This window comes from Heteronotia binoei, chromosome 10 (assembly GCF_032191835.1).
Source record: "Heteronotia binoei isolate CCM8104 ecotype False Entrance Well chromosome 10, APGP_CSIRO_Hbin_v1, whole genome shotgun sequence".
NCBI lineage: Eukaryota > Metazoa > Chordata > Lepidosauria > Squamata > Gekkonidae > Heteronotia > Heteronotia binoei.
The window spans coordinates 95,710,856-95,837,200 of record NC_083232.1 but is presented as its reverse complement, the minus strand read 5'-3'; the positions used below and the strand labels follow the sequence as shown (position 1 = coordinate 95,837,200).

Sequence of the window (126,345 nt, the reverse complement as noted above, 5' to 3'; positions counted from 1 at the left end):
TGCAGCCTTTGAAAGCCTTATGCGGAGGTGATTTTCTGCCAACCGCTCACAGTATAGAAGCAGGTATGTGTCTACAGCTCCTTGGAGGAAGGGTGAGATAAATGTCTGATAAATCCCCATGCCAGAGCTCTTTGTGATCTTGCCCAGATGGGGGAGAGTCCTGGTGCAGTTGTATAGGTGTGAGACTGCCTACTTGGTGATTTTTTTGGCGGCGGAAAGATCATATTGAGGGGTTTATGCACCACACATGTTGTAAACTCATAATCCCAAGGGGTTGTATGCTGTGGTTTTGCAGCATTTATCCTTTCCAAAGGTTGTGGTAATTCCCAATAGGGTTGCCAGGCCTGACTCAGGAAATATCTGGGGACATTGCGGGGTGGACCCAACAGCAAGGTTGTGACAAGTACAATTGAACTCCGAAGGAAGTTCTGGCCATTACATTTAAAGGGACTGAGTGTGAGGTTCTGTCAGTAATTGACCCAACTCACCAGTTCTCATATTAAAAGAGTAAGAGGTTCATTGAGTTCGGATACATAGCATGTGCCTTGTGCTGCGAACAGCCAAAGCCAGGAATAGCAAAAGCAGGACAGGAACAAATCATGCAGTTATAGTAAAAACACACATGCAAAAAGTATCCCGCCAACCGAGGGCTAGTTCCCACGGAGGGCATGGAGGATCAAGGTCTTGGCTTGGGACTTTTTATTTACGGTATTTTATTTGATGGGATTCCTATCCCGTCAAGGCAGGTTCAGGACAGGTTACAACAAATACAATAAAAGCTTAAAATTCTCCACATAACAATATATATAGCATACAAATTACAAAATCACAAGATGGCAATATCTCCAGTTTGCTCACTAACATTCAGATTTAAGTAATGTGAGCAGATGAGAACAGGTCTAGGCCGATTTACAAAATGTTTCAACAGGTTTACAGCAGGAGGGCTGACCATAGCAGTCCATGGCTTCAGTTAAAAGCCTGGTGGAAAAGCTCCATCTTAAAGGCCCTTTGGAACTGTAGTCGATCCTGTAGGCCCCTGATCACCAGAGGGAGCTCATTCCACCAGGTCGGGACCTGAGGCAAAAAGGCCCTGACTCTGGTTGGAGCTAAATGAACCTGCTGGAGGGCCACCATTGATCATTGATCTTAATGCCCTTTGTGGTACATACGGGTAGAGCCAGTCCTGCGGGTATGCTAGTCCCTGGCCATTTAGTGCCTTAAAGGTGAGTGCCAAGACCTTGAACATGACCTGGAACTCTCTCAGAAGCCAGTGCCGTCTGCAGAGGACCGGCGGAATGTGCTCCCATAAAGGCGTCATAGGCAGCAGGTGCGCTGCTGCATTCTGCACCAGCTGTAGTTTCCGCAAGGGGAGGCCCACGTAGAGCAAGTTGAAATAGCCATCTTAGCCATCTACTTCCAGTCATTAAACCATAGAATCCAACCCTAGTGTTGTATCTTAGAATAAACCAGGATAATGACCCTTTAATCCCCCTTATCCCAGATGCATCTCATTCAATCCCCCTTATCCCAGATGCATCTTAGGGACGGGATGGTCGCTAAGTGGTAGAGCATCTGCTTGGTAAGCAGAAGGTCCCAGGTTCAATCCTTGGCATCTCCAAAAAGGGTCCAGGCAAGTAGGCATGAAAATCCTCAGCTTGAGACCCTGGAGAGCCGCTGCCAGTCTGAGAAGACAATACTGACTTTGATGGACCAAGGGTCTGATTCAGTATAAGGCAGCTTCATATGTTCATATTCCTGCCCCCCCCTCCTTTTTTAGTGTGTGTGTGTGTGGTGTGATCAGGTCTCAAAGTAAACAGCAGAGCAGGGCTTGTCAGAAGAATCTCCCCTCAAGAAGTGTGCATGCACAGGGAAACTTATAGCTGGAATAAAACTTTTTTGGTCTTATGGGAATCCCTTTTCTAGCGCGTACTTGCTCTCTTTCCTTCCACCTCCTTCCCTCCCTCTCCAAACAAGGGAAGACAGGCTTGGCAATGCAGCAGCAGCCCCAGTGGAGGAAGCAGGGGAGAGCAGAGGGAGCTTTTCTCTGGCATGCAGCACACACACTCTTTTCCCTTCCCCCTTGCTTCCTCCCTAAAGGAGGAAAGAGGCTTGGAAAAGAGCAGCCCCAGTAAAGGAAGTAGGAGAGAGTGGGGGGAGCTTTTCTCTGGTGCATGCACTGTCTTTTTCCTTCCCCCTGTGTGGCTTGGTGACCCAGCAACGGTAGTGGCCAGGAGAAGGAAGCAGAAGACAGGCAGTTGCTCATGGGCCGTATACCAGCCCTGCAGGGAATGGATGCGGCTCACAGGCTGCGTGTTTGACACCCCTGTAGCATTATATGCCTGGACTTTCAAAAGACTTTTGATAAGGTACTTTTGACAAGACTCCTGAGTAAACTTAGCAGCATCATGGGATAAGAGAATGGGTTCTCACAATGGAGGGTAGGAAGCAGTGAGGTCCCACAAGGATCAGTATTGGTGCCAGTGCTATTTAATTTATTCACAAATGATATAGAACTAGGGGTGAGTAGTGTAGTGGCCAGGTTTGCACTGCTACAGCACCAACCCCAAATCAGACTTTTCCCTGCAGCCACTGTGGCCGGATCTGCCTGTCCCGCATTGGTCTTGTTAGCCACCAGCGAGCCTGCAGCAGATATGGACTACTGCACCCTTCTTAAATCTTCGTTCGCGAAGTCAAGCCGAGAGAGAGAGAGAGAGAGAGAGAGAGAGGTTTGCAGATGAGGCAGAATTACTCAGGATGGTGAAAACCAAGGCTGACTGTGAAGAGCTCCAAGAGGATCTCCACAAACTAGGTGAGTGGGTGACAATGTGACAGTGTTGGTAAGTGTAAGGTGATGCACACCGGGACAAAAAAAAAACATCTTCAAGTATAGGCTAAAGGGGTTTGAACTTAATGAGACTAAGAGGGAAAAAGCTCTTGTGGTTGTCGTGGATAGCTCAATGAAAGTGTCAGTCCAGTGTGCTGTAGCAATGAAACAGGCAAACACTGTTTGGTATTATTAGGAAAAGGACTGAGAATAAAATGGCTGATATTGTAATGCCCCTGTATAGATCAATGGTGCAGCCTCATTTGGAAAACTGTGTGCGGTTCTAGTCACTGTATCTCCAAAAAGACATTCCAGAGCTGGAAAAAGTAAAGAGGAGGATAACCGAGATGATTAGGAGACTGAGGCACCTTCCCTATGAGGAAAGGCTAAAGATTTTGGGACTTTTCTGTTTAGAAAAGAGATAACTAAGGAGAGGTATAAAATTAGTAGGAATAAGGCCTGCTGTGAGGAAAAATATAACAGGCTCTATAAAGAGGCTCTGGGTGAGTGGCCCCCCCCTTTCTGTCTTCCCATCCACCCAAGGTGGCTGTTTTCTGTAGGGGAATTGATCTGACTTCAGTTTTCCATCTCCTCCCCCCTTCCTGCAGCCTCTACCTAGGAAAAGTACAGTCTTTCTCCATACTGCGGACCAAATGTTTCTCTCTCCCTTTTGATCTGCACAAAAATTTTCAATTTCCTGAGTAATTTGTTCAGGAATGCATAGAATGGCCTCCAAGAGGGCTAGAGGTGCTAAACTTGTGGCAAACTTTTCAGCATACGCTCCTCTACCTGCTGTCCAAGTTTGGTATGAATTGGATTTTGGGGGCAGAGCTACAGCCCCCCAAAGCAGGTGCCCCAAATAAACTGCTCTTGGAGAGTATGTTGAGCTGGGGAAAGAAAAGAAAGCTGCCCTGCAGCTTCTGGTTGGTTTCACCCAGAAAGCTTGGAAACTGACTAGAAGCCACAGGGGGCCAGGGAGAGGTGTGGCATCTAGTCAGTTTCAGCGGAAGCTGACCAGAAGCCCAGGCCATCAAGGATAGCAGAGCTGCTGTTTCTAGTCAGTTTCATTGGAAATTAACCAAAAGTGCAGAGCCTAGGGAATCATGATGAAGGTAGGCTGTCTGGAAAAGCAAAGCAAACAGGAACCAAACAATATGTCAAGGAAAAAGGCTGGTTAATTTAATATTTGGGTGCAATGGGATCAGGTGAACCAGTTTGGAAGGAATCACAGATTGGCCATTCTTAGCACAAATCATAATTTATGGTTCAGATCATACCCATCCCTAGTCCAGAGGTCCCTGCTCCTTCGCTACCATTGGAATTTCCCCTCCCAAAAAGATGCCAGATTATGTGTCCGCTTGCAGAGAGGGCGGGATATAAATTTAATGAAATAAATAAATGTGTGTGACGGAACTGGCCCAATTTAACCTTCAGACCCAGTTCTGTCAGCTCCTCCTTGGGTTGCGAACTCCTGGAGGGAGCTATTCTTCCTCCCGCCTCTAGGGAGCACTGCCACCACCTGCTCAATTGTGGGGTTTCTGACTGAGAGGAATCCCCCTTTCCAGTTCTGAGGCCTGGCCTCAAGGTTCTCTGACAACCCAGCACCTGGTTATCACAGAGACCAAAGTCATTCTTTGGGAGACTCCTGGAGGATTGGCAATTGCATGCCTTCCCCCTTCCTGGGACTCCTTTCTTAAAGTAGCATGGTCTAAGAGCCAGTTTGGTGTAGTGGTTAAGTGTGCGGACTCTTATCTAGGAGAACCGGGTTTGATTCCCCACTCCTCCACTTGCACCTGCTAGCATGGCCTTGGGTCAGCCATAGCTCTGGCAGAGGTTGTCCTTGAAAGGGCAGCTGTTGTGAGAGCCCTCTCCAGCCCCACCCACCTCACAGGGTGTCTGTTGTGGGGGAGGAAGGTAAAGGAGATTGTGAGCCGCTCTGAGACTCTTCGGAGTGGAGGGCGGGATATAAATCCAATATCTTCTTCTTCTTCTAAGATGGTTGGGGAACTATGCGGTACAGAGCTTTACTGCCAGCCTTCACAATAGTAAAAGCTCATTCCTGGAGATAGTCTCTGGGGCTGATCTAGCCCAATGCCCTCCCCACTGTTTTCTGCCCAGATGAGAAGGGTGCCCATTGTCTCTAAGGCATTTATCTACAATGTGAAAAATCTATCTGTTCCAAAATATAGAAAAGCTTTTAACACCCCTCCCTTCAGTATCTAAATGTGCTGCCCTCAATGGCTACCAGTGGGTGCTTTGTAAACCAGCCATACTCAGAAAGGCTATGCCTCTGAGGCAGTGGGAAAATAGAGACTATAGATTATATCGTGTTTGACTGCTTATTATCTACTGAAGACAGACATGAGTTGATTATTCCTCTTGAAGGTTTCTCCTCTGTGGTACCCCCATAGGGTGACATGGCTGTCTGCTACTGTTGGCTTTTTTTCTACAGCAGTTTGATTCATGACGAAGACTCTATCTTGCCAGTTCTTGGTTGAAACCATTTGAAGGAAAGACTGTGCATATTATAGAACTTCACCTATTTTGTCCTTTTCAAGGACCATGCATATTGTATGACTTCATCTTATGTACAATTTATTGCTCTAAGTGTTTGTTTCTGTTTCTGTTATAAACTTTAATGAGAATTTGTTGAGCACATTGGAGGCTGGTTTAGTCCCAGAACCCTTAGGGGCTCCCTGGCTAGTCATTTATCTGTGATTCTCTATTGATATTGGGTTACTTAATCCCCAGGTGGGGGCAGGGGATCCCCCGGTTTGGAGGCCCTCCCCCTGCTTCAGGGTCATCAAAAAGCGGGGGGAGGGGAGGGAAATGTCTTCTGGGAACTCTGTTATTCCCTATGGGGATTTATTCCCATGGAAAATCATGGAGAATTGATCCGCGGGTATCTGGGGTTCTGTGGGGGCTGTTTTTTGGGGAAGCGGCACCAAATTTTCAGTATAGCATCTAGTGCCTCTCCCCAAAATACCCCCCAAGTTTCAAAAAGATTGGACCAGGGGGTCCAATTCTATGAGCCCCAAAAGAAGGTGCCCCTATCCTTCATTATTTCCTATGGAAGGAATTGAAAAGGTGTGCTGTCCCTTTAAATGTGATGGCCAGAACTCCCTTTGGAGTTCAATTATGCTTGTCACAGCCTTGCTCTTGGCTCCACCCCCAATGTCTCCTGGCTCCACCCCCAAAGTCCCCAGATATGTCTTGATTTGGACTTGGCAACCCTGTTTGGGAGCCACAAGACATGAACCCCAGCTGTTTGAGAGCTGCAAGCCTGGAACGGAGGGAAGTGATCGATGGGGAGGAGAAAGTGGAAAGAAAGCAACTTCAACTTTAAATGTATTCTCCAAGCTGCTGGCTGGCTTGACTCGAAGAAGTGATTTAGAGAGACGAATGCCCTCTCCAAGCTGATGGGGGCTTCGAGAGCCACGCAATACGTATGAAAGAGCCCTTTGCAGCTCCTGAGCCACAGTTTGGCCATCCCTGTACCAAACCCTTCTGAACGTCAGGGGGTTCCAGAAGAGCCGAGCTCTGCCCAGGACGGTTTGCTGTGAGTTTCCTTTCAGCCCATCACCTGGGCCGGGCCCCTCAGGCGCCTGGAAAGGGCGGGAAAGGCTTCGGGCGGCTCCTCCCTCCTCAGCGCCTCCGCCCGCCCCTCGCGCGCCAACGGGGCGGGGCCGGCGGGGTCCCCCCAGCCAATGGGGAGGCGCCGGGGTGGCGGGCGGGCGGCGCGCGGAGGGGGACCGCGCCATGGCGACGCTCACTGCCCCTCCGCAGCGGGGGACCGCCGAGACCCGGATGGCGCTGGTCACCGTCCCCGCGCTGCTCCTGCTGCTGCCGGGCGTGGCGGGTGAGTGGGCGCCGCGGCTGGGGGTCGCTTCGGCCCAGGGCTTGAGGAGGGGGGTGGGCGGCGAGGGTGGGAGCGGCGCGCCCCCGCGGCGTGAGGGACGAAAGCGCGCCCCCGCGGCTGCTCTGAGGGGGGAGGGGGCTTTTAAATCGCCTCAGGTGCGCGCGCGGCGGGGATGCGGCGGGACTTCGACGGCCGGGGATCTCCGGACTGCGCCTCGGGGAGGGGAGGGGACAGTAGGGTTGCCATTCCCCAGGCGGGGGCGGGGGATCCCCCGGTTTGGAGCCCCCCCCTCTTCAGGGTTATCAGGAAACGGGGGGGGGGAGGGGAGGGAAAGGCCCGCTGCACGCTCCGTTATTCCCTATTCTCATAGAGTTTAATGGAGAATTGATCTGGGGCGGCTGTCTTTTGAGGTAGAGGCACCAAATTTTCAGCATAGGATGTGGTGCCTCTCCCCAAAACGCCCTCCAAGTTTCAAAAGGATTGGGAGCAGGGGGTCCAATTCCATGAGCCCCCAAAGAAGGTGCCCCTATCCTTCATTATTTCCTATGGAAGGAAGGCATTTAAAAGGTGTGCTGGCCCTTTAAATGTGATGGCCAGAGCTCCCTTTGGAGTTCAGTTCTGCTTTGTCACACCCTTGCTTCTGGCTCCACCCCCAAAGTCTCCTGGCTCCACCCCCAATGTCTCCTGACTTCACCCCCAATGTCTCCTGGCTCCACCCCAATGTCTCCTGACTTCACCCCCAGTGTCTCCTGGCTCCACCCCCAAAGTCTCCTGACTTCACCCCCAAAGTCTCCTGACTTCACCCCCAGTGTCTACTGGCTCCACCCCCAAAGTCTCCTGACTTCACCCCCAATGTCTCCTGGCTCCACCCCAATATCTCCTGACTTCACCCCCAATGTCTCCTGGCTCCACCCCCAAAGTCTCCTGACTTCACCCCCAATGTCTCCTGACTTCACCCCCAGTGTCTACTGGCTCCACCCCCAAAGTCTCCTGACTTCACCCCCAATGTCTCCTGGCTCCACCCCCAAAGTCTCCTGACTTCACCCCCAAAGTCTCCTGACTTCACCCCCAGTGTCTACTGGCTCCACCCCCAAAGTCTCCTGACTTCACCCCCAATGTCTCCTGGCTCCACCCCAATATCTCCTGACTTCACCCCCAATGTCTCCTGGCTCCACCCCCAAAGTCTCCTGACTTCACCCCCAATGTCTACTGGCTCCACCCCCAAAGTCTCCTGACTTCACCCCCAATGTCTCCTGGCTCCACCCCAATATCTCCTGACTTCACCCCCAATGTCTCCTGACTTCACCCCCAATGTCTCCTGACTTCACCCCCAATGTCTACTGGCTCCACCCCCAAAGTCTCCTGACTTCACCCCCAATGTCTCCTGGCTCCACCCCAATATCTCCTGACTTCACCCCCAATGTCTCCTGGCTCCACCCCCAAAGTCTCCTGACTTCACCCCCAATGTCTCCTGACTTCACCCCCAATGTCTCCTGGCTCCACCCCCAAAGTCTCCTGACTTCATCCCCAATGTCTACTGGCTCCACCCCCAAAGTCTCCTGACTTCACCCCCAATGTCTACTGGCTCCACCCCCAAAGTCTCCTGACTTCACCCCCAATGTCTCCTGGCTCCACCCCCAAAGTCTCCTGACTTCACCCCCAATGTCTCCTGGCTCCACCCCAATATCTCCTGACTTCACCCCCAATGTCTCCTGGCTCCACCCCCAAAGTCTCCTGACTTCACCCCCAATGTCTCCTGACTTCACCCCCAATGTCTCCTGGCTCCACCCCCAAAGTCTCCTGACTTCACCCCCAATGTCTACTGGCTCCACCCCCAAAGTCTCCTGACTTCACCCCCAATGTCTACTGGCTCCACCCCCAAAGTTTCCTGGCTCCACCCCAATGTCTCCTGACTCCACCCCCAAAGTCTCTTGGCTCCACCCCAAAGTCCCTAGATATTTCTTGAATTGGACTTGGCAACCCTAGGGATCAAGTGGATTTTCTTTTTCAGAAACGAATTTTCTTAGTCATTTGAGAGGCTTTAAAAAAAACCCCAAACCGAGTCGGTTTCTGCTCCGTGAGGGGCGCCTTGCCTGAACAAAGAGGCGTCTTCCGACTGGCTTTGCTTCCCCTTCAGGCTGGCCATCCCGCCTGGGCTCGCCCAGCAAGGAAGAAAAGCCCCCTGCTGGGATGTCAGCCGGGGCAGCGGCCGCTGCCGCCTCCTCCCGCAGGGCGCTTCTGAGGCACTACAAAGTGGCAAAAATTTTCTTCCCTGGACATCAGCTGCCCTGGGGTGGCCTCACCCACCAGCAGTGTCCCCTCTAAGCTGAGTTAGTGTGAGCTAGCCCACAGTTTTTTAGCCTCTGGCTCATGCATTTTTGTCTTAGCTCAGAAAAATGGTCACAGAGCAAACTAATTTATATAGTAACTCACAACTTTAATGCTAGTAGCTCACAAAGTAGAATTTTTGCTCACAAGACTCCACAGCTTAGAGGAAACATTGTCCCCCTCCCCACTGGTGTTCCCTCTAAGTTGAGTTAGTGTGAGCCAGCTCACAGCTTTTTAGCTTCTGGCTCACACATTTTTGTCTTAGCTCTGGAAGGATGACCCCAGAGCAAACTAATTTTTGCAGCAGCTCACAACTTTAATGCCACTAGGTCCCAAAATAGAATTTTTGCTCACAAGACTCCACAGCTTAAAGGCAGTATTGCCCACCAGCTCCTACACGGGAACGAAATTGTGTTAGTCGGGCAAAAAGAGGTGTCACTTGTGCACCTGTCAACTGATTGGTTTTGCCATAGATGGTGATCCCCTCTGAAGCTATTACCCCAGGGACAAGCAAAAGATTGCCTGCCAGTAAAATTTGGGTAGCTTTGAGTGGCTGAGTTTAGAGGGGGTGGAGGTTTCCTTCTGCACAATAGCATTTTAGCTCCATGAATGGATCACTTGTAGCCTTTCTGTGTGTGTGCCTGTGTGAGTGTCTGCACTGGTATGTTGTGTGGAGTTTCTATTGGAGCATTTGTCTTTTTTTCCCTTTCTTTTCAATAAACAATCCCCACTAGTGATGGAGGAGAGAGAAAGAGAGAGTTTGAGTCCAGTGGCACCTTTATGACCAACGAAGTCTAATTCTGGGTATAAACATGCACACATCTTTAGAAAATATATAGACACAGTCCACTTGCGGAGTGGGCGGCATATAAATCTAAAGTAAATAAATAAATGCACAGTATAAGGATATCCAAAGATCCCTGTATATTGGTCATGATCATAACATAGGGTATAATGGTACACAGTTGTTAACTTAAAAAAAGGGAAGCGTCCAATATATGGATTATTAAATCTCATTATTTGCTCATTATATCTATTCCAAAATTTTATAAAAAGCAGAACATATCTTTATAAATTTACTTTGTCCAAGTCTTCTGTGGCCACATACATATATTTATAAATTATGGTCTTATATGAGGTGGCCAAACTGTGGCTCAGGAGCCACATGTGGCTCTTTCACACACATTGTGTGGCTCTTTTTAACGCCTCCCCCAATAAACTGGCTTGGAGAAGGCATTCATCTCTTTAAATCGCTTCTTGAAACCTAGCAAGCTGGCAACTTGGAGAATGCATTTAAAGTTAAAATTGCTTTCTTTCCATCTCTCCCTTCCTCCTCCATCTATTTCCTTCCTTCCTTGTCTTGCAGCTCTCAAACATCTTGTGTTTATTCTATGTGACTCTTACCTGAAGTGAGTTTGGCCACCCCTGGTCTTATATTTGTGATTACAAACCAGATCTTGTCTATTCACTGTATGTATTTTTTCTGTGATCATCTGCTGTTTCTACATTTACGCTAACACCATTCTTGCTGCAATAATGAGATTTCTCACCAAGGACTTAAAAAAAAATCCATTTAATTTTTATAGTTATGTGTAGTCCTACTGCACATTTGCAGGCCAGTCACAGAGATGGAAAGAACCCTGTGGCACAGGGTGTTAAAGCTGTAGTTCCGCAGTCCTACGCTCTGCTCACGACCTGAGTTCGATCCCCGGCAGAAGCTGGGTTTTCAGGTAGCCGGCTCCAGGTTGACTCAGCCTTCCATCCTTCTAAGGTTGGTAAAATGAGTACCCAGCTTGCTGGGGGGGAAGTGTAGCTGACTGGGGAAGGAAATGGCAAACCACCCTGTAAAAAGTCTGCCATGAAAACGTTGTGAAAGCAACGTCACCCCAGAGTTGGAAACGACTGGTGCTTGCACAGGGGACCTTTCCTTTTCTTTTCCACAGAGATGGAATATCTAAGGCTTTCCAGATAGTATGTTACCAAAGTTATATCTGATGCCTAGCTTGTAATACAAAGTTTCCTTACGAATCATATTCCAAAATCTTTGAAATAACATTCCTGCCACATATGCAGTAGAATAACACTTACCTCGCCACATTTCCAATAGAGATGATTCATCAGAGATTTTAGCCGGTGTAACTTGGGTAAAATACCACTGGAAATGTTTTCAGGCAGTCTTCTCTGCAGCTATTAGCAAGCAAAAGATTGCCTGCCAGTAAAAGTTTCCTTATGAATCATATTCCAAAATCTTTGAACTAACATTGAAATCTTTGATCATCATTAAGAGAAACATTAAATACTAGAGATGGGTAATCTCCCAATGTATACTTCTTCAGTGCTTGAATAAACTTTGGGTGTAAAATGTTTTAGTTGACTTGGATGTACTAAAAGTTTTTCAGATTTGTTCACAGGTTTAAAACACATTATGAGCTCTATGTATGTAAAAAAAAGGTAGTCCCTTGTGCAAGCACCAGTCGTTTTCGATTCTGGGGTGACATTGCTTTCACAACATTTTCACGGCAGACTTTTTACAGGGTGATTTGCCATTGCCTTCCCCAGTCATCTACACTTTCCCCCCAGCAAGCTGGGGACTCATTTTACCGACCTCAGAAGGATGGAAGGCTGAGTCAACCTGGAGCTGGCTACCTGAACCAGCTTCCGCTGGGATCAAACTCAGGTCATGACTGAGCAGAGGGCTCTGACTGCAGCTTTACCACTCTGTGCCACAGGGCTCTTGGTCTATGTATGTAGGCCCACCCCAAAAGTTAGGATTTCTTGTTTTATTGTGTGGACTTTTGTATATCACATTAGGCTAGTCTTTTCATCAGTGAGGCTTGCCTTTGAGAGTTTAGGAGCTGGCTGTTTTTTGCATTTTCTGTGCTAATTAGAGGGATATGTTAGCTTTTAAAGAAGATGCTGTAAAATAATTCATATGCAACACTAAAAAGGCACCATGTTTTGGCACATATTTTATTCAGGGAGGAAACTTATATTTTTGGAGGTCAGGATGAACTTCTGTACTGATGTTTCACTTTGTACTGAGAATTACTCCACCCCCTGCATAATCTGACACAGATGATTGTGGAATTCTATTTGCTTTTTGGGTTGTTTGAAGCTTTTTGTATTTTTCTTGCATTTCTTTCATGTCACAATATCCCCTCTTGGTTGTTTTTGTAATGGAAAAGAGCCATGGCACTCTCTGTTTTTAGAATTACAAATATATGTAGATGTGCCAGAGATCAGATCTAGGAGTACTATATCTACCAATTTTTAAATCTTTTCTATGTTTTTAAAAATCTGTTTGACAACTGCTCCGGCAGTATACTATTCTGAATGCTAGTTTATTGGTTCAAGTCTAAAACTCTTTCAAACTTTTTTGCATGATAGGTAGTTAATATTTTGAAATACATTTAGTATTTTCAAAATGTTTTAACTGTGCACATCTCCAAGCAGTGTTCATGCTTATGGTCAGTGTAATAAAACATCTTATAATGTTCTTATAATCATTATATAATGCGGTTTCCAGTCATTTCATCTATATAAGGTGGTTCATGTGCCAATTCCATTATAATATTTTTTCCTCATTAATTGTTCAGTACTATCAGTCTCACATCGGTGGTTTTAAGCATTCTTAACTTGTGCACTGAGCTGAAAGTTTATTTAAGCTTATTTAAAATATACCAGCCTTTTCAAATAACTTCCCCTGCTCCAAATTTATTATGTTATTTCAGTCCTAAATACACATGATCAAAGGTAAATTCCACTGACTTCATTGGGATTTAATCCTGGTAAGATTACAGTTTACACAGTCAACATATTGAAGGTGTGCTAATATTGTGAACTGACTGAGGAAGTGACCAGTGACTCATGAAAGCTCACACTCTGCCACAGATTTTTGTTAGTCTTTAAGGAGCTCCTGGACTCTTGCTCTTTTCTACTGATAACATTTTGAATGGCTGGTACCTGATTCCCTGTAGATGAACTGTGATATCCCAAGCAGAGTTGCATCTTTCTAAGTCCTTTGAAGTCAGTGGATTTAGAAGGGTGGTAAATCTGGTTACAATGATATTAGGTTTCTCTTCCGTTGATAAATCCAGTCTCTTCTAGATAAGATATGTGATAAAAAGCACGCATCTTCACATGCAATGAGAATATCTTGCAGGTTTCAGATTTTGAATAAGTATCTATATTATAAATCCAATTACTACTTCAGCAGTGTTCCATAGAATCCAGTATAACAGATTTACATACATTTATGTTTCTGTTTTGTAATCTATGTACCCAAAATCTTTTTTATGTTTCTGTTTTGTAATCTATGTACCCAAAATTTTGATGGTTGCTAAATTTGGTTTGGTCAAGACTAGGGTTGCCTGAGCCAACTCAGAAAATACCTGTGGACTTTGGGGGTGGAGCCTGGACACTTTCCCATTCCCTAAAATAAATGAATAAAAATACAGCAGTTCTATTCCCCTGAATAGTTTGTTTCCTCATTTTCTTTTTTTGCTTTCGACGGATTCCTCAGCAGCTGCAATCCCACTAAATGAAAGCATAATTTGTAATACACTCACAAAACAGCCAAACTAAACACAGTTTGCAAGCCCACACTTTTGTGATCTCACTGGATAATGGTATAAATTGCTTTGGGAATTGCTGAATGTAACAATGTTGTTATTTCAACCATTTTCTTCAGACTTACACAGAAAAATGAAAGTAAAGAAGATAGTCTATGGAGTGGAGTTTTCCTCCATCCCATAATTAGTTTCTAGTTAACTCTTTTCTATCAATTTTTCACTGTACATACAGCTTCTGAAACAAATGCAAAACAAACATGGGGACTGTGCTCTCTTCCTCTCACACACATTTCACACATTCACCGGGAAGAGTCACGTGGTTCTTGCTTGCTCCCTCAGTGCATTTTTCCTCCCGCTGAGATTTAAAGGCACATACACATTCCAAAACAAATAGTTTGCAAGCTTCTTCTAAAATGTGCTACCAAGATTTAAAGGCACATCAGGGCTGTTGGAGTGGGCCTGGCTGGCTGGAGGGAGGAGCTTGCAAAACTGGGGGGATTCCCAACCTGGACCTGGGGGCTGGCAAGCTTGGTCAAGAAATAGAACTATAAACAAGTGCTGGTCTACTTTTTGGTTTAGGAAGGTGTGAAATATTTTGATTGCTAACAAATTGTTGGTATCTATGTAGATCAGGGGTCCTCAAACTACGGCCCGCGGGCCAGATGCGGCCCGCTGAGGATGTTTATGCGGCCCGCCGGGTTATGGCAAAATCAGACCGGAAGTGACATTCGACCTAAACTCGCGTTAGCAACGCACACTTCCGGCACTGGGCTGAGGCGGTGGAGACAGAGTGTGAGGTGATACCGAGGTGAGGTGAGTTCCCAGGCCGGGGTGTGTGGTGTGGGGAAGGGAGAGAGATGCAGAAGACGGAGAACTCATGGCCCGCAGCCTTGTACAGTAACGGCAGTCTGGCCCTCCAGCAGTCTGAGGGACAGTGAACTGGCCCCCTATTTAAAAAGTTTGAGGACCCCTGATGTAGATTATCTGTAATTAGAAGACGATATTGGATTTATATCCCACCCTATACTCTGAATTTCAGAGTCTCAGAGCGGTCAGTCTCCTCTATCTCCCCCCCCCCCCACAACAGACACCCTGTGAGGTAGGTGGGGCTAAGAGAGCTCTCACAGCAGCTGCCCTTTCAAGGACAACTACGAGAGCTATGGCTGACCCAAGGCCATTCCAGCAGGTGCAAGTGGAGGAGTGGGGAATCAAACCCGGTTCTCCCTGATAAAGAGTCCGCGCACTTAACTACTACACCAGACTGGCTCTCCATGTATATCTTTTCTCTTTCCTTATCTTTGTCTGTCCTCAATTCCTTATTTAAAATTGATGAATGAATCTCTTATTTTCATATTTTTGTTGACTTTATATGAATTCTTCCTTTTGCTTTAAAGAATGTTTAAAAAAAAAAAAACAGAGACTCAAAAATGATTTTTGTAAATTGTTTTATAAGTTGCTGTGAGGAAGATGAGTCATTATAAGGACCGCATAGCAACTTTGCAGCAGCAGACATAGCCATGATAATGATCAGTTTGAACAAAATGCAAAACTATTTATACTTTCAAGTAAGGAGGAGTAGAGGCTGAGAAGCACCTCGCACGCTGTCACGGCTAATGATTTACATGTGTGATTCCTGGACTTTTAAACTGAGCACTTTAGAACTCTGATCTAGTGGTCTGTTGGAAGTGTGAGGCACTGATGTTCATATGGAGAGCTACTCTCTGTGATAACTTAGTTCTTTCGGTGGGGAGTTTTGCTCTCAAAGTTTGTTGCCTCTTGGAGTAAACCTTGTATTGGAACTGAAGAAATTACTCAGAGTAGCTAAATTTAGGATTTCCAAAATGCTTCCATGGAAATCTTGGGTTTTGTTCATTTTAACAGTATGCAGGGGAAATATGGTTCACCAAAACAACTAAGGAAAACAAGAAAATGTTTACGCTTCATTAAAACAATGAAGGGAACACAGGTATTTTACTGGTGTTGATATACATATTTTTTCCTCACAGGTGCATCGTGTTGTTACCTTGCCAAGGGTAACTTAATGTGTCGTGATGTTTGTGAACAGGTATGTTGTTTTTGAAATTACATTTCTAATTTGCATGCTCCTATTATCCACAGTTATATGGATCATCGAGGTGAAAACTATGGGTTGCATCTAGTCAGTTTTTTCAATCTCACCCAATTCTTTTTTGTACTACAGACCCCATTCCACAAGGCTCTTACGTATGCATATCCCATGATTCTCAGAATAGCTTTTCTGGGGTGATCAAAGAGAATACCTCATTCCTTTTTTCAAAAGCAGAAAACCTGGTTGGATTCCATCCTTTGTGTAGTACTTCTGTTCTGAAAACTGAACTTTAGGCAATTCTATCAGTGTCACGAATGCTTCCATTATTGTGAGGAAACAGATTTTGACTTGCAAAGCTGTAATTGGTTCACACAGTAATTGACATTTTGTCATTTGAGACAGACTTAGGTGATCTTTTTTTATTTTAGACTTTTTTTTTGTTTTGCTCTGTTACGTTCTCTAAGGCAATAGCAAAAGAGGTCCATCTCTACAAAAGAGAATCACACATATAAAAAGGACACTTTTCACTTCTTGCCCAAAATGAGGAGAAATGTTACTCTCAAAACATAACTACACTCAACTTCTTTCTCAGTCGATCACAGCATCTATGCCATCTCTTTTTATAGTACAATGATAGGGAAAGGAAAGATCCCCTGTGCAAGCACCAGTCGTTTCCGACTCTGGGGTGACGTTGCTTTCACAATGTTTTCTCAGCAGACTTTTTACGGGGTGGTTTTCCATTGCCTTCCCCAGTCATCTACACTTCCCCCCCAGCAAGCTGGGTACTCACTTGACCAACCTCAGAAGGATGGAAGGCTGAGTCAACCTCGAGCCGGCTACCTGAAAACCCAGCTTCCGCCGGGGATCGAACTCAGGTCGTGAGCAGAACTTAGGACTGCAGTACTGCAGCTTTAATACTCTGCGCCACGGGGCTCAGTAGTACAATGATAACTGATCCATTATAAATTGCTCACAGTTGGAATTGAAATTTGGTTCATAAACTCACTACACGTTGTGAATAGCACCATTGAATAGTTGACAGATAGTTGATTTATATTTGAATAGTTTGCCTAAGAGGTTGATTGTGCAAACATTGAACATTTGCAAACTACTTTTCCTTTGCTCTCCACCTGTATGTTAACTCCATCTCCCCTCCTGCCTAAATAAAAAAATAAATAAGTTCACCATATTCTTACAGTACATAGAACATTTCAGAGGGAGTGACTTGCAGGTGAGAGGTGTCTCAGTTTGTCCCTTAGGAGTGCCTGACCAGATGCTCATTAATAGAAAGGCAGGAGATCTGTCTAAGTTAGAAATCATTTGGGCATGTACATCCTTGCAATCTTTGCCACAGTTGTCCCTTCTCCCAAAACTATTTTTGATTCAAAGGGGAAAAAAACCTTACAAAACAGTCTTTCCATTAGCAATGAGCTTTTCCTCAGTTAGGAACCTTTCCTTTTCTTTTGGGTTCCATGTGCAAAACTGAGACTTCTATTTTATTTTATTAAATAATGATTTAAATACTGCAGTCCTAAGCAGAGTTATACTCTTCTAACCCCATCTGTTTCATTTACTTAAAAAGTTGTAACTCTTTTCAGGATTACACTGTGAATTTCATAAATATGCCAAATAGTATTTTTAATATGCTAAATTATACATTATGCATATTCCTTTTAAAGGCAGTGGGGAAAGTTTGAGTTTAATAAGAAAATAAGTATTGCATATATTTAACTTTTCCCTGCATTTCTATTTTTTCCCATATAGTTTGAAAAATTTTGGAAATTTTAAATATCTTATTTGGCCAATAATTAACAAAGTAGGTTGTTTCTTTCACAACCAAAAGCCCATTTGCGTCCATACACAAAAACATCTCTATGTATTACTGAGAAAAGTTTTAGAAATTTGTGCTCAGATGTCTATCAGACCACTTAATTATTTTAAAGTATATGTATTTGGAAGTATATTCCATGTACCTTAGTAGGATTTCCATGTAACTGTTCTTGAAATGGTAAAATAGCCTTGGTAGCATGCCTGCAATTTATAATCTTTTTATAGTTGTATAATATTTATTTTAAAAATACTTTGGTGACAGATTTTGGCATCTAAGAGTGATTCACATTTGAAACATCTTTTGCAACGTGCACCTGAATATTGTCCAGAATCAATGGTATGTATAATTACGTTGAGTAAAACGAAAGACATTTGGTAAAATCTATGTTTGGCACGACTAGATGAGATGTGGGAGATTCGTGATCAGATATCTTGACATCTTGCTCGAAAAGAAGCTGTGGGCCCTCTGGAATGAACTGCAGCCATAGTACGGAGAGGGGGAGTGAACTGTTTCCCTCCCACCGCACTCACTTTTCACAATTTAGATCCTCCAGAAGCTGCTGTATATTGGGGAAACCATACATGCTTCCTTAGTGAGGCAAATTTCAATGTGGGTGATAGAAGGGTTGTTCAGATTGGAAAACGTTTCATTCGTCGACTTTTCCAGCATCATGAACCTGATCCACATACCCCCTTCCAGATGGTTTTTAAATACAATTAAAGATGTTTAGAGATATAGTGATAGATTTCTAACATCTTGTCTAGTTGTGCCCTGTGTTTGGATCAAATGGAGGGAAGGAGGGCATTGTAAGCTGCTTTGGGAAGAACTATAGGGTATAAATAAAGTTAATAAATAAATCCATGATAGTAAAGGTAATGTGAATTTATAAGAATGTGTTTTAATTATTTCCTCTAATTATGGACTGTAAAATTTTGTATTTCTGCATGGTACCATTTGGATGTTTATGCTAAATACAAAAGGCTGAGACTTGTGATACAGCTTTGGACTTGCCATATTTAGTCCACCAGGGTTCCCCCCCCTCTTTTTTTTAAATCACTTGTTCTACACTGCTTCCTTGCTGTCTTATTTTTTGCAAACATTGTGGTTTACAGCAGAAACTCTCTGATGTTTGGGGCAGACATTTGGCTTTAATAGCTCTTGTCCCTAGATAGTTCAAACTCTCCTCCATCCTCAAGATCTGTTAGGTTATTTCTGGCATTACTGTCATTGCACCGCTACAACTGCTTCTTGTGTCTTACTGACTTAACCAGATTTTGAGCCACTTGCTGTGTACCAGTTTGCAGGTACTGCTCAGGAAATGGAGGGCATGAAGGAGGGTCACAAGGGCCTGGGACGGGTAGACATGAAGAGCAGTTGAGGTGGGTGGTAGGTAGAAATATGGAAAGGCTGAGCACCCAGTAGCTTTTTAAGTTGGCATTTGTCTGATAGGTCAATTTTATCAACAACACACAAGGAAAAGTTTGGTTTGTTTTAAGCATGCATTTCTTATATGATTTTACTTCTTCATCCTTTGTCATGTAGCTCTTCTTGGAATCAATTTACATTTGTCAATATCTTGTGAACTGTGATATCTAGAAATGAATAAATTTGCTGTAGATAGTGCCCACCTGTGATAGGTTATTGTTTGTGTTAGAACACTGGAAGCATTTAAGAGGGCTAATTTGCGGTGTGGAAATACTTTTATTTTTCTTGTAAATTTCTAAGCCCACTGTGTGTACAACTCAACAATTACTTTTTTTCCAGGGTGAGGTGTGGGGCTGTATAAATTCTTCATTGCCAGGTAAGGGGTATTACTATAAATTATTTATAATGTGTTGGAAGTCACAATCCATTCTCCACTGTTACAGCTTAGTGGTGTGGAACCTCCCCCATCCAGATTTTTTTGGTATATTGAATACCCGCCCCCCCCCTAAAATTATTTCCCTATATTCTCAAATCCCAGTACCAGTATGTTATTTGGGGTTGGGAAATATTTGGAAAACCTGAATTTTTTTCAGCTCCATTATATACTCAGTGGTCCCTATAGGATATCAATCTGGGGGTATCTGTGGCTCTGGGTCGCTGTTTTTTTTGAGGTAGAGACACCAAATTTGCAGCATAGCTGCTGATGCCTCTCCTCAACCCCTCTGCTAAGTTTCAAAAAGATTGGACCAGAAGGTCCAGTTCTATAGGCCCCCAAAGAAGGTCCCTCCACCAAATCAATGGAGAAAAAAGGCATCTAAAGGAATCACACTCTCTTTAAATGCCCTCTCCAAGCTGCACAGCTCTGTAGCTTGGAGAACTCTGAAGGTGTTTAGAGGGCTTGCAGTCCCTTTAATGCCTTCCAAGCAGTAAGTTCCTCCAGAAGGTGTTTAAAGGGATTGCGAGCCCTTTAAATGCCCTTTAAATTCATCTATCCAGCAGTCCTGAACATTTTGAATATTTTTGAGATTTTCAGTGCTTGGCCATTTTGGATATACAAACAATATCCAAAATCTATATCTGGCTGAAGCAATACCCAAATAATACTGATAAAGTATTTTCTGGGTTTGGATTTAGCTGTATGTGCAAAACTAGTGTCCCCTTCCTTCCTCTCTTCCCTTGTTGACTCCTAACTGTATGCCCATGGTTGCATGTACATTTTGGAGGCCTATAAGGCTCTCTCCAGTTGGACACTTGCAAGCTACTTCTATAAAGACTGAGAAATACATTGTTTTCACTCATTGAAGTAAAACTCAGATGCCTCATAAGACCCAAGTATTCTTACTTAGGAATTTAAGACACTTATTCCCAAATAACTATATTTAGGATTGGGGTGTGTGTATGACTCAACTGAAGTCTTAAACTTACATACTGTCATGCAATCTTAAACTTACATACTATCAAATAGGGATATACACAGGAATTATTTAAATTTTTAACACTGTATATTCTTTACTGCTGGTTTATGTGTTATTTAAAATATTTACAGTCCATCTTTCTCCAGTTGGTGCACTCAAGGAAGCTTATAGAAGTATCCTGCCACATTCCAGCACTAAAACTGTTATCCCATAACAGTATCCCATCACCTGTGAAAAACAGCAACCAAACACACTGCTAATAGTAGACATAAAATATGTAAAATACCTCTTCAAACAATATTGCTTTGCATATTCCCCTAAATACGGAGCATGGCAAGTCTCAGTTCTATTGACAGACCATTCCAGAGTGTGGAAGCAACCACTGAAAAACTCCTGGAATGGGGTGTCGTGTCCTGTCTGTGTCAGAACAGGAGAAAAGCTGGTGGGAAGACTGGAATTGGCACACACCTTCATATGGGGAGGGAGGATTCTTCAAATATGTGGGTCTCAGGCTGTGAAGGGCTAAAGATCAAAACCAGCACCTTAAACTGAACCTGGAAATAAACTGAAAGCCTTTCCAAAACCAGTGTAGTATGGTGGAAATGATTTGTGTAGTCAGCAGACAGGTCATTATAATCTCAACTAATTGAAGCTACTGTGTTCTTTTCAAAGACACCCCCACATAAATAGTATTGCAGTAATCTAGCTTTGAGGTTTCAGAAGCAATGTATCTGAAATAACACAGGTGAAAGGACAGAACCTTGAAGCACTGTCCATATCAGCTCCCAAGATTCTGACTCAGGTTCTCCAATGACAGCTGTTTGTGTCTCTGTAGACAAAAATTATTATTATTATTATTTGTTTGTTTATATTCTTCCCATTCCCCCACAGGGGCTCAAAGCAGAGTACGACATAAATAATAAAATCACGGTAAAATCACAACAGCATGACGATAATAACCAATTTCAGGATTCAGTACAACAGAGTGGTCCAGCAGGGCAGTATAATAAGATGGTGTAGCAGGCCAATACAGTAAATCAGCTCAGTAGTACAGTAGGGTAGTACAGTAGTACTGGACCCCCCCACTTTTACATCCACTTCAATCTCTAAATTGAGATCACCAATCTTTTCTTTAGTATGACAGTGTGTAATGAAAAAATCCTGAGCATCCCCCCCCCCCCCCCAGCATGTTACTAAGTTTAGTTCTGCCCTAGAAACAAACATGGACTAGCAAAAGCATCAGAAATAAAACTAAGTAGCACAGGGGAAAATCTTATGACATAACTGTCTTGTAAAGGAAAAGGAAGGAAAGGTCCCCTGTGCAAGCACCAGTCGTTTCCGACTCTGGGGTGATGTTGCTTTCATGACGTTTTCCTGGCAGACTTTACAGGGTGGTTTGTCATTGCCTTCCCCAGTCATCTACACTTTCCCCCCAGCAAGCTGGGTACTCATTTTACCGACCTCAGAGGATGGAAGGCTGAGTCAACCTCGAGCTGGCTACCTGAAAACCCAGCTTCTGCTGGGGATCAAACTCAGGTCATGAGCAGAGTTTAGGACTGCAATTCTGCAGCTTTAACACTCTGCGCCACGGGGTTCTCTAAAAGGTAAAGGTAGTCCCTTGTGCAAGCACCAGTTGTTTTTGACTCTGGGGTGACGTTGCTTTCACAGCGTTTTCAGGCCAGCCTTCCATCCTTCCAGAGCCAGTTTGATTCTCCACTCCTCCACTTGCACCTGCTGGAATGGCCTTGGGTCAGGCATAGCTCTGGCAGAAGTTGTCCTTGAAAGGGCAGCTGCTGGGAGAGCCCTCTCCAGCCCCACCCACCTCACAGGGTGTTTGTTGTGGGGGAGGAAGGTAAAGGAGATTGTGAGCCGCTCTGAGACTCTTCGGAGTGGAGGGCAGGATATAAATCCAATATCTTCTTCTTCTTCTATCTTCTTCCAAGGTTGGTAAAATGAGTACCCAGCTTGCTGGGGGGGAAATGTAGATGATTGGGGAAGGCAATGGCAAACCACCCCATAAAAAAAAAAAGTCTGCTGTGAAAACGTTATGAAAGCAACGTCACTCCAGAGTTGGAAACGACTGGTGCTTGCACAGGGGACCTTTCCTTGCCATTGCCTTCCCCAGTCATGGCTAGAGCAAATATTTTTACAGTCATTTTTCTGGGTGCTTGCAGCAGTTGGCAAGCTACTGGTAGCTTGCAGCCTGTCTGCAGAGATGCCCTGCTCTAAACTATTCAAGAAAATATATTGATCCATAGTTATGCAAAACTGCTCTAAATAAGAAAAATGAAGAGGCATTTTTGCAGTCCAGATGTAAACAAAGATCACCCACCAGAACCAATAATGCTTTCTCTGGCTGAAAACTGGCCTGAAGCCAGATTTCAGTTACTACACATGTTCATCTGTTTTAGTACATAGTTTATTTGTTTATATTTGGCTTCAGCAGGAGACATGTTCTGCCTATAAACCTCTCTGCCTGAAACAGTTAGGATATTCTGTTAATTAAAGAAACCAGAGAATCAGAAATGTGGTCCTTGTGATTTCTTTCTCACACAGATGCTGGCTCCCTCATCATGAATCTCCCACATCTCATCTAGTTCTGCCCTGCTTTTTGTTTGAGGGATACAGTAATGGTAGCATTTGACTCTTTCCTCCCTTCCATAGGTCTGTTCGCCTGCCTTTCAGAAGGTTTAAGGTTTTGATTTCTGAATGCATTTTGCTTTCTTTATGCACATTCCTACAACCTAGTAAGCCCCCCAGATTTAGCTGGACTTATTCCTTCATGTTTGAGCTTGGAGTGAAACATCTGAAACCTTTTATGTTTATTGATAACATGAAGAAATTCCTTGGTAGGGTAGTGCTCCCTTTTGTGATGTCTGTTACTGGGCATAGCACTGCAAAATAAACAGCTGCAACATGCTTGTAATTTTTCTTTAAAGGTGTTTTGAAGAAATCAGACGGCTGGGTTGGCTTAGGTTGCTGTGAGTTAGCTATTGTCGTAGAATGTCGACAAGCTTGCAAACAGGTAAGATTTTCTTTGTACCGCTGGTATGAGACAAGGCAGGCATTTGCCGGAAGGCCCCCCTCCCCCTTCATACATATTTCTTAACACCTTTCCTTGGCTGGGGTTGTGCTTGATCCTGGGCTGTGCCTTTGAGGGACCTGTTCTTCTGTTCACACTGAGCACCCCCCCCCCCCCAGTGGGCTTTGTAACTACTAGCTCTGGCTGGCTGGGATTGTGTGAGGTGGAGTGGACCCCATCAACCTATGCAAACCCCTACCGTGTCAAACATTCATCCATGCAAGTGAGCTCATTTGACTGCACCTTTCAGTTGCCTCTATGCAATGTTTTATGGGTGATTGCCAATACACTCTAAGCTGTGGAGTCTTGTGAGCAAACATTTTAGCTTGTGGGCTACTGGCATTAAAGGTATGAGCTACTGCTTAAATTAGTTTGCTCTGGGGCAGTCCTTCCTGAGCTAAGACAAAAATGTGTGAGCCAGGGGCTAAAAACTTCTGAGCAATCTCACCCTAACTCAACTTCGAGGGAACACTTGATTGCTTATCTGTATAGTGTGTCATGCTGATGGTGAATTGGGGGACCAGATATTTCACCTGGGGGGGGCAATGGATGTATGCTTTGGGGGCTGGGTGTCCGAGGACCAATTGGGGAACGGTTCCTTTTCTTTCATCTAGTTACTGGTTGGTGTGGTTTACAGGCAAGGGGGGGGGGCACGGCCTCCGCTACCCCAAAAAACTCAAGGAGAAGGGTTGGCCACCCCCAGAATCCATGTCCACAATGAGGAGGCAGGCAGGTAACTGCCTCCCAGGCCCAAGGGGAAGTATTGTGGGCTTTACCAGAAAACTCTGTTATTACCAGGAGGAGGTTGGTGGGTGACTGCCTCCTGAGCTCAAGGAGAAGGGTTGGCCACCCCAGAATCCATGTCCACAATGAGGAGGCAGGCAGGTGACTGCCTCCCGGACCTGAGGGGGAGAGTGGCAGGCCATCCCACAAAACCCTGTTACCAGGGGGAGGTGAGTGGGTGACCACCTCCCAGGCTTGTTGAATGATTGCCATCTCTTGCAACACTGTCTACATTGAGGAGGGAAGCAGTACTCTGCTGCCCCAAGCCAATCCTTGCCAAAATTGGGGGACAGGTAGAGGGGCATCCCAGGGAGGTCCTCTGTAAGTTCAATGCCTCTAGTTCGCAGGGGGCCCATTCAGCACACTTCTGAACCTGCGGCTGTGCTTTTCCCAGAGAGCACTTTCCTGGGGGCACTTGCTTGCTAAATCCAGTCCTCACCAAACTCGGAGGGCAGGTAGAGGCTGCTGGAGACTTGCTGTGAATTTGGCATCTCTACCTCCAAGGGGGCCATATTACCATATCATAAACTTTATGAAATGAACCAGTTTGATAAACCGGTAAAATTTAGTTTAAATAAAGTGGACAGAATGTATTTGATTTTAAATGTATACATAATTAAATAATCAACCTGCCTTATCCTTGCCTTAGATTTAATATAGGAAACTTTTTGATTATTGAATTCTAAAATGGAGATCATCCGGTGACCTGTTGCTATAGGAGTTGGATATGTGGGTCACATTATAAAATTGTCACATTGTAAAACTTTTGGGGTATAATTTCTTATGATTTTGTTCCTGATTGGTCTGGATTGTGTATTTGCAATAAAATGAATGTTTTTCAGGCATCTTCAAAAAATGACATTGTGAAAAATTGCAGGAAGGAATTTGAGGTAAGACCATTGCAGATTGCAAATGGTGGATTTTTTTTCTATGAGCATGCTTAAATTTCCCAAATGTTGTAAGTCTGATATTCTCTGGCGCAAAAACTCTTCTGGAGGTCTTAACAGTCCAAGCTGATTCCCCCCCACTGGCCCACCTCCCTTCTTTGTAACTTTGGTTCCTGGCAGATTAGAAGCCAGCCTCATGCATGTTCACCCTACCCCACTTGGCTTGCTGGAATACCACTTCTCTTCCCTTGCCTACATAAGTATTCTATTGTACCTGTATAGCATTTTGTCTTCACCAACGCAAACAATGGTTAATGCACCTCACTCTCTTGTAATCTAGAGACTGTAGCCTTGTTTTAAATTAGGTTTGCAAACAGTGGTTGTTTGGGAATCTCTTTTGTGTTGACTATGGTATATATGTAATGTAAAACCCTGATTAACAATGGCAGAGGGAGATGGGAACATAACAGGAGCCTTTCTGCCTCACATCAGAGATTCACTGGGTCCCGTAATGTGTTTATAACAGTGACTTGCAAGGAGTAAGGAGGTGGGTGTATGTACTGTACCTCTGAGTACAGTTCTGACATATAACAAGTTTAAATCTTGAACTAGTTATTTTGTCTGTCTGCGAAATATTCCTAAAAGTTGATCTTCTCTAACACCGGTTTAACTGTTTGCTAAATTAACTGGATTTTCATGAGTGTGAACAATCAGTAGAAGAAATTGTTGTTGCATTGAGGAAGTTTTATAAAATACTTCAGTATCTTCAATTGAGGCTATGTTGAAAATAAAAATTCATTTTGTAAGAATTTGTAATTTACTAGAATGCCTTTATTAATCTTTTAAAAGATGCCGATAAATATGTGATGTAGAACCTTTTTACGTTCAGTGGGGTGTAAAATGCAGTAATATTTTCAAAAAAATTGTTTCCAGCATATCTTCTGTGTTGTGCTGTTTATCTTATCTATCCTGTCTGTATGAAGAATGCAGAGCTCAGGACTTCCATGTTTTTAGATTAACTCTGATAGCATTAAAAAGACAATTTGTCATGGTATAGTTTTATAAATAGTGTGTAGACACACACACACACACACACACACACACTCTATATATAAACTAAGTTTCAGGAGAATCACAGGCACCTTTGTACTGTGCTGCACAAATCTCAGCCTGGACTAGGCTTCTTCATAAACAGAAGTTGCCTTACAAGCCTATATGACTGTATTCTTTAAAATTCAGTGGCTTGCTTGTTCTCCAGCAAGAGTTGCTCAGATTAAACATTGCTTGCTTCTGTCATATACTGCAAATACAAAATTAGAAATGAAGGCTTGTTTCTACTTTTTCTAAACCCTTTTTTTAGCTGCTGGGGTTTTCATAGTGTGACGTTCTCTTGAACTATAACCTGCCTACATCAAATAGCTTTATCTCTCCTAATACTGTATTATACTTTACTGCCCGTATCTATAACCTTTCCTCTGTTATGCTAGCACATTTTCTTCTCTTTTCTGGATTTCTGCATTGCTGTAGGAGGTTGACCAATATATGTTGGAGAACGGAGAGGACAGGTAAGAGAGTTTTCAAAAATGAGAGTGAAATAGTGACCATTGACTATGACTGAGTGTAGTTTTTTTCCCTCCTAATATTTCTTTCCCCTGTTTTTGTTGGGATCATTTTATGGTCAGATTTAATTTATATGCAGTAAGTGAAATTCTTTCATCAGTGATTAAAAGATGAGCGTGATACTTCTACTGAGTGTTTCCTCACACATTAGTTATAAAAGAATATACATTCTTGCATTTCCTTATATTTAAACATATAGATGCTGAGCTCCAGTGGTAGTTTACATGCTATTGTTAATTTTAAAAAACATGACTAATAATCCATAGCTGGAAACATAGAATCAATCATTAAAATCACTAAAAACTAACAGCCAGAGGAGAAACCAGTCAATAAAAGCTACCAGGGAAAATAAACAACCTCCCTCCTTCTCAGCATAATGAACAAAACAAACGAAGAAACAAACAGAGAAATTTTCACTTGATGGCTGAAACTAGGCAAGGCGAACAGCCATTGGGAGAGAGTTGCACAGAGGAGCCACAGCAGAAGAGGCCCTGTCTCTGTTCTGGAGGTTGGGGCACACAGAACAGGGCCTCTGCATAAGAGTCTAATGAATGAGCATTTTCCTATTGCAAGAAGGGGTCCTTTAAAAGTACCATAATCCCAGACCATTTAAGGCAGGGATCCCCAGCCTTATTTAGCCTGTGGGCACCATTGGAATTCTGACACAAGGTGGTGGGTGCAACAACAAAATAGCCGCCATGAGAGGCAGTGCCACACATAAAGGAAGTTCAAGTGCTGGGGATGAGAGAAGTGATTTTTAAAATGCATGGGGAAAGAGGTATCACAGAGAAAGCAGAGCCAACACTGTAGTGGCAGCTGCTACCATAATAACATTATTTTAATTTGTGCAACCCATCAGACCTCCAGTGGCCAATCAGAAGCCTTGCTGCACAGCAGCCCAATCTGGCCGCACCCACTCAGCTGGTGCCAAGTATGGCATCAATACCATGGTGTCTATGGCATAACGTTGGGGACCCCTTTGAAAATGTACTTAGAATTGTGCCTGGAAGCCAAAAACAAATGCAGCTCTTAGCACTGGTGAAATATGTTCCCAACAGTCAGCAATCGTGGTCCTATGTTCTGCACCCACTGAAGCTTCCAATCAGCCTTCAAAGGCAGTCCAACATAGAGCAGCTTGGATCCTGTGCATTCTGCTTGTGCTCTTTTTCGTCTGTTGTGGAGGTGTTGCTGCTCTATGGAGCAGGTTCCTCTTGTACTAAGAACTTCCTTCTTCATGAAAGACAGTGGAAGTTGTTTTGCTGTTGTTTAGCTCCATGGCTAGAGATATGGGTGAGAAGGATACTTCTAGTGGTTTTCTGTAATTGTTTAAAACAGGCCACCAGAAGAAGCTTCTAGTTAGATAATTGCATGCCTCAAACCCCCAAGGGTTCTTTTCATCCGGGTAACAGAGTCAGTTCTTGAGCCATGCCTTCTCAATTCTAGCAGTTTTGTAAATAAGTTCACACAAGGAACCCCATTATGTGACAGGGCTGACTGGAAAGCAAGCTGATCAAGTCGACAAGCTGGTGGCTTTGTAGGTTCAGGCAAGGTTTCCAGGAACCCAGTGTGGCTTTGCTTTGAACTGGTAACAAGATTAATAAACCAGGCCAGAGACTGCTCAGCTTACCTGAACACACTGGTACTGCAAACTGTAGCACACCCTTCAGAGAGTGGCGTTGCAGAGCAGCAGAGATCAGGTCCTTCAGTTCTGCTGATAGAATCCCTCACTTAGTATCTCCAGTCTCCTACAATTGCCTTGAAGTTAACTGATGCCACAAAGAACCAAGTGAATTGCTATTTACAGCTTCTGTCCCCATTTTCTAACACCCGTGATGTTTTCTTTTGTCTACTAACTAGCCCTATAGCTTTATCACTCAACCCTTGTTTGCTTATACCCAGGGGAGGAATTCTAGCCAGGAGCTCCTTTGTATGTTAGGCCAAACATCCCTGATGTAGCCAATCCTTCACGAGCTTACAGGGCTCTTTTTTGTAAGCTCTTGGAGGATTGGCTACCTCAGGGGTATGTGCCCTAATATGCAAAGAAGCTTCTGCTAGAATTCCACCCCTGCTTATACCGTTATTTAAAATATTGACACGTGGTTATTCTTCCAGAAAAACAGCTAAGTGGCTTTCAGTAAATATGCTGAACAACCAAAATCAACTTCAAATGCTTGTAGGCTGCCATCAGAGTTTTAATCAGTCCTTCAGACAAATTGTTTCCGTCACATTAATCAACAAATCCAGAAAAAGTGCCTTTGGAACAGAACTGTAGCACTGTCCGGAAATTAATAGAACAGGTGTCCAGCAACTCTTTTTGGACGCTGTTCCAAAGAGATGTAACTGTGACCTGCCCTATGTAATGGGGTGGTGAGTATAAGTTGCCAGGAGAAATGAAGTGAATGCATGACCTTGTACCAGGAGAGATGGTACTTCATCTTTGTGGGACCCAGATATGTGAAGGACTTTAAAGATGAGAACCAGCATCCTAAATTGAGCCTGGAAATAGATGGGCAGCCAAGAGAAGAGGCTCAACACTGGTGTTACCTGTTCATTCCAGCATGGTGCAGCCAAAGGACAAGCTGAGGGAATATGTAGTAGCTGAAGTTTCATGGATGAATTCAAGTAGAACCCTCTGTAGTAGTCTAGCCATGAGGTTACAGTAACATGGATCAAACGAAGCCTTATATAAACTGTCTCTGTCAAATGTTAGACCTGATACTGACGGAAAAACAGAATGCTGAGTTCTGAGGGTTGTCTTAGCAGCTGTGGAATTCCTTTGATGGGAGACCGCAGAAAAGAATTTTAACAGAGAATTCTTTTTGAAGGGGAAAGACAGATGAAGGTTGATTCTAAAGATAATGGTGAATGGTATGTTGTGAGTGGTTAATAGCATTTTGCTTGCTTAATTAAAAAAAAAAGAACATTATGCTTGTTTATAAGTATATATGTGGCTATAAATCTTTTGAGAAGCATCTACAGAATTCTGTAATATACCATAAAAATAGATAAGAAAATAGCCTTGAGAACCCTGATAGTACAAGATATGTCTTTGGCAAGTAATGTTACATACAAAATTTTTGTATAAAATACATACAATATCAGTGTTTTGTTGGAAAGTACTCTTCAGTGAAGGGCTGCTTACAGAATGCATACTGTTAAAAGAGGAGTAAAAGATGACTTCAGAATGTATGACTCAGACATGAGGAAGAAAACCCAAAAAACAGAACTTCTTATGAAAAGTCTAGATATCCGTTTATAGAGATTTGAAATAGTTTTTGAGAATGAGAATGTGCAGGATAGCGACTGAATGAAATTATGTAGATTCAGGGGTGCAATTCTAGCAGAATCTCCTTTGCATATTAGGCCACCCCCCCCCCAAAGTAGCCAATCCTCCAAGAGCTTACAAGGCTCCTTTTTGTAAGCTCTTGGAGGATTGGCTATACCGGGGTGTGTGGCTAAATATGCAAAGGAGCTCCTGCTAGAATTCCACCCCTGCTCAAATTATTTTCAGAGTCATAGTGTGTGTGGAATGTGAGGAGGAAAAAAATGAATGACATTAAATAGCCATGTATTTTCAGAATTTACAGCCAAACCTGGAGCATTGTAAAAAAAATAATGAAAGGGAATAATGTGATTAGGTTTTTTTAGGAGTGAGATACGTTGTTTTTAAGGAGGTGTACTATGGTTTAACTCTGGGGGAATGGAAAGTCAGAAAGTGTAGATTGGAACAAATTGTGCTGCGTATATAATTGGCTCTGATCAAAACTAACAAGGCCAGTACATTATAAACACAGGAAATCAAGAATAGATTCTGTGCTGTCAAAAAAGGCCCATTATCAGGTTGTAAATACATTTCAGCTGCCAAAGAAGGAACAATCCCAAACTCATAGAATGCCGTATCTTGACCAGTTTTTTCCAGAGTCTGTGCAGTATATGCTGTAGTTTCATGGTAACCCCCCTGAACCGCTGTGGTTATATACGAGTCAGTGGGGTTGATAGTCTGAGTTTTACCAGCTAGCAGGAAGAAGCATATCAGCTAAATATATTCTGGGAAGTGTTCAAAGATTCATCATGTCAGAAATGCTGATAAGGGGGGGGTGGGATCTCCAGTTTTGGATTCTAGTTGTACAGTCCTATATATAACCCTGAAGTTCCATTGGCTAAGTTCTGTTTGGAGGAAATCTTGCCATGGCAATTTCAGTAGAATTGGATCAAGTGTTTGGATATAAATTGTTTAAGGGAAGAATGTTCTTTGGGCAAATAAGACTGTACATTTTACAGTCCTGATTTTAAACTCCGATGACAGAAGAATATCTCAGTAACAATAAAAATGAACAAAATAGGAGAAAATTGCACCTTTAAGACCAACTTAGTTTTATTCAGAATGTAAGCTTTCATGTGCTCGAAGCACACTTCATTGGACGAGGAATCCAGCACAGTGAGCAGAGCCACACATAGCTGGTAGGCAGTGGCTCAGAATGTAAAATGGTACAGATTTAAGATCCAATGGCAGAATAGTAAAATTATCTGGTAGGCAGTGATTTAGAATGTAAAATGGTACAAATATAAGATCCAATGACATGAAAATACAGTAAAAATCCAATATTGATGAAAGATGCAGAGTGCTAGATGTGAATAGTTGTATAAAAAATTCCAGAGGTGGAGGTGAGCAAGTTAAAATAAATTTACAGGCCAGGAATTGGGAATTAGTAACCTCTTAGTCAAATACAGCTTGAGGATGACTTCCAGATAAAATATACACATTTAAAATTGAGGTGCTTTCCCTGTGGTCTGCTAGTTCACATGATCAGGATTTAGGGAGCAGCAGACATAATTAAGCGCCCCCAGATGGGGCCTGGAGATCTACTTCTTTTACAACTGATCTCCAGCTGGCAGAGATCAGCTCCCCTGGATAAAATGGCTGCTTTGAAGGGTGGACTCTATGTTATTGTCCCAAGCTGAGACCCCTCCCCAAGCCCTGCCCTCTCCCAGATCCACCCCCAAAGTCTCCAAGTGATCTTCTTCGTGGTCTCTGTGCAGTCCCACACATGGGTCTTGCCGCAGGCAACGGATCCATACCTCGGAGCTCCAATAGCTCGCCTATAGCGTCTTTTTGGCGCGCTTTCCTCCCGCCCTGGGGAGCAGGCAGCAACCGCGCATGCCTAGAGCGGGGGGAGAGCGCCCATTCCACTCAGTTTCTTTCCTACCGCCGCCCGGACAACACCCTCCTCGCTGCGTTCCTCCTTAGCTCGTCCATTACCTCATCCTTTCGACCTCTTTTCTTCACCTGGTATCGTATTTCTTCTTATTTCTTATCCCTTTTCGTCCCGAAAATTAAAAAAAAAAAAAAAGAACCGTTTCTGCGCTGTCTTTCCCCTTTTCTCCCTTCCCCCCCTCCCTTGTCCGGAGCGCATGGAAGGGAAAGTTACCTTCAAAAAGTGCACGCGCTGTGGGACCAAAATCCTTTCTTCAGACGGCCACAGCCACTGCCTATTTTGCTTGGGGGAAGCTCACCGAGTCGACTCCTGCCCTCACTGTGCGAACTTTGGCAAGCAGGCCCGGAAAAACCGTGCGGCCAGGCTCCGGAGTTTCCTAATTGAGTTGTCCCTAAGGGCTATGCCCGCGTCGGACTCGCCGCCTCCCCAACAACAGGCGGGAGATTCGGCTTCTACGGACGTGTCTCTCTCTAAACAGAAGCACAAGTCCGAGAAAAAGTCATCGAAGCACGCCGAGACCGGCCATAAGGCTTCGAAAAAATCGCGCCATTTGGAATCTACGGATCCGGCGCCCAAAAAATCTCGTCATTCCGGATCGGCTGATTCGGCTCCGAGGAAGCTCCACCACTCGCACTCGGCTCCTAAGAAGCCTCGGGCTCCAATCTCGACTTCGACGTCTATGGATCCTGCGGCCCCAACGCAGCCCGCACTTCCGCCTGAATTGTCGGCTCCGTCGGACGTCATCACCGACATGCCACAACTGACACCTCACTCATCCACAGCAGTAGAGGTTATACCAGTCCACTCTCGTTCACCTTCGGTGCACAGCGTGGTTCCGACCGACTTTCTAGAACCCGACCTGACTACCGATTCTACTCAGACCTACCTTAAACCTCCGCTTCGGATTGGATCCTTCCGAGACATCGGGATTTCTCCCCTGTATAAGGACTCGGCTACTCAGGCCTCAAACCAAGGTCGCTCTGGTTCGCCCTCCCGTCGAGTCCGATCCCGGTCGCCGCCTCTCAAGGGCCGCTCCAGATCGCCACGTCGGCGTCGAGACTCCGACTCCTCGGATTATTATCAGGACTACTACGCCCCTCCTAGATACGACCGCCACTACTCTCGTTTCCATCGTCCTTCTCGGTCCCCATCTCTGGAGGGTTCAGGTTACTCCCCGTACTCAGCGAACCGGTACGAGGACTCTCCTAGACCCCGTGATCGACATCGTGATTTCTCACGACGACTCGGCGATTCTTCACGGCCCCGTGGCTTCGACCGTGACCTCTCTTCTCCTCGACCCCGCGATCAAGATCGGACCCGAGAACATGATTACTCTCGAGATCGGATCCGAGAGCCTGATTACTCTCGCTATTCCCCTCGACTCCGTGATCGGCTTCGGGAATACGTGCGTCACTCCGATCTGCAGCGATCCCGGGACCACTACCAAGGAGAGGACGCTAGGCCGCGCACTCCATCAGCCTCGGCTTCGCTTGCTCCTCCGGTCTCCACTCCTACGGACCAGCGTGCTCAGACAGTAAAGCCTAAGACCGTTCCTTCGGACCCGATCCCGCCTCCACCTCCTCCTTCGGGTGAGGATTTCCGTTCCGACCCCGAATCGTCAGCATCATCAGACTCTGAGGATCATCCAGACTCAGTAGTCTCGGACTCGGTGCCTCAGCCCCGACTCTCTCCATCAGATGCGTCCAAGGCCTATCTCCATCTAATCACCACCATGGCCGAAGCCCTGAACATTACTCTTCCGTCGGACTCACCTAAGGTTTCTGACATCGTACACGACCTCGTGCAAACGGACTTTCCACCTGGCTCATTGCTTCCTATGCTACCGGTGCACCTCGAAGGCCTCCGCGAAACCTGGGACAAACCTGCTTCAGTCCCACCTACCTCTAAACGCTTTGACTCTCTCTACAGAGTTCACGCTCCTGAGGCTAAATTTCTTGCTTCTCATCCAGCACCCAACTCTATTATTGTGCACTCAGCCACTAAGGCTAAGCCCTCCAGACATCCGACACCTCCAGACCGTGAGGGCAGGAAATTAGACACCCTGGCCAGGAAGATATTCAACCTTGCCTCCACAAATTCCAAGCTGAACAACTATCTAGCCTACTTTCCGGCTTACGTCTTCAACTTGGCCAACCAATTTACACCTCTTATTCCTGCCCTTCCTGAACCTTCCCAAAAGACGGCCTCCGGCTTGGTATCAGAACTGTCTAGAGTGTCGAAGAAACAGATCAACACCATATGCCATGCTGTCTCCTGCTCTTCCAGGGTCTTTGCGTCCTCTGTTGCCTTGCGTCGCCACGCCTGGCTAAGGTCCACCAATTTGCAACCGGACATTAAGCAAAAGATCGAAGACCTCCCCTTTGATGGCCTCGGCCTCTTCCATGCTTCTACTGACGAGGTCCTCACCTCAGTAGATGATGGGCGCAAACGTGCTAAGCGCTTGGGAGTCTCCCAACCGTTCTCCCAACAGTCCAACCGTACAAAACCCTGGAGACCATCATTCCAGAGGCGTCAACGGTCACCTAAGCGTAATGATTTCTGGAAGAGAAAGAGTGGACAGCAGAAGCCTCAGTTTCAACAAAGGCCTCGCTCACAACAGCTTAAAAAGTCCTCCCTTCCTTCTAAACAGTCTCTTTGACTTTCCTCACATCCTACCGGTTTTTCACACACGTCTGTCACCATTCCTTCCCACTTGGAACTCGATAACAACCGACTCTTGGGTGCTGACCATCGTGCGCTTAGGTTACGCAATCGAGTTCATTTCTCCACCTCGCCACCACTATTTCATAGCTACCCCCCCGTCTTCTCTCCTCCATCAGGAGATTCTGGACTTGCTCCACAAAGACGCCATAGAGCCCGTCCCTCCCCTACATCGAGGGACAGGTTTCTATTCAAGATATTTCCTGGTTCCCAAGAGGGATGGAGGCAGGCGTCCCATTCTAGATCTAAGGAAGCTCAACAAGCACATCGAATACAGGAAGTTCAGAATGATCTCCCTGCAGTCCATCCTGCCCCTTATTCCCAGGAATTCCTGGATGGCTTCCCTAGATCTTCAGGACGCTTACTTCCATGTGACCATTCGACCTCAGCATCGGAAGTATCTGCGGTTTGCCATGGGCCGGGACCACTACAAATATGTGTCCCTACCTTTCGGCCTCTCCACTGCGCCCCGCGTGTTTACCAAGTGCATGGCAGTGGTGGCAGCTGTGCTTCGCATTCGGAACACCCCAGTCTTCCCATACATCGACGACTGGCTCCTTGTAGCTCCGACACAACAGCAATTGGAGCACAACCTCGACACAGCTCTCACTCTCCTGAGTTCCCTGGGCCTTCGCGTGAATGCATCAAAGTCACACCTCACACCTACCCAGGACCTCAAGTTTATAGGCGCCCTTCTATGCACCTCCCTGCATCGTGTCTTTCTCCCCGAGGATCGGGCACGGACTATCATTGCCCTAGCCAGGTCAGTTCAACAACAACCTTGTCAGTCTGCGTTCACAATCCAACGCCTGCTGGGCCTTATGGCCGCTACAACATCTGTCCTTCACTTTGCCAGGCTACGAATGCGACAACTACAGATTTGGTTTGTACGAGCCTACCACCCTCAGACACAACCACAAAGTGTTTTGCTCACTTTTTTACAGAGAGCGCTTCTATCTCTCACGTGGTGGACTGTACTCAACAATCTCCTCGAGGGCAAGCCGTTTCTACCGACTTCCCCGACGGCCACAATAACAACAGATGCCTCCAAGTGGGGATGGGGAGCCCACCTAGAGGACAAAACTGTCAGAGGGCTTTGGACGACCTCCGAGAGACTCATGCATATAAACTGCTTAGAACTGATTGCGGTACACAGAGCTCTTCAATCCTTTCTCCCACTGATAAGGGGCCGACATGTTCAGATCTCTACGGACAATATGGCAACTGTTCATTACATAAACAAGCAAGGGGGCACCAGATCCCTCCGTCTCTGCCGTATAGCCGTACTGCTCTGGGAATGGTGTGTCAAGCACAACATATTCATGACTGCCATTCATCTTCCCAGTGTGGAGAATACTTTGGCCGACTCCCTCAGCAGGATTCGCATAGACGACCACGAATGGTCCATCAATCCGACCTACCTTCGGCGTATCTTCCGATGCTTCGGAACACCCAAGGTGGACGTCTTTGCATCCAGGGACAATGCCAAATGTCCTCAGTTTTATTGCAGGAGGGGCAACGACGCTTTTCTGCACAATTGGACAGGTCCCCTTCATTACTTCTTCCCACCGACTCCCCTTCTGACACGGGTGCTGGTGAAGATAGCACGGGATGGCACAGACTGCATCCTCATTGCGCCATGGTGGCCTCGGCAACCGTGGTTCACGAGGCTTTTTCAACTGTCCCGCCACACTTACCGCAGGCTTCCTCCGGTGGGCGACCTTCTCTCTCAGGCCAGAGGCCAGGTTCTTCATCACAACCCGCGCGCCCTAGCTCTGGCAGCTTGGAGAATACATCCACCTACCTCTCTGCAGAGGTAGCCAATATCATCCTCAACGCAAGGAAGCCTTCCACGAGACTTTCGTATCAACGTAAATGGAAGCGCTTCTGTTCTTTTGCGACATCTAATCATCTGCAGCCGGAATCTGCACCTCTTAACCTGATCCTGGATTATCTGCTTTCTCTACAAAGATCAGGACTCTGTTATTCCTCCTTAAAGGTTCACCTTTCTGCAGTTTCTGCGTTCCACAATCCGGTCGATGGCAAAACTGTGTTCTCCCATCCTTTATCTAAGTCCTTTCTTAAGGGCATGTTGCACCTCAACCCACCTGTCAAGCCCTTTGTTCCGGCTTGGAGTTTATCGTTAGTCCTTTCCTGCTTGATGAAAGTTCCCTTTGAACCTATGGCTACCATAGACCTCAACCTTCTTTCCTGGAAGACAGCATTGTTGGTAGCCCTTACCTCAGGTAAACGGGCAAGTGACTTATGCGCCTTCCGTTACGATCCTCCCTACACTATCTTTCACAGGGACAAAGTTGTTTTGCGACCGGACCCTGCGTTCCTGCCTAAGGTTGTCTCCCAGTTCCACTTATCAACTTCAACTTCTCTGCCAACGTTTTTCTCCAACCCATCCGACCAGGGACAACGAGCCCTGCATTCTCTGGACGTTAGAAGGGCTTTATCTTTCTACCTTGATCGTACACAACCTTTCCGTAAGGACCCTAACCTGTTTGTGGCCTACGGAAATCCTCACAAGGGACACAAAATTTCTACCCAAAGACTGTCTAAATGGGTAGTCAGTGCCATTAGGTTGTGCTACGAACTGGCTAAACAGCCTTTGCCCGAAGGTCTTAAGGCCCACTCCACAGGAGCGGTCTCGACGTCTTCGGCCTTTCTGCAAGGCGTCTCCCTAGAGGACATTTGTGCAGCTGCATCGTGGTCCTCTCCATCCACGTTCGTCTCCCATTATGCCTTAGACGTTCGTGCGAGACGTGACGCCTCCTTTGGTCAAGCAGTCCTCAGGTCCATCTTCCACTGAAGTCAGGGGTGAGTGCATCCGCTTCCATCTCTATGTTGCATACTATGTTGCATAATATGATGTGATTGCATATGATGTGATTGCATATGTTCTGACTGGGCTACATGACTAACCTTTCTTTCCCAGCACCCTCCTCCAGGACATTTAGCTGGCTAGTCACCCATGTGTGGGACTGCACAGAGACCACGAAGAAGATAAACAGGTTGCTTACCTGTAACTGATGATCTTCGAGTGGTCATCTGTGCAGTCACACACGCCCACCCAGCCTTCCCCGCTGCTGGCCTCTTGTAATTGTTGCTTAACCTTGTATAGTGTCAGTGCCAACGGCGGCTGGAAGAAACTGAGTGGAATGGGCGCTCTCCCCCCGCTCTAGGCATGCGCGGTCGCTGCCTGCTCCCCAGGGCGGGAGGAAAGCGCGCCAAAAAGACGCTATAGGCGAGCTATTGGAGCTCCGAGGTATGGATCCGTTGCCTGCGGCAAGACCCATGTGTGTGACTGCACAGATGACCACTCGAAGATCATCAGTTACAGGTAAGCAACCTGTTTTTTTCCAACACAGGCCTGGCAACCCTTGCCCATCATTAGCTGAAGTGCAACTGGGCACACCTAAACTAACTTTGCAAACTTGGGTGTACTCACGATTTTTAAATATAGGAGTGTAACTGAGTTCATTGCAACTCAGGTTGGCTGGTAGTTACAGGCAGGGATGGAATTCTAGCAGGAGCTCCTTTGCATATTAGGCCACACACCCTTGATGTAGCCAATCCTCCGAGAGCTTATAAGGCTCTTTTCTGTAAGCTCTTGGAGGATTGGCTACATCAGGGATATGCAGCCTAATATGCAAAGGAGCTCCTGCTAGAATTCCACCCCTGGTTATAGGTAATGCTGAGTATAGGTAGAGGGGACTGGAGGAGTTAAAAATTAAAAAAAATTGTAAGAAGGGAAACGTCATGTGTGCAGTTCTTGGGGCTTGCCCCCTGAATCCTTGCTCAGCTCTGTGTGAACTCGGCCTATTAAGTAGATTACTGGTTTTGGAGACTATAATTAATTGTTGCATTAAATTGCCACATAGCCCAGTTTAGTTTTTTTTTTCCCTCTTAGAGAGAATGTTTGAAGATGTGATTTAAATGTCAAACTGATGGCAAAATCATCCTCCATCGTTGTTGTGCATGAAGAAAACGTATAGAGATGTCAGCTGTGATTTAAAAATTAAGTATTGAATGGTTTGGAGCTGAGGGATAAAATACATTTTATGAGAAAATAGGGATCTATGAAGTAAAGCCAGCAGTTAGATTGTATGATTCAACGATGACAAATCATCCCAAAGATTTCGATTAAGTTTCGTTAAAAATAGATATCTGAACATTCCCTTAGGCGGCTAATTTCTCTGCGCAGTATAAAGTCCCGTGTTTTAGAATAGCTGGTCAGTCTTCCTGTTCTCCAGTTCTTCGCTTTTACTTTTAAATATTCTATTAAACTAGTCCTCTCACTGTCACTCTTTAATCCTTATACTAACATGTTTCCTCTGCTGCAACTAGGAAAGAATTTTTGAACCCTTCTGTAATTCTTGGAATATGTAGATAATTCAGATTTTTAAAGTAGCCTTTTTGCAGAGTCATCGTAATAAATTCTGTTATGCTCTTTGTCACTTTAATAATAATAATAAAATTTTATTTATACCCCGCCCTCCCCGCCAAGGCAGGCTCAGGGCGGCTTACAAGTATGGCAAAGCCATTGAACAATAAAACAGTTATACAATTCAATAAAATTACAATTTACTGTCAAATTTTTTTACATAATCTAAAACAACCTAAAAACAGTCTAAAATAATCTCTACTCGCTGTTATCTCAGTTATTAATATTTGTGATGGCGTGATGTTTATTTCAAGCTCCGTCTTGAAAGGCTAGCCGGAAGAGGGCGGTTTTGCACGCCCTACGGAATTGACTAAGGTCCCGTAGGGCCCGCACCTCTTCCTTTACGCTCCACGGTCCTGAACGTAGTCCTCAGAAATGATTGCATGGACTTCCCGCATTTCAGTCACCATTCTCAGTGTGCTCTTTGCAGACAGCAACAAAGTTTTCTGGACAAATGCCATTTCACTTATTTTGGTGGCAAATTATATGCCTTTTTCTTCTGGTGGTTCCTCTGGTTTTCGCTTTCATTCCTGTTTACATCATTTCTTGCTGCAAAACATATATTTAGATATTCCTTATCCATAGGGTTGCCAATCCCCAGGTGGGGGCGGGGGATCCCCTGGTTTGGAGACCCTCCCCCCGCTTCAGGGTCACCAGAAAGCGGGGGGAGGGGAGGGAAATGTCTTCTGGGAACTCTATTATTCCCTGTGGAGATTTATTCCCATCGAAAATCATGGATAATTGATCTGCGGGTATCTGGGGCTCTGGGGGGGCTGTTTTTTGGGGTAGAGGCACCAAAAATTCAATATAGCATCTAGTGCCTCTCCCCAAAATACCCCCCAAGTTTCAAAAAGATTGGACCAGGGGGTCCACTTCTATGAGCCCCAAAAGAAGGTACCCCTATCCTTCATTATTTCCTATGGAAGGAAGGAATTGAAAAGGTGTGTCGTCCCTTTAAATGTGATGGCCAATTATGCTTGTCACAGCCTTGATCTTGGCTCCATCCCTAATGTCTCCTGGCTCCACCCCCAAAGTCCCCAGATATTTCTTGAATTGGACTTGGCAACCCTACTTATCCACAATATTTGTGTGTTTGCCAACTAAACACTGTTGAAGACATTTCACTTGAAGGAGAAACGACAAGGGGAAAAGGTCGGAGCCCAGGCATATTAGAAAGCTGAAGCAAGCAGTGTGAGAAATACTCTGTGGTAGAATGTGCTGTCAGGCTACAGGCAAGAGATGTTCAGAGGTGGTTTTCTGTTGCCTGCCTCCAGTTCATAATGTTGGATTCCCTTGCTGACCTCCCATTCAAATACTAGCCAGGGCCTTCCCTGCTTAGCTTCACAGATCTGATAGCCTGGTCAGGTCATGAGAAATATGTTAGCGTTTGTCTGTTAGTAACAAGTTCGTTTCTGCATCAGGGAAAGGATATTTTTAAACCAATACCCTACTTAGCTAAGAAATTAAAATATGCTCATCAGCAATATTAACATTTTGCTTGCAAATATTTATGCAAGAAAACCAGTTCAGAGTGAGACAAACGGCTTAGTGGGACCTTTGAACTGTTTTAAAGAAATCCTTGTGAGGGTCTTGAAAGGGGAAGTGGACAGTGTTGTCAGATTGGTTCGCATTTTAGTTGTAAATCAATAATTGAATAAGTTTTGCTTTTCTGTAGCTACGTAATTTTGCTTATATGAGATGTGGATGTTGCTTTGTTCAAGCATCAGCAACATGCCTTTAACTCATGTTCATGGGGTAGGTGCTTTTCTTGGTCATGATCAATCAAATAAAAACCTTAGCTTCTAGGAAGGAATTTGCTGTTATTTGCCTCCTTTTGAACCCAGATTTTTCTCTGTCATTTTGTAAGTTCATTTTGTAAGGATAGTCATACTCCTATTTTATCTAAGTTTCCAGGCAGACCTGATACATTTCATGTATCAATTCTCTTTGCAGATTGCCTTATTGATTCAGTCCCTACGAGAAAGGCAGAATATAAATAGGAAAGGAAAGGTCCCCTGTTCAAGCACCAGTCGTTTCCGACTCTGGGGTGACGTTGCTTTCACAACGTTTTCCCGGCAGACTTTTTACAGGGTGGTTTGCCGTTGCCTTCCCCAGCCATCTACACTTTCCCCCCAGCAAGCTGGGTACTCATTTTACCGACCTTGGAAGGATGGAAGGCTGAGTCAACCTCGAGCCGGCTACCTGAAAACCCAGCTTCCGCCGGGGATCGAACTCAGGTTGTGAGCAGAGCTTAGGACTGCAGTACTGCAGCTTTAACACTCTGCGCCACGGGGCTCTAGACTATAAATAACAAATACATAAATAAAAATAAATGTTGCACTCTGGCTCAGTCAGTAAGAAGCAGTTTTTATATTAACTACATTAGTGAAATTAGTGCTTAACAAAGTTAAGAATTCTTATTTTTATTTGTTTTATTTGTTTTTATTGTGCTCTTATGTTGGCTGATCTAGGATTATAATAAATGAAATAAAATAAATGGACATAGTCTCTTAACTTTGTGGTAGCGTGTGAAGGTTTTCAGTAATTTTCTTTTTTGGTTTTATTTCTAGAATTCTCTTTATAGTTGCATTAACAGAAATGAAAGTAAGTATTTATTTTTTCCAACCTCCCCCCAGCCTTCTTTCCTGATTTTTTAATACTTCTTTCCTGATGTTTCTTTCCTCCTTTCTTGGTGTTTTCAGTATTTCTCCTTTATTTCCCTTGGAGGTATTCTTTTCTTAATTCTTTGTAAGGAAATAGAGCTGTCTGACTCTTTAAAAGGATATGGATTTGTGTCTGTTTTGCAACTGCTTGAGCTGCCTAGCAGGCTGTCCAGACAGAATTTCAAAGGGGGAAAAAGTGTTTTTTCAGTCAACAAAGTTCGGAAAAGTATAAAGTTTTGATTGAATGCAAGTTTTCCTTCAGTACAGATTAGGTTGCTGTAGAATACAATTCAGTTTCCGTTTCAAATGTTGGACTTGTTTCTTTTCCGCCTCCACAGTGGGATCAGTTTGTTGTGGCTATGCAGGTCATCACACAAACTGCCGGGAATATTGCCAAGCAATCTTTCGAACAGACTCTTCTCCGGGTCCCTCTCAAATAAAAGCCGTTGAGAGCTACTGTGCTTCTGTTAGCCCACAGTTAATACATTGTGTGAACAATTATACACAATCCTATCCAATGAGAAATTCAACGGATAGTAAGTATTAAAAAAAATGAAAAGTTGTTGCAGATCACATTTGAATATATCTGCTGCATGGAAATACACACTGAGATATCTATAGGATGACATCATTTTCTGTTATGATCCTTCATATATCTGTTTTTAAACAGAAGAAATAACTGTACCATTTTCTCTTTTACTTTTGTTTAACTGTGATGGTGTTCTGATCCTGTGAATGGGATCCAAAAATACTGCCTGCAAAGTTTGCTAGCAAACTGGGACTGCTCCCACCTCTCCCCTGCTGCAAGTGCCAGATTAAACCCTGTGGAGGGCCCTAGGCAGTCGAAATCTCGGAGGGCCCCTTGCACATTATCTCAGAGTCAGAGCACCCGCCCTGCTGCCCATGGCCCCACTGCAGCCTGCAGGCACCTTCTCAAAAGCCCCTTTGACAAAGCTGTGGGGGAGAGGCAGACTTGGTGACAACACCAGCAACAGCCACACCAGGCAAGCGGGTAAAGAGTGACTCAGTTTCTGGCTGTGTGTGCAGGCTGGAGGGCTGCAAGCAGGGGGAAAACCCAGGGGAAAGCCAGCTCGGGGCCCCATAGGGCAATGCCTACTTGGCCTAATGGTTAATCCGGCCCTGCCTCCTGCAGCAGCCCACTGAATCCCCTGACATTCTGCTTAAGAAGGGACTCCTGTGGGGGTATGCAGTAGAATGGATGGGGGATTATCAACAAAAGTAATTCTGCTGTCCTCCGCCAATGGAAGTTTCAAATTCAGACCCATGTTACAGCAAGACAACGAGAGAACAATTTTTACATCTTTCTGCTTTATAGGTTTGTACTGCTGTGACAGAGCAGAAGATTATGCCTGCCAAACAGCTTGTAAAAGGATCCTGATGTCAATGAAAACAGAACTTGAAATTGTGGATGGACTTATTGAAAGCTGTAAGACAATGCCTCTGCCTCAGGATCCTCTCTGGCAGTGCTTTCTGGAGAGCTCCAGATCTGTTCACCCGGGAGTCACAGTACACCCTCCGCCTTCCACTGGCCTGGACGGTGCTAAACTGCACTGCTGCTCCAAAGCAAATACGTCCATTTGTAGGTCGGTAGTATTTTTTTCCTCCTTCTCCTACTGCCATGGGCCCATGCTAAGAAGACATTAGCCTTTGTAATGTTTAAGTGAAAGCTTGCTACCATTGTTGGGTTTGCTAAAAAGGTAAAGGTAGTCCCCTGTGCAAGCACCAGTAGTTTTCGACTCTGGGGTGACGTTGCTTTCACGGCAGACTTTTTATGGGGTGGTTTGCCATTGCCTTCCCCAGTCATCTACACTCCCCCCCCCCCACCCCAGCAAGCTGGGGACTCCTTTTACCAACCTCGGAAGGATGGAAGGCTGAGTCAACCTGGAGCTTCTGCTGGAATCAAACTCAGGTCGTGAGCAGAGGGCTCCGACTGCAGTACTGCAGCTTTACCACTCTGCGCCACGAGTTACATATTTGGCTAGCAGGTTACATATTTGGCTAGTGCCAGAAAAAAAAACCCATAGGGCGTTTTTGCACTGACCTTAATCAGCAGCGATGCCCCTCTTCACCGCGCAGGATCGGCGTGGATTTCGCACTAATTGCCGCGGAGCACCCGGAAGAGCCGGAAAGTCACGCGGCTTTTGCGGCGCAAATGGAAACTGGTTTTTGGCGGTTTCTGTTTGCACCGCAAAAGCCGCGGGACTTTCCGGCTCTTCCGGGTGCTCCGCGGCAGTTAGTGCGAAATCCGCGCCGATCCTGCGCGGTGAAGAGGGGCGTCGCTGCTGATTAAGGTCAGTGCGAAAACGCCCATAGAGATCTTTGTGAGACTGAATATGGAGCACATTTTATCTCAGAGATGCCTGGGCAATTACCCCGTATATTCATTTATTATTTATTGAACATAAATTATATATGTACCTGCCTTTCTCCCAGGCATCCCAGGACACAAGGTGTGCAGTAATAACAACTCTTAATTTTTAAAATAAAATTAACATTAAAATTATTAAAAATAAAACTAAAAAAACCCCCTTATTGGCCATATGAGGAATGAGCCATCCAGATGTTAAAAAATACTGTGATCAGCAGTAACGAAGACTGCTGGCAGAGCTGACAGAATCAGCAGAGAAGAATAGCTGAAGATACGGAGAGGTCATCAAAAAAAGTGAAAGCTGTTTCGGTCCCAAAATCAGGTAGAAAGCTAGACTGAAATGGGTCAAGGGCAGTGATTTAGGTAATCTGGAAGTAGCTCTGCCAGTTAAAAAGGAATTAGAAAGTGGCCAGTAATTGCTTACATCATCTTTTGCCAATTGAGGTGAGGCCTGATCACTGATTTTTTGAAGTTTGAGGGGAAATGTTTTCTACCGTAGATGGATTGATACTCTTGGCCAGAGGGGCTCTTATTTTCTCTTGACATGAGTTAACCACGCAGAAAAACCAGGGTTCTGAATTGCCCAAGATGGCCTTAATAGCCCCAAACACCCTATCTGTTTCTTTTAAGAAAATCGTATTTTCTCACATATTTTCTTAATAAAGCTTATTCTAAGTATCGTTTATTCAGGCAAGCTTAAGAAGCAGTATTTTTATTGCATATCCTTTTTTCCTTTAGAGAATTATGCACTAAACTTTATAGCAGCAGCTGGGGCAATACTCAGAGCTGGCAAGAATTTGATCGTGTTTGTGAATACAATTCTCTTGAAGTTTCCATGTTGACCTGTTTAGCGGATGTACGTGAGCCTTGTCAGCTGGGCTGTAGAAATCTGACTTACTGCACTAATTTCAATAACAGGTATTAAATATTTTCTACAAAACATACTGTCCTTGAGTGAAATGTATGATTATCTTTTTCTAAATGCTGGAACTTGGGGCTTTTAACATTTTGAACACAAGGCAGTTCAAAAGGGACCCTAAAGGGCTTTTGTGAATGTGAAGGTTTGAGAGTTTATTTATTTATTTTATTTACTTTATTACATTTATATCCCACCCTCCCCTAACGGGCTCAGGGCGGCTAACAACAGTTAAAGCAACATAATGTTAAAATAAAGGTACAGTAAAATCATTGAAACATTTCAAACAGTTAATGCAATTTAAACATGTAGTACAGTTTCAGGTTCGCTCCCTTTCCTTATTTCATTTCCACTCCTCCTTTCTCCCCGATGGGAATTGAAAGCTGCTTGCATCATTCTCCTCCTCCCATTTTATCCTCACAACAACCCTGTTAGGCTGAGAGTGTGTGACTGGCCCAAGATCACCTTGCAAACTGCTGTAGCAGAGTGGAGTTTGAACCTGGGTTCTGCAGAAGCTATTATGATGCTCTAACTACTGTACCACGCTGGCAAATCTAAGGGTCAGTCTCTGTTTTCCATGTAGGTGAGGAGGTGAGGGCCCTGCGGAACCTTGAACAGTTCCGCAGGGCCTGCAAAACAGCCCTCTTCCGGTTGGCATATAATTAATTGTTATCGGAATGCCTGAATATTCAAATCTCGAACAACAGATTATTGAATACTGGAATATTAAAGAATTGATTTAAGAAAGGTAGCATAGTACATATTTAAGTGAGTTTTATGTGTTTTTATGTATTTATTGTATAATTATTAATGTATTTTAAACTGACTTTGTTAGCTTTTTATGTTGTGAGCCGCCCTGAGCCCACCTCGGTGGGGTAGGGCGGGATATAAATCGAATAAAATAAATAAATAAATAAATAAATAAAATGTAGTTTCCTTAAGAAACAGCAAAGCATCCTTCCCCAGACTTATAAAACTCATGATTGTCGGCTAAATGTTTCGGTTGCATTTAAGCCTTATTCATTTCCTGCATTGTGCAGGGGGTTGGACTAGATGACAGTGGAGGTCCCTTCCAACTCTGCTTCCTCTTTGTTTACATACTTCATTTCTTGTCCTTCTTTCTGTTAGAGACCCAAGGGAGGGTCACAGAGTTATAAGAGACAATGTAGAAAAACAGCACTGAAGAACAGTGCAATAGAAAGAGTAAACTATGTTGCATTATAATTGGATTTCACAATTAGAGACCATTGAAATACAGACAGTAGAATACATCCAGTAAAATGAGAAAAGAGAAATACATCCAGTAAAAGGAGGGGAAAAAGCTACCTAAACATTCCACAAGTAATAAAATTACCTAAACAAAATCAGTTCCATGCAGAATTGTATTTTGCTACATCTTGATTCAATTTATGCAGATGTCCCTTAAACACCTTTACCCATTATGCAAAATGATAGACGTTTGGGAGCCTTTCTTATCTCATCAGGTAGGTCATTCCATGGGAGAGGACCACAGCAGAGAGTGCTTGGGGATGGGCCACCGTTTTTATCCCCTTGAAGGGGTGGCACCTTCAGCAGGCTTTTCTCACATGAATGCAACTCTCACGGTGGAGCATACTGAGAGAGGCAGTTCTGTAGATAAGTGAGTCCTGGGCCACGAAGGGATTTGTGGGTAATAATTAGCACCTTGAGTTGAACCTGAGAACTAATTAGTAACTGATGGAACAACTGCGGAGTAGGTGTCATTGTGCATATGCCATGTAGCTTCCGAGAGCGAGTAAGCAACAGTGTTCTGCACCATCTGGGGTTTCCAAGTTGCTTTCAAGTGCAGACTCTTATAGAACACATTGTGGTAGTATAGCCTTGCGGTTACCATGGCAAAGATCCATGTCGCCAGATCAGCCAGATAAAGGTAGGAAGCCATTCTCTGGGCTAAGTGAAAATGGAAGAAATATTTTTTTTTCCCGGGGGGGGGGGCAGCAGAATTAACTCGCTTCACCAGAATAACCCCCAGGCTCTTAACTGAGTGAGCAAGGGTCACCTGAACACCATCGGATGTGGAAAACACTCTCCAAGACCTCCAATTTCCTAACCAGCATCACCTCTCAACTCATTCAACCTGTTGATATCAGGGAACCAGTGGATGTGCATGCTTCAGCTACGTTTTGGATCGTAGCCTTTTTCTGTAGTTGCATGGATTCTAAGCACACCTTGCTCGCCGTTGGAACTGTGAGGGTGTCTAAAAATGTATGTACAAGCATTAATGCTTGATTCAGAAGCAGTCCTTTCTGCTCTTGTGTGTGAATTATGTATTGCATTTTTTTTCTCCTTGAAGGCCGACTGAACTCTTCAGGAGCTGTAATGCCCAGTCAGACCAAGGCGCCATGAATGACATGAAACTCTGGGAGAAAGGAACCATTAAAATGCCGTTTATAAATATCCCTGTTCTAGATATCAAAAAATGTCAACCAGAAATGTGGAAGGCGATTGCTTGCTCGCTGCAAATTAAACCTTGCCATAGTAAATCTAGAGGAAGCATTATTTGCAAGTAAGTGGATGTTTAACATTCAACTATAAAGCATTTAGTTTTCAAACCATGATTTGTGGTCACAACAATTCAAACGCTATGTTTAAACTGACGAATCACAATTGCTGCCATCAGTCAGCCCGCAGAAGGCAGGAGTGAATAAAAGCAGCCAGGGAGTTCTTCTTGTATGCCTGAAGTCTTCACTGATTGCTTCAGTTCTGAACACCAGGTAGCACAAACCGTCCTTTGATAACATCTCTAAATTAAACCTTAGAGTGCTGGCTTTGTTTTCAGACACATACGTAGCATCTATTTTTCCACCATCGTTTTAGGTGATCTGCCTTGAAAATATTCATAAATTTTAAAGGGCCACATGATCCTCTAGTCAGTCTGAAAGGGAAGAGCCCTTGAAACCGTGCAGCCCTGAGTAAAAGGTTTGCAGACAGTGGTGGTGGAAAGTGCTGTTAAATGGCAGATGACTTATGGCGACCCTGTAGGGTTTTTAAGGCAAGAGACGTTCAGAGATGGTTTGCTGTTGCCTGCCTCTGCACAGCAACCCTGGACTCCCTTGGTGGTCTCCCATCCAAGTACTAACTGGGGCCAACCCTGCTTAGCTTCCGAGAGCTGATGAGATTGGGCTAGCCTAGGTCATCCAGGTCAGGAATAAGGAATAAAGCAAGAAGAAGAAGCTGGGCATTCCATAACCTAACTTAAGCTCCGGGAAGCTGCGTTACCTGAGGAAGAACCCTTCTGTCCTTACTCTGTCTATCTTGCGTAAACCCTCTCCCTAAGTCCATATGACTAGATATGGACAAAGTGCAAGCAGTCGCATGGATTAAGGGAAAGTGTTACACTGGCTGAGCTCTTATTCACTCCATCTGGAGATCTCCTCAGAGCCTGACCCTTTCAGACTAGCACAAGAACTGCAGCTTCTACAAGATGAGTGCAAGCACTCCACCTCCCTCCCATATGTAGGAGGTGAAACCTTCTTGGTCCTGAGATCTGTTCCCAGGTAGAGGGAGGGAGGGAGGGAAGAATGGTAGAGTCCATGAATAGGATTTGTCAACTGCCGTGGGGAAAAGGGTTCTTTCTCTTTAATAGAGACATAAGGGTCCGGGGTGATGATGCAGAACCAGGCCATGGCAGACCACCTCTGAACGTCTCTTGCCTTGAAAACCCATTGCCGTGAGTTAGCTGTGACTTGACATAACTTCCCAGCACCAATGGGATGTTATTGACAAGCATGCCATGAAAAGCATCACCTGCCCTTTGCTCACATTACACATATTTTCTCCATGACTGTTGGCAGCTCCAACCATTAGAACCCACATTCAGGTGTGGCACAGATCACTGTCCATTCGCTGGCAACCAAGGGGGTGTTGGAGAGGGGGCCCTTAAGTGGGATGAGATAATCAGCATTGTGTGTGTACTTGATATATAAATATCTTATTTTCTTGAAGATCAGATTGTGTAGAAATTCTCAAGAAATGTGGAGACCTGAGCAATTTTCCCGAGGGACACATGGCTGAAAGTATCTGTGAACTTTTATCTCCAACAGACGACTTGGAAACTTGTATCCCTCTAGATACCTATCTTCGTAAGTACTTGAGAACTTGCCATCTGCAACAGGATTCGAATTCAAAAGCATTTTTTTTTTCTTGCAGTATTACTCAGAAGTATTACTAGAAGGTAGTTCAAGAAGTATCTGGTATGTGTGTGTGTGTTTCATAACGTTGTCGTCAGGGGTGAATATATATATTTAGATATATATATCTAAAACCCCACCAAACCTTGCCTCCTTTGTTTTGGCAATTGTGGGGCAATTATGTGCACTATGCAAAAAAAATTTGACTTTCTTCAGAATATGTTTCATTTGTTTTCAATGTTGTCAGTGTTGAGCCAAATTTGATTGGCTGTCTAGCTTAAGAAGAGACCTGCTGGATCAGGCCAGTGGTCCATCTAGTCCAGGCATCTTGACAACAACCTGCGGGAGAAATGGCAGCCTCAGTTTGCCTGGTTAATGAAATCCAGAGCGGTGTGTAATCAGCATATCGATGACACCTTACCCTACTTGATTTGTTGCCATCAGGTCACAGCTGACTTGCAGCAACCCTGTAGGGTTTTCAGAGCAAGAGATGTTCAGAGATAATTTGGCATTGCCTGCCTCCACATCACAACTCTGAGCTTCCTTGGAGGTCTCCCATCCAAAGCAGGCCAATCCTGCTTAGTGTCTGAGATGTGATGAGTTCAGGCTAGTCTGGGCCATTCAAGTCAGGGCACTTTATCCTTACCTTACCTTCAGAAAAATCTCATGCAGTGGTTTTAATATAAATATCTCTCTACTCAGAACCGTATGCTTGTTCTTGGCCTTTAAACTAGAATTAAAAGCTTCTGCTTGAAGGTTATATCCAGTTTTGACTTGGTGATTCAGGTCAGTTTCAGTTTCATACCTTTACTGGCATAAAGAAGAAGAAGATGATATTCCGCCCTCCACTCTGAAGAGTCTCAGAGCGGCTCACAATCTCCTTGACCTTCCTCCCCCACAACAGACACCCTGTGAGGTGGGTGGGGCTGGAGAGGGCTCCCACAGCAACTGCCCTTTCGAGGACAACCTCTGCCAGAGCTATGGCTGACCCAAGGCCATTCCAGCAGGTGCAAGTGGAGGAGTGGGGAATCAAACCCGGTTCTCCCAGATAAGAGTCCGCGCACTTAACCACTACACCAAACTGGCTCTCCAGTTTGGAGATTCAAAGGAGATTCAAGTCCAAACCAAATTTTACCAGTTTAGATACAGTAGCAAACAATGGCTTGGTATGAAACAGGAAGCCAAGAAGAGAACTAGAACATGAAATGGAGGACAATGTGAAGGAACTGTATGTAGGCCAATGACAATCATCACCACTCTGTGGTTCAATAGCTCAGGCATGTTCAACTTCGAACAGGTCGTGATCTAGTTTTTTCTGGACAAAAGTGCTGGTGATCTACCACCATGAAAATTAAGTTTCAAATTAGATTCAAATCAGATTTTAACCCACCAAAGTTGGGTTCCACCGCCCTCTCCCCATTTACAATGCACCTTCTGTCATTTACTGGTAAGCAAAAGAAGCAGAAACAAAACAGAAAGATGAAGATCCAGAAAGAACTGCGAACAGTTTTTCTTAAATTTTTATTGTTATAACTTTCTTTAACTGTCTTAATAACTTCCTTTAACTTTTATTGAGTAATTTGTGTTAAATGTAGGTCAAGTATTGATCCAGGCTGATCTTGTGCAATCTTTAAAACTTTGCTGTTGCTAATTAGTGAGACGTCTGAGCCTGCATTTCATCCACCAGCTTTTTGAAGCTGGGTGAATATTGTGTGAGGGCCAGTCTCAGGGAATCCTGGAGATGTTCATCTGTCATGTTGGAACGCTGTGTACTCTTTGTCATTTTCAGATGGGAAAACGCAGATTCACACAAATAAGTTGAACCGAAACAGGAGTGTACAGCTTCACTGCATCTTCTCAAGTTGGGAAATTTGTCTCTAGGCACTAGCTTCCAAAACGATTCTTGCTCAGCACGAGTCTTGAGAAAAACGTCACTTTTAAGGGTTACTATTTCGTTTTCAAGAGATGCCTTGTTCAATGAGTAATTTTTACTTATAGCAGCTGCAGTTTCCTTAATGTCCATATCTGCTTTGAATGGGTATGACAAGTTTTCAATTCTTTGGAAGTCACAGAATCTTTTTTCGAATTCCTGGATAACAGAGCAGATTTCTGTCACATACTTCTCGTTCTGAAAAACAAAATTTGGATATTGTCCCAGATGGTTCTGCGTATTAGGAAAATGATCAAAAGTGTTCTTTGCAAGGTCAGTCATCATTAGCTCAAATTTGCTTTTGTAGAATGAAACTGTACTCATCATCTCGCCAATGCATTTGTTTTTCCCTTGTAGTTCAATGTTCATATCATTTGGTTCGCCTGTAAAGTCAGCGAGAAATGCCAGATCACATAACCACTCATCTTCCAACTCTGCTTTGTCATCTCGCTTCTCCTTCAAAAACCTTATTTCATTCAGTAAACGAAATCTTTGCAGAAATTTGTGCCTACTTAGCCACCTTACATCTGTGTGCAAAATGATTTCCGCTGCCCCTTTATCAAGAGTAAGATTGAAAAGCCGTCTTTGACGTGATCTTCCACGAACTGAATTTACAATTTTGAAAGTGATGTCCATGACAGTCTTTGTATTGAGTCTCTTGCTTGCCAAAACTTGCTGGTGAATGATGCAGTGGTAAGAAAGGAAATCTGGAAAATCGTCATGCTGTCTACAGAGGCCTATGAAACCGTTAACCTCACCTGTCATTGCTTTTGCTCCATCAGTAGTGATGGAAACAAGTTTATGCAATGGAAGATTACACTTTGTCACAAAAGAATGGAAAGAGCTGAATATTTCCTGACCGGTAGTTCTCCCTTTTAAAGAAATCATTCCAAGTAGTTCCTCTTTAACACAGAAGTCTTCAAAAGCCATCCGGATAAAGACTAGTAACTGGGCTATGTCTTGTCAAGAGTAACTCCACCTTTGTTCCTCTTGCCATATGTATCTAAACAGTTGTACAATGCTAACGCTTGTGCTTTGCTATGCTGGCTTTGAAGCATTTCTGCTGCTTATCTGAAGGGAGGGTGGCATGTCTGGGAACTGGCTAGTTACTATGCAACCAAGGTCAAGAGAGCTGGAGAGATGTAACCGAGGGGCTGATAACGGACAGCTGTGGTGATGACAGAATAGTAGTGAATCCGCGCAAAATCCCCCGCTTTAGCTTGGCGCGCTTGGCTTGAATTATAATGGTCAGGGCAAAGGTTTATAAGGGTGAGGACCTGGCAGGATAGCCAGTTCCGACAAGGCCTGTATCTGCTCATGATGCTGGAATAAAGATCTTGAGCTATACTTGTCTTTTCCTTGCCTCTGGGTCTGACTTGTCTCTTATGTCTGTAGATTCATCCAGTTGGAGTGAGAAAGCAACACAAATTGAAACATCCAACAATCGTTCAGTTGTGTCTCCACACATCTTTTCTATTTGCTGCACAACGGTGTTTCTTGACAATTGTACATCTTGAACAGCAGCTATGATCTCTTTCTTATTCTTAAATCCTTCCAAAAGATTGTCTGCTGCTTCAAGAAAACAATCTTTTACAAATTCTCCTTCGTTGAAAGGTTTGCATTTCTTTGTGATCAGGTTGCTGATCTTGAAGGAAGCCATGGTTGCCTTAACCGAATGTGACCTTGGCTTCCCCATCAATTGTTGCTGTGCAGCCAATTTAGATTTAAGTTCTTTGAGCTTCAGTTTATGAATGTCACTTTTGGGTGGAAAATCAGCATCAAACCTATTGCTGTGCAGAGCCTTATAATGATGCTCCAGATTACCCTTTTTGGGCAAGGATACAGCGGCGTTACAAAGTAGACAACAACACTTATCTTTCACCATGATGGAGTAGTCCATTTCTCATTCATCATGAAAGTGGTAGGTTTTGCTGTTCTTCGGAGCACTCATCTTTGTTATACTGGGGTGGCTGAGGTGGTAAGTTAACACTGGCTGAATCTGGTCCAAAACTTTCACTGTCCCAAAGTATTAAAGATCAGCAGGAACTGAAGACCTCTGGATGATGCCAAAACCACACATGCAGTTCTAAAAGTAAAAATAAGAATTCATCATACTGGCACCAATAATCAAATACCACCACACCAAACAATCATCAAAAAACCCCCAAACACCTGTCCAGCAAACCATGAGACCAAGTGGGGCTGGTGATCTACCTCTGACTCCTTCGCGATCTACCTGTTGGACATACCTGCAGTAGCCACATCTGGCTCTTACATACCCTATCTAACTCTTCTTCTGACTTTGATTTCTGGGGGGCCACTTTGCATGCAACAAATAACTGTTGGGATTCAGTTTTGTTACAGCGGAAATTCATTTGGTTGTATATATAGTTACATGTTATATAGTTAAATGTAATATGATTAGATGTGTGTGTTTGGTAGGATGGTTCACAGGACAAGTACTAGTCGTTTGTCTCTTTTGGTTGATGATGATTGACTCTCTGCAAGCCATGGAGTGAGGACTATGGATGTAAACTAGGCACCAGAGTTTACTGGAATAAGCTAGAAAAGGCTATTTGGGAGTGATTCAGATATGATTATCAGGACATACAGGACTTAGCTTTCTGACTGGAAACAGTGTTCTTTGTCACAAAGACAGGGTCAAACTGAATAGGACAACAGGAGATCTGTGAACAGATTCCCCACTCTTTTTTAATCTGTAAACTTCAGCGGCCTGATCAGATCAGGGCTGTTGGGGTTGGGGGGAACCAGCGTTAAGTCTTGGCCCCCTTGCTGGTTTTGTGCTCTGAATCCTCTCTGGAATTATTGTTTGCCCTGCTGGGGAAACTCAGTACATTCTCCTCATGAAGCAAATCACAGCCTTGGGGGAGGATGTGTATAAATCAGGTTATAAAATGCCCAGAGATCACCCCCTTTCCACATGGCCCCAGATCAGATTGGGACCACATTTGGGACTGCATTTTAAATAATAACAGGAATCTGCTCACTGATCTACCGTCAAGTGCAGTTTTGTCCACACTCACAGATCAGACTTGGGGGGTTTTTTTTAGCGTACCAACTGATTACTTCTTATTTTTTTCAGGTCCAAGTACTTTAGGTAACGTCGTGGAGGATGTTACACACCCCTGTAACCCAAATCCTTGTGCTGCCAATCAACTGTGTGAAGTCAACAGAAAAGGGTGTCAGCCCGGGGAACCCTGCCTGCCTTATATTTGTGTGCAAGGTCAGTCTTGCAATTACTTCCCAGTTATTAAAAATGCTGGTTAGAGTCTGGAAAGGAAGTCTCATGTAGAGCTGCTGCTGCTGCTGAACGTGCTTTTGGTTTTATGAATTTATTTATTTTATTATATTTATATCCCGCCTTCCCCTGTTGAGCTCAGGGCAGCTCACAACATGTTCAGGTCTGTTAGATCTTCAGACAGAACGTGGAAGGCTAATTAGCATAAAATGTCACTTTTTTTTATAATATTGTTTTTTTTATTCATTTATAAAAAAAATTGTATCCCACCTTTCTGTCTTTACAAGAGCCACCAAGGTAGCTGACATTTTAAAACATACATAATACAATCACATCTTACAACCGTTAGTAATCTAATAGTAAACCAGTAGTAATCTTTGTTATTATCTGTTAGTCCTCAGATGTTTATGGATGTGTATTTATATTTCATTGAGAGTAACACGTCTTCTTCAACTAGGCTGCAAGTTGGGTGAAGCTTCTGATTTCATCGTCCGCCAAGGTACACTCATCCAGGTTCCATCTTCGGCAGATGTTGGTTGCTATAAAATTTGCACATGTGGTCAGAGTGGACTGCTCGAAAACTGTATGGAAATGCACTGTGTTGACCTCCAGAAGTCTTGCATTGTTGGAGGGCAGAGAAAAAGTAAGTACTGCTGCCTGTTATATTTGCTTATGTCATTTATATCCCACCTTTCTGCCTAGCGGGGACCCAAAGTAGCTTACACCATTTTCTTGTCTCTAGTTTATCCTTTCAACAGTGCTGCTGAAGTAGCTTAGGCTAGACGTGTGTAACTAGCCCATGGTCATGCATGAAGCCTCCATAGCAGAGCAGGGATTCGAATCTGGACCTCCTGAATCCTAGTCTAACAGCCCCACACTTCACTGTCTCTTTCTTATATCCTGTGAAGTCCAAAGATTTAGATTTTTGGAAAAGACAAAGATAGTGACTTGTGGGTTCCTTCTTTGCAGGATTCTAGATTCTTGCCAGGTTTTCAAATCAAATTCTGATCGGAGCTCTCCATACCTAGCAAATAAAAGTAGTGATTCTATAAATCCCTGCATAGAAATAAGTTCTGTTTAAGCAAACAAGTATTTGCTTCTATGGCTGTGATCACACACACTAAATAATGCACTTTCAGTGCATTTTCCAACTGTATTTTACTGTGTGAACTGGCAAAATCCAGTTGGAAAGTGCATTGAAAGTGTATTATTTAGTTTGTGTGATCACATACTATGTTTACCTTCTTCAGTGTTAGCTTGCTTTTAATAGAGTTCAGTCGTTTTTGTATGATTATTGATTTAAAAAAATCACAGAGATTTAAACTGTTTAAAATCAAAGTGTATAGCTAAGGGCTCTATTTCAAAGTGCAGAGAGACAGATGATATAATTATATCTCAGAGTGTTAAAGCTGCAGTACTGCAGTCCTAAGCTCTGCTCACGACCTGAGTTCAATCCCAGCGAAAGCCGGTTCAGGTAGCCGGCTCGAGGTTGACTCAGCCTTCCATCCTTCCGAGGTCTGTAAAATGAGTACCCAGCTTGCTGGGGGGAAAGTGTAGATGACTGGGGAAGGCAGTGGCAAACCACCCCATAAAAAGTCTGCCGTGAAAATGTTGTGAAAGCAACGTCACCCCAGAGTCAGAAACAACTGGTGCTTGCAACTTTCCTTTCCTGATTCCTTTTATTGCAGGCATTGGTATCTGCCTATTTAGCCATACAAAACACTGCATAAAATGTTCAGTATAGCTGTATAGAATGTTCTTACATTTGTTTTCTGGGTCAAGAGCCTGTAGGATCGATACTTCTGTGCCTATATGAATTTTAAAATAGAGAGACACATTAATGCCTTTATTCTTATGTTAAGGTCACGGAGCATTTTTTGCTATAGATTGCAACGTCTGTTCTTGTTTTGCTGGAAATTTGATATGCTCCACTCGGCAGTGTCTAAATGAACACAGCTCAGATGACGAGCGTCACATGTTTACAGGTAGCGTTTTCAAATCTATATTAAACTTTTGAAGTTCGTGGTTAATAAGAACGCTATGGTAAATGTATTAGCATCATGGGAGCCCCACCTGTGCTTTGCCCAGATATTCTCTCTGATAATGGTGTCTGGTTTTTTTGCTGAGTTTCATTCAGTTGGCTGATGCTAAAGAACAGTGGCCGAGATTTATTACAATGGTCTTTAATAATCAGTCCAATGTAGAGTTTAGCACAAAGCAAAACTCACAATTCTAAGGGGCAAATGAATTATAAGACTATAACACCTATTGTAACATGCTTAGAAAAGAAGGGCCAAATTCTACAAGGAAGTAAGTATGCTTAAACTGGTTGATTCAGTTCTCTGTTGTTAATTTCTTTGGCTTAAATGTGTTTAATTTTGTGTTGGCTTGTGATAATTCATAACCGAGGAGCAATACTACCTGGCATTTGCTCCTGTAGGAACCTTGAATTGTAGTCATGTGCATGCATCTGCAAGTTCCCAAAGACAGATTTTCCTCTTTCAGGTCTGCCATGTAACTGTGCCGATCAGTTTGTTCCAGTGTGTGGGCAGAATGGACGTACTTATCCCAGTGCGTGCATAGCACGTTGTGTTGGGCTTCAGGACAATCAGTTTGAGTTTGGATCCTGTATGTCTAAGGATCCTTGCAATCCTAACCCCTGCCTCAGAAATCAGAGGTAAACATTTAAGATATTTAAGAATAATACAGGGGGATCAATTCATAGAATACTGGGCAAAAGAACAATAGATTGTACATAGCCTAATTGTAATTATGTGTTAATAGAAAGGAATGGGCTAGAACAGCGGTGGCCAAACTTGCATAACGTAAGAGCCACATAGGAAAAAAAAGTCAGGTGTTTGAGAGCCGCAAGACATGGACAAATATTACACACGTCTTTATTAAAACTCTTGCTTTTTTCTTTGCACTGATAGATAAAATACATATGTGTGCACTTTACAACACAACCATGTTAGAAGGAGACTTCTTTAAAAAACAAAAGCGGGGAATAATAGTCCCTGTAAAACCAGCATAGGGAAAGGTTAGGGACTTATTTTTTGGCACCTGTGGGAGATGGAAACATGCATACCATATAAATCACTGACCACTGTTTGCATCATTATACATCTCTCTTTGCCTTGACACCAAGGTTAGTAAATACAGTACCTACAAGAGCTATGAAACTAAGGGGGAGCCCTGCGCCACCCTCTTTAATTCTGTATCTGCTTCCAGTGGCTCCCTCGGCTCTTGTACTCTCTTCCGCCATTCTAGGTCTCCAGGTGACCACTGTGGTGCAGGAGAAGAGCTTGCAAGCCTACCTATTTCCCCCTCCTTCCCTGCTTCACCCATGGTGCAAATAGTCGCCTACCTATGGGTCAGCACTCATAGGGTAACTGCCAATGGTATACCTTCTCACTTGAGAGTAAGCCTGCATTAAGTTCCTCCTTGACCTCTGGGAATCGCAGTTTGGCCACCATGGGGCTAGAACTAGATACTAGGGATCAGCACAGAACTCGAAAAAGGTGGTTTGTTTCATTTCTTGGTTTGTTGAGTTGCCCATATTGGTGGTTCGGTTTATGTTTTTTCAGTTTCCCAGACAATTCATGGTTTGTTGGTTTGTTTGGTTTGGAAAGGTGTAGAAAGGCCCCCAAGAGGGCTAGAGACTCCAAAACTTGTGGCAAACTCTTCAGCAGACTCCCGCTACCTGCTTTCCAAGTTTCATGCAAATTGGATTTTGGGGGGACAAACTGCAGACCTCCCCTCCCAAAGCAGGTGCCCCCAGTAAACTGCTCTCCTAGGAGTATGTCAAGCTGGGGAAAGAAAGGGAAGCTACCCTACAGCTTTGGGTCAGTTTCACCAGCTTGGAAACTGACTAGAAGTGGCAGTTCTGCTCTCCCCAGCCCCCTGCACTTCTGTTCAGTTTCTAGTGAAACTGACTAGAAGACGCAGGGGGATGGGGAAAGTGGAGCTGCCACTTCTAGTCAGTTTTCAGGGGAAATCTCACCCCCAGCGGGAGACTGTGAACTCTATGCAGTCAGGAAGGCATGGAAGTATATATGTAGAAAGAGAGAGGAAGTCTTATTGAGAAGACAGTGCTGAACAGGGCTGCCGAGAGCTACCATAGGCCCCCATGCAAAGATTCTGCCTGTCCTCCCATACAATCCTGATCCAAACCAAATATCGTAAAAAAACAAATTACTTGGCTGGCTATTAACATGTATCTATAATAAGAAAAGGATCCACATGCCCATTCTGTTCATTTGTGGCAGGCATAACTCATCAGAAAATAAAACTAGGAAGTGTAAAAATGGCCACCAACTTCAGGATAATTGTGGGAGTTCCAGGGTCAAAAGTGAAAGGAACTGGAGATAACCTGGATAACCCAGGTTATCTCCAAACCCCCATGCTACTTGCAGTGGAAGCTAAACTTGTGTAGTGGCTAAAGTGTCCACCTAGAATCTGGGAAAGCTAGGTTTGACTCCCCATTCCTCCCTAGAAGCTTTCTGGGGGAACTTGGGCTGTCATACCCTCTCTGCCTAACCTGCTTCACATGGTATAAGGATAAAACAGAAGGGAGACGAAGATGTAAGATGCTTTGGGTCCCCCTTGGAGATAAAGGCAATATATTCAATCAGTCAATCAATCAATTCCAACTTCTGTTCCTCATTTGTTACCACTGAGGCAGGTTGACATTTATTGTCATGTACGTTACGGGTGGAGTGTGTGTTTTTCTTTTTTTGGGGGGGGTAAGCATCCTTTTATTACTTTAATAGATTATGGGGAAATATTAACTCCCCCCCTTCTGTCTGTAATGTTAATAGAGGTTTGCTCCTATATACTAGTAGTAAACACATTCTGAGTGGCCCCTAAGGATGGGTGAGGACTCAAAAATAGGCAGAGGGAGAGAAAAATTAAAAGTGGGGATAGATGAATGGCAGATCATAAAAGGAAGAGAGCAAAATGTCAGAGATGTGGCAAAGAGTTAAGAGAAATGTAGGAAAGAACAAGGAAAGGTTTGCGTTTTTATTTTTTGCTACCACACACTAACAGGGCTGCCCCTTGGCAAGATCTGGCTGAACAGAAGTTGGGTAGAACTAAAGGGAAAAAAGGTAACCATAGACTTTTTTAGGAGGCTCTGTCCTGTCCAAACTTGGCTGGTGGATAGATTTAGCAAGATCCGATCAGCATTTTCCCTAGCATCATGGTAAATGTTGCAGAAAGGCTAGCTTCCCTTGTACCCCTAGTGGCTGCAGTCAGAACTGCATTAGATTCCCCCCCCCCCCCATGCATTCCATGAAAGCCGCATGACATGGAATTCAGGGGCCCTCCATCTGACTCCTCCCCCAGTTTTGTCCTCCAGGCTCCACCCTGTTGGCAACCCTGATGCTAAAATGTCATTTCTTATAAGATGAAATCACACAAGAAGCTCCCTGTCACCTTTCTGCCTTTGACAGGGATTCAGGGTTTCTGTGGAGCCCTTCATAAGCTTTATTTTTTAAAATTCAAAGAAAGAAAAATAACGGAAAACACTACATAGACAATGATGCTTCACTGCAGAATGAACTGTGTCCATTCCAGGCTAAATGACTAGCATGGTGGCAACATGAGATTTGCAATTGGTGGTTTTCTTCTGTTGATAGTGTTGCCACCCTGTGACAGCGATAAAAAGATTCTGCCTCACAGGAAGTGATCTTTCAGCCCCGTCTTCCCAGTCCAGAGGCAGGAACTAACCTCCTGTCTGCAAGAGCAGAAATCCACCAAATAAAAAATGGCTTTCATGCAGTCCTTGCCTTTCTCTTGCACTTGCCGTGCAACTGGATACCAACTGGCACAACATTTTTGGCAAATGTATTTTGTGCAGTTCGTCTTCGAAGCCAGAGCTAACTTCTTTTTATGAAATTATCTGAATACTTGCTTTGTTTTCTCTCTCTTTTTGAAGCAATGACATAAATGATATGAAACTATTGTTTTGTCCAGATGTATACCAAAACCACAGGTTTGCTTAACCAGTTTCAAGAAATTTGGATGCAACCAGTATGAATGTGTGCCGAGACAGTTCCATTGCGGTGACCAGTTACAAGAACCTGTTTGCGATACAGACAATATAGAATATAACAATCCATGTACTTTGCACCAAAAAGGGAAGAGTATATCATACAAAGGTCCATGTCAGGTATGGAGCTATTTTGCAAACACATTTCAAGAAATCGGCATGCGATCGAACTCTTTTCATACAGTATGATCTTCTGCAGTCTAAATGTTTTTATCCAGATCTGAATTTAAAACCTACTCCGAATTTGAAAACAGCATCTGCCGTTTTAATAGATGTGCGGATTAGAAGGAAGGAAGCATTCTGTCAAGCGCTTCTCTTGAAAGACAGCCTTCTTCCCTAGGCTGTTGTCTGTTCTTGCTCTCTACTTCGCCTGAAGCATTGATTCCTCCTGAACGTAATAAAAAGGGTCTTAGAACTGAAACAAATAAGCAGAAGCCCTATAAGGTGCATTTGTGGTTTTATTAAGTTAATGGTTCATGGTGCTGCTTAGCTGCCTTGAACTTTTCTGGGATAGGTTGGTGTAAGCGGTTTTCAAATATTTGGATGCTATGATTCTACCATTTCAGATTGTAGGTAAGGAATCTGGATTGTGTTCTTCCGCGCATAAAAGATTTCTCAAAATTAGCATCTCTTTTCTGAGGAATCAGATGACCCCTTGGACTTTTTGCCTTGAGTCGTCAGCTTTGCTTATGCAGGGAGAATTTTCTGTGGGGGGAGCCTTCAGACATCTGGAGTTTTCACCTGCCGCCTGAAATGATACAGCCAGCCAGTTGCAGACATGTAATAATGTTGGCTGTGTCCTTCTCTGTTTTCTCTCTGAGGTGTTTGTTGTTATTAATGGATCTTCCTGGAATCAATGCACAGCCCTGTTAAGAGGCCACTTGTGCCTTCTCACAGCGTATGCTCCTGGTCAAAAACAAACGTCTGTATCCTGCTTGTACGTTTTGGGATACATGCCTACCAATCTTGTAATGTGGTGGTGGTGATGATAACGATATTGGATTTATATCCCACCCTGCACTCCGAATTTCACTCACAATTTCTCCCCCCCACAACAGACACCCTGTGAGGTGGGTGGGGCTGAGAGAGTCTCCCAGAAGCTGCCCTATTGAGGACAGCTCTGTGAGAACTATGGTCGACCCAAGGTGCAAGTGGAGGAGTGGGGAATCGAACCCAGTTCTCCCAGGTAAGATTCTGCACACTTAACCACTAGTAATGGTGGCATTACTAGTGAGAGGAAAGGTGGTTGGCAGTTTTCAACTAAAAGCAGCTTCGTATGAATGTAAAAGGAGCCCTGGTGGATCCTGCCAGTAGTCTGCATAGTTTGCCATCCTGTTTCACGCAGCAGCCAACCAGTGGTCCTAGAGGGTTTCCTTCTGAGGTTTACTGCCTCTGGAGTGGATGTTCCCATTGGTCATCATAGCTAGAGTCCACTAATGGGCCTTTGTGTAATCTCCTCTTAAAGCCATCTGTGCCAACAGAAATCACCATATCCACAGGCAGGGAGTTCTGCAATTTAATTGCACATTGAATAGAGAAGTCCTTAGGCAGCGAGGAATTAAATTGTGGGATTTCACTGCCCACAGACATAGCGATGTGTGCAAGGAGGACATGTGCAGAGAAGTCTTTGCGGCTTTACCCCTCTTTCACTTGAAACTTTGCTTTTATGTAAGTCACTTTTAAACTTGAGATAACGTGACTTTCTTCAGTCACAATATATCAAGTTTCTGTGGTCTCATTCGTTTCTGTCAATAGTCAATTACAGTGTTATTTTCTGTTCTTGTTTCAGTCCTTCTGTAAATCAGTGGAAGTGGTGTGTGGCCAGAATGGCGAAAGCTACAACAGCATTTGTGCTGCCTATTCTGACCGCGTGGCTGTCGATTACTATGGACCCTGCCAAGCTGTGGGAGCCCTTTCTCATTACAGCTCACAAGGAGAATGTGTGTCCGTTCAGTGTCCTCCCCTTTCAGCCACCGGATGCAAGCCGGTACTTCCACCTGGTGAGCCCATTGATCTTTACTAATGCTAAACTTAGGTATATGAACATCTAAAAGTTACCGGCAGGGGTGGAATTCTAGCAGGAGCTCCTTTGCATATTAGGCCACACACCCCTAATGTAGCCAGTCCTCCAAGAGCTTACAAAAAAGAGCCTTGATTGGCTACATCAGGGGTGTGTGGCCTAATACGCAAAGGAGCTCCTGCTAGAATTCCACCCCTGGTTATCGGTGACAAGACCACCATTTTGGGCTCTGTTGGAAAAATGCTTTAGGCCAGGGGTGGCCAACAGTAGCTCTCCAGATGTTTTTTGCCTACAGCTCCCATCAGCCCCAGCCAGCATGACCAATGGCTGGGGCTGATGGGAGTTGTAGGCCAAAAACGTCTGGAGAGCTACCGTTGGCCACCCCTGCTTTAGGCCTTCTTTACAGATGTTAAATTTACCAATGGGAGACCTGGTGTTAATAGCTTGAATGGCTGCAGATGTGTGGCCTGCTTTTCAGCGCAATCTTCTATTGAGTAAGTTGGCAGATCAGGAAACGGTGACATGTTTGGCCCTTTTGTAGGTTAACACCTATAATGGCACCTCTTTGTAGTGTTCTGAGGTGATGTGTTTTAGCCTGCTTCCTTGCCTTCCTTAGCATTTTCTGCTTATTTTTGCTGCCTCCGAAGGCTCTCACCTTAAAATTCTTGGTTGGCTCCAAAAGGTGAAGGATTTGGTAAATTTGGTTATATTTGGTAAAATGACAGACCTGTCCGTGCATGGGGGTGGCTCTGAGGTAAACAGGGATCCTTTAAGTTATATAAAACAGTCATTTTCTCCAACACAGAGTTTATTTAGAAGTATAACAGTGCAACAGCCTCAGTAAAGTTCACAAGCATAGCGGTTGCAGATTGTTACAGTCAGGGGTGGAATTCTAACAGGAGCTGCTTTGCATGTTAGGCCACACACCCCTGATGTAGCCAATCCCCCAAGAGCTTATAAAAAAGAGCCTTGTAGGTTCTTGGAGGATTAGCTACATCTGGGGTGTGTGGCCTAATATGCAAAGGAGCTCCTGCTAGAATTCCACCCCTGGGTACAGTCATGTGGGTAGTCACGTTGATCTGAAGGAACAGAGCAAAGTGTGTATGGTGTATCTGAAGAAGTATGCATGCACACGGAAGGTTATACCCATTATTAAACTTTCTTGGTCTTAAAGGTGCCACTGGACTCAAACTTTGTGAAGATAGGTGTTGTGCAGTTCTTTTTCTAAAGTTCCTTAAATGGATCTACCCACAAAGGCTTATTCACTTGTCACTGAGACTAAGAGCTTCCACCAAACTTAATTTCTTCACCTGCCACTTAGGCTGATAACTTCCAAAGAGCTCAGAGTTTTCCTTCACATTCCACAGCACCCACCTCAGCTCTCCTCCCACCTACATTTAACAAACACTCTCCCACACAAAACTTCTCTCTCCAAACCAGTCAACTCTGCCTGCTAATGCACTTCAATCACCCATCCAGCCTCCTCCTTTCTTATTTTATAGGCTTGCAGTTAAACTACAGCAACACACATATAAAAAACCCCACCCTAAATCATGGCAATTAAACAGACACAACATATTTACATAGCAAGACCCCACAGTCTTCTTGTTCTGGGTTGGCTGGTGCTATGTAAATCCTAGGGGTTCACATATGTGCTTATTTAGTGTCATCAGGCAGAAAAGGATTAACTTATTTTCCACTTCATAAGGCAGGGGTGACCGAATGTTTATCCAGCCTGAGAGAATACCCAGTTCTTGGCTCTGCCTTCTTATAGTCTCTCATCAACTGATAGGTGCAGTAAAGTCGTCTTAGAAAGGGAAGTGCCAGGTTCCATTTCACCATATAGCAGACTGCCCTCTCTCGCCCTTGGAGTCTGAGAGAGAAGAGGCCCTCCCTCCACTCTCACAGGAAACTCTTCAGCGCTGAAACTTTCCACATTCTTCTCAGAGGCCAAGAGCTGATTGCAAAGGCTGTGGAAAGGTTGTTCTCTGATGCATGCACCTGTAATAAATGCAAGGGGAAATATATACTGCAACAAATGGGGCGGGGATTCAGGGGTAAGGATAGAGGAAGATACTTGCAGTCATATTTCACATGGAATTCACTGCCACAGGAGGTGGTGGCGGCTACAAGCATAGACAGCTTCAAGAGGGGATTGGATAAGCATATGGAGCAGAGGTCCATCAGTGGCTATTAGCCACAGCATATTGTTGGAACTCTGTCTGGGGCAATGATGCTCTGTATACTTGGTGCTGGGGGGGGGGGCACAGTGGGAGAGCTTCTAGTGCCTTGCCCCACTGATGGACCTCCTGATGGTGCCTGGGTTTTTTTGCCCACTGTGTGACACAGAGTGTTGGACTGGATGGGCCATTGGCCTGATCCAACGTGGCTTCTCTTATGTTCATATCTGGGAATCAAGCTATGAACATGTGTCAGGTTGCTGGCAAATTCCTTGAAGATAGTAACAAGACAGTGTCTTAAGAAGAAGACCGTAGATTTATATACCGCCCATCTCTGAATCATAGTATCAGAGCAGCTTACAATCTCCTTTATCTTCTTCCCTCACAACAGACACCCTGTGAGGTGGGTGGGACTGAGAGAGCTCTCCCAGAAGCTGCCCTTTGAAGGATAGCTCTGAGAGCTATGGTTGACCCAAGGCTGTAAGTGGAGGAGTGGGGAATCAAACCCAGTTCTCCCCGATAAGAGTCCACACACTTAACCACTATACCAAAGTGTCTTAACCTAGAAGATGGAAACATCACCTCCTAGGCGTTAGGCCTGTGGCCAGGTTAAGCTGAATCTTGTGCATAAAGGGGTGTCTGGGCGCTCACATTCAGGAATTTTGGAAACAAATGCCTGTTAAAATCTGCTTAATAGAAACCTGTGAGCTGGTTGCTAATTGTTATGTGATGGAGGATGTTATATTAACTTTTGTAGACTTGTATGTATTTTAAATAATATTTAAAAGACCATCTGTACAATATTGTGCACCTAGATAATGAAACCTCGGTACACGGCATGGATGGTTTTTCAGGAAACCTACCCCACAGAGATTAAAAGTTTTCACCATCACCACAGGCCTTGAGCCTTCCATCCCTTGCCCCTCATTATTTAAGGGACACCGGATTGAGAATGCCACAGCCCCACCAGAACCGAGTCCCCAAGCAGTTTAGTTAAAAGGTTTTGCTGCCCCACCCCACCCTGAGACTGTGGCTCAGTGGTACAACATCTGCTTGAGACTCAGAAGGTCCCAGGTTCAATCCCTGGCATCCCCAGTTAAAAAGGACCAAACAGAAAGTGATGTGAAGGACTTCAGCCTGAGACCCTGCAGAACCACTGCCAGTCTGAATAGGCAATACTGACTGTGATGGACCGAGGGTCTGCGCAAGGCAGTTTCTCATGTGTCCGTGTCAACTGGACAGCTCACGATTCTCTCTCTGTAGCTGCCCTGGTGGCTGCCTGCACCTCAGTGCTGGGGATCACAAGAGTGACTTTGTTGTGTGGTGGATCCGTGAGGCCACTGCCCAGGGCCTTGGGGGCATCTGGCCTCCTGCCATGTTGGCAGAGGCCCGTGACTTCCTTTCTGGGGTAGACAAGAACAAGCAGTTTCAGGGACATCTTGACAAAAACTTTACAGAGCTGCAGAGTTCACAACAGCTTGATCTGTGACATTAGAAAGATCATGTGCTGCGGTCTCTGATCAACAGGACAGTGGAAGTCTGGGGCCATTGCGGTCCCTAGCCAAGTCAGAAATGACCCCCCCCCCCTCTTTCTCTCATGCAGGAGCCTGCTGTCCTTTGTGTGCTGGAATGCTGAGGGTCCTATATGATAAAGAAAAGCTGGACACCTTTGCCAAGGTGAGGAGCTCTGTTTTCTTTGCGAGGGTGTTAATGCCGCAATTCAATCCACTCCTTAGTGGATATTAAGTGGAATAGTGTGCTGGTGTATGTATGAATACAGCAGCACTTCCAGAATAAGTAAGAAAAGGCCTTGGACATACAGAATTCTGTGTGTGCTGTGAGAGGTCTTGGATTGCAGCCAGTGTCTACTGCTGAATATTGTGGTTGTTTACCAAGTTGTGCTTCACTTGTGCTTGCGACCCCTTAATTATGTCTGTGGTCTTCTTGGTAGTGGGAAGAATTTTACTGTGTCCTGCGTCCTCAGTGTTTTGATCAAGTTCAGAGGTGTCAGAAAGCTGTGCTCATCTTGAGAAATCAGGGTTTTTTAAAAAATAAATAAATAAATGAAGTATTTCTTAGCTTGCTATTAACTCTTCACCTCTATGATGTAGAAACATCACTTTGTAAAATGTCATAAAGGCTAAAGAGACTTTTAAACTTCTTACAGCTCAACAACAAAAGACCAATCACTGTGCTTGAAATCCTTCAAAAAATCCGCCTCCATGTCTCCGTGCCACAGTGTGACGTATTTGGATACTTCAGCATAGAGTCCGAGATTGTGATTCTTATCGTACCTGTTGATCAAAACCCCAAGCCCCTTCAGGTATACTTTGTTGTGTAATTCTTTGCATGTAGTTTTATTTACTTTATTTGTTATATGTATGTATCTTCTATTTCTTACTGTAACAATTTTTTAAAAATTGTAAATGCACTCCAAAGGAATCTGTTGAGGCTGGGTGAGTGGGCGCCAACGTGGCAGATGAGGTTCATTGTGGCCAAGTGCAAAGTAATGCACATTGGGGTCAAGAATCCCAGCTACAAATACAAGTTGATGGCTTGTGAACTGGCAGAGACTGACCAAGAGAGAGATCTTGGGGTCGTGGTGGATAACTCACTGAAAATGTCAAGACAGTGTGCGTTTGCAATAAAAAAGGCCAACGCCATGCTGGGAATTATTAGGAAGGGAATTGAAAACAAATCAGCCAGTATCATAATGCCCCTGTATAAATCGATGGTGCGGTCTCATTTGGAATACTGTGTGCAATTCTGGCCACCGCACCACAAAAAGGATATTATAGCATTGGAAAAAGTCCAGAAAATGGCAACTAGAATGATTAAAGGTTTGGAACGCTTTCCCTATGAAGAAAGGTTAAAACGCTTGGGGCTCTTTAGCTTGGAGAAACATCGACTGCGGGGTGTCGTGATAGAGGTTTACAAGATAATGCATGGGATGGAGAAAGTAGAGAAAGAAGTCCTTTTCTCCCTTTCTCACAATACAAGAACTCGTGGGCATTCGATGAAATTGCTGAGCAGTCCGGTTAAAATGGATAAAAGGAAGTACTTCTTCACCCAAAGGGTGATTAACACATGGAATTCACTGCCACAGGAAGTGGTGGCGGCTACAAGCATAGCCAGCTTCAAGAGGGGATTGGATAAAAATATGGAGCAGAGGTCCATCAGTGGCTATTAGCCACAGTGTGTATATATATATTGGCCATTGTGTGACACAGAGTGTTGGACTGAATGGGCCATTGGCTTGATCCAACATGGCTTCTCTTATGTTCTTATGTTCAGTACTCCATTGCTTACCACCTTCCAATGTGAAAATTCTCCAGTTATACTCACCCTTCATTTCCTGTTAATTAACCAGTTTTTAATCCACAAGAGAACTTGTCATGTTATCCCATGACTGCTGAGTTTACTTAGGAGCTTTTGATGAGGAACGTTATCAAAAGCGTTAGGGTTTGTAGAATCTTTCAGGATCAAGTGCCGTGTTCTACTGGAGAAAGTTTTCCTTCCAGACGTTTCGTTCTCAGCTGCGGAGAACATCCTCAGTGGTGTTGCAGCCGGAGCAGGCGCTCAGACCTTCTTGGCTGCTGTGCATTGAGTGGAGCCAGGGCTGCTGGAGAGCTGCTATTTCTAGGCTGGAGGGGGTGTGATGAAAGGGCAATTGGTTTGTGGATGTGCCCATTGTTTGGTGGGGCTTCCTAGAAGGGTATCTTCAAACCCCTTCCAACCCTCCCAGCAATTAACACAGAACAATGGTCACATTCAACAGCCAGTTTCCTTATCACTACCCTTCCAGGAAGCCCCACCAAACAATGGGCACATCCACAAACCAATTGCCCTTTCATCACACCCCCTCCAGCCTAGAAATAGCAGCTCTCCAGCAGCCCTGGCTCCACTCAATGCACAGCAGCCAAGAAGGTCTGAGCGCCTGCTCCGGCTGCAATGCCACTGAGGATGTTCTCCGCGGCTGAGAACGAAACGTCTGGAAGGAAAACTTTCTCCAGTAGAACACGGCACTTGATCCCGAAAGATTCTACAAACCCTAACGATGTTACCAGCCGTGAAAACCTGAAATCTTTGTTATCAAAAGCCTTCTGGAAATCTAGGTAAACCACATCTGTTGTGTCACCCTTGTCCATATGCTTGTTCACCCCCTCAAAGAACTGTAAAAGATTAGTGAGACGAGATCTTCTCTTGTGGGGAATCCTCATACGCCGTGATGTGCTCAGAATGGTGCTGTCACCCAGAAGTGATGTTATCGCGCCGGGCACATTGCCAGAGGGGTAGGGTGGAGAGGATGCTCTATCACTTGGGGAAAAACTCTATGATTATCATAGAGCTTTTCCCCAAGTGATAGAGTTTTTCTCCCCCACCCCCACCCCCAGCAACGTGCCTGACGTGATAACATCACTTCTGGGGGACGCCATCATGCCAGGCATGTTGTGGTACGCCTGCGCATTCTAGTCCTCTTGGAGGGCATTTGGCACCTTCTTGCACCAAACAAACTACAAATCAAAAAACCATGAAATGAATCGAATCACTGATTCAGGAATTCAGTTGAACCACAAAATGAACCGAATCACCACTTTCCTGGTTTGTGCCCATCCTTAGTTGTGAGTTTTAAATCTTTTAACCATCGAAGGAGCGAAGTCCCTGTACCACATAGTTCCCCCAACTGCAGGGAAACGCTAGAAGTGGTTTGGGTAATCACCAGGAAGGAGAAAAGTGGCAAAATGGCTAGTTGCCAACTCTCCAGGAGAGCCCCAAAGATCCCTGGGAAGCCCCAAAGCAGGTTCCTGGTGGCATAGGAGGTTGGTTAAGAGGCTGTCCCACCTAACCTGAGCCCAGCTATACTCTGAGGCAGTGGAGTAGAACAGCCCTGTCAGGTCAGAATCCCAGGAGGGGTAGGCAGAGTCAGGCCCTGCCAGCTGATGCAGGCCTGGTCTGCCACATCTTGGTGGCAGCGGCGGGATGGGGCAGACAAAGGGGACAAAAGACCAAGCCAAGGTCTGAACAAGCATTTAAAATTGGTGTACCTATCAGGCAGTTACAGCTTTTATTTTATTTTCTTGGGTCGACCAGAGAAGGGGAAGTTCAATTTAGTTAGGATGCCACCTGCCAAGACATGTGGCATTCTCAAAACGGAGCAGCCCAGGAGTTCACAGAACTTTCCTTTTCTCTCCTGGCCTTTTGGGAGGCCTTCTCAAATCTTTAGGGTACAAAAAAGCTGCTGTCTTGCAGCATGCTCTCTTCAGATGGAGAATCTTACGGCCCTGATGTCCTCTGTAGCCCCATCTTCTAAAGATGGAAGCATCAGAGAGCAGGACGGATGCCACTTCCACCCTCCTGATGGAATAAGGTGTCATTCTGCTGGCAGCTGGGACCTGAGTGGCAGCAGGGCAGTCCTGGGAAGTGACACTGGTCGCCTCACATGATGCTAGCAGCCAAGATCCCTGCAATGTATGTTTGACTTGGCTGGACTGAACTGGGGAGGCCAAAGGAAGCTTAAACCCTTTGGGGGGATTGACATAAGAGTTTTGATCCTCTCTCCTGTAATGGGGAGACACACGTTTGCAAATATTAGAAACTGCTCTTTAGAAGCCCGAGGAGAACAGTCACATGTCAGACAGCGGCAACAGAAATATTTCACAGTAGGAGCATAAGGTGAATGTTCACTCTTACTGCTTTCTAGATTGAAGCGTGCAATAAAGAAGCCGAGAAGATACAGTCGCTGATCAACTCCGACAGCCCAGCTTTGGCCTCCCACGTGCCGCTGTCCGCGCTCCGAGCAGCCCAGGCGGAAGTGTCGGTCAGGAAACCGTCCTCCGGCGGCCAGGTTATGGCAGCACTGCATGTGCTCTTCTTGGGCCTCGTGTTCACCTTCTCAGCCGCGGGGTGGAGTGTGTAATAGCACTGAAAAGGGCCATTGGTTGAGTTTTTAAATGTGTTTGTTTTTTGCGAAGGACATTCAGAACCGCTGATGTATTAATAATGCAATGTGTCTTTATATCTGTGAGCACTGCGCAGAGCCAATAACGTCAGCAGAAGGAAGATTCTGGATTAGAGGTTTGACATATTGTGCTTTGGGCGTCATCTAAATTAAGGCTAGGGGTGGGGAGATTTTGGGGGGAGAGTTGAAGACTGAATGGCAGCACCAGGGGTTGTGCACACTCCCATTTTGCTCACACAGGCTAGCCAGGGTTTTGGGCAGGTTCCAGAAACCAGTAAGACATTTCTGGTAAAAAATGATCATGGGGAAAAAGTGTGTCCAGAAGCTTTAGAAATGAGCCTTCACATTTCTTGGAGGGCGGGGGGGGGGGCTCCCAACTCTAGACTTCAGCTGCAGTTTTGCACAGAAGAGTCAGTGGGATTTAAAACGCCTGATGATGTGCAGGACTTTAGCCCCGCAGCCTGCTCTTGTGTACTTTTCAGAAGCGAGTCCCGCGGAATTCAGCAGCACTTTCTTCTGAAGTGCACCAGGCTTGCCGACTCAGTCATTTCCCCTTATTCTTGTGTACTTTTCTAACCCACCAGGCCTGGGCTGATCCAAAAGTAGTCTTTTGTAATGTAGCACATGACAGCCCGTGGGGAAAACATGCACAGGGAGCTCAAGCAGCCTTGAAGAGCCTGTCAGAATGTGCAGCTTCAACCGCCATGTGCAGCTCCTCTTGTGCACTCTGGCCAGCGTGAGTGGGGCAGGTGACTCTTTCACACATGCCAAACCTTTACTATGCAGACAAAGCGACTGCTGGATGAAGGTGACAGTTTTCATTCCCTCGGAAAAGGAAATGGTTTTTAAATTCTCATCAGTAGATAAATATTGTGTAAAGCTATTTAAAAGTATTATTTTTATATTACTTAGAGGTATTCAGAATGATAAATGTACCCTATTTTTGAACATCCATTTCCGAAGGAAACAAATTGCTGCTACTGATTTACCAAAAAAAAAAAATGAATTGTGTGACAAACTTTTACATGTAAATACATGATCTATTTTATTATGAAGAAGATAGCCATGGGCCAAGTTCTGTCAAGAGTGACATGTTGGGAGGATCATTCCACATGCCCAGAAGGATTTGCAGAGCGTCGCCCCCAATCGTCAATCAAGTGTTAAGCTAGTATTTTTCTTACCTAAAATGTATGCGATGTACAGATGAACGACGCAAATACAGCACATCGCTGGCTTCCTTTTAGAAACAAGAGTTATGAAGAATTTTAAGCTATTTATAATTCATTCTAAACACTACAGTATTTGCATAGTTCTAAATAAATTTGCAGTTCTAATGTGTACACGTTTTATATAAAGCATATATTGTAATTCTCAGGGCACAATCCAGCAGGTGAGTCTACCGCACATGGGCCTTGCTGAAGTGACTGGGAGCAAGATACGCCCCTGAGCAGCTCCCATTCACTTGAGCAAGGCTCACACAGGAGATGTTTGGGTTGGAGGGAGCCTGTACTGTTTGGGTGCACCTGACCTTTATCTATATGAAGTATTGTGTATCAGTATTACGACAGCCCACTTTTGAAGTCTGCACAGACAGTCTTTGCCAAACAGCTGGACTTTAAAAGGAGGCTCTGAAAAGTGATTTTCAGCATCCCTTTTGTCATTGTGATGTGTTTGTAGCAAGTGTTTTGTCTGATTTTTATAGTGAAAAAAACTTTGCAATGCAATATAAAAGCTTTTATTTTAATAAAAAGATGCTTTATTTTCTTATGTGTCCTTAAAATATATTTGAACCTTTGAAAAAAATCTGATATAGAAAATGGCATACTTCATATTAACGGTTTTTAATTTTATGACAACCAACCCCCTTTCTTGCTTGCTTTCATATTAGGCAGGTGGTCTCACAATTGCCACTTTCTGTCACTCAGCTTTAATGGTGACTCCAGATATCACATGCAACCCATTTCATTTCAGTGTTTTTCCTGTTGCCCTCCTGCCATTTCTTCAGACCTGATTTGTGACGATTTTAAAAAACAGAAGCAGAATTGCAGGGCTGTCAGTGGAAACAGTCAAAGTGCTAATGGGATTCCCAGGTGCTGCTGTCTCTTTATATTTCCCTCTTGTCCTCCTTCCAGTTTAATTAAGTACTTCCTGTTCTTATGCCCAGCCAAGGCATCCTTTAATCAGTCCTTGAGGATAGCCAAAGCCTTGGGTCATTTAACTTTTTCAAAGATCATATCTTGCAATTGCACTAGACTAACAGCAAACAATTAAAAAGCTAATTTTGTAAGCTAGTAAGTGTTCATAAATGTAATGACTGACAGAAAAGGCAGGAAGTAATTAATTAGGCTGGCCGAGAGAGCAGTTTAAAGCGAAAGCCTTAGAATAGTGCTTTGGATATCCAATGAACAATTTGTGTTGCAACTGTATTGCCATGTTTCAGTCTCAGAACACCATCTCATTTCATTGGCATGGATGAATTTCGGTTCTTGAGGTATGAGGATGTAGCCAAGTTGCTTGTAAGAGTATCCCCGCCCCCCTTCAAATTTCTGCACTCACCCTTTTCCCATCATGGCTTCCTGCGTCGAGATGGAGGCAGCTGCCTTGCTGAGTTCTGCACGATGATCCTTTGTTGTGGGAGCAGACGGTGCCGGTCACTTTGAAGGGAATGGTCAGGAAACAAACCCCTTGACCTTCAAGCTTTAAATAACTAACGGCCAGTTGCAAATCTTCCGCTTTGAATAAAGCTCTGGAGCATGGGGATGCTGGGAGCTCTGTGCTTTCTTGGGTGAGACTGATTAACTGGGCTCATTTCAGTCGTACTTTGGGACTGAAGCTGCCCTGGCAATCCTGAAAGATGGCCTTCTCTGAGAGAGGCGGGTGCCGCAATCCTGTTGCTGCCTGCCCCCGCTTGAGTTGGTGTCCCAGCTACAACAGCCCAGGGACATGGCTTAGCCACAGCTAACCATGCACAGATCTCAGTCGGGGGATTGCTGCAGTGTACTCTGGGTAGCTGCTGCTGAAGATTTTGTGGAAGCTTCAGCTGGGTCCAAATTCAACAGAGATTGTTTCCTGGGGCGAGTTGTAGAAATCAGAAGCCGGGGACCTGCAAGGACTCAAGAGGGCGAGGCAATTCCCCTCTGGCCTTGTTGTGTTCTACCTCCCTCCGGCTTCCTGGATACTTCCCCCCACCCCCCTGGCTCAGGCTGCATCTTTCTTTCCTTCCCTCCCGTCATCTATGCCTCCCACTCCTTCTCATGATGTTCATCATGCACAGACATCGCTGTTACCAATTTTTAAAAAATCTTTTACAAATGCAAACCCAGTCCCCCCCCCCCCCCACGGGTTTGCAGACGTGTAAACTTTAGCCTGGCTGGACCCCCTTTATTGCTTTTTTTTTTTTTAATTTCCATATGGACAGGCATTTGGCCATTAGGTAGAAAGGATCTTGTCAATTTTAACATAGCCTCACCGATTTGCTAATTTCTTTCTGGGCACAATTCAAAGTACTAGTGGCTATACTGCGTGTCCTGGAACCAGAATGCTTAAAAGGGTCACCTTTCCCCACAATGACCTAACTGCCAATTCTGAACAAAAATACTGTGATAATCTTACTTTTAAATTATTCCTAACTCAGAATATGTTACAAATCAGATAAGATATACATAAATCACTGCATCTTAAGTGGCAGACAATACAGGTTTCATTTCTAAAATATCAATGTTGCTCTAATATTTCATTGGCTCTACTGTGGTTTCCTGTTATCTTTTTAAACGAGTTTAGTTCCGCAGCCTACAGATCTTCGGTCAGCTTTGTGGTGGAGCTGTGCGATCAGCTGAGTATTTCAACGCACAGCCCTCTTGGGCAGTGCTGCACCAAATGTTCCCAGAGAAGCGGAAGTGCTTCCTGCTTGCAAACACCCAAGGCCAAAGCAGATGTGATGATCGTAGATCTCAGTCTAGCTATAAGAAGTAAACTCTGCTTGTGTAGCCCGAGTAGGGATTGGGACCACAAGTGGAAGAGAAAGGAGATTTAACATTTCAGCTTCTGTGTTGTTCCACTAGTCAGAAGTGTTATCGTTAGCATTTTTAAGGGCAAAAATTGTGTCCTTTAAAACATACCTTTTCTCCTGTAAATTGTCCATAAAAGCGCAGTAAGCCACGCTTTGATGACAGAAACCAAGCAGGGGTTGAGGCATTAAACCCCCTTTCTCCACACACATGCGCACAGAGCACATGCACACAGCTGACCTTTGGCAGATGGGATTTCATGATCTTTGTCATGTCTGTTTTGGCGATGTCCGCTTCTTTTGCACCTGCCATGCAAGCACTCTTTAGGACACGATTCACCCTTCTCCCCACCCCTAGCGATATGTCCAAGAGAAGCTCTGCAGAAACTAACTCACAGTGGACCGTTTCTCCTTCATGATGTTAACAAATTTCTGGTGATCGGATGGCAGATCCTTTGGAGTGAAATCTTTTTCCAAAGCGGGTGGTGACTGGTCTTCAAAGCTGGTTTCTAATTCACTTGGTCCTGTAACATCAGGAGATGGACTGACGCCAGCGGACGTGGATGGTTCCGTCACGTCGTCATTGCTTAATAGTCCTACGGATTCCTCATCTGCAAAGTCAACATTGTATTTGGGCTGTTTTTTCCTCTGCACTTTGATGGGGCTCAGTTTATTTCTTTGCTCCTGGATTTCTGCATCACTGGCAATGTTTGCAAATGTCTGCAGTCTCTTCTTCACTTCAGATTCTGCTTCTCGGATGTACTGGGCTGCCAGTGTTCTCTTGCAGCATTTAGTTATGACCCTGTGAGAGAGTCGCAGGGGGAAAAAATCAGCTGGTATAACAGACTGACCAGGCTCAGCATCCACAGCTAAGTGTGCATGGAAGGGACTTGCTTCCAAGCAAAGAGGTTGGGATTTGACTGGAAGATAAGCTTACCCCACTGCAGCGTGAATTTAAAATAAATTATATGGCGGGGTGGCCAAACTTGCTTAATGTAAGAATAAGCATCAGATGTTTGAGAGCTACAAGACAGGAAGGAAGGCGAACAGAGGAGGGGAGGGAGAGGTGGAAAAAGGCAACTTTAAATGCATTCTCCAAACCAGCTGGCGGGGGAGAGGCTTGGAGAGCCACACAATGTGTTTGAAAGAGCCACATGTGGCTCCTGAGCTGCAGTTTGGCTCCTGCTGGGTATATCGGAATGAACAAACAGACACACTGGTAGTGCAGAAAGGTAAGTAGCATCTAGACTAGGGGTCTCAAACATGTGGCTCATGGACCAGATTCATCCCCCACAGGGATCCTATCTGGCCTGTGAACAACTGGCTGTCATCTGCTTCCTTCTTCCTCTCTCTTACTTTCTTCTGTGTCTCAACTTGCTATGCCGGGCTCTCTTAATCACGCAGGAGCTACAGAGCAAAGCCTCTCTTTCCCTCCATTGGCTGAGGCTCCTCCCTTAGGGGAGGACAAGATAGGGAGGGAGGGAAAGAGCGAGAGCATACTTTGCCCAGTTCCCTCAACTGCATGGGAGAAATACAAAGCAACTTTAAGACCAATGAAGTTTTACATACACTTTTGTTGGGCTCATTATTCCAGGGCTCTCTTGGGTGCCAACTGGGTTTCCCTCCTCTTTTTCACTGCATTCATGCCCTCATGATCCAGTCTTTCTCAGTAAGAAAGCAATGTGAATAATTTAGATGAGGAATAACAACAAGTGAGATGGATTAGCTGTTTGTCCAGACCAAGTTCACCCAGCACATTTCCTTTGTGGACTGGGGATTTTGAACTTATTGTAGGCTAATTTTGAACAGATTGTAGGCTGATACTGACCACTATACATTGCTCTCTCTATTCTTGCACTGCCTCATAGGAGTTGTAGTAATTTCTCTAGGGAAGACTACATGCCCTTCTCCCAATCTGAATTGGACTCACACACCCAGCTTACATCAGCACACATCTGGCCATAATACTGGGGTGGAACTGGGGAGGGAGCTGAAGACCATTACATATATTGTATACAGGCCTCGGATTCAGTGGGAGCTCACAGGAGCATAGCTCCTGAACCTTTCTGAGAGTTCCACCTCCTTGTCCATTGAATAGTATGTGCAGCTGCATAACAATCCCTGGATGAGCTCCACCACCTATTTTTCTACAAAACGACCCCTGATTGTATACCATTAGTCCCTGGCTAGTAGCAGCTCTTTAGGATCCGAGCTAGAAATATTTCACACCACCTGATACCTGATCCTCTTAACTAAAGATGCCAGGAACTGAATTTGGGACTGTCTGCATGCAAAGCAGACATTTTGCAACTCAGCCACAATCCCTGCCTTATATATGACGTTTCTTTAACATAAAAGGAGAATGGGTGAGTTAAAACAGACTCTTCATAGCAAATTCCCGGCATGAAAGAGGAAAAAAAGTAGAGAGCTGTTCACTGCACTCATGCATAAAGCTTCAGCATGATCTCTATGGAACTTGCTATGGAAGCCACCCTTCTGTTCTGCCTGAGAATTAACTTCAGCCTCTAGTAGTGAAGGGAAATGCAGGAATTATATTTGACTAGGAATAAGGCCCATTGTGGGGAAAAATACAATGTGCTCTAGAAAGAGGTTCTTGTTGAGTGCCTCGCCACCCTTGCTGTCTTCCCACCCATCCAAGTGAAGGCATTCACTCCTGCCCCACCTCCAGGGGAGCTGATCTCTGCATCTGGAGAGCAGTTGTAATTCTGAGTGATCTCCAACCTTCACTGGAGAGTGGCAACAGTGATTCCCCAGGAGGAAATGGCTGGTTTGGAGGGTAGAGTCGATGGCATTGTACCTGTCTAAAGTCCCATCCCTCCTCAAACCCACTCTTTCCAGGCTCCACCCATCAAATCTCCAGGAATTTCCAACCAACCTGGAGGTGGCAACTGTATTCAGCACTGGCCCCAATGAATTCTCCCTAAAAGGGCAAAATAGACCTGGGAAGCACCCCCCCCCCTCCCGCCTCGACTTTTACTGAGAGAACCAAGCTTGGTTGCGTTTTAGCAAGAGCTACTGCCTAGTAGTTTCCCCAGTGGCCCAATCCTTGTCTGTCCTGGATCTAGCAGTGGGTGGGGGACAGGGGAGTCAGCCAATGGGAGCCCAGAGGTGATTACTTGATGTGTGATGGGCCCGTGGTTTATGGAGTGCACCCCTAAGCCAATGGGAGACCTGGATTTGGCCTCACCAGAGGGCATTTATTATAGAAAGGATAATTAAATACTATTTACAATGCTAAAATAAATTTATAAGAAATTCTTACGCCCATATAGTTACTAGAAGAAGGCTGGTTGCTGTGGACGATATTAAAAAAACAAGCCACATTGGCAGAATTCCTGAAAAACACAAAAGACATATAGATATATTCAGCATGCCTTCTTTCTTTGTCTTGTTCTCTTTTACAAACAAAAAGAAAATAAATCTTTATTGATACTTCATTCTTTCTTGGAGCATCATTAAAATTCCCAGCTTCTTTAAGCAACTTTTCAATTTGAGTTACCACATGGGAGTAACTCAGGAGTGGGCCAAACTGTGGCTCGGGAGCCACATGTGGCTCTTTCATACGTATTATGTGGCTCTTGAAGCCCCCAACACCTTGGAGAAGGCATCTGTCTCTTTCAATAACTTCTCCAAGCCAAGCCAGTAGCTTGGAGAATGCATTTAAAGTTGCCTTCTTTATACCTCCCTCTTCCCCCTCATCTATTTGCCTTCCTTCTTTTCTTGCAGCTCTCAAACATGACGTTCATGTCTTGCAGTTCTCAAACATCTGATGTTCAAGTTTTATGGATCTCAAACATCTGACATTTATTCTATGTGGCTCTTATGGTAAGCAAGTCTGGCCACCCCTGGACTAACTAAGAAGAAGATATTTAGACTCAGACAGGGCCTTTTTTGAGCAGGAATGCACAGGAACATCGTTTTGGCTTGCTTGGTATTGGGGATGTGGCCTAATATGCAAATAACTTCTTGCTGACTGAGATGCCTATATGGGCCTGTATTCAGCCACTGCTTCACCAACTGCAAAGGTTTTAAGCCTGTCTTCTGCTTATGTTGCCATTTTGATTGCTGTTTGTGAAGAAATTAATGTTGATGAGAGACGTTTGTAATGTGAACAAGCATTCTGTCCAATATAGCTTTTAATATGAACATATACATATATGAACATATGAAGCTGCCTTATACTGAACCAGACCCTTGGTCCATCAAAGTCAGTATTGTCTTCTCAGACTGGCAGCGGCTCTCCAGGGTCTCAAGCTGAGGTTTTTCACACCTATTTGCCGGGACCCTTTTTTGGAGATGCCGGGGATTGAACCTGGGACCTTCTGCTTCCCAAGCAGATGCTCCCCCACTGAGCCACTGTCCCTCCCCTGCTCTCCAGAGTCTCAAGCTGAGGTTTTTCACACCTATTTGCCGGGACCCTTTTTTGGAGATGCCAGGGATTGAACCTGGGACCTTCTGCTTCCCAAGCAGATGCTCAACCACTGAGCCACCGTCCCTCCCCAAATATGGCCATTACAAACTGATTGAAGTGAAAATTTCTCTAAAGCCTCACCTGGTGCAATGTTTTCACCATAGGAAAAAACTGTGAAAAAAAACACATATTCACTTACTGTGGCATTTTCTTTCCGTTTGGGCACCTTTTTCATAGCTACTCTGTGCCTTTGGACAGTTTTCACATGCTGCTTGGCCATATTTGTCATTGTAAGATCCAGCCGCACAAAGAATGCAGACGGTATCGTATTTTGCACTGAAGCTACCAGGTGGGCACGTAACTGTTGAAACATAAAAGAGAAAGTCTCTGCAGAATTAAACTTAAATACAGAGTCCATGCGCGTCTACGAGATTATCTCCACTGGCAGCAGACGAGAACAACTTTTATTTATTTACTTCACTTATACTCCACTTTTCTCCCCGAGTGGCCTACAACGGTCCCTCTTTCTGTGTGTAGAAGGCAGCCACTGGATTTGTCTCAGAGACATTGGAGGATGGGGTGAGTGTGAGTGCAGAGCAGGCAGCAGCTGTGCCTGTCTTACCTTGACTTTTTTAATCTGCCTGGGGGAAGTGCCTACAGTGGCTCAAACTGGCCGTCTGAATCCAGCCAGAGAGTTCAGGAAGTACAACAGTTAGGTAATACGTTTGTGAAGCATGGGGCTCTGTTTATTCAATACTGGAATGAGAAATTTAACAGTAAGATTCAGCCTGATGTTCCTTTCTTATTGTAATAAAAATAGATTATTTCTGATATGCCAAGCACTTATCCATTATAAAGGTCTGAGTGAAACCAGCTTTTATGCTGGTGAGAACGGCAGGAATTCCCTTCTTTGACTGCACAGAAGCGATTCCCCACTCGTCTTACACTGCGGGGCTTCCCTCCGATTTCACACTATTTGCCCTGGGGTGTCAGACTATGTTTCAATGAAGTTACCTTCGCTTTCTGAATTTATTATTTACTGCTTACTAACATGAATGCTTAATAAATTCCTATGCTACTAACCCAGGTGCCCTGCATAGTAAAGGGGGGTGGGTGAGAATGGATGTTACCAAAGTTCCAAAGGCCAGCGAAGCCTTTAAAGTGGGAGTGCCCAGCTAGCCTCCCTGGCGCCTCCTGAGCAGAGCAAGGACATCACCAGGAGGGGGACGTAACCATCGACTGTAAAAGATAAGCGGGCAAGTGAAAGTGTTACTTGCAGGGACAGGCTGTAGTTTTATTATGGGAAATAGTTTAAAGCCCAAATCCTTTGAAGTGTACTCATAAATGCCAATGGTTCAAGCTATCTGTTATCAGTTCCAATGAATCCATGCAGAGAGTAACATTGTAGTTATCAATAAATGCAACTTAGTTTTTAACAAAGAAAAGTCTGATCATTTTGAAACTTCAATGAACCCTTTGCTGACACGGGGCTGCAGCTAGTGTTGACTTTTTTGCATTGCAAACAGAAATCTCTAAAAAAACAGTTTCTGTTTGCCACGCAAAAAAGCCGCCACTAGCTGCAGCCCCGGGGCAGACAGTGTGAAATCGGAGGGAAGCCCTGCAGAGAAGAGGAGCTCGAGAGCAGTGTAAGGCGAGTGGGAAATCAGTCCATGACTCATGCAACATGCACGTGCCAAAGACATGAGGGACTGGGGCTGTAGTATAGGAGGGAACTGGATGAGAATGACTGAAAAAAACTGACTGGCTCCAACCCAAACGCTGGAAACTTACCACAACACCCTGGACACTGCGTACTGTTGTCGATGGTGCTTATGTTTTTCCCAAATCCTGGTTTGCAGTGATCTATTTTAACACCGGTCAGGGAGCCAGGAATGTAATTTAAAGTATCGCTGTGAGAGGAGTCAGCACTGTGGTCTTCAAATAACACCCTGATCTTGTCATAAGCCTGGATGTTCAATGATTAACAAAAAGAAGCATATTAGAAGCGCACTGATCAAATTATGACTTACCTAGCATAGTCCATCATAGATACAGTATAATTTAAGATCATGCAGTCTGAAACATAAAGTACGGAAAGTTTATTCCACAGCAAAACTCGCTAATAGTGATAGATTCCTAAACTTCAGCAAATGAAGACTATTAGTGATATCATCCTGCCCTATGTGCCTTGTAGTTGTGACGCTGTTATCAAGATCACCATCTCACTGAGGGAACACACTTCATCATCTCAAAAGCTGTTAGACCAGGGGTGTCGAAATCATTTTGAGGGCCAGATCTGACATAAAGGAGACCTTGTCAGGCCGGGCCATGTGTGTATCTATTTAAGATAAGGTAGCAAAGATATAAACTTTTTAAGGACACAAACATGACTAAAGATTTTTTTAAAAACTTAAAACATGCTTAAAACATTACCACTTGTTGGTCTTAAAGGTGCTTTCTTTGTATTTCTCCCACGGGATCCAGGGCAAAGGAAGCTCTGGCTCTTTCCCTCCCTCCCCAGGGGACCAGGAGGGAGAGGAGCCTCAACCAATGGAGGAAATTGAGGTTTTGCTCTGTAGCTCCTGTGCAATTGAGCAAGCCTTACAAAGCAGGTTGAGATGCAGAAGGAAGCAAAAGAGGAAGAAGGACGCAGATGAACCAGTTGCTCGGGGGCCTGATAGGAGCCGTCTGGGGCCCTTGGGCCGCATGTTTGACACTCCTGGATTTGATATTAGCTCTTGTTTGAACAATATTTATGTGAGCTGCAGAATTGTCCTAATGAATTGCATTGAAAACATTTTACTCTTTTTTGGATAAAAACCTTGTAGATTTGAATCGTAAAAAGCAATCACATTCTTATATCTGTGGCCAGGTTCGTGACACGTAAGTTTCTGAATGCTTGCAGCACTATAGGTTTGCAACCTATTTTTCTCTACAAAACACAAAGACTTTTGTGAAATCATTTTAAAATAAGTCCAAGATAAGCTGCACACATGTCCTGTCTGTTACACATGAGACAACAATGAAGTCTCTCAGGGTTAACAGAAACGTTAAATTCACTGGAAGGAAAAAAACCTAAGCCAACATTTTTAGTGATACACTAGTACATATAAAGGTTTGTTTCATTTTATCAGATGTGATTATAATAGTAACTGGTATTTGATATCTTGCCATGCCAGTACTGACAGACATACTCTAGAAGTCGGAGGCAGCATTTAGTTAACTAAGTGAATGGGTGAGCTGGCTGGTTGTCCAAATTTCTCCCGGCGCCAATGACCAGTTGAATTTTAATTAGAATCTATTTTATTGTATTTATTTGAATTTATCTTTTTATTAGCTATTTTAAATTTTCATGCTATGTTGTCTATGCTGTGAACTGCCCTGAGTCCTCTGTTGAGAAGAGGGTGTGGGGCTATAAATCAAATAAATACACAAATGTAGGGGGAAAAATCCAGAGAATGTGTGCATTTCTGTTATCCTTGGGAGTTGGGGATGTATCCAGGTCACACAGCATTCCGTTCTCCAAAACACCATAAAGTCATTCAAATACTTTGAACTGTTAGAATAGTTCTACACTACCTTTTTGATGTTGCTGTTGGAATAGTCACATGGAGAACTTCTACACAGATCTGTTACAGGCATCTCTAAAGGAAACACTACAAATACAGAAAGTTAACAGATATTTTGATATTTTAAATGCATACTTCTGTGATAAAGTTTCCTTACGGTCTATAACTTGCCTATTGTTTTATTGTGCTGCCTAGTATTGTTTTGATTTCAATTGTAAGTTTTAATTGTTGTTTTATCCATCCTGAGCCCATTTCTGGAAAGGGCGGAAGACAAATTAACTACATAAATAAATAAAATAAATATTTAATATGTTTATCCTGCCTTTCTACCGAATCAGGGCCACCAAGATGGCGAACAATTAAAACAGAACAAAATGTATCAGTAGGGTGACCATAATGTCTGAAGGCCAGCCAGGGACACTGGGGGGGGGGGGGGGGGGGTGCGTCACTTCCGGTGATGTCATGCCACCACCGGAAACAGGAAGTGGCATCACTTCCTGTGACATCATTTCCCCCGCGTCACCTGCCGGAAACAGGAAGTGACTTCACAGCACTTCCTGTGACGTCCCCAAAAATCCCCCAAATATCACCGCCGGAAACAATTTTGTTCTCAAATCCTGTATATACTTCATCAGTATATGGGATAAGGCACTTTCTCAACTGTGCTGCATAATGCAGCCTATTTATTTTGTCCTGTTGGCTCTGTTGGCTCTATCTGCGCCACCTTCATCACTTTCGGGGTGTGGATCCCCCAGTGGGGTGGTCTCCCGACTCCCTCCGCTGACTGTTTCTGATAGCCCTGCGCCCCCTCTTTCATTTGATATGTGTCCCGTGCGGGTGCCACCCTCCCGCCGGGAGATGCCGCAAAATGAGCCCCCTTGAGGCTTATGGCGGCAGGGCTCGGGGGAAGCGAGCTAGACTGCTGTTCTTTTGAGGGGTTATAGAGTGTTTCGAGCCCGTCCCTGTGGCATCGGTCCCATCGTTGTGGGACCAAGGGGGCCGGCACAGCGGCACGCCGAAGCAGCCTGTCACTAATAACACCGGTCAAGATGCAGGACAGGAACCTGGAAGTGACCGACAGGCTGCTTCAGCGTGCCGCTGCACCGGCCCCCTGGGCCCCACAACGATGGGACCGATGCCACAGGGACGGGCTCGAAACACTCTATAACCCCTCAAAAGAACAGCAGTCTAGCTCGCTTCCCCCGAGCCCTGCCGCCATAAGCCTCAAGGGGGCTCATTTTGCGGCATCTCCCGGCGGGAGGGTGGCACCCGCACGGGACACATATCAAATGAAAGAGGGGGCGCAGGGCTATCAGAAACAGCCGGCGGAGGGAGTCGGGAGACCACTCCACTGGGGGATCCACACCCCGAAAGTGATGAAGGTGGCGCAGATAGAGCCAACAGAGCCAACAGGACAAAATAAATAGGCTGCATTATGCAGCACAGTTGAGAAAGTGCCTTATCCCATATACTGATGAAGTAAATACAGGATCTGAGAACAAAATTGCACTAGAAGACACAAACACAAAGCTCCCTTACACTGAATCAGTGCTTGGGTCCACCAAAGTCAGTATTGTCACATAAGAGAAGCCCTGTTGGATCAGGCCAGTGGCCCCTCCAGTCCAACACTCTGCGTCACATAATAACATAAGAGAAGCCCTGTTGGATCAGGCCAGTGGCCCATCCAGTCCAACACTCTGCATCACATAACAACATAAGAGAAGCCCTGTTGGATCAGGCCAGTGGCCCCTCCAGTCCAACACTCTGCATCACATAACAACATAAGAGAAGCCCTGTTGGATCAGGCCAGTGGCCCATCCAGTCCAACACTCTGCGTCACATAACAACATAAGAGAAGCCCTGTTGGATCAGGCCAGTGGCCCATCCAGTCCAACACTCTGCATCACATAACAACATAAGAGAAGCCCTGTTGGATCAGGCCAGTGGCCCATCCAGTCCAACACTCTGCGTCACATAAGAACATAAGAGAAGCCCTGTTGGATCAGGCCAGTGGCCCATCCAGTCCAACACTCTGCGTCACATAAGAACATAAGAGAAGCCCTGTTGGATCAGGCCAGTGGCCCATCCAGTCCAACACTCTGCATCACATAAGAGAAGCCCTGTTGGATCAGGCCAGTGGCCCATCCAGTCCAACACTCTGCGTCACATAAGAGAAGCCCTGTTGGATCAGGCCAGTGGCCCATCCAGTCCAACACTCTGCATCACATAACAACATAAGGAGGGAGGGAGGGAAGGAAGGAAGGAAGGGAGAAAGGGAGGAAGGGAAGAAGGGAAGAAAGGAAGAAGGGAGGGAGGGAAGGAAGGAAGGGAGGGAAGGGAGGGAGGGAGGAAGGAAGGGAGGGAAGGAAGGAAGGAAGGAAGGAAGGAAGGAAGGAAGGAAGGAAGGAAGGAAGGAAGGAAGGAAGGAGGGAAGGAAGGAAGGAAGGGGGAGGGAGGGAGGGAAGGAAGGAAGGAAGGGGGAGGGAGGGAGGGAGGGAAGGAAGGAAGGAAGGAAGGGGGGAGGGAGGGAAGGAAGGAAGGAAGGAAGAAAGGAAGGGAGGAGGGAGGGAAGGAAGGAAGGCAAGGGAGGGAGGGAAGGAAGGAAGAAAGGAAGGGAGGGAGGAGGGAGGGAAGGAAGGAAGGGAAGGGAGTGAAGGAAGAAAGGAAGAAAGGAAGAAAGGGGGGAGGGAGGGAGGGAAGGAAGGAAGGAAGGAAGGAAGGAAGGAAGGAAGGAAGGAAGGAAGGAAGGAAGGAAGGAAGGAAGGAAGAAAGGAAGGAAGGGAGGGAGGGAGGAGGGAGGGAAGAAAGGAAGGCCGCCCCCCGCCCCCCCCCGCTTTCGGCCCCCTTACCTTATTCCAGGGCGGTGGATCCAGCGGCGGCGGCGGCGGGGAGTCCTCCGGCGGCGGCCTCGCGGCGAGGGAGGGAGGGAGCTGCCGGGGCTGGCCTCTGGAGGCCTCCAGGGACCAGCGCCGGCTGCTCCGCGGCTTCCCCGCGGCCTCCGCTGGTCCCTGGAGGCCCTCCAGAGACTCTGGAGGGCCTCCAGGGACCAGCGGAGGCCGCGGGGAAGCCTTCGCTGGCTGGCGCTGGTCCCCGAAGGCCTTCCAGAGGCTCTGGAAGGCCTTCCGGGACCAGCGCCGGGTGCCCCGCGGCTTCCCCGCGGCCTCCGCTGGTCCCTGGAGGCCCTCCAGAGACTCTGGAGGGCCTCCAGGGACCAGCGGAGGCCGCGGGGAAGCCTTCGCTGGCCGGCGCTGGTCCCGGAAGGCCTTCCAGAGCCTCTGGAAGGCCTTCCGGGACCAGCGCCGGGTGCCCCGCGGCTTCCCCGCGGCCTCCGCTGGTCCCTGGAGGCCCTCCAGAGACTCTGGAGGGCCTCCAGGGACCAGCGGAGGCCGCGGGGAAGCCTTCGCTGGCCGGCGCTGGTCCCCGAAGGCCTTCCAGAGGCTCTGGAAGGCCTTCCGGGACCAGCGCCGGGTGCCCCGCGGCCTCTCCGCGGCCTCCGCTGGTCGCTGGAGGCCCTCCAGAGTCTCTGGAGGGCTTCCAGCGACCAGCGGAGGCCACGGAGAGGCCTCCACCACTGCCGCCGGGCCCCGCGCGCGGGCGGGGAAGGCGGGGAGTGAGGGTGGGAGCGTCCCTGCGCGTGCGCAGGGGCCCTGCGCAGGCGCAGGGACGCTCCCTCCCTCACTCCCCGCCTTCCCCGCCCGCGGCCCACCGGCTCCGGGGCTGCCTAAACCGGGACCTTTAATGGTCCCGGTATAGGCAGCCCGGGATCCGGGATTGGGTGGCCAGATCCGGGAATGTCCCGGGAGACTGGGACGGTCTGGCCACCCTATGTATCAGAAAACCAACAAAAAATGGAATGAAAATAAATGTGTAAAATAGATGGCAGCAAATCAAACACAAGGCAAAGAGGGACAGTTGAGAGTATGCCAGATGAAACAAAATCTTCACCGGCTGGTGGAAGACAGCAATAGAAGGAGACAAATTAATATCTCTGGCAAGGGATCGTGGAAGAAATCTACCAAAACTTCTGTTGCTGTCGTATCAACCTACAAGAAGTACTGGGGCAAAATGGTCAGGGGCCTGACTTAAAAGCCTCCTCGCCACTCAGAACAGCTTCAATAGACAGCTCTCAGTAAATGCAATAGTGGCAGAGTGAGGTTGTTTTCACCATTGTCATCTGCAGCATGAAGAAGATGAGCTCTAACCTATGCTTGATCAAATTTGTGGCAGGTTTCCTTCTACTTGTGATCAAGCCATGTTTCAATCCATTGCCAGTAATTAACTAATCAAAGGGACTAAGAGGGCATTACAGGAACTAAGACTGCCTAGAGACTCCAAAGGTCAACCACGGCTTGAACAGAACTGCCAGCAGAACTGTCAACAGAAAACTACCAAAGGGTGGTCAGAAAACCAGCTAGATCCAGCAGCCCTATGGTGGCAGACCACTTATTAATAAACCTCCTGGCAAAGCCAGCCATGTTCTAAGGTTACTGCAATGGACTCTGCATGGGACTGCTGTAGATGACAGTCTGGAAATTTCAGTGGGTGCACAATAGAACAGCAGTACTGTTAACTGGCACTACTTAACGGGACCGAATCATGCCAGGAAAAGAACTCCACTGTCAGTACTTTGGAGCACAATTTCGAGTTTTGGTTCTTACTTTACAATCCTAAATGGCTCAGGACTAGGGTGCCTTAAACAGACCCCTCTGATAAGAGCCTGCCTTACTTTTATTCCTGTAAAGGTCCTAATCAGATACCTGCTCTGTTGTCCTTTTTTTGGAAACAAAATGAGTGGCTGGAAGACACTTTGAACATATGAAGCTGCCTTATACTGAATCAGACCCTCGGTCCATCAGTCAGTATTGTCTACTCAGACTGGCAGCAGCTCTCCAGGGTCTCAAGCTGAGGGTTTTCATGCCTATTTGCCTGGACCCTTTTTAATTGGAGATCCCGGGGATTGAACCTGGGACCTTCTGCTAACCAAGCAGATGCTCTACCACTGAGCCACCATCCCTCTTTGTGCCTCTTTGGTGAAACTCCTTTGCATCCACTCACCTGGCATGTACCAGTTTGTATTTTGACATCTGGTGAAAACATTTTTCTCTTCTCAGGAATCTGGCAACGGTTGGCATTTTAGTTGCCTATATTCATTTTCAACTGTTTTTAGCTATGTCTTCATGACTTCCCTTTTAATGACCACTGCCAGATCAATCTCAGTGGCTTACTATTGCTGTATTATGTTAGAATTATAATTGCCACCAGTGTTACTGATTTTACTGTATTGTTTCTATTTTTCTGCATTAACTCAAGAAACTTAGCGTTAAGGTAAAGTGAAAATATTCTAAACAAAGAAAACGAGTGAATTAAGCTTTTGTCTTACCAGCAAACTGAAATGTAAGCTTGTATGTTAGCTTGTCCATTGTATCTGTGGCAGCATGACACTCTACCTGCCACTGTCGGATCTCACACTCCAGGCTGCGGGTTAAGTTCTCCAGTTGCTCTAAGAGGAACTTTTCAAATGAAGCCACAAGATTCATTTCGCAGGTTTGAATGACAAATTCAGACGACAAATGTATACTCCTTCCTGGCATGTGATACACTATTAAAAAGTTAGGGAAGACATTCTCTTAATATTTTATATCAGTTACTCCTAAGAAGAAGAGCCCTGCTGGATCGACCAAATCTAGTCGTGCATTCTGTTCCTCCAGTGGCCTCCAGCTACCTTTACAAAGCCCATAAGCAGGAAGACTGCAACGGTATCATTCCATCCATGCTCCCCAGCAACTAGTACAAAAGAGGCCTTCTGCCTCTGGTACTGGAGGGAGCAGATTCTCATCATGACTGGTAACCAATGAATGCCTCATCCTCCATGAATTTGTCCACTCCCCCTTTAAAGCCTTCCAAATTGGTAGCCCTGACCACATCCTGTGACATAAACATCATTTGTATCGATCCATCTCTATACACTTGAGTGGCCATTGGGTAAAGATGCCACTGATTGCAACATTCATTTTCCAATTTGGGGGAGGGGGGGCTTGCCATAATTAAGCACAGGCTTTTTGTATATTTCTCACTAACAGCATAAAACAAGATTCAACCTGCTGGCTTGGATGTTTACCTAACATTTAAAACATTATTGCAGCCTGGCCATAAAAAACAAGGATCACCTAAAGAGCAATTAAGACAATCAAGCTTGCAAATACCATGACTGTAGGGATTTTTTTCTAACTATATATTCTATTGTTGCATAAAATGATCATTGGCCAAATGAAGTTTGTTTTAAAAAGGTAGTCCCCTCTGCAAGCACCAATCGTTTCTGACTGTGGGGAGACGTCACATCACGACGTTTTCACGGCAGACCTTTTTTGAGTAGTTTGCCATTCCCTTCCGCAGTCATCTACCCTCCCCCCCCCCAGCAAGCTGGGTCCTCATTTTACCGAATTTAGAAGGATGGAAGGCTGAGTCAACCCTGAGCCGGCTACCTGAACCCAGCTTCCGCCGGGATCGAACTCAGGTTGTGAGCAGAGTTCGGACTGCAGTACTGCAGCTTTACCATTCTGCACCATGGTATTTTACTTACTTTACTTTATTTGATTTATATCCCGCCCTTAGGGTGGCCATAATATCTGAAGGCCAGCCAGGGACAACTTGAGGGGGCAAGGAATGTGTGTGCGCACGCACCAGAAACAGGAAGTGACGTCATTTCCAGTGACGTCACTTCCGGTGACGGCATGCCACCGCCGGAAACAGGAAGTGACATCACTTCGTGTGACATCATTCCCCGCCCGTGCCACCTGCCGGAAGCAGGAAGTGACATCACTTCCCCCGCGCCACCTGCCGGTAGCAGGAAGTGACATCACTTCCTGTGACATAATTTCCCCCAAACGACATCATTTCCCCCCAATGCCACTGGCGGAATCAGAAAGTGACGTCACTTTCGGTGACATCACTTCTGGTAACGTCGTGCCACCGCCAGAAACAGGAAGTGACATCACTTTGTGTGACATCATCCCCCCCCCACGCCACCTGCCGGAAGAAGGAAGTGACATCACTTCCTGTGACATCATTTCCCCAAAATGACATCATCCCCCCCATGCCACTGCCGGAAACAGGAAGTGATGTCACTTCCGGTGACGGCACTTCGGTGACATCATGCCACCGCCGGAAACAGGAAGTGACATCACTTCGTGTGACATCATTCCCCCCTCGCGCCACCTGCCGGAAGCAGGAAGTGACATCGCTTCCTGTGACATCATTTCCCCGCACGACCTGCCGGAAGCAGGAAGTGACATCACTTCCTGTGACATTTTCCCCAAATGACATCATTTCCCCCCCAATGCCACTGCCAGAAACAGGAAGTAACGTCACTTCCGGTGACATCATGCCACTGCCGGAAACAGGAAGTGACGTCACTTCCTGTGGCGTCATGCCACCGCCGGAAACAAGAAGTGACATCACTTCGTGTGACATAATTTCCCCCCTGCGCCACCTGCCGGAAGCAGGAAGTAACATCACTTCCTGTGACATCATTTCCCCCGTGCCACCTGCCGGAAGCAGGAAGTGACACTTCCTGTGACATCATTTCCCCAAATGACATCATTTCCCCCCAATGCCACTACCGGAAACAGGAAGTGATGGCACATCCGGTGATGTCATGCCACTGCCGGAAACAAGAAGTGACATCACTTCCTGTGACATCATTTCCCCCCCCCCCCGCGCCACCTGCCGGAAGCAGGAAGAGAGACATCATTTTCCCACGCCACCTGCCGGAAGCAGGAAGTGACATCACTTCCTGTGACATCATTTCCCCCAAATGACATCATTTCCCCCAATGCCACCGCCGGAAACAGGAAGTGACGTCACATCCGGTGACATCATTTCCCCCGCGCCACCTGTCGGAAACAGGAGGTGACATTTCCCCCAAATGACATCATTTTCCCCAAATGACATCATTTCCCCCAATGCCACTGCCGGAAGCAGGAAGTAACATCACTTCCTGTGACATAATTTCCCCCGCGCCACCTGCCGGAAGCAGGAAGTGGCATCACTTCCTGTGACATCATTTCCCCCAAATGACATCATTTCCCCCATGGCACTGCCGAAAACAGGAAGTGATGTCACTTCCAGTGATGTCATGCCACCGCCAGAAACAGGAAGTGACATCACTTCATGTGACATCATTCCCCCCCGCGCCATTTTCCCCAAATGATATCATTTCCCCCCAATGCCACTGCCGGAAACAGGAAGTGACATCACTTCCTGACGTCACTTCCGTTGACGTCATGCCACCGCCGGAAACAGGAAGTGACATCACTTCCTGTGACATCATTTCCCCCGCGCCACCTGCCAGAAGCAGGAAGTGACATCACTTCCTGTGACATCATTTCCCCCACACCACCTGCCGGAAGCAGGAAGTGACATCACTTCCTGTGTCATCATCCCCCCAAAATGACATCATTTCCCTCCAATGCCACTGCCGGAAGCAGGAAGTGATGTCACTTCCGGTGACATCACGCCACCGCTGGAAACAGGAAGTGGCATCATTTCGTGTGACATCATCCCCACCCCCCGCGCCACTTGCCGGAAGCAGGAAGTGACAACACTTCCTGTGACATCATTTCCCCCGTGCCACCTGCCGGAAGCAGGAAGTGACATCACTAACTGTGACATCATTTCCCTTAAATGACATCATTTTCCCCCATGCCACCGCCAGAAACAGGAAGTGATGTCATTTCCCCCGCGCCACCTGTCGGAAACAGGAGGTGACATTTCCCCCAAATGACATCATTTTCCCCAAATGACATCATTTCCCCCAATGCCACTGCCGGAAGCAGGCAGTGACATCACTTCCTGTGACATCATTTCCCCCGTGCCACCTGCCGGAAGCAGGAAGTGACACTTCCTGTGACATCATTTCCCCAAATGACATCATTTCCCCCCAATGCCACTACTGGAAACAGGAAGTGATGGCACATCCGGTGATGTCATGCCACTGCCGGAAACAAGAAGTGACATCACTTCCTGTGACATCATTTCCCCCCCCCCGCGCCACCTGCCGGAAGCAGGAAGAGAGACATCATTTTCCCACGCCACCTGCCGGAAGCAGGAAGTGACATCACTTCCTGTGACATCATTTCCCCCAAATGACATCATTTCCCCCAATGCCACCGCCGGAAACAGGAAGTGACGTCACATCCGGTGACATCATTTCCCCCCGCGCCACCTGTCGGAAACAGGAGGTGACATTTCCCCCAAATGACATCATTTTCCCCAAATGACATCATTTCCCCCCAATGCCACTGCCGGAAGCAGGAAGTAACATCACTTCCTGTGACATAATTTCCCCCGCGCCACCTGCCGGAAGCAGGAAGTGGCATCACTTCCTGTGACATCATTTCCCCCAAATGACATCATTTCCCCCATGGCACTGCCGAAAACAGGAAGTGATGTCACTTCCGGTGATGTCATGCCACCGCCAGAAACAGGAAGTGACATCACTTCATGTGACATCATTCCCCCCCGCGCCATTTCCCCCAAATAATATCATTTCCCCCCAATGCCACTGCCGGAAACAGGAAGTGACATCACTTCCTGACGTCACTTCCGGTGACGTCATGCCACCGCCGGAAACAGGAAGTGACATCACTTCCTGTGACATCATTTCCCCCGCGCCACCTGCCAGAAGCAGGAAGTGACATCACTTCCTGTGACATCATTTCCCCCCACACCACCTGCCGGAAGCAGGAAGTGACATCACTTCCTGTGACATCATTTCCCCCAAATGACATCATTTTCCCCCAATGCCACTGCCGGAAACAGGAATTGACGTCACTTCCTGTGACATCATCCCCCTCCCCCGCGCTACCTTCCGGAAGCAGGAAGTGACATCACTTCCTGTGACATCATTTCCCCCAAATGACACCATTTCCCCCAATGCCACTGCCGGAAACAGGAAGTGACGTCACTTCCGGTGACGGCATGCCACCGCCGGAAACAGGAAGTGACATCACTTCTTGTGACATCATTCCCCCACCCCGCGCCACCTGCCGGAAGCAGGAAGTGACATCACTTCCTGTGACATCATTTCCCCCCGCACCACTTGTCGGAAACAGGAAGTGACATCATTTCCTGTGACATCATTTCCCCCAAATGACATCATTTCCCCCCAATGCCACTGCCGGAAACAGGAATTGACGTCACTTCCTGTGACATCATTTCCCCCCCTCCCCGCGGCACCTGCCGGAAGCAGAAAGTGACATCACTTCCTGTGACATCATCCCCCCCCCCACGCCACCTGCCGGAAGCAGGAAGTGGCATCACTTCCTGTGACATCATTTCCCGAAATGACATTATTTCCCCCAATGCCTCTGCCGAAAACAGGAAGTGATGTCACTTCCGGTGAAATCATGCCACCGCCGGAAACAGGAAGTGACATCACTTCGTGTGACATCATTTCCCTCAAATGACATCATTTCCCCGCCCCATGCCACTGCCGGAAGCAGGAAGTGACCACTTCCTGTGACATCATTTTCCCCACGCCACCTGCCGGAAGCAGGAAGTGATCAATTCCTGTGACATCATTTCCCCCAAATGACATCATTTCCCCCCAATGCCACTGCCAGAAGCAGGAAGACATCACTTCCTGTGACATCATTTCCCCCCGTGTCACCTGCCGGAAGCAGGAAGTGACATCACTTCCTGTGACATCATTTCCCCCAAATGACATCATTTCCCCCCAATGCCACCACCGGAAACAGGAAGTGACATCACTTCCTGTGACATCACTTCCCTCAAATGACATCATTCCCCAATGCCAGTGCCGGAAGCAGGAAGTGACATCACTTCCTGTGACATCATTCCCCTCCCCCACGCCACCTGCCGGAAGCAGGAAGTGACAACACTTCCTGTGACATCATTTCCCCCCCCCCCACGCCACCTGCCGGAAGCAGGAAGTGACATCACTTCCTGTGACATCATTTCCCTCAAATGACATCATTTCCCCCCCCCAATACCACTGCCAGAAACAGGAATTGACGTCACTTCCTGTGACATCTTCCCCCCCTCCGCGCCACCTGCCGGAAGCAGGAAGTGACATCACTTCCTGTGACATCATTTCCCCCCCCCCACGCCACCTGCCGGAAGCAGGAAGTGACATCACTTCCTTTGACATCATTTCCCCCGCGCCACCTGCCGGAAAGAGGAAGTGACATCACTTCCTGTGACATCATTTCCCCCAAATGACATCATTTCCCCCAAATGCCACTGCCGGAAGCAGGAAGTGACATCACTTCCTGTGACATCATTTCCCCCAAATGACATCATTTTCCCCCAATGCCACTGCCGGAAACAGGGTCACTTCCAGTGACGTCATGCCACTGCCGGAAACAGGAAGTGACATTACTTCGTGTGACATCATTCCCCCCGCGCCACATGCCGAAAGCAGGAAGTGACATCACTTCCTGTGACATCATTTCCTCCACCCCACCTGCCGGAAGCAGGAAGTGACATCACTTCCTGTGACATCATTTCCCCCAAATGACATCATTTCCCCCAATGCCACTGTCGAAAACAGGAAGTGATGTCACTTCCAGTGACGTCATGCCACTGCTGGAAACAGGAAATGACATCACTTCGTGTGACATCATACCCCCCGCGCCACCTGCCGGAAGCAGGAAGTGACATCACTTCCTGTGACATCATTTCCCCCAAATGATATCATTTCCCCCAATGCCACTGCCGGAAACAGGAAGTGACATCACTTCGTGTGACATCATCCCCCCCACCCGCGCGCCACCTGCCGGAAGTGACATCACTTCATGTGACATCATTTCCTCCGCGCCACCTGCCAGAAGCAGGAAGTGACATCACTTCCTGTGACATCATTCCCCCCACCTGCTGGAAGCAGGAAGTGACATCACTTCCTGTGACATCATTTCCCCAAAATGACATCATTTCCCCCAAATGCCACTGCCGGAAACAGGAAGTGACTTCACAGCACTTCCTGTGACGTCCCCAAAATTTCCCCCAAATATCACTGCCGGAAACACCAAGATTATTTATAGAGAGGAAAACGGGGAAATAAAGTTAAATAAAACTCTTTTTTTACTTTTTTCAAAGTGAGAAGACTAGAGAGAATGGGTTCCACGCTGAGAAGCCAGTCAGATTCCAGTGAGACTGTGCTGCATAATGCAGCCTATTTATTTTGTCCTGTTTGCTCTGTTGGCTCTATCTGCGCTACCTTCATCACTTTCGGGGTGTGGATCCCCCAGTGGGGTGGTCTCCCGACTCCCTCCGCCGGCTGTTTCTGATAGTATCTCTTCAATTTCCCCTACAATAACGATGACTCAGGGTGATTCCGCACTCACGTTGGTCTGGGGCGGGCTTCCGTTTTGGGACAGAGCAAGCTGGCAATTTCGCACCAGTTGCTCTGCGCTGCCATTTTGCGCGGGGCAAACCTGCGATTTGCCCTGCCGCAGTGTAAACCTGAAAAAACAGGTTTACACTGTGGCAGGGCAAATCGCGGGTTTGCCCCGCCCAAAATGCTGGCACAGAGCAACTGGTGCGAAATTGCCAGCTTGCTCCGCCCCAAAACGGAAGCCCGCCCCAGACCAACGTGAGTGTGGAATCACCCTCAGTGTCAGTTAAAGGCCAACCAGAAGAGTGTGGTCTTACAGGCCTTGCAGAACTGGGCGAGGTATGTTGTTGTTGTTCAGTTGCACAGTCGATTCCTACTCTTTGCGACCCCATAGACAAAGTCACGCCAGGCCCTCCTGTCTTCTACCATCCTCTAAAGTCTGCTCAAATTCATGTTAGTTACATCAGTAACGCTGTCTATATTTGATTACTGAATAGAATACAAACCGAGAGAGGTCACTATAATGGATAGCACAACAAAAAATGCAAACTAGTGACCAATTTACTAAGAAATAGATAGAAACCAGTCCAAATGTCCAAAACAGGTACATTCAAGTCCCAAAGTAGTGTGGTGACAAGCCAATCAATTAAGTACTTGTTTTTTTCCAGTCTTCCTCAGATCTGGGACCAATATTGATTCAATTATATAGATTCTTTACGTAATTTTTAAAAAGAAGCCTCATACTGAGCTGTAGCCGATGTGAAATCGCTGTTGGAGATGCTCTGTGTTTCCTTTTTTAAAAATTATGTAAGAATCTATATACGTAATTGAATCATTATTGGTCCCAGGTCTGATGAAGACTGGAAAGAAACAAGTACTTAATCGACTGGCTTGTCACCACACTACTTGGGGACTTGAATGTTTTGGACATTTGGACTGGTTTCTATATATTTCTTAGTAAATTGGTCACTAGTTTGCATTTTTTGTTATATTTTATTACTGGCAATTATATTCTAGACATACAAAGCACATCATCTCCCAACGGAATGTATGCTTCAAAACTTCTATTACTATCTGGAATACCATAAACACACACACACACACACACACACACACAGAGGGGGCAGGTTTAAAACATAATTGCAGCCTGGCTCTAAAAAACAAGGATCACCCAAAGAGCAATTAAGACAACAGTTTTGCCAGTGGACATCCAGTTTTGCCAGCATTGCAACCTAATTTTATTGACCATTCTCACCATATTCCCCCCCCCCCTTTGAATGTGCAGCAGGAGCAAGGGGGGGTCAGGACATTCATTGCTCAGTTGTGTATAACCTAAAGCACAGTTTCCTGGATCTGGAAATTACTGACAACTTAAGTCCTGTTTAGTATCCTATGCTGGTGGGTACTTCCTGTAAAATACCTGAGCTAGCTAATGCTGTTCTTACTTTTTGAAACCGAAATAATTTCAGTGGGCTTAGGCACACCTGACTTGCACAGCATTAGGTTGCTGTTAGTTGCATTAACCCCAGTAGGTGCAATACAGGAGTAAACATACTTAATATTGGACTTTCAAGATCTTAACTCTATCCAGGACTGTAGCTAAATCCTAAATTAAAGATTTATTTGAAAATTCCAGAGCCACCTTTCTGCTGTTTCGTATTCAAGGTAGTGCATGATATAAATTAAAACCTCAAGAAGGCAGTTCATTTATTTTATTTTAGAAAGGAAACTTAGATGCCCCCCAAACGCAGAAATTTCAAATATACATGCAAGCAGCAATTTAGAAGTTCCCAAATTATACAATCAGAACATTTTAAAAAAGTATTTGTTGTGTGTGTATTTATAGTGTGTTTGCGCCTGGAAGTCATGTTGATGTCTGGTGGCCGACCCCCACTGGGGCCCTGGAGACTATTCAGAGAAGTGGCTGACTAGGGTATTTCGAGGAAATCTCTCATCCAAGTAATAACCACAGTTGACCCTGCTTAAGCTTCCAAGCTCTGAAGAGATCAGGCCTGCCTGGGCTATCCAGGTCTGGGCTCAATCAGAATACCGGTATCTTAAATCACAAAACTGTATGTCAGGATAAGTGTGTATGTGTGTACACACACATACACACGTATATACAGACATACCTACATATATATGTGAATGTGTATGTATATATAGGCTTTTTTATTTAAAAAAAGCCCAGCAGGAATTCATTTGCATATCAGTCCACACCCCCTGACACCAAGCTAGCCAGAACTGTGTTCCTGTGCATTCCTGCTCAAAAAGCCCTCTGTGTGTGTGTGTGTGTGTAAAGGGCAGCCCTGTGTCCTGCCAGGATCCTACAGAAAAATCACTCCACAAGCTTCAGAGCCACCAATGCAAAGGACATGCCCCTTGTGCTACTATTATTATAATATACTCCCTATGCAGAGTTTTTTTTTTTCAAATTCAAATTTTATTATAGACTCATTACAATTACTACCTGTTCCAACAGGTAGGTGTACCATAATAACAAATCAAAAACAACACAATTTAAAGATATTTCAAGTGTTACCATTCCACACCACTTTATATATATTTAAAAACTTAATGCCACACGCATTCAATATAGCTTCTTATCTTCCTTCTCTTGATTATTCCTTCTACTCTCAAAAAAAAATCCATAAAGAATAAATTCTAACAATATATCTCAGTCCCTGGAGACCTTAAAGTTTAAGGTCAAAAAGAAAAAGAAAAGAAAAACTCTTTCTTCTTCTTCTTCACCTGGGCTGAATTAAACAAGGAGGGAATTTCTCTTTCAGAACTAAGAGTTGGGTGGGGACAGCTGGTGAGAGCACCTGGGTAATTTCCCTATGCAGAGTTAATCCAGCGTATTGATATTAATTAGGCCATCCTAACTTTGAATAAAAAGAGCCCCGTGGCGCAGAGTGTTAAATCTGCAGTACTAAGCTCTGCTCATGACTTGAGTCTGATCCCCGGTGGAAGCCGGGTTTTCAGGTAGCTGGCTCGAGGTTGACTCAGCCTTCCATCCTTCCGAGATCGGTAAAATGAGTACCCAGCTTGCTGGGGTGAAAGCGTAGATGACTGGGGAAGGCAATGGCAAACCAACCCGTAAAAAGTCTGCCGTGAAAGCGTTGTGAAAGCAACGTCACCCCAGAGTCAGAAACGACTGGTGCTTGCACAGGGGACCTTTCCTTCCTTTCCAACTTTGAATAAGACGGCACTGTGAGCTTTCCAAATGAGTACTGATCTCAGCAAAAGGAGAAGACATGTAAGAAAGACTTTCTTGCAGCTATGTTGCCCTAACTGCTCAAACAGATGCAGCCAGCTTTTTCACCCAGCTCGCCTCCCAGTTGCAGCTCCTGCTGCACATGGCTTTTGCACATGAAGGCCCTGCGGTTCTCAGCATAAAGAGCACCTTTCTTTACTTTTCCCCGCTTAGTGCAGAGGTGGCAACCTGTGGCATGGGTGCCAGAAGTGACACAGGCAGCAGGAGTTTCTGCCATAGCTGGACTGGGTTCCTGGTCCCCACCCAGAACATGGAGTCAGACCTAGACTCCTGCCTTCTCCTACCCTGTTCTTCTTTGCTCTGTAGAGAAGTGAAACACCAGGGGAGGGTGACCTATCCACAATAGTGCATGCTACAGAGGCGTTACTTCTAATGGCATGTATTTTGTAGGACCCACTACAGTTCCACACTTGTCACTAAGCCTGGAATAGAAATACAGAGAGCCAGAAGTTAACTGGAAGCTAGAATAATGGAACGGATGGCCCTTGAAATGAATAATGTCCCATTTGCTATCCAGTGATTTTCAGCAACATAAAGTTGTCTCCCCGAAGGGAGATCTGTGGGGTTGCCTCTAGAAGCAGACAAGCATTCCAAGTATTTCTTGATAATTCCTCAGTCTGGTGGTGTTGAGTGGCTTTTAGAATTAGTGTAGCTAATTATGTGCAATTCCTGGGGAAATTCAGCTTGAAATGAGTAAGTTCTGCTTTAACCCTGTGAGTTTTTAAAATAATTATTAAAACAGCACTTCAACAACATCTAGGGTTCCTGACTCCAATTTTTAAAACAAAATTATTCACTGGATTTGCATTCAAAACTACTAAAATAACTGCAGAAACATAATATTACAATCCTGTTTTTAAACATACGAGATTTTTAAAAGTACAAAAGTTAAATAAGGACTTAAAGCAGGGGTGTCAACATGCACCCTGGGAGCCGAATCCGGCCCCCAGAGGGCTCCTATCAGGCCCCCACGCAATTGGCTGTCATTTGCTTTCTTCTGCCTTTCTCTTGCTTCCTTTTGTATCAAAGCTTGCTTTGCCAGGTTTGCTCAATCACACAGCTACAGAGCAAAGCCTCTATTTTCTCTATTGGCTGAGGCTCTTCCCCTGGGGAGGAAGGAGGGGAGGGATAGCTTGCTTCAAATTAAGCTCTGGCTCTTCCCTTCCTTCCCGAGGGGACCAAGGGGGGGAGGAGCCTCAGGCAATAGAAGGAAGAGACTGACCCCTACTTACATTTTTAATGGCTCAGTAATTCTACTGTGCAACTGAGAGAGACCGGATTGCATGGGAGAAATACAAAGAAAGCACTTTTAAGACCAACAAGTGCTAATGTTTTAAGCATGTTTTATTTTACCTTTTTAAAAAAATCTTTGTGTTTGTCTGTGCCTTTATAAAGTTTATATCTCTGCTTTCTGGTATTACATTTTATTAAACACATGACCCAGCCCGACAAGGTCTCATTTATGTCAGATCTGGCCCTTGTAACAAATGAGTTTGACACATTTGCACATTAGGCCACACCCCCTGACATCACTGGAAGTGACGCCACACGTTCAGTATGTTACTTTCTGCATACCAACCCAGAAAAGTATAGCGCCATCAGCTGCATTTCATGGATATGTGTTCTCACACAGCCCAATGAAAGACCTTGTTTTGCCCACCCCCAACACAGCTGGAGAGAGCCACATGTGGCAGTGGGAAGAGGCAAGCCCAGCTTCTCCCAGGAGGGGGTCCTCATTGGCGGCTCCATGTCTCTCTCTCTCCTTGCAAGCCCATTGGAGGCTAGAGGTGGCAGAGAGGATGGAGCACAAGGTCTGGGAGCATGTGGCTGCCTAGTGCCTTCCCTCTTCAGAAGACCTTTCTTTTGAGCCAGAGACCTGGCCAAGCAGCTGGAACTGTGTTGCTGTGCTTTCCTGCTAAAAAAAAAAAAAAGCCCTAGCCATAGCTATACATTATTTCCACTTGTGGAAGAGGGGGAGGGCAATTTTTGCCTACTGCCCCTCTCCATGAAGTCCCTCCTTGCCATTTGGGGGATCATACAGAGCTGCATATCGAAAGGAGAGGTACACAAGATCTAGAGCAGTATAAATTCAGAAACAGAATTACTAATATCTTACTTACCATAAACCATGAAATTAGTTTCTGTAGTCATTGGCTTATCTTCGTCTGCATAGTTTATTTTGCAAGCATAAGGTCCAGCATCAGTGCCCTGAACGCTGCGAATCTCCAAACTACCATCATCAGTTAAAAAAAATCTTCGTGTCTCTACAAATAAACACATATAGCCAAAGTGATTAATACCGTGTCATTAAGTACTAATGTAAAGGAACCGATCACAGGCTGGGTACGGATGGGCAGCTTCATGCGCACCGGAGGCCCCCCAAATGGAGCAGCCAAATCCTGGTCAGACCCTCCCATGCAAAGTACCCGTCTATGGCACAAGGGGCACTTTGGTGCATTCACACAGTTGTTGCGCGTTATCCCCTTAGAACATTTTGGGTTTCTTTTTTCCCCTACATTTCTAGTGGCCATGTGCTTATGCACACATATGTTTGGGCAGGAGTTTTTTGTTGTTTTTTTAAGAATACTGGTAAGCACCTAGAGCAGATTGGTGGATTCATACCGCCAAACCACCTGTGAGGTGTGTTTTCATGGCTTCTAGATCAGCATCTGCCTTTCTAATATCCCAACTTCTTCCGCCTTCAGATATGTCATGAGTTAAAGGATTTTTTCATTCATTATGAGGCACACCCCTGACTTCTCAGTGCTACCAACCCATCCGATGCCACATGCCACCTTTGCATGGATATGCAGCAACTAGGAACCTATTAAAGCAGCAGTTCTATGAACACTGATTTAAGTCTCAGAGACTGAAACTGAAATATCTAAAAGAGACTGGAGATATACTGTGAATAACAGCTCAAAGAGGCTATACAGCCAGAGGTTATGAAGTCCATCCCAGATGGCCAAAGGACTTTCATAAAACTGCACGTTACAAACTTTTCATGCCCTAAGGGCCAGATCTTCATTGCCCTTTTTTGTGATTCAACGAGATCTACAGAAACTCCAATTGGCAGAGGACTTTATTACCTTTTATGGCTATCCAGACCAAATGGCCAAGCCACACTGGTTTCCCATGTGATCAGTCTGCATACTTAAATCAACAAACTGCTTGTATTTCAGCCCACAATACCTGATCCCCTCGTCTGATGAAGTGTGCTTAGAGAGCACACGAACGCTTACGGTCTGAATAAAACTTGGTTGGTCTTAAAGGCGCTACTTGACTCCTGCTTTGTTCAGCATTATTCAGAGTTAACTTCCATAACCTTTCCGAAGATATTTACCTCATTCATGACAGTTTCCATTCCCCTCATGCATATTCAACATGGCTGCAAATATATCAATGCCAGCAGTTCTTCCATGCCCTGTAGTTTCTAATGACTGGGCTAATTAAAACCTTTGCAACCCTGTGAGGATCCCACCAGTAGACCCAGGAACCATAAACTAAGGTAACTACCGTCCATATGAACAAAGCAGGAGTCAACTTGCACCTTTAAGACCAACAAGGGAGGTGGAGGGACGGTGGCTCAGTGGTTGAGCATCTGCTCGGGAAGCAGAAGGTCCCAGGTTCAATCCCTGGCATCTCCAAAAAAGGGTCCAGGCAAATAGGTGTGAAAAACCTCAGCATGAGACCCTGGAGAGCCGCTGCCAGTCTGAGTAGACAAGACTGACTTTGATGGACCGAGGGTCTGATTCAGTATAAGGCAGCTTCAAATGTCCAACAAAGTTTTATTCAGAATGCAGGGTATTGGGTCCAATACAAATCCACCACTTGCTCCCAAAATCTTGGGAGCCTTGGGAGAGCCAACAGTCTAAGAAGGTTAAGCCATCCTAACTCACATGCGGCTGCTCAGAACCTTCTCAGATATGGGAGGAAACGCTAGACTTTTGCATCTTAACTGGCAAATTCAGTTTCAGTCATTGGCACTCCTTAGCTAAGGATCATAGTGGCAGGAACCACACAAATTTGTAAACGCTTAATTCCAAGTTACTAAACTGAGTAACAATTTCTTAATCCTTATAGGTGCTTTCCAATATATTCCAAAGAACTTCTGAGGAACAGAATAGAAGCTGCCCAGTGACATCAGCATCATTCATATGACGACATAATCCTTTAGATGCTGCGATGTTTAAGTTATCCACAATTTTTCAGTGAGCTGGTGTTCAACTAATGTCAAAGCCAAAATGAAGGCTTCTGCTAAACCTCCTAATTCCTACCTTCCTATAATAGTTTGCACTCAGATGTTGGCAAACTTCAAATTCTTTCTTTGGTGGTTCAGAATGGTAGAAACTAATAACACAGAGATTTGTATCCTTACTTAAATAACCATAAACAGTCCAAAATGCTAAAAAGAGACACACACATTTGCATCCAACTTCATAAATGGAATAAGTATCCACTCCTTTCCATCCAAACCCCAAACAATTCATTCCACTTTAGCTGGGTTGAATTCTTTAAACAAGGTTTGTAAGTCACCAAGAGGCCCCTCTGGTAGCTGAACCCTTGGGGGAGGTCATCTTCCCTAAAAAGGGCACTGATCCCTAAAAGCACACCAAGAGGGATCTTCAAACTTCCCCACCCATTCCAAAAGGGATCTAGTGTCACCACTCACCTTTGCAACCTGTCTCCTGTTCTGGAAGCCTATTAAAAGAACCTCAGCTTGTACATCCCATAGTCTGGTCATGACCGGCAGGACTTCTGCTATAGGGATCAAGGCATCGTCACGGTGTTCCCAGACACAGCAGAAAACCAGAGAGGGGTCCCATCTGGATCCACACTTTTGTTAACCAACTCTAGGTTTGTTTACTCTAGTGAGCCAAGTCCAATAAACCATAACAAGCAAAGCCTCAAACACAACAGGAGCAAACTTCATTCAAATAAAATAGGGACAAACTTTATTGGAACAAAGGGAACTCTAGCACGAAAAGCCTGCAGTTCAGAGTTCTGTCACAATAACAGTTGCTTATATACGCTCCCAAACATTCCAGAATGCCCCTCCCTCATGTGTATTATTACACAGCTTTAATTGCCATTCAGAACTTTCAACTGGCTGCTGTTTGTTCCACACAGCATAATCAAAATAAAGCAACAAAAGTATGCCCCATGCACCATAAAGTCACCTCTACCCAGTACACACACTCTGCTCTTTTAAAAAAATGTTTATTTACAGTATTTGCTGGTGTATAAGACTACTTTTTTGCCCTGAAAAACATGCCTCCAAGTGGGGGGGTCGTCTTATACGCCAGGTGCACTTCAGTTGGGATAGACATAGCTGCCCAGAGTGGCCTTCCGATGCTCACCCGGTGCCCACAGTGGCCTCCTGATGCCCGCCCACCTCATTCTACATACCGTCCAGTATCGCGCGGTATCCAGCGCGGCCGCAGCGGGTCATCAGCGTGGCTGCGGCGAGCATCAGCAGCGAGACAGGGGTGCCAGCCTTTTCAGCGTGACCGGCCCGTTCTGCTCGGCGTGAAGCAGCAGCGCTCCGGCCCGCCCCTTGTCTACGCAGAGCTCGCACATGCGCACTTGCACACTAGTGCCGGTCACAGGGAGATGCAGGGGCGGGCCAGATGTTCTTTTACCTTTTATTTGGTTTGTGGAAGGTGTGTGGAAGAGGGGGTAGTCTTATACGGCGAGTATATAACAAACTCTATATTTTGAGGGGAAATGTTGGGGGGGTTGTCTTATACGCCCAGTCGTCTTATATGCCGGCAAATACGGTATTTACAAAATTTGTATCCTTTTTGCCCTTACAAGGGGCCACCAAGGCAGCTAACAATTTAAAATATACAAGTTAAAATCACACAGTCATGCTACATAGGAGCACATGGAGAAGTATACCAATAGTTCCTTTATGTGGCCTCTGTTCAGTTATTTAAGCCCTTTCAAGTTGCAGAGAAAGATATTCATCAAACAATTAAAAATGCTTGATTTAACTACAACTAATACCACGCTTTATCCTGTGATTGTAATAAACTACAATTAAAACAATATTTACCTTCAGTTATTGGTCCTAAGGGACCAGTCCATTGACACTTGGGATCAGTAATTCTCCTCATTAACAGTGTTTCACTCAAACAGTTTAGAATTATACTTTTTGAATTAATAAAAACATATGCTGGAACTGAAGCAGAAATATGTCATAATTATATACAGAAAATGGGAGAGAAAAAGAAATCCAAAAGTATTTTCACAAGTGGAAACCCACTAAAATGAATTAAAATTATGGAGGAGAATATTCTCATTTTTTAACCTTCATTTATTCTCAGTAGTACATTGCTACATTTTGGTCCAATGGCGACCCAAAGTGGCTTACATCATTCCTCTCTCCTCCATTTTATTCTCACAATAACCCTGTTCGACAAGTTAGCCTGTGAGTATGTAACTGGCCCAAGGTCACCAACAAGCTTCCAAAGCAGAGGGAGGATTCAATCCTGGCTCTTCCAGATCCTAGAGTGACACTCTAACTATAGGGTTGCCAAGTCCAATTCAAGAAATATCTGGGGACTTTGGGGGTGGAGCTAGGAGACTTTGGGGGTGGAGCCAGGGGACATTGGGGGCGGAGCCAGGAACAAGGGTGTGACAAGCATAATTGAACTCCAAGGGAGTTCTGGTCATCACATTTAAAGGGACAGCACACCTTTTTAAATGTCTTTCTTCCATAGGAAATAATGAAGGATAGGGGCACCTTCTTTTAGGGCTCATAGAACTAGACCCCCTGGTCCAATCGTTTTGAAACTTGGAGGGTATTTTGGGGAGAGGTACTAGATACTATACTGAAAATTTGGTGCCTCTACCTCAAAAAATAGCTCCCCCAGAGCCCCCGAAACCTCCAGATCAATTCCCCATTATACCCTATGAGAAATATTTCACATAGGGAATAATGACGACGTTTCCCTCTCCCCCACACACACCCCTTCTCGCAGATCTGTAAAGGATTGGCTCTCTACTCACCAGCCAGCTTCTTCACAGTAACAAAGACACAGAGACAGAAAGTTGAAGCCTTTCACCACCTCCAGAGGTGCAAAGGCACTTGGTCCTTTAGGGCGGGGCAGGAAGCAGCCTGGGAAAGCTCCGGCTGCTGGGATGGAGCTGAGTGAGAAGGGGAGGGGCAAGGAGAAGCTGCTGTGATCGGAGGTGAGAAGGGAAGGAAGGAGGAGAAGCATCAGGGATCGGTGGGAAGGGGAGAGGAGAAGCTGCTGGGTTCTAGGCTGCGTGGGAAGGGCCGCCATTCCCCCCCCCGCTTTCTGGATTTTTGCCAAGCGGGGGGAGGAGGCTCCAAATCGGGGATCCCCCGCCCAGGCGGGGGATTTGGGAAGCCTATCTAACTACTACACCAATGTAGCTCCAGTTGCCTACTCCAATGTAAGGTTTAAGCACGCAACCAAGAGAAAGCAAAGGTCATTAACACAGTTAAGAATACACGTGGACAAGATGCAGATCTGTAATCAGATCTCCTGATGCCATTCATTTTATGTGCAGGCTGCACATTTCTTCTTATAACTCTGCAACAAAAAAAGGCTAGACACCTGCGAACTAGTATATTGTTTCAATAGATTTTATAATGTCGGAATGTTTTACCAATCTAGCAATCTTTAATTTTGAAAAAGGGACAGGAAATGGTAGAAGTGGCAAGTGAGGCAACAAAAGTACAGGGAAAACTCCACGGCCATTGCAAATATCTCTGTATTCAGAGCAGCAGCAACCAATTATTTCCATGAGAAAACTGCACAGCTAATCAAGCATGAATCCGGCATGTCTTATTTTGTTGTTACACCTTTATTTCAGTATTTATGCCATAACATGAATCAGCTGTTTTCTCTATTTAGTCTCTGTAAATAAACTAGCTATCCATTACATGTACATATGTGGAACAACAACCAGCAACCACTATTAAACATGATAAATATATGTTTGAACCCCCATGGGGGGGTGGGAATCTACTTGGAAGGACAATTCAAAGCAGGCACGAAAATAATTTATACCCCTTCCAACAATCTCCTTTTGATGAAGTGTTTCAGTTTTCAGAGGACTGCTGTACATAGATGTATATATGCAGGGCTTTTTTTGAAACAGGAACTCCTTTGCATATCAAGGCACACACCTCTGTTGTAGAAGCCAGTCCTCCTAGAGTTTACAGGGCTCTTTTTACATGGCCTGCTGTAAGCTCCAGGAGGACTGGCTACATCAGGGGTATGTGGCCAAATATGCAAAGGAGTTTCGTCCACAAAAAAGGAAAACAGGAAAGGTCCTCTGTGCAAGCACCAGTCGTGTCCGACTTTGGAGTGACATTGCTCTCACAAGGTTTTCACAGCAGACTTTCTATGGGGTGGTTTGCCATTGCCTTCCCCAGTCATCTATACTTTCCCCCCAGCAAGCTGGGTACGCATTTTACCGACCTCAGAAGGATGGAAGGCTGAGTTAACCTCGAGCCGGCTACCTGAAAACCCAGCTTCCGCCAGGGATCGAACTCAGGTTGTGAGCAGAGCTTAGGACTGCAGTACTGCAGCTTTAATACTCTGCGCCACAAAAAAGCCCTGTATAATTAGAAAACACCAGTCTCCATTAGTTTTGTGGATTTGACAGAGATTGATTCTATCTCCTGGAGAAGTGTATGAAAAGATCTACATGTTAAAGAAGTCTTTTCATTTACCTTCACAAATTGTAACCCTTGAGCATCTTTGCAAGTAGTTTTAAAAACCTTTCCAATTAAAAACCCCCCAATTATTATGTTGCAACATGTGGCAAAAAATTAAGTCCAGATATGTGAGACATAGCTCTCTGGATCAGTGACAGCATCTCTAGGGCTGGAAATAAATAACAATATGGAAGAAATGAAACAAACACGTAGCAGAGATTCATCCCTTTGATAACTGTCTGAAATCAACGAGTTCAGAAAAAATGGATTACCAGATGTTCCTTCCATTCCAAGAATTTGATTAGGCATTTGTTGAATTTCTGGGATAGACGTACTAGTTTCATTCTGAGCCTCTGAATCTGGAGACATATTTCTAGCTTCTCCTCTGAAGTGTATTGCTCTTTTCTTTAAACAGCACATTGTATTCACAAAGAATGGGCTTCCAGCTAAAGCAACATGGAAAAAATAATCCTGGTGTAAAAAACAAAAAGCCAAGAAAAATAAAAGCCAAGAAAATGTAATACTCCTATTAAAATAACTAGTTTGCATCTCTGAAGTGGTAGTTTACATATGGCCTGCTACGTGGACCTTTTGAAAGAAACGATTTGCAATTATTACAGATGCAAGACTCCATGGGACTGATGTACACATAGCGATAATGCTAACCATGCCAAAAAAACTATTCACCACTTTTGTGCAAATTCTTTCCACCTTCTCCTAACCTTAACTGGTCAGCATCAGCATTATACAGCTACCTTAACCGGCATCTGAAACCAGTGTCAGACACTCATTGAGAGTGACTAGATTTAGGACCTGAGAGAACAACAAGCTTATACTCCCAAAATCTTGTTGGTCTCTAAGGTGTTACTGGACTCGAATGTAGTTGTTCAGTACAGACCAACATGGCTGTCCTCTGAAAATGTCTTCACTAAGAGTGAGCTCCAATAACATAAGTCATTAAAACATTAATGCTGTACTTCTAGGTATACTTATTTCGGACTAAGTCCCATTGAATACAGAACAGTCCACTTTTATAACACATGGAATTCACTGCCACAAGAAATGGTGGAACCTACAAGCAGGCCTTGAATTCAGCAGGAGCTCACAAGAGCACAGCTCCTGAACCTTTCCAACCGTTCCCTCTCCTCCTCCCCACCTTGTCCATTGAATATTAGATGAAGCTGCATAACAATCCCTGGATGAGCTCCACCACCTATTTTTCTACAAAATGACCCCTGCCTACACGTATAGACAGCTTCAAGAGGGGATTCAATAAACATATGGAAAAGAGATGGATCAATGACTATTAGCCACAAGGTATCGATGGAACACTATTTCTGGGGCAGTGATGCTCTGTATTCTTGGTGCCTGGGGGACAACAGTGGGAGGGCTTCTGGGGGCCCTGCTGGTAGACCTCCTGATGGCACCTGAGTTTTAGCCACTGTACGACACAGATTATTGGACCGGATGGGCTACTGGCCTGATCCAACATGGCTTCTTTAATTTACTTATACACCAAATTAAATATTCTATTCTGCAGTCAGTGCATTTAAACTACAGGCCATGGAAATGCAAAGACCATTTTATGCATTCCTTGTGAACAAAATCTTAGCGTATATGAGAGGGTGATGAAAATAAAAGTATCCATAAGGCTGTCATGTTACTATGGATTCTAAACTGGGTGATGTGAATGTCATGGAGAATGGTCAACATTTTCAGGATGTTCACTATAAGTGCCTTTAATACAGCTGTAACTGAAATATTGGCTTCTAACCATCTGATTTAGTTTTGTGGTTTCTAGTTGCCTCTTTATTGTCTGACACTTCCTTAGTCTTATTTATATCAAAGCTGGCTTAATGTAACTTAAGAGACTGGCCATTTCTAAGCAGGACTACTCAGTATCTTACTTAGGTCTATTTAATGGGGCTTACTCCCAGGAAAGTGTTTTTAGGGTTGTACTGCAAGTTATGGAAGTCCCAATTTCTCACCCAGAAATGTATTAGGTAGCCTTGGGCATGGTACTCTCTGTGTCTATAATACTGGCCTCTCGTAACAGAGCTGTTGTAAGTAGCACAGAAGGATATTGTACATCAAGCTCTTTGAACTTCTGAAAGTACTATATAAATCAAAGGTGGCCAACGGTAGCTCTCCAGATGTTTTTTGCCTACAACTCCCATCAGCCCCAGCCATTGGCCATGCTGGCTGGGGCTGATGGGAGTTGTAGGCAAAAAACATCTGGAGAGTTACCGTTGGCCACCCCTGATATAAATGACATTTTTGCTGAAGGTTGCCAGAAAAACAGGGCAATTTTAAAAACCCAGTCTTTTGTGTGGGTTGCATCACCAGATCATAGCCAGTGTGGCTTCTCCCATCTGTTCCTATGAACATATGAAGCTGCCTTCTACTGAATCAGACCTCGGTCCATCAAAGTCAGTCTTGTCTACTCAGGCTGGCAGCGGCTCTCCAGGGTCTCAAGCTGAAGTTTTTCACACCTATTTGCCTGGACCCTTTTTAGTTGGAGATGCCAGGGATTGAACCGGGGACCTTCTGCTTACCAAGCAGATGCTCTGCCACTGAGCCACCATCCCTCCTCACTCTCTCCTCTATCTCTTGCATGGCAAAATTAAAAAGTGTAGATGGAAAAATTAGGTTCCTGCTTATGCCAAAAGGTAGAAATATGGAGTAAGAGCCCCGTGGCAGAGAGTGGTAAACTGCAGTCCAAGCTGTGCTCACGACCTGAGTTCAATCCCAGCAGAAGCTGGGTTCAGGTAGCCGGCTTAAGGCTGACTCAGCCTTCCAGCCTTCCGAGGTCGGTAAAATGAGTATCCAGCTTGCTGGAGGGCGGGGGGGAATGTAGTTGCCTGGGGAAGGCAATGGCAAACCACCCTGTAAAAATTCTGCCATGAAAATGTCATGGGGCGGTAAGGATTTCTAAAAAGTGTACCTTTCCCTTTTTAGAAACAGCCACAAAGGAACCAGGGAAGGTCAGGTATGATCTTTTGCTGCTACGAAACAGAGAAGAATTGCAAACCCTAGCTGTGCCCCTGCCAGATATTCCCCTAACCCAGATGTAAAGACAGAACGGTCTCCAGTGGCCTTTTAGTGTTCCTTTGTAAGACCTCAAGATCATCCTTTGTATGAAATACTGCAACAGGTGCCCAAAAGCCCTTTTAAGAGTGCTGCCCTTACAACAGCGCTGTCTCAGGTCAGATTCCTCACTTCTGCCCTGGGACTGACGGCTGTTACCAGTTCGGTTACTTTTCTTTGTGTGTGTGTGTGGGGGGGGGGGGGGTGCTCAGACAAGCAGAAATCCAGCAGGTGTAGACCCTTTCTAAAACACACATATAGAAACAGCACATTGGGGAAAGAGACTTTGTTGGCTGGATTTCAGCCTGTCATGCAGGTGTGCATGTTAGGTGAGGGGAGGTGTAAAGGCAACTTTTTCCCAGGAGAAAGTCCTAATGTTTATGGGTTTTTACTGAACCATTTTGTAATGCTAGATTTAATTGTGCAAATGTTTGAGGGGGTTTTTACGTTTACCATTTTGCAGAGCCTGCTCTGGTGAAAGGTGAGATAAAAAATGTTTTAAATAAAATAAGAATGAATAACATGGGACACAGTTTTGCATTAGGGTTTCCATGTTTTTGCAAGCAAAAAAAATAAGACATATTTCCCAAATGACTGCTTCAAACAAGTAATCACAATGACAATCATTGTAAAGACACCCACTATTTAATCTAGGACAATTGCTGCTACTAGGAATATTCCTAACCTCCCAACCCCAAAAGAGGACATTTTAACGTTTTTTTTAAAAAGAGCTCCAAAGAGGACACCCCAAAAAGAGGACATCCCCTAAAAAGAGGACCTCTAGTAACCCTATCTGAGTAGACCTACTTAGGACTGCTCACTAGTCTAGATGTTCATTTTCCCACTTCTCAAACTTCCTAGACGAGCAACATTTCGTTTCAAAATACTCCTTTTCACACCCACACACATCCAGACTTGCGCAAGAGTTCCATGTTTGGAACCTCCAATTTTTTCTGAAAACTCAAATTTTCAGGCCTGCAGGAGGCGATGGAACACAAGAATGGCTGTTTAATCTTCTTCCCTTTCCCTATATGCATGAAAAATAATTTTTAAAAATTATTTCTAACACGGAGCTCCCCACAGTACATCTGTTTTAGTCCGCGCCTGCTGAGGGAAAGGTGGAGAATCCCCCCCCCCTTCATCTCTTCTAGGGCTGCCAAGTCCAATTCAAGAAATATCTGGAGATTTTGGGGGTGGAGCCAGGAGACATTGGGGGTGGTGCCAGCAGCAAGGGTGTGACAAGCATAATTGAACTCCAAAGGGAGTTCTGGCCATTATATTGAAAGGGCCCGCACACCTTTTAAATGCCTTCCCCCCAATGGAAATAATGAAGGATAGGGGCACCTTCTTTTGGGGTTCATAGAATTGGATTCCACCACCCAATCTTTTTGAAACTTGGCGGATCTTTTGAGGAGAGGTATCGGATGCTATCCTGCAAATTTGGTGTCTCTACCTCAACAGCCCCCCCCCCGAGCCCCAGATACCCCCGATCAATTCTCCATTATGTCCTATGGGAATCGGTCTCCATAGGCAACAATGGCATGCCCAGAAGACATTTCTCCCACCCCCCCTGGTTTCTGATGACCCTGAAGCGGGGGGAGGGCCTCCAAAATGAAGGGATCCCCTGCCCCCACCTGGGGATTGGCAACCCTACCCCAAACGAATGAAAAATATTTTTTAAAAATTATTTCTAACACGGAGCTCCCCACCGCGTGTCTGTTGTAGTCCCCGCCTGCTGAGGGAAAGGTGGAGAATCCCCCCCCCTTCATCTCTTCTAGGGTTGCCAAATCCAATTCAAGAAATATCTGGGGACTTTGGGGGTGGAGCCAGGAGACTTTGGGGGTGGAGCCAGGAGACACTGGGGGTGGAGCCAGCAGCAAGGGTGTGACAAGCATAATTGAACTCCAAGGGAGTTCTGGCCACCACATTCAAAGGGACGGCACAACTTTCTAAATGCCTTCCTTCCATAGGAAATAATGAAGGATAAGGGCACCTTCTTTTGGGGCTCATAGAATTGGATTCCACCATCCAATCTTTTTGAAGCTTGGCGGGTCTTTTGAGGAGAGGTATCGGATGCTATCCTGCAAATTTGGTGTCTCTACCTCAACAGCCCCCCCCCCCCCCGGAGCCCCAGATACCCCCGATCAATTCTCCATTATGTCCTATGGGAATCGGTCTCCATAGGCAACAATGGCATGCCCAGCAGACATTTCTCCCACCCCCCTTGGTTTCTGATGACCCTGAAGCGGGGGGAGGGCCTCCAAAACGAAGGGATCCCCTGCCCCCGCCTGGGGATTGGCAACCCTACCCCAAATGCATGAAAAATATTTTTAAAAAATTATTTCTAACACAGAGCTCCCCACCGTGTGTCTGTTTTAGTCAGCGCCTGCTGAGGGAAAGGTGGAGAATCCCCCCCCCCCTTCATCTCTTCTAGGGTTGCCAAATCCAATTCAAGAAATATCTGGGGACTTTGGGGGTGGCGCCAGGAGACATTGGGGGTGGAGCCAGCAGCAAGGCTGCGACAAGCATAAATGAACTCCAAAGGGAGTTCTGGCCATCACAGTTAAAGGGACAGCACACCTTTGAAATGCCTTCCCCCCATTGGAAATAATGAAGGATAGGGGCACCTTCTTTTGGGGCTGATAGAATTGGATTCCACCACCCAATCTTTTTGAAACTTGGCGGGTCTTTTGAGGAGAGGCATCGGATGCTATCCTGCAAATGTGGTGCCTCTACCTCAGAAAACAGCCCCCCCCCCAGAGACCCCTGATCAATTCTCCATTATGTCCTATGGGAATTGGTCTCCATAGGCAACAATGGCGTGCCCAGCAGACATTTCTCCCCCCCCCCCCGCTTTCTGATGACCCTGAAGCGGGGGGAGGACCTCCAAACTGGGGGGATCCCCTGTCTTCACCTGGGGATTGGCAACCGTACCCCATAGGAATGAAAGAAAGATAGATAGATAGATAGAGAGAGAGAGAGAGAGAGAGAAATATAGAGATAGAGATAGAGATATATTTAATGATTTCTAACACGGAGTTCCCCACCGCGCCTGCTGAGCGGAAGGCCGCGACTCCGCCCAGGGCTTCTCCTCAGGCGGCCGCGAGGCGGAGGAGGCGGCGGCGGCGGAGGGTGAGGAGGGGAAGCGGCCGCGGCCCTCCCGCCACTTACGGGACAGGAAGAGCAGCGCGAGGAACCGCAGCGGCCGGCTGAGGCGACGCGGACCAGGGGCCGTTATTCCCGCCGCCGCCGCCGCCATGGCTCGCCTTCCCCGCCCGTCAGTTCCGCGTCCCGCGCGCTGAACCGCCTCGGGGGGAAGGCGCCTGAGGCGGAGGAGGGGGCGGTGCCCGTCAGGACGAGGCGGCTCTCTCGGGGCTGAGGCTGCCTGGACCGCTTGGTGGAAAGACAGAGCCCGCGGCTCTTCAGCACAGAAGGGCTCTGAAAACACAGCAGCCAGTAGCCTAATGCCCCTCTGTAAATCGATGGAGCAGAGGCCCCTCAGTGGCTGTTAGCCACAGTGTGTGTGTGTGTGTGTGTATATATATATATATATATATATATATATATATATATATATATATATATATATATATATATATATATATATATAGCCACTGAGGGACCTCTGCTCCATCGATTAATACAGGGGCATTAGGATATATCTATCTGTGTGTGTGTATACATATATATGTGTATACACATATATTGGCCACTGTCACACAGAGTGTTGGACTGGAGGGGCCACTGGCCTGATCCAACATGGCTTCTCTTATGTTCTTATGTGACACAGAGTGTTGGACTGGAGGGGCCATTGGCCTGATCCAACATGGCTTCTCTTATGTTCTTATGTGACACAGAGTGTTGGACTGGATGGGCCACTGGCCTGATCCAACATGGCTTCTCTTATGTTCTTATGTGACACAGAGTGTTGGACTGGAGGGGCCACTGGCCTGATCCAACATGGCTTCTCTTATGTTCTTATGTGACACAGAGTGTTGGACTGGAGGGGCCATTGGCCTGATCCAACATGGCTTCTCTTATGTTCTTATGTGACACAGAGTGTTGGACTGGATGGGCCACTGGCCTGATCCAACATGGCTTCTCTTATGTTCTTATGTGACACAGAGTGTTGGACTGGAGGGGCCATTGGCCTGATCCAACATGGCTTCTCTTATGTTCTTATGTGACACAGAGTGTTGGACTGGATGGGCCACTGGCCTGATCCAACATGGCTTCTCTTATGTTCTTATGTGACACAGAGTGTTGGACTGGAGGGGCCATTGGCCTGATCCAACATGGCTTCTCTTATGTTCTTATGTGACACAGAGTGTTGGACTGGAGGGGCCATTGGCCTGATCCAACATGGCTTCTCTTATGTTCTTATGTGACACAGAGTGTTGGACTGGATGGGCCACTGGCCTGATCCAACATGGCTTCTCTTATGTTCTTATGTGACACAGAGTGTTGGACTGGAGGGGCCACTGGCCTGATCCAACATGGCTTCTCTTATGTTCTTATGTGACACAGAGTGTTGGACTGGAGGGGCCATTGGCCTGATCCAACAAGGCTTCTCTTATGTTCTTATGTGACACAGAGTGTTGGACTGGATGGGCCACTGGCCTGATCCAACATGGCTTCTCTTATGTTCTTATGTGACACAGAGTGTTGGACTGGAGGGGCCACTGGCCTGATCCAACATGGCTTCTCTTATGTTCTTATGTGACACAGAGTGTTGGACTGGAGGGGCCGCTGGCCTGACCCAACATGGCTTCTCTTATGTTCTTATGTGACACAGAGTGTTGGACTGGAAGGGCCATCGGCCTGATCCAACAGGGCTTCTCTTATGTTCTTATGTGACACAGGGTGTTGGACTGGATGGGCCACTGGCCTGATCCAACAGGGCTTCTCTTATGTTCTTATGTGACACAGAGTGTTGGAGTGGAGGGGCCACTGGCCTGATCCAACATGGCTTCTCTTATGTTCTTACGTGACACAGAGTGTTGGAGTGGAGGGGCCACTGGCCTGATCCAACATGGCTTCTCTTATGTTCTTACGTGACACAGAGTGTTGGAGTGGAGGGGCCACTGGCCTGATCCAACAGGGCTTCTCTTATGTTCTTATGTGACACAGAGTGTTGGACTGGATGGGCCATTGGCCTGATCCAACAGGGCTTCTCTTATGTTCTTATGTGACACAGGGTGTTGGACTGGATGGGCCACTGGCCTGATCCAACAGGGCTTCTCTTATGTTCTTATGTGACACAGGGTGTTGGACTGGATGGGCCATTGGCCTGATCCAACATGGCTTCTCTTATGTTCTTATGATGGTGCAGCCTCATTTGGAGTACTGTGTCCAGTTCTGGTCACCGCACCTCAGAAAAAGATATTATTGCATTGGGAAAAGTGCAGAAAAGGGCAACTAGAATGATCAAAGGGTTGGAACACCTTCCCGATGAAGAAAGGTTAATTTTCAATAAAAGGTAGCCTTAGGGGTGACATGATAGAGGTTTACAGGATTATGCACGGGATGGAGAAGGTGGAGAAAAGTATTTTTCTGTCTCTCTCACAATACGAGAACTTGTGGACATTCAGTGAAATCATTGAGCAGGCGGGTTAGAACGGATAAAAGGAAGCACTTCTTCACTCAAGGGTGATTAACATGTGGAACTCTGCCACAGGAGGTGGTGGCACTTGCAAGCATAGCCAACTTCAAGAGGGGATTGGATTAGCATATAGAGCAGAATCCATCAGTGACTATTAGCCACAGCTTATTGTTGGAACTCTGTCTGGGACAAGTGATGCTTTGTATGCTTGGTGTTTGGGTGGGGGGGCACAGTGGGAGGGTTTCTAGTGTCCTGGTCCCACTGGTGGACCTCCTGATGGCGCCTGGGTTTTTTGGCCACTGTATGACACAGAGTGTTGGACTGGATGGGCCACTGGCCTGATCCTACATGGCTTCTCTTATGTTCTTTTATGTAAGTGCCATCAAGTTGCAACCAATGTATGGCAATCTTAGAAAGGGGCTTTCAAGGCAAGAGGAAAGCATTTGAACATATATACCAGGGGTGGCCAACGTTAGCTCTCCAGATGTTTTTTGCCTACAACTCCCATCAGCCCCAGCCATCAGCCATGCTGGCTGGGGCTAATGGGAGTTGTAGGCAAAAAACATCTGGAGAGCTAACGTTGGCCACCCCTGGGCTATACCATCCTGGGCTGGATGGGCCATTGGCCTGATCCAACATGGCTTCTCTTATGTTCTCATTGGCATAGCTCATTTGCCCACACACCCCTGACATCACTAGAAGGTGGAGTCAATCATATCAGCTCAGCATTTACCTTAAAATGTTTCTTGAATTATCAAGCAGGAGTCTGGTAGCACCTTTAAGACCAACAAACTTTCATTCAGAATGTAAGTTTTTGTGTGCAGGCACTCTTCTTCAGACGAGGAATGAGGTACAGTAAGCAGAGCTACATATAGCTGGTGGGGTTTAGAATGCAAAGTGGTACAAAGTTAAAATCCGATAGGAGAATAGTAAAATTAACAAATTCAGAAAACCTTTGATCTGAGTTGCATTTTTCTGAATTTGTTAATTTTACTATTCTGCTATTTGGTTTGTACCACTTTGTATTCTAAACCCCACCAGCTATATGTAGCTCTGCTTACTGTACCTCATTCCTCGTCTGAAGAAGCGTGCATGCACACAAAAACTTACATTCTGAATTAAAGTTTGTTGGTCTTCAAGGTGCAACTGGACTCCTGCTTTGTTCTACTGCTTCAGACCAACACGGCTGCCCACCTGGATCCTTCTTGAATTAAAATTGTTATAATAAAACCTTACTCCCATCAAATTATTTTTTCCTATGTGGCCACAAGTGGCACGATGATGATTTCCATCTGACTGCTCGATATGTTTTGGTTGTTTCTCTTGGGGTTTTTTTTTGTGGGGAAAAATATTAGAAAGTTTGTCAATTAGAGTTCAGCAAAATTCTCCCAGGGGGTTTGAACAATGGAGCCCAGAAGCAAGTATTTTTTTTTTTTTGGGGGGGGGGGAGTAAGAAAGAAAGAGAACAATAAGATTAAGAGGCTCATTAACATTGCCCTTGTGCAGTCCCACATGGGTTCTGCGCATGCGCCGGCCTACCTCCAGAGAATTTTTCTCACTAGCTTGTCCTGTGGGAGGAGCCTCACAGGACTTATCCAATCGGACCGTTTCCTGCCAAAAATGGGCTGTTAAGTAGCCCCAGGGCTCCGCACACTACTACCGTTTTCGCACACAGCTTACCTCGCAGTCACAATCCTGTTCCCTCTGCAGCATCTGGTTGGATTTCCCACCATCTGCGCTGGAGTTACAGGAAGTGCCGCGGCTTTTGCGTAGCAAACGTAAACTGGGTTTTAGCGGTTTATGTTTGCTAGGCAAAAGCTGCGGCACTTCCTGTAACTTCGGCGCAGATGGTGGGAAATCCGACCAGACTCTGCGGAGGGAACAGGATTGTGACTGCGAGGTAAGCTGTGTGCGAAAACGGTCTACCTTAGTTAAGCTAAGCCACTTTCTGCCAACTGAATTCCATGTGCCAGGGGTGTCAGACATGTGGTCTGGGGCCTGAATCAGGCCCCCGGAGGGCTCCTATCAGGCCCCCAAGCAACTGGCTGTTATCAGATTCCATCTCCCTTTCTCTTGCCTCCTTCTGCATCTCAGCTTGCTTTGAGCCAAGCCTTTCTTCCTTCTATTGGCTGAGGCTCCTCCCCTTCCTGGTCCCCTGGAGAAGGAAGGAAAAAGTCAGAGCTTCCTTTGCCCTGTTCCCTGGATCCCATGGGAGAAATACTAAGAAAGCACCTTTAAGACCAACGAGTGCTAACATTTCAAGCACGTTTTAAAAATATGTATTTAATTGTGTTTGTGTCCTTTATAAAGTTTATATCTCTGCTACCTAATTTTAAATAGGTACACACTTGGCCCAGCCTGACATGGCTCGGCCCAACCCAACATGGCCTGGCCCAACAAGGTCTCATTTATGTCAGATCTGGCCCTCATGACAAATGAGCTCGACACCCCTGCTGTGGGCGATCTAAGCTGAACTGCCTCCACTAAGCCTCTTTGTGAACAGGAGAAAAACAGTATGCAGCTACTCCCGCAGAGCAGGTGGGAGGGATGTGTGCCTGCACGAGGGCAACTCCATGAACAACAGTTACGTCAGCAACTCTGTCTTCCGGAACTCTGCTCCTGTGAGCTCCTGCCCAAAATGAGACCTGCTACTAGCATAGAAAAGAGCAAGAGTTCAGCAGCGCCTTCAAGACCCCCCTTGCCCTCCCCCCCCAAAAGAAATTGTGGCAGGGGATGAGCTTTTGTGAGTCACTGCTCACTTCTTCAGATAGATCGAGATGAGCAACTGGGTTAGTCTGTCTTTAGCAGCAGAAAAGAGCAAGAGTCCTGCAGCACCTTGAAAACCGACAAAATTGACGTTTTTGTTGGCCTCCAAGGTGCAACTGGACTCCTGCTCTTTTCTAAGGCTTGCCGTGGCAGCTGAGTGGAGCCTCCATGGGCAGAGGAAATCAAAGGTTCAAAGTTCAGACCCTTATTGGCATAAGAGCAATAACGATTCACAATCAAAAGCAGGTACAAAGGCCTGAAATATAGTAAGAACTATACATAAACAATCAGAGGAAATCTACCTTTGGGGATAGGACCCTCGCCTCCTGAGGGGCTGGTGGATAAGCCTGCCCCGGGGGCATCTGGCTGGACGTGGTAGTCCACTTGCAAAAGCAGCTAGGAGAAGCAATCTCTGTAGTGTGCAGATCAGTTGTAATTTTGGGAGACCTTCAAACCCTGCCTGGAGGTTGGCGACCCAAATTCATCATCTCAAAGTGTTCTGCAGTTTGTGCTTCAAAGATGCCTGTACTAGATTTGTGCAACAGCACAATAAACTAAAATTGTAGCTATCTGGCGTGTAAACCTATTGTGTGTGGCTAGCAGCCACAGAACAGATTGCAACACAGTTTAAGAAAGCCCAGAGCTCATGCGGTGTTATGTGGAAATAGTCTTTGCCTCTCTGGCGTCACTTTGAAACAGGCCACCGCCTAAACTTAAATCCATTCGGAGATCTATTCACAACTACTCCACTGTTCCTTCTTATTTGGCCTTCACTTACTGATACTCGGAATATAGAGATTTTATTTAGCTATTTTGGGTAACAGTGTTAATGCACCAAGCCACCATAGTGTTCTCTCATTTACACCTTGCTATATTTCTGGCAATGAGTTCTATAAACTCTGCATTGTGGCAGACCACTTCTTATTCTCAGTCCTGAACCACCTGGCTAGGATGTTCACTCCTTCTCTCTCTAGATATATCTTTATATAACTATACCTATGGATATCTATCTATCTATCTATCTATCTATCTATCTATCTATCTATCTATCTATCTATCTATCTATCTATCTATCTATCTATCTTCTTCATCATCATCATCATCATCATCATCATCTATCTATCTATCTATCTATCTATCTATCTATCTATCTATCATCATCATCATCATTATCTATCTATCTATCTATCTATCTATCTATCTATCTATCTATCTATCATCATCATCATCATCATTATCTATCTATCTATCTATCTATCTATCTATCTATCATCATCATCATCATCATCATTATCTATCTATCTATCTATCTATCTATCTATCTATCTATCATCATCATCATTATCTATCTATCTATCTATCTATCTATCTATCTATCTATCTATCTATCTATCTATCTATCTATCTATCATCATCATCATCATCATTATCTATCTATCTATCTATCTATCTATCTATCTATCTATCTATCTATCTATCTATCTATCTATCTATCTATCTATCATCATCATCATCATCATCATTATCTATCTATCTATCTATCTATCTATCTATCTATCTATCTATCTATCTATCTATCTATCTATCTATCTATCCAGGGGTGGAATTCTAGTAGGAGCTCCTTTGCATATCATCCAAGAGCAATCATCCAAGAGCTTACAAGGCTCTTTTTTGTAAGCTCTTAGAAGATTGGCTACATCAGGGGATGTGGTCTAATATGCAAAGGAGCTCCTGCTAGAATTCTATCTATCTATCTATCTATCTATCTATCTATCTATCTATCTATCTATCTATCTATCTATCTATCTATCTGTCTGTCTGTCTGTCTGTCTGTCTGTCTGTCTGTCTGTCTGTCTGTCTGTCTGTCTGTCTGTCTTGGTATCTCTATATTTAAACTTAGATCTATATCTAAAACATTGTGATGTATCTATATCTGTCCATCCATCAGTACCTCTCAAAACCAATTCTCTGAAAGGTACAACACAGAAAGATCTTTGAAACAACTATAGATGAACAACTGTAAAACTGAAGCCAGAAGAACGCAAAAAGATAAACTTTTAAAAACAGGAACCTCCCCACCCCAAGCAAAAAACCTTTACAAATTAAAACCCTTAAGTCTTAAACAGGGCAAGAGAATAGCACAAAAACAGTGTAAAACAAAACCAAGGAAGACTATTAAAAGAACCAGAAAGTAGAGAAGTCTGTTTGCCCTCCATGAAGAAAACAAAAAACAATGAAAAACTTGAAATAACATTTAAAAACAAAATAGAAAACCGGCAGCAATCCCCAGCAGAACTCCTAGCCATGAAATGGAGCTCAGCTGCATACCTTCCACCCTCTATGTCCATAGAGAGCTGCAGAGAGAGAAGAAAATGGTTGGGCAGACCAGTTCATGCGCCCCCTAAAGTCTGATCCTATCGCCTGGGAGAGTTACCGCCCTTCTCCCTCTGTCCTGTTGCCTGGAAGTCCTGTACTTTCGATGAAAAACAGCCCTGGGAGCCTTAAAATGGCCCTGAATATTCCCAGAGGCACCTGAATATTCCCTCATTTTTCGGGACCTGGTTAATTGGTAGCTTGAAAAATCCTGAATACAGTCCGGATACCTGAATCATGGAGGTGAGAGGTACTGAAAAGTCACAGCTGACGGCAACCCTGTAGGATTTTCAAGACATTCAGAAGTGCTTTGCCGTTTGCATCCCTCTGTGTTGTGACCCCAGATTTACTAGGTGGTCTTCCATCAAGTACCAGACTCTGCTTAGCTTCTGAGATCTGATGAGATCAGACTACCCTGGGCCCTCCAGGTCAGGGCTTCCGAAGCCCACCAGGAAGGTATTTGGGGTATGTATATTTGGACCAGCAGCCCCGTCTCAGGTCACTAGAAACAACATAGGAGCCCCGTGGGGCAGAGTGTTAAAGCCGCAGTCCTGCAGTCCAAGCTCTGCTCATGACCTGAGTTCAATCCCAGTGGAAGCTGGGTTCAGGTAGCCGGCTCAAGGATGACTCAGCCATCCTTCCGAGGTCAGTAAAATGAGGACCCAGCTTGCTGGGGGCAAAGTGTAGATGACGGGGGAAGGCAATGGCAAACCACCCCGTAAAAAGTCTGCCGTGAAAACATCGTGAAAGCAACGTCACCCCAGAGTTGGAATCGACTGGTGCTTGCACAGGGGACTATCTTGACCTTTATATTTGGACCAGATATATTCAAGCACACATCTCTAGTTCTGGTATTTTGAGAGAGGAAGAAAATAATTCCCTTTCTTCTTTTTCCACCATGATTTTGTAAACCACTCTTGTCCTCCTTTCTCATACCATTGTTCTCTCATATCCAAAAGCACCAAGAAGAAATTGTCCACTGGATGTGTGTCTGAGAAGAGGCTGCAGAGCAAATGGAGCACTGAATTTTCCAGGAGCGACAGGAAAGCAAAAGGGAAGGAGAAATCTGCTCCTCTATCAGAGTTATGGAGAGCAGTGCACAGGTCTTGGGCTGAGATCTTTCACTTGGTAAGCCAATAGCTTCCGCCTCTGCAGTCCAACTGTGTTCAGTGGGACTTTCCAGTTCAGGCCCTCTGTAGCCCTTTGCCATTGCCTAGAAGGCAGGGCTGCTCCGTCCTAACCTTGAAACTCTAACTGCGCTAGTTTGCATAGCAGAAGTATAACTTGTTCTACCATTTCAGTTTAATTAGCATGTTCTGCAATAGCAAAAATGCCAGAATGTCTCTAGATGCGGCTAGGTGCTTTTCTAAAGTTGTGAAATTGAAGGAGGTTTTATTGTTTAAGCAGCAAAGAGTCTCATAAGTAGAATTCTTTTGCTTTTGAATGGGCATCGAGGCTAGTCTGTGGCTGGGAAGACAGAACAAAGAGCGCGTATGCTTTAATGCACAACAGTGCTGAAGTCAACCCCTTTACTCATTGTTCTATTCCTATTCTCCAGGCCCTTGGACAAACATTTAAACTACCTTTGAGTGCATATTTACTAGGAAGTAAATCCTATTGAACTTACTGCAATTTAACTCTGAATAAACACACTTGGGTAAGGCGGTAGCTCCCAGATTGTGTACTTAACTACAGAGGATGCTGTCGTTGCAGTACCTCCTCGTGGCTTGTTTTCTTGGAGATCGTGAATTACAGCCCCATTGTTGTGGTAGTCGTATATCTGTGTCTATATCTTCCTTCCTGGCTTCAGCCGTTCTTTGGGGCCTTCATGCGGCAGAATGGTTTAAATTTTGATTTAAGGTCGGATACATGCAGCCCCTAGAAAGTGGGAGCGGTTCTCTCTTCAGCACCGACTCCTTCATACCTTTAAGTGGGCCTAACTTGATTTAGCTGCTTAATTATTTACCTTTTAATCAACTGATTTATCAGTTGGAGGTTCTAGCAGGGGAGTGCAGCTATCCACCGAAGAATGGAACACTCCTATCTGGGATCAGGCCTTGAATTCAGCAGGAGCTCACAGGAGCACAACTTTCTGAGGGTTCCCCCTCCTCCTCCTCCCCACCTGCCATGTCCACTGAGTAGTAGGTGCAGCTGCATAACAATCCTTAGATTAGGAGGCCAGCCAGCCACCCAGAGCTTTGCCACTCCCCCAGCAGCCCTCATTAACCCCTGGAGAAGCCCACACCACCCTTTCTCCACTTCTTATGTGATTCTGGGTGGCGGGTGGCTTGCTGGCCTTTTGACTGTGGAGGGGGGTGGCCAAGGAGAGCCCCAGGTGAACGAGGCCTGTTGAGAGATGCAAAAGTGATTGCACTGCTTGGGAGCAGTGACCATAACATTATTGATTTCACCATTTGTATAAATAGGGAGTTGCCCCAAAAGACCAGCACAACCACATTTAACTTTAAAAGAGGTAAATTCTCTGAGATGAGGAGACATGTGAAGAGAAAACCGAAAGGAAAGGTAAATACAGTCACAACCCTTGGGGAAGCTTGGAGGCTATTTAAAACTACAGTCCTAGAAGCTCGTATAAAATATATACCACGTTAGGAAAAGCACAAACAGGTATAAGAAAAGGACTGCATGGTTAACAAACAAAGTAATGGAAGCTGTAAAAGGTAAGAAGGACTCCTTTAAGCGATGGAAAGCTAGTCCAAGTGAGATTAAAAAAGGGGACAAAGGCTGGCAAATCAAATGCAAGACTGTGATCAGGCAGGCAAAAAGGGACTATGAGGAGCATATTGCAAAAAACATAAAGATTAACAATAAAAATTTCTTCACATATATTAGAAGCAGAAAACCAGCCAGGGAGGCAGTGGGGCCCTTGGATGACCAAGGGGTCAAAGGATCACTGAAGGAGGATGGGAAATGGCTGAGAAGCTGAATGCATTTTTTGCCTCCATCTTCACTATGGAAGATGATAAGTGTTTGCCCGTTCCAGAACCACTAAATTTGGAAGGAGTGTTGAAAGACCTGAGTCAGATTGAGGTGACAAGAGAGGAGGTCCTACAACTGATGGACAAATTAAAAACTAATAAGTCACCAGGTCCAGATGGCATACATCCAAGAGTTCTGAAAGAACTCAAAGGTGAACTTGTGGATCTCCTGACAAAAATATGTAATCTTTCATTGAAATCTGCCTCTGTTCCTGAGGACTGGAAGGTAGCAAATGTCACCCCCATCTTTAAAAAGGGTTCCAGAGGAGATCCGGGAAATTACAGGCCAGTCAGTCTGACTTCAATACCGGGAAAGTTGGTTGAAACCATTATCAAGGACAGAATGAGTAGGCACATTGATGAACACAAGTTACTGAGGAAGACTCAGCATGGGTTCTGTAAGGGAAGATCTTGCCTCACTAACCTGTTACAGTTCTTTGAGGGGGTGAACAAACATGTAGACAAAGGGGACCCAATAGATGTTTACCTTGACTTCCAGAAAGCTTTTGATAAAGTTCCTCATCAAAGGCTCCTTAGTAAGCTCAAGAGTCATGGAGTAAAAGGACAGGTCCTCTTGTGGATCAAAAACTGGCTAATTAATAGGAAGCAGAGAGTGAGTATAAATGGGTAGTCTTTGCAGTGGAGGACAGTAAGCAGTGGGGTGCCACAGGGCTCAGTACTGGGTCCCATGCTCTTTAACTTGTTCATTAATGATTTGGAGTTGGAAGTAAGCAGTGAAGTGGCCAAGTTTGCAGATGACACTAAATTGTTCAGGGTGGTGAGAACCAGAGAGGATTGTGAGGCACTCCAAAGGGATCTGTTGAGGCTGGGTGAGTGGTCACCAATGTGGCAGATGAGGTTCAGTGTGGCTAAGTGCAAAGTAATGCACATTGGGGCCAAGAATCCCAGCTACAATACAAGTTGATGGGTTGTGAACTGGCAGAGACTGACTGAGAGAGAGATCTTGGGGTCGAGGTAGATAACTCACTGAAAATGTCAAGACAGTGTGCAATTGCAAAAAAAAAAGGCCAACGCCATGCTGGGAATTATTAGGAAGGGAATTGAAAACAAATCAGCCAGTATCATAATGCCCCTGTATAAATCGATGGTGCGGTCACGTTTGGAATACTGTGTACAATTCTGGTCACCGTACCTCAAAAAGGATATTAGAGCATTGGAAAAAGTCCAGAAAAGGGCAGAAAAGGGCAAAAGTCCAGAATGATTAAAGGTTTGGAACACTTTCCCTATGAAGAAAGGTTAAAACGCTTGGGGCTCCTTAGCTTGGAGAAACGTCGACTGCGGGGTGACATGCTATAGGTTTACAAGATTATGCATGGGATGGAGAAAGTAGAGAAAGAAGTCCTTTTCTCCCTTTCTCACAATACAAGAACTCGTGGGCATTCAATGAAATTGCTGAGCAGTCCGGTTAAAACGGATAAAAGGACGTACTTCTTCACCCAAAGGGTGATTAACACGTGGAATTCACTGCCACAGGAGGTGGTGGCAGCTACAAGCATAGCCAGCTTCAAGAGGGGATTGGATAAACATATGGAGCAGAGGTCAATCAGTGGCTATTAGCCACAGTGTGTGTGTGTGTGTATAAATATATATTGGCCACTGTGTGCCGCAGAGTGTTGGACTGGATGGGCCATTGGCCTGATCCAACATGGCTTCTCTTATGAGGCCTGCTTGGGCTGACTGGATCTCTAGCCAGCCCAAGCAGACCTCGCTCACCAGGGGCTCTCCTTTCTTGCATCGGATTGCTTTTGGCTGGCGGGGGGAGGGGCATATGCTGTGAATTATGATGAGCTCCACCACCTGTTTTTCTACAAAATGACCCGTCTGGGATGGTCGTCCTCTTCCACCAAACCTGCAGCTTCAGGAGGGACGCACGTGGAGCGGTGAGGGAGGTAGGGGACACCCGCCTAGCCAGCCAGATCAGCCGAATCAACCCTGGCAATCAGTGGGGTGACATGTCACCCCCAGATCGCCCTCACATTTCAATATGTCTGCATATTTTCAAATAATATAATTACTTTTGTGGAAGGAGAAGGTAGATAGCTTTTGTTTCTTTATCTTGTAAGTTAAATGCTCATGTTGGAATATGGTTGACAGCTTGCAGTTAGGAAATGCCTGGGGATTTTCAGGATGGAGGCTGGGAAGGGATCTCAGCGTGGCATAATGCCATAGCATGTACCCTTCAAAGCGGCCATTTAGTCCAGGGGAACTGATCTTGGTTGTCTGGAGATCAGTTGCCATAGCGAAGGAGCTCCAGGTGCCACCAGGAGGTTGGGAACCCTATGCTGGAAGGAAAGGCCATCTTTTGATTTTTGTAATCATTCGCTTTCATTAATAATCTACAAAACTAGATCCAAAACACCCCAATCAATCTAACAAGGGCTTTTTTTGAGCGGGAATGCACTTCCAGGATCGCAGTTCCAACTGGTTTGGCATCAGGGGGGATAGCCTAATATGCAAATGAGTTCCTGCTGGACTTCTACAAAAAAGCCCTATGCGAAACAATGGTGATGTCTGGGGTGTGTGGCCTAATATGCAAATGAGTT

General features: G+C 45.3%; 2 protein-coding genes across 2 annotated transcripts; one reads left to right on the top strand and one right to left on the bottom strand.

Moving 5' to 3' along the window:
• Positions 1–6,536: 6,536 nt before the first annotated feature.
• On the top strand, positions 6,537–72,384 carry RECK (reversion inducing cysteine rich protein with kazal motifs). Its single transcript, XM_060247804.1, has 21 exons — positions 6,537–6,683; positions 15,589–15,647; positions 17,743–17,817; positions 19,246–19,282; positions 23,261–23,346; positions 25,029–25,076; positions 41,654–41,687; positions 42,085–42,282; positions 43,083–43,350; positions 44,874–45,053; positions 47,384–47,596; positions 49,036–49,172; positions 54,254–54,394; positions 54,867–55,052; positions 56,272–56,394; positions 56,915–57,086; positions 60,386–60,581; positions 62,251–62,461; positions 66,265–66,338; positions 66,829–66,984; positions 70,363–72,384. Exons 1-21 carry the CDS (start codon positions 6,584–6,586, stop codon positions 70,576–70,578), a joined length of 2,910 nt encoding a protein of 969 aa, XP_060103787.1. The 5' UTR covers positions 6,537–6,583; the 3' UTR covers positions 70,579–72,384.
• A 1,041-nt stretch (positions 72,385–73,425) lies between these two features.
• Positions 73,426–113,368, bottom strand: LOC132577949 (uncharacterized). Its single transcript, XM_060247739.1, has 11 exons — positions 113,216–113,368; positions 107,230–107,403; positions 104,318–104,443; positions 100,380–100,523; positions 88,008–88,226; positions 82,638–82,714; positions 80,850–81,024; positions 79,258–79,419; positions 77,910–77,982; positions 75,023–75,428; positions 73,426–73,545 (listed from the first exon to the last, which is right to left on the bottom strand). Exons 1-11 carry the CDS (start codon positions 113,301–113,303, stop codon positions 73,426–73,428), a joined length of 1,764 nt encoding a protein of 587 aa, XP_060103722.1. The 5' UTR covers positions 113,304–113,368.
• Positions 113,369–126,345: the final 12,977 nt, after the last annotated feature.

Bases quoted from the DNA above. Each gene is read 5' to 3' on its own strand.
- RECK (XM_060247804.1), top strand. From the start codon at position 6,584: ATGGCGACGCTCACTGCCCCTCCGCAGCGGGGGACCGCCGAGACCCGG. The intron at 23,347-25,028 runs GTAAGATTTTCT...AATGTTTTTCAG, and splicing joins GTCGACAAGCTTGCAAACAG to GCATCTTCAAAAAATGACAT. The intron at 43,351-44,873 runs GTCGGTAGTATT...TTTTTCCTTTAG, and splicing joins GCAAATACGTCCATTTGTAG to AGAATTATGCACTAAACTTT.
- LOC132577949 (XM_060247739.1), bottom strand. From the start codon at position 113,303: ATGGCGGCGGCGGCGGCGGGAATAACGGCCCCTGGTCCGCGTCGCCTC. The intron at 107,404-113,215 runs GTAAGTGGCGGG...ATGTTGCTTTAG, and splicing joins CGCGCTGCTCTTCCTGTCCC to CTGGAAGCCCATTCTTTGTG. The intron at 100,524-104,317 runs GTAAATATTGTT...GTTTATTTGTAG, and splicing joins CTTAGGACCAATAACTGAAG to AGACACGAAGATTTTTTTTA.